Source organism: Phacochoerus africanus, chromosome 6, assembly GCF_016906955.1.
Source record: "Phacochoerus africanus isolate WHEZ1 chromosome 6, ROS_Pafr_v1, whole genome shotgun sequence".
Lineage (NCBI taxonomy): Eukaryota > Metazoa > Chordata > Mammalia > Artiodactyla > Suidae > Phacochoerus > Phacochoerus africanus.
In genome coordinates, this window is record NC_062549.1 from 109,085,383 (window position 1) to 109,229,561 (window position 144,179).

At 41.2% G+C, this 144,179-nt stretch overlaps 1 protein-coding gene, 1 non-coding gene and 1 pseudogene across 3 annotated transcripts; 1 reads left to right on the top strand and 2 right to left on the bottom strand.

Moving 5' to 3' along the window:
- Nucleotides 1-2,040: 2,040 nt before the first annotated feature.
- On the bottom strand, nucleotides 2,041-73,560 carry RAP1A (RAP1A, member of RAS oncogene family). 2 transcript variants are annotated; one of them, XM_047785013.1, is made up of 8 exons: nucleotides 73,467-73,560; nucleotides 25,138-25,168; nucleotides 21,503-21,571; nucleotides 19,383-19,439; nucleotides 18,231-18,371; nucleotides 16,391-16,534; nucleotides 9,371-9,486; nucleotides 2,041-6,025 (listed from the first exon to the last, which is right to left on the bottom strand). In XM_047785013.1, the coding sequence occupies exons 1-7, from the start codon at nucleotides 73,478-73,480 to the stop codon at nucleotides 9,400-9,402; spliced, it is 543 nt and encodes a 180-aa protein (XP_047640969.1). In that variant the 5' UTR covers nucleotides 73,481-73,560; the 3' UTR covers nucleotides 2,041-6,025; nucleotides 9,371-9,399. The 2 variants fall into 2 exon arrangements, with proteins under 2 accessions (XP_047640969.1, XP_047640968.1); XM_047785012.1 differs by lacking the exon at nucleotides 73,467-73,560 and having other exon boundaries at nucleotides 25,085-25,168.
- Nucleotides 73,561-110,164: 36,604 nt separating this feature from the next.
- On the top strand, nucleotides 110,165-110,888 carry LOC125128938 (40S ribosomal protein S21-like; annotated as a pseudogene).
- A 30,023-nt stretch (nucleotides 110,889-140,911) lies between these two features.
- On the bottom strand, nucleotides 140,912-141,015 carry LOC125130206 (U6 spliceosomal RNA). The gene has a single exon (XR_007135701.1). It is a non-coding gene; the product is annotated as a U6 spliceosomal RNA (small nuclear RNA).
- Nucleotides 141,016-144,179: the final 3,164 nt, after the last annotated feature.

The window sequence follows — 144,179 nt, forward strand, 5'->3', positions numbered from 1 at the left end:
ACAGAGCAAAGAGGGAGATGCTCCATTCCTCTCTAACCTCTGAGTGCCCGTGTGAACGCTGGGTCCCTTCTAAACGGAGCTTTTGTGTGGGACTGTTCACAGCCGTGGGCCTCAGAAAGCACTGTCACTAGAGAAAGAGGGAAAATGAAGTGGCAGATGAAGACTGGGAAGACGGACGGGATCCATGCAGGGGTGAGCCTTCTAACCCCGAAACTGTCATCCTCATCAGTCCTGAGGTCTCCCCATCCCTGCTTCTCCAAATCTCCCCCAGATGATGCTAAGGGCCTGTTATTTGCTTAGCGCCACCTACTCAACTGCTGATTTCTTGTTTCAAGGCCTGTCACGTGGCTCCAGCCTCTCCCTTCCACATCAACACCAACTGAAACTAGATTTCGCCGCGTTCCGATTTCCTGCACTTGCTTTTTCCTGAAATCTGCCCGTAAGATTCTCACCCACTCTCACCTGTTGAAAGGTCCACCCTTTAGAGCCCGGTTCAAACTCGTCTCTCAAAGCATCGTGGATCTCACAGAGCTAAGCCATCGGTCTCTTCTTTGCTTACAACTTCTCTACGGTACTTTTACTGGTTCTTTGCGACCCACCGGCTGCCATGCCATGTGCTGTTTCTCTTCTGCCACGATACCCGCCCACGCTCCCATCAGGGTCAGCTTCTTTCCTAGCTTGCCCCCTCAGCGGGCCGCCCCTGTTGGTGCGCGTGCACACACACACACACACACACACACACAGCGCCCTGCCCTGTGTGCACACACACACACACACACACACACACACACAGCGCCCTGCCCTGCCTGGTACGAGCCACGCTTGGTGGCTCCATTGCCCGTTTTCGTTTTCTCCCACAGGTACTCCCCTGACAGCTCGTCCCCATCAATGGTGAGCGCCGTGTTCTCCTTCGCTGATTCTTTATCTCCCAACCTCATGATGGCATCCTTGGATCTCTTCTATGCTCCGCCCCAGTGATCCCGCTCAGCTTCGTGTTCTTAAATAGTAAATGTAAATCTCCTGTCCAGACCTCTTCCTCCGATTCCAGACTCATATCCACCACCTACTGTACAACTCTAGAATCGGACACACCTCTCACCCTCAGCACGTTCAAAATCAAGCTCCTGATCCCCCTCTATTCTCCTCCCAAACCCGCGCCTGCCGTCATCTCCACCACCTTCATTATAGCCCACACTCTTGAAGTCATCTTTGACTCTGTCTCTCGCAACTCCACGTGTCGGCAAACCTGTTGGCTCCACTCCCACACTTGGTTATTCAGCCTCCTGACTGGCTTCGCTGTTCCCATCCTTGCCCTTCTCTAGGCTGTTCTCAAATCAATTCCCAGAGTATTCCTGATGGAAGCCTGGGTCCGATCACATCATTGCCTCTGCTGAAATCCCTTCCAGGGAACCCACTCAGTAAATGCTGAATTCAGGAAAACTGCCTGCACCCAATCTCACTCTCTCCCTGCCTCCTCTGCTCCAGTCACGCTGGCCTCCTGGCTGATCCTCCAACGTGCCAGGCACATGCCCACCTTGTGGCATATACAGACCCTTCCTACTGCAGGAAGCCATTCATTCCCCTGGGCAGGTGTATTATGAGCTACAATTTCAAGTATCATGCAAGGAGCAATTTCAGTGAGAACCTAAACCTCTGGGTCACTCCCACCAGTCCTTCTGCCCAGCTCTCCTGCCCCGTTACCCTGCTCAACTCTTCTCCATAGTGCTCTTCACACACACACACACACACACACACACACACACACACACACACACACCTGCCAGAAACTCTGTGAGGGAAGCGATTTTGGCTTGTATTATTATATCCCCTGATGTATCCTCAACATGCAGATCGGCACCCAGCATACAGTAAGAGGCACAGTAAGTATTTGCTGACAGGTCTATAAGGATCGTGCCTTGTTTTGCTTTGGAAGCTCTACAAGAACTTTTACACAGTTAAAAGCAGGCACAAGACCTTGTGTCTTGTTGATTTTCAAAATGCACTGAAAACAACAGCTCAAAATAAGAGTCACATCACTGCTTAAAATGGGAAGAAGGTTTATTAAGAGTTTTCCTCAAAAGGAACAGCCAAACCCATGCTTCTTAAGAGAAGCGAATAGCAGGAAATATATGTCACACCTTGGGCCCAGAACCACAGGAAGCTTAACAAGCCAAAGAACTTGCACCCCCCCCGCCCCAATTCACTTTTAAAGCTCTTGCTTTCAACAGAATCCATGCTGCCTTCCCAGAAAACAGAACCAGGTACCCAGTTCAAAGTCTCCAGCTGTTCCCAACAAGAATATTTAAGCAAGATACGGCATTAAACAAAGGGACTGCACATTCAACAAACCCGAGATGAAGTTGTAAGAAAAACCCATGTTCAATGCAATGTCTATACTACATTTTCAAGAATAACTTGCATTTTCTACAGTTTGGGGGGACTAGAAATGCTAAAACCTGGGTGGTCAGACTGCCTCAAAAGCTCACATTCATTTCTTTCCCCGCAAGATGGGCCCTTTCCGGATCCTGGACCAGCAACCCAAGCTACTCTGCCCTTTTCAGTTTGGAGCTGAGTCAAGGGGGGGCTATTTCAACGCACATTTAAGTAGCACCTTAAGTAAGTACAAGACCCAAATAAAACAAAAGGTTACTTTACAACTTATTCTTCTCCTCCAAACACCTGACAATTTCTTCCCTTTGGTTTCACAACACGTGTGAACGGGTGGATTTTGTTTGGGTCCTCTGACATTCTACTGTGATGGTTTGCGAAAGAAATGCTGCCCCTCAGTCTTGAAAACAAAAATCGGATACATGAACTGACAAATACATGTGTACCTACACAGATGATGAGGCAAAATATATGAAATTGGGCAGGTCTAGAAAATGTGGAAAGTTCGGAAGTGAAGAAAAATAGCTCCAGACCAAGTAACCTGTTTTCGTAAAGCTCGTAATAATGAGACATCAGTGTATCTTCCCAAGGAGTAACTTTCCCAAGCGTCGTGGGACTGCAACGCTTCAGGCTGCCTCGCTGAGGGGCAAAGGCGGCCAGTTAGATGGCAGATCCAGGCGCCTAACAGAGATCCGTTCCCAGCTGGAGGGGAAGAGAATGACAGGCCGCTATCCACCCCTCTCTACCTCTCCTAAGGGAACTTACCCTGTGGCCACGGTTCAGTATTATTCTTGTCTTTGATGAGCTTCTCATATCTTCCCTGCCCAATTAAACCACAAACTCTTGCGAGGAGGCCCTGACGCCTCTTTGCGAGGCATGCAGTGTTTACAGCAGAGAAGGCTCGCATACACACTTGTAACTCAATGCTCCGGGAAGCGTTAACTGATGCTGAAGCTCCCTCTGGTGGAGGGGAGACTGATAGATTATGCGCTTCCTGTTCGGTTCTTAGAGACGGTTTGGGGACATTACTCAGCCATTAAAGTCGTTTGCGTTTTAGCGGAAAAAAGCAAACTAGTGACTGTGACATTGAGCCTCCTTTAAATTATACATTACTCATAAAACCAAAGTTATTATATGCCAAATAGCCATAAATACTAATAGCATGGTTTCAGTTTTTGAATATTTATCATGAGATTCTCATACTATCCTTGAGGACTTTTTGATTTTTCTGCTCTAAAGACACATCTTATTTTCCTCCCCTCTGGGACTGAGAGGAAGGACTTCACGCAGGGAGGGGCTCACCCTGTAAGAGGCCCACCCATCTCACCAACAGGATGTCTCTCCACCTTGCTCAGCAATGGCAGCCTTCTTTGCGACAGTGACGCGTATCTCTGATTTCGGCTGGTCCTGCTCGTCATACGACAGTGGGCCACAAGGGCATGTTTCTTCACAGTTTCACTTGATCCCAAGTGGACTGTACACAATGTAACAAAGAAATCCAATACCTGCCATCTTTTCCTACCCTGTTCTAAAACAGAGAACACTGAGTTTATGCTACTAGTCAAGCAGATTGTAACCTGGAGTTATTCTTATTTAAAATAATTCCTACTTAACTCTGGCAAATAACTATACAATTATGTAACAGGTAATATTTAGAAACGTCTACTAGTTTATGAGATGTTTACCTTACCTATGATCTTTAAATCCAAAGGAATGCTTGAGAGGTGAGTTTTAAAGCAGAATAACTTTAGAGGACCTTAAAATATGCCACCCTGACCTGGACGGTCTGGCCCTAATGCTTCATTTTTTTTTAATTTATTGCATTTATGAGATTTTTTTGGCCCCTAGTCCCAGACATATGTATTACTGGATCAGTAGAAGTTATTAGGTAACTACGTTGATTAGAAACTTAGAAGAATACAATTTCTATATACCTTTTTTATAGTATTTTTACATTTTCTCAGGTTGGTCAGAGCTAACCTTGGAAATCTCATCTTTAAATTTCAGTTCAGTACCTGGTGGGGCTGACCGCACTCCTGGAATCTCAGCAAGGCATGAACGCTACTTCACACCTAGTTGCAACAAGACAGCATCTAGATCCCTGAGCAATGCTTTGGACCCTCTAGGACGGGTCTCCTCCTTAACATTCAGGGACAAGGCACAGGGTTTCCTAAACTTGTTTCTTTCCCTCTCCAGCACTTAAATGGCTAACAAGCTGTTCGGCTCTACCTCTAGGGCGTGCATAAATCCTATCACCCTAGCTTCATGTCCTACTTAAGCCTCACTTTTGTAAAAAACAAAAAAAAACTGGGAAGGAAAAGAAAAGCACCACTAAATAGCCAGCTAAAAACGTAACTTCACAATCTTTTCCATATGGCTACCACTATACTACTTCACATATGTCAAAGAAAAAGCAACTGACACATCCTTTGTATGCTTTTTCACTTTCATCCACTTCTTTCAGATTCTTCAATCTATTATAAAGCAAATTTGAAAATTTTTACATAACATTTCATTGGTGGACTTACACTCAACAAATTAACAATGGCAAAAGGATTCCCTTGATGAAATTACAAGCTGCGGAAGATTTGAAATAGTAAAAGTTAAACCCTGATACAGTATTAAACTTATCTTTTACATATAAAAATAATACACAGTGGGATATTTTATTCAATAAGATACAATCTTTAAGATCAAGAGAGAATATACAAAACTACTGAATGTAGTCTCATGTACTTTACTGTATAATAGGAATAAATATATCTAGAACAGAAAGTGCGAGGTCTGTTCATAGAGAGATCACCATTTACTTCGGGATTTAAAGCCAAGTGTTCTGTAGGGACCAACCAGAAAGGAGCTACGGCCTGCATTTAAAATGATGTGATCATTATAAAATAAAGGCCTTAAATCTATAAACAATAACAAAAACACACAAACCAAATGAAAATGTACTAAAATTTAATCATCCATAAAAGCTGTAATTTAATCTGACAGTAAAACACAAGAAGCAATATTAGAGTTGGTTTAGTATATTATATATTTTAGCTTTGAAAGCCATAGAAATCAGTTATCCCAGTTTTTTCCTATAAAAGACCCATTTTTCCAAAGCATTATGCACAAACAATTTTAATTAGAATATAATGACAGAATGATATTTCATAATTTTTTAAATATAAAATGAAGTCAATGACTCAAAAAAGTTATCTGCTGCAATGAGTTTGAGGGGAAATTTTCATAATCTATATCATTACAGATATAAAGTATAATGGTTCAACTTTTTAGTGCTTGACAGGGAGGAAACATGATAAAAAGGTCAATATGAAATCATCTGATTATAGTAGCAATATCTAACATTTGAAATGCATCCATGCTCTTTTGTATAATCATATTAGAGTCAAGTATATTTATTTTCACATCTGTTATAACTGCTATTGCAAAGGAGAAATACTATTGTCTTATTTTCCAAGAGATATACACAGAGCAATTTTTTTTTTCTCCAGGGAACTTGTGCAAACCAATATAAGATCTAAATTCTTCACATAATATATAAAACAGAAGAAGCCTCTTCAGATTTATTTTTTGAAGTCTGGAATGCTGGCACTTTCCAATTAGGCAACAGTTCTTCATTCCTGTAAATCTAGAATATTGAATAGACACAGATATATATTTATATATATAGTTAACCTCGATGTCAGAAGATAGTAGATAAGCATAGATTCAATAATATAGAAAAAAACAATGATTTAGGTTGACCATTACCAGATAACTAAATTATATTAAAAAGACACAGAAACACAGCTATTTTAAACTCCCTTTTAAAATGCCTAAGAAATAGTTTCATTTACTTTGTGTTTCACTGTATATCTGAGAGTCCTGTCTATAAAGAGGAAAACAGTGATTATTTAATTTCTACCCCATTATCATCTTAAATAAAAGTTCCGTTTCCAATAAGGAAACAACTTCTGCCTGCATAAACTTTCCATGGGAAATTGTTTGTTAGTTTTTTCTTTCTTTTTTTTTTTGCTTTTTAGGGCTGCTTCCGCAGCATATGGAGGTTCCCAGGCTAGGGGTCCAATGAGAGCTGTAGCCACCGGCCTACACCACAGCCACAGAAATGCAAGATCCGAGCCATGTCCGAGACCTACACCCCAGCTCCCGGCAACACCAGATCCTTAACCCACTGAGTGAGGCCAGGGATCCAACCCGCATCCTCAAGGATCCTAGTCAGGTTCATTAAGTGCTGAGGGCACTCCCTGGGAAATTCTTTTTTTTTTTTTTGTCTTTTTGCCATTTCTTGGGCCGCTCCCATGGCATATGGAGGTTCCCAGGCTAGGGGTCGAATCGGAGCTGTAGCCACTGGCCTATGCCAGAGCCACAGCAACGCGGGATCCGAGCCGCGTCTGCAACCTACACCACAGCTCACGGCAACGCCGGATCGTTAACCCACTGAGCAAGGGCAGGGATTGAATCTGCAACCTCATGGTTCCTAGTCGGATTCGTTAACCACTGCGCCACGACGGGAACTCCTCCGGAAATTCTTTATTTAACCATTTTATGACTGTTTACATTAGGGTTGCCCCTTCCAGTTAAGGCTAGGACAAGACGAGATGATACAGAAAGCTGGTCCCCATTTTCCAGGGCAGATGACCCAAAGTTAGGTTTATTGTTCAGCAGAAAAGAATTAAGTTAAAGAAAGAACTCTCCTGAAGACGAATTTCTTCCCTCAGTTTTAAAGAGTATGGCATATTAGAAAGAGCTTGATGTGTTTCAATGTGATTTTGCCTAATGACTAAGGCTGGATAAGCTGCCCTTAAGGTTCACACACTCTTACTAAAACATTTACAGATGCTCGTTAAATTTATCCCATATCTGGGTGCTTTTTAAATGGGACCAACGTGGCACTTCAAGTGTATAACCACAGCAAAATGCTCTGCAAAGTATTCTAATTACTAAGGAACCTATTATTTGGTAATATCAAATATCCACAGAGATCTCAGGTAACGTATTAAATATACTCTAAGTTGAATTACATATCAGAGTCAGAGAATTTATGCAACCAGGACGAAAGTCTTATTTCTAGATTTAGGTCAAGACTTCTCTCCTCTAAGGTAAAATTCACAGTAGTACACTGGAGGGTGTGTATGAGTGAATTTTCATAATAGGCCAGGAGATGGCACCTCTTCCTTTAAACATAAGACAAAAGCACATTTTTCCGAGAACCGGAAATTAGAGGAGGGTTAGCGAACGTAATCGTTAAGAATGAGCAAGTCAACTAACTATAAAATATAGAGTTAAATAATCTATTTCAGAAAAGGAACTGAAATTCTCACTTTTTCTACCTTTGTACCTTTACCTAAAGAAACAAAAATACCAATAATTTTAATAATAATCCCTTTCAGGGAGCTGATGAGCTATAGCTACTGGCTCAAGATTTCACTAAAAACCTGAGCAACCATTTGGCCAGAAACTGTTTTTCCTAAGTCTGACTACCAGAGGCAATCCGTGTCCCTTTCTTTCTTCTGTCTGTTTTCCCTTCATTTAAAAGGGGTACAGTTACTCAGCTGTTTCCTGTAAGGATGAGATTCAGTCCTATCTCTAAGGAAGCACGTATTAGTTAACCTGGGGCCCTAGAAGACGGAATCTGCTAAATGGACCCCAAAGACTTACAAGAGTCAGCACAACCAACTCTCATGTGGGGAGCGGATTTCTTTCCTCTAAGTGGACTAAGTTTAGCAACAGTCCCATAATTAGAATCAAATTACATCATAAATCCACTCCATGAGAATATTCTTTTATGGTAATGTTTATAGAGTTGGTGAACCTAAGCAGAAACTGTTTAGGGGATTTAAATATATAATTAAAGAAAAACAAACAAATGGTCCCACATGGCCTGCTCTCTCACTTGATTGGCAGCTTCAATGCTGCCACTAATTTCTCTCCAAAGGGTTCACTTAATGAAAACTTAAGTGGTACTTAAAGTTGACTACTACCTAGAGACCTACCGAAGGAGCATTTGAACAAAGTCAACCCATACCTGAGAGGAAATGACTACTAAAACTACAGTGACATACCACCCGCCCAGCAGAATGGCTCAAGGTGAAAGGACGGACAACAGCAAATGGGGGGAGGATGTGGCACGCATAAACTGCTGGCAGGTGTGTAACCTGGTACAACGACTTTGAAAAACTTCTTAGCAGTACCCATGGAAGCTAACCATCTATATAGTTTATAATCTGGCCACTGCATTCCTGTATATACACCAAACAGAAATGCATGCACACGCACAAGAATGTGCACAGGAACCATCCTTGCTCCTGAAAAGAACCCAAACGTCCATCAATAGCAGAAGAGAGAAGTCTACTGCTCAGTTTTAAAGACTGCTGTATTACGGTCATACAATAAAAATGAACTACTGCTATATGCAACAAGGATCATTCTCAAAAACACTTTTGAGTGAAAGACGACAGACATAAAGTAACATTACATGTTTTTGTTTCTGTCATGTTCAAAGAGAGGCAAAACCAATCTATTGTGTCAGGAATCAGGGCTGGGATTTGGGGAGGAATGACTTTTATAAATATATACAGGTGTGTTCACTTTGAAATAATTCATCAATTTTTTTTTTCTTTCCACATGAACCACTGTTCTGCTTCAATTCAGCATGATCTTGGGTGTGACCTTGGAACACTTTCTATTCATTCAACCACTACTTTCTGAACACCTACTCTGTACCAGGCCCTGGGGACATGCTGGTGAGCAAAACAGATGTGATCCTTGATTTCCCTCAGACAGCTTAGACTCATGGGGGGAAGGGACAAAGTATCCAACAGATGAACATACTGACATTTGTAACATAAAACACAGTCACAAATTACAGGAGCCTGGGAATTACCCTAATAGGTGAAATGGGACGTGGATAATGTTGGGGAAAGCCCAAAATAAGAGGATAAGAAAGGCATCTCCTCTGCTTTTAGAATCTTACCTGGCTCAGAGCTGCTGCTTACTGCAGGTCTAAAGCAGCAGACATGATTTCTTTTTGGGCTTCTTCTTTTCCACTGGTGTTTTCCTATTTATCTGTCTGACCAGGTCATAAAATATCTAAATAAATATAAGAAAAAAGTACTCATTGAAGCAACATTTGAGACTCTTCCACAAAATGATCTTGGTTCTGTTAAATATTATTCTGCTCTTGGATCTGTGTTCTGCCCCTTTAACAGTAGATTTCTTAGAAGCCCAGGCTGATTTTCAGTCAGGACGAAGCAGGACTCACCTGTTTATGATGCGGGAAACATGCTTGCTCTTAGATATTGAATAACAAACTGAGCAAAAGAATTGGTAGTGAAAAAATAAAAGTAGTGAAGTTACTTTCTTTATGGAATCTGCTATGCCTCAAGACCTAAAACTGTGCTCAGCTGAAATCTTCATACTGGCTTTATTTTTTAAAAAACTTTAAACTTACAGAAAAGCTGCAAGAATAGGACCAAGAACTGATGTATATTTGTCACCCATATTCACTAATTACTAACATCTTGCCAACCGTACTTTATCTTTTCCCTCCCCGTCCCACACTCTCTCTTATTTTCTTTTTTTCTCTCTCTCTCTCTTTTTTTTTTTTGTCTTTTTGGGCTGTATCCACGGCATAAGGAGGTTCCTAGGCCAGGGGTCCAACTGGAACTGTAGCCTCCGGCCTACACCAGAGCCACAGGAATGAGGGATCCAAGCCACGTCTGTGACCTACACCACAGCTCACAGCAACGCTGGATCCTTAACCCATTGAGCAAGGCCAGGGATTGAACCCGAGTCCTCATGGATAGCTAGTCAGGTTTGCTAACTGCTGAGCCACGACAGGAACTCCTCTCTCATTTTCTAAACCATTTGTGAGTAGTCTGCATATCAGAGGTCCTTTAATAGTTGAGTGTATGTTTCCTAAGAACAAGGATAATTCTTTTACATAACCACATCACAGTTATCACACTAAAACATTTAAGTGCTGTTGCCTTACTCCGTATCATCTACAATGCAAATTCCAATTTTGTCAGCTATCTCAACAATGCCCTTTAGAGTCATCTTCCCTGAAAAGGATCTACCCCGGATCACAAAGTACATTTAACTTCCAAGTTACTTTAATCTTTTAAAATCAACACTAGTTCCTCAATCCTTGTCTTTCATGATGTTGTTCCTGAAAAATAATCGCTAGTAACTTTACAGAATTTCCTTCAGTCTGGGTTAGTCTGATGTTTCCAGATTCATGTTACACATTTTTGGCTGGAAGAGGACAAAAGAGATACTGTGTTCCTTTCAAGGTATAACATGTAAAAGCATATGATTATTGTGATGTTAATTTTGGTTAAAGTGACAAACAGAAAGTTTACGATCCCTGGTTTGAACTGTTATCTGTTAATAAATCTTTTAGATTCATTTTGGATGAAAAATACAAGATGTCAAGAATAAAAATACAGTATCACTTATTTCACAGAAGCAGATTATTTTAATTCTGATATGTTTCATGGTACAAAGTATGCCGAAATGTTGCAACATGAAACAGATGAACTAAATTTGGTTTTTTGATATGAAAAGCAAACACTCATTTACTAATGACTTGGAGCAGAAACACATATCACAGATGCTCCCTACTATTACCCATCTGTAATAAACAGTGCTTTGGGGAAGTGTATTGAAACGTCCTAGCTTTTTAAGGGCATTACAGACAAAATGTGAATATGCACTGAACATGGACTGCGTCAATGTCAACGTTCTAGATTTTAACAATGATGTTGTGGTTGTCTAAGAGAATATCTTTTTTTTCTTTCTTTTTGGGCCACTCTGAGACATGTGGAGTTCCTGAGCCAGGGATCAGATTCGAGCCACATGTGCAGCCTACACTGCACTATAGCAAGGCCAGATCCTTAACCCACTGTGCTGAGCCAGGGATGGAACCTGCGTCCCAGCGCTCCAGAGACACTGCCGATCCCATTACGACACAGCAGGAACTCCATGAGGATATCTTTGATCTAAGGGTACACTCAGTGACATATATATCTGGGAATAAAAGAGTGATATGCAAACATATGTGACCAATGTTAACAGATGGTAAATCTGGGTGGAGGGTAAAAAGAAATCCTCTTTGTTGTTTTCATACCTTTGAAGAAAGTTTTAAAAGTAGCATATTTTAAAAATTATTGGTCTACACTTCTTTAAGATGGTACTCAGATAAAACAACTTCAGGGAGTTCCCTGGCAGAGCAGCAGGTTAGGGATCCAGCACTGTCACTGCTGTGGTGCGGGTTCCATCCTTGGCCCGGGAATTTCTGCATGCTGCAGGCATGACCAAACAAACAACCAAACCAAAAAAAAAAAAAAAAAAAAAAAAAAAAAACCAACAAAAAAACCCAACCAAAACCAAAACAAAACAGAACACTTCTCTACTTTTTTTTTAAAAAAAGATCCTAAACTGATAAGAGATTAATATCCAACATATATATAAATAGCTCACACAACTCAACATCAAAAAAAAAAAAAAAACAAACCAACAACCTGATTTTAAAAATGGACAGAAGAACCGAAGAGACATTTTTCCAAAGAGGAAATGCAGATGGCCAATAGGCACATAAAAAGATGCTAAACATCACTAGTCATCAGAGAAATGCAAATCAAAACCACCATGAGATATGACCTCACACCTGTCAGAACGGCCATCATCAACAAGAGCACAAATAACAGATACTGGGGAGGATGTGGAGAACGGGGAACCCTCACGCATTGTTGGTGGGAATGTAAGTTGGTGCAGCCACCCTGGAAAACAGTATGCAGGTTTCTCAAAAACACTAAAAAGACAACTACATATAACCCAGCAATTCCACTCCTGGGTATGTCCCCTCCCCCCAAAAAACCCCCAAAACCCACTGATTCGAAAATATACATGCACCCTAATGTTCACGGCAGCATTATTTGTAACTGCCAAGACATGGAAGCAATCTAAGTGTCCACCAACAGATGAACAGACAAAAGAAGGTGTGATGTATATATACAATGGAATACCACATGGCCATAAAAAAACGAAATTTTGCCATCTGCAGCAACATGGATGGACTTGGCATTATGCTAAGTGAAATAAGCCTGAGAAAATAAATATTATCAGTTACATGTGGAATCTAAAAATGTAATAAACTATTGAATGCAACAAAAAAGAAGCAGATTCACAGATATAGTGGTTACCAGTGGGGGACAGTGAGGGGACAGTTAGGAGGTACAAACTATTAGGAAGAAAATAAGCTATGAGGATATATTGTACACCAAGGAGAATATAGCCAACATTTTATAATAACTATAAATGGAGCATTCTCTTTATAATAACTATACATGGATCATTTATAATATTGTATAGCAACTAAAGTAAACTTAAAAAAATAATGGTCCTAAGATGACAAACCTAAATGAATTGCTGGGTAAGGGAATCACTACCAAATGATTTATCCCAAAGCTATAAAAGTGATTCATTTATATTCTTTTTTCTGGTCCATCCCTCCCACTCCCATCTTTTTCAAACCATTTAACTCTATTCTCTTAATTCTATGAAAGCCAGAAACAAAGAATTTATGAACGAGTTGGTAGTTTTTGTTTCACTACTCCAAAGCCCTTTAAGAACTTAATATGCATGAGCCACAAGCAAAATCTCATTAGTTCCCTACCCTCAATGTATAAACTAGAAAATGAAAAATGACAAAAGGATAAACTAAAATTGTAAATTAATCAAAACATTTCTTCATGCTAGCCAGTTTGGGTTTCTGGTACTACACAAAATGGTAATTGGTCCTGTGGTATTACCCTCAAAGATCTCTTTGGCAAACAGTGCCTACCTCACAGCTGCATCTGGTTCAGTGATGAGGGCAAGTTCGAACCAGAGTTATTTGGTTAGACAGGCTGAAAGTCCTCAGCCTAGGTTCTTCCTCATCTCTCTGAACTACAGAAAAATCTTAAGGGAACACAGAATAATTTCTCAATCTCTGTCATTCCTCAATGGGGATGTTTTGATTCTAATTACTATTCCAGCATCAGCAACGAACAATCAATTCTTGATTAAGACTAATGTGATTCTAACACAGCTATGTACTACTTTCAGAACACAGCAAAAATGGTGTTGACAAGAATTTTTAAAAAATTTACATTACATATTTAATATGTAGTATAATTTTACTAGATAGATGGTTAGAAAGATAGTAGAGAATTAGAGGGAAATTTAGTTAAGCAGGATATCCCTGTAGGATTTCAAACTTGAGTCCAAGAGTTGAACCATGTGAAAGTAACCCTCTGTCTTCAGTCACTCAGGAATCATTCATGTATTTTTGAGGCATTAGCTGTCTGAGGAACTATCAACTATCCCCCAAACTCTATAGTTGGATTATTAGGTGATATAAAGAGAAATTAAGAGAAACAAATGATTATACTCTCAAGAATTTCTAGCATAATGTTTATTATGTTTTCCAAAAGAATAGAGATCCTTAAAAAACTAAAGTATTGGAGTTCCCGTCGTGGCGCAGTGGTTAACAAATCCGACTAGGAACCATGAGGTTGCGGGTTCGATCCCTGGCCTTGCTCAGTGGGTTAAGGATCTGGCGTTGCTGTGGCTCTGGTGTAGGCCGGTGGCTACAGCTCCGATTAGACCCCTAGCCTGGAAACCTCCATATGCCGAGGGAGTGGCCCAAGAAATGGCAAAAAGACAAAAAACAAACAAACAAAAAGCTAAAGTATTTCATTTTGCTGTATTTTTCTATTTTCATTTTATAAATCTTCATGTCAAAGGTTGATTTTAACAAGGCTATTGTGAAAAAGTAGCTCTGATGCATTGGAAGCCAAAACCCAAAGGGAGGCTGAGCAGCATCTAAGTGCCCACAAACGCATGATGGTAAAGGTAAGAAACCTCCTGTTCCTTGTGCTCACTGGACCTTGGCCCAGCTGAGCTCTAGCTGAGCCCTGTGAACTTGGAGGACGGATACAAGTGAGGGTGACTGCAAGGACGGCAGGAATAGATCCCTGCAGATGGTGACTGTGCACTACTAGCCAAGCCCACTCATCAATCCTAATGTGACTTTACCTCAAAGTTACCATGCTCTCTCTCTCTCTCTTTTTTTTTTGGTTTGGAATAGGTAGAGTAAGATTATACCCAAAATTGAAAATTTATGATTGGCCATGTTTTTCAAAATAACATCTGTGGAAAAAAAAATCTATGAAATTATAATTCCACAACAGAGAAAGGTGAAACTGGAAGCATTTCATACTTCTTTTCATTTACTTCACAGTGAATTAGCAATAACTGTGTTTTAGAGTTGTCCTGTGGCACAGCAGTTAAGGATCCAGCATTGTCACTGTAGCAGATTGGGTTGCTGCAGTGATGCAGGTTCAATTCCTGGCCTGGGAACTTCTATATGCTGTGGGTGTGGCCATAAAAAAATACATAAATAAAAAAGTAAAAAGTCAGATAATAATAGTCTAAAATCATAATATCAGTCAACGAAAAGTGACCCAGAAAACCAAAGGCCAGAGAGGAACAGAAAGCAAAAAAACACCGGATTCTGCTACCCTAACTCACTCTTAACTCTTACCTATGTTGGAAGTGTGCTAATTCTGACTGGTTACCTGTGATGCTACAAATGGCATGCTTTACTGGTAAATGAAGACTTTTGCATTACTGGGAAAAGCAAGAAGCCTTCTCAGTTTTTTGTTGTTGTTGTTGTTGTTTGTTTGTTTTTAGGGCTGCATCTACAGCATATGGAGGTTCCCAGGCTAGGGGTCAAATCAGAGCTGCAGCTGCTGGCCTGCACCACAGCCACAGCAACATCAGATCCAAGCCTCATCTGCGACCTACACCACAGCTCACAGCAACACGGGATCCTTAATCCACTGAACAAAGCCAGGGATCAAACCTGTGTCCTCATGGATGTTAGATTCGTTTCTGCTGAGCCACGATGGGAACTCTTTTTTTGGTCTTTTTGAAGGGACATACCTGCAGCATATGGAGGTTCCCAGGCTAGGGGTCAAATCAGGGCTGCAACTGCCAGCCTACATACACCACAGCCACATCAACATCGGGTCTGAGTCGTGTCTTCGACCTATACTGCAGGTCATGGCAACGCCGGATTCTTAACTCACTGACTAGAGCTAGGGATTAAACCCGTGTCCTCATGGATACTAGTCGGGTTTGTTACCACTTAGCCACAACGGGAACTCCTGTTTTTTGTTTTGAAAAGGCCTTTGTTAACATTAATAAAAGCAATGGTAAGCTCTGAAGTTTCTGCTTGGGTGTGGTGGTGGCAGCTGGGGACTGCACTACTCTTTTAGGGATCCAGGAAACTACTGGCCCTTTACATCCAGGCAGGCATGCGTACTTACTGTAAGTATTCCTGTTCTCAAGATAGTGCAGTGGTTAAGTCACAGACCAAAAAAAAAAAAAAAAAAAAAGCCACGTGCACCTGTGGTATGAGGCCTAAAAAACTGAGAGAATTTCAGTTCTGTATCCATCCACACAGCTTCTTCCCTTTGAGTAATGCACCAAAGGGAAGCAGAACTCAGAACAACAAATTCTGTGATATCTTTCTGTACAACGTAAGTTCACGACAGTAACTACTTTGGTTTTGGTCGTCTCCACTTGACTTCACAATCTATTCATACATATCTGCATAGGTAATTATTAGAATACAAGGGTGATGCAACACTCTTCACACACCACTTTCTGGTGTATCATGTGGAGGCTCAGCAGGACTTTAAACATATTCTTTAACTTAAACTTCCTCTTTGCCAATAAGGTACATATAAGTGTCCTCATCAGAGCCATCAACATGATTTTATGCAAGAGAAGGAATACGGTTTCTAGGAATTACTTGGTGTTTTCCATAAACTGATAAAGACTGCTTAAAAGAAGACCATTTTTTCTTTTAAAAAAACGTTTTGGGAAACAAAAAGGAAACAAAAAAGGCACTTATTTGTGCTGCCTAGCAGCTGTAGGTTACCTCATTAACGTTGATCTTTGACTTTGCAGAAGATTCTAAAAAGGCACAGTTACACCACTGTCTTGCTAAATTCTGACCCTGTTCTTTGCCAACTACTCGCTCATCTTCCAGGTCACATTTATTGCCAACCAAAATCATTGGAACCTGTGGGAAGAAAAAAACACATAATGAACACTAACATACTAGTTACTCAGCCTCTTATAAGTAAGCAAATACCTGCCACCAACTGAAATGGGTTAGTTAGGACTATGCAAGTGCTTAAAAAAAAATGTTATGTATGTGTGTTGGGGAGAAGATGGAGGGGGAAGAGACAGAAAAAAATACAGAAGTGATCCCATAACACTGATCTGCTAAATTATTTTACGAATATAATCCCAAAATTCTCATGTGAATAATGCTAATAGCTGAATTCCAACTAGAAAAATCTGAAGGAAAGGGGAAGCACCTGCAATACAGAGAAGAACGTACACACTGCCCTGTGTTTTAAGTAAGCGCCTCATCTCACGGGACCAATGACTGCCAAAAGCAGTGGCAAGACTGATGCAGTAGTACGTTTTACTCCTGTAACTGATGCCTAGATCTGAAGACCAGCTTAGGTGAGAGATTCAAAAAGAGCAAGAATAAAAATAAAGCCATTGAGCAGCTATGTCTTCATCTAGAACTCAGTCTTCTTTAGTTGATTTCATGGGATAAAGAGATGAACATTACCAGAGGTTCAGTGATTTGCATGTAATTGCCTATGAAAAGAGAACTCTCTTGGATGAATCAGTCACGGGAAGAAAGAGAACTATTCATTAGGTTTACGGTTGGGCATGAGTCATATGGTGCAAATCCTTCCCGCCTACAAATTCCGCACAGCTAAGGTCCTGAGCAGGTGCATATGTTCCCATTAATAATGAGAAAGAACACACAAAAACAGAAAGGTACGAATGAAATTTTATATTCTAATTTATACAACTTTTGAAAAGGAAATCTCTAGAGACAAAACTGAGACAAACATGTAAAACATACATGTCATCTTTGCAAAAAGGCACAACAATGCTATTGTTCAAAAAGACAGGAATTCTAAAACAGCATGTTTTACCATTAAAAAATAACATTAAAAAAGGAATTCTAGGAGTTCCCGTCGTGTCGCAGTGGTTAACGAATCCGACTAGGAATCATGAGGTTGCGGGTTTGATCCCTGGCCTCACTCAGTGGGTCAAGGACCTGGCGTTGTCATGAGCTGTGGTGTAGGTTGCAGACGCGGCTCAAATCCCGAGTTGCTGTGGCTCTGGCGTAGGCCGGTGGACAAAGCTCTGATTAGACTCCTAGCCTGGGAACCTCCATATGCCATATGCCACAGGAGCAGCCCTAGAAAAGACAAAAAAAAAAGGAATTCTACAACTAAAATAAAATTAAAAAATATAAAAACCCAGTTCATTAAAATCTTTATCATAACTCAAAGGATAAAAAACTTTGAGCAAAAACTGTATCAACAGAATTTTAGAACCAAGGACATACCGTGCTCTTCTGACATAACTACCACCTTTCTGAGCCCAACCTGCGTCCCGCCTCTACCACGTGCTCTGGGATGCCTCCTTCTCTACTGCACCTGTGACCCCCATAGCACCATGTGAGTGGTGAGGAGAGAAAGAACTTTATACACATGTCCTCCTTTTCCAACCATCTCAGCATATAATCTGCAGGTAAATTTAGAAAGCTTAAAACTGCTTTTGGTCACAAGGACTCTTTTAGGCACATGGAAGATACCCTCCAAATCTTCTGCTGATAGACAAAGGACATTTTTTATTTGGCCACGGAGAGACAGCGGTGTGCTATACATGAGAGAAAAACTTACATCTTCTGTGTCCTTAACCCGTAAAATCTGTTCCCTCAGGTCCTGTAAGTCATTAAACGTGGACTGAGCTGTAATAGAATATACTAGTGCAAACCCTTGGCCATTCTTCATATACAAATCTCGCATCGCTGTAAATTGCTCCTATAATAAAAAATATGCAATTATATAAATATAACTTCTTGAATGTATACTGAAACAATTTAAATCAGAATAATCATACGTAAGCTACTGAATTTTTAATTATGTGTTTTCATGAAGGAAACACAAGACATGATACATGGAGTTCCCTCTGTAGCTCAGCGGTAATGAGCCCAACTAGTATCCATGAGGATGTGGGTTCTATCCCCGGCCTCACTCAGTGGGTGAAGAGTCCAGCGTTACCACAAGCTGCAGCATAGGTCTCAGATGCGGCTCAGATCTGGCACTGCTGTGGCTGTGGTATAGGCTGCACTTGTAGCTCTGATATGACACTGGCCTAGGAACTTCCATATACCACAGGTTAGCCCCTAAAAAGAAAAAAAAATAAAATAAAATTAAAAAATAAAAAATAAAAAAGGTGACAAATGAAGACAATGAAAATAAAAGCAAATACAGAGAACTCAAACCATATAAAAGGCATTTTGTGCCAAGTGATTTATAATCACTATTGCATTTGATCATTACAAGCACCCTATAATGTACTAACGTCATTATACTCATTTACGGATGTGAAAAATTAGGCTCAAAATAATCCTAAAGACTTTGGTCAGAAATACGTATCTGTCACCAGAGATGTTAAAATGCTAATAAACCTTGAGATGTTAAAAGTGCTACTAAACCAATTTTTAAAAAAATGAATGACCGTGATCTGAATTTAAAATGCCTTTTTTTTCTTTTCTTAGAAAGCAGTAATAGCACAATTTTTACCTCAATACAGGGAAAAGAAATTCAACACACAGATTCTGCAGATGAGCTCAACATCTAACACTGATATGTGAGCATTAAGTACATCATAGATAGTGCCACCCGCACCGCATAAGAAAATTTAAGAAGCCCTACACATAGAGACCAAGTTCTTAATCAGAAAAAATGCTTTTACTCAGAGGAATCGTTCAGGTGACAAAAACCTATTCACAAATTAAAATCGATCACAAAAAGAGAAAACATCCTTACCGTTCCCGCTGTATCCAGGATTTCGAGCATACACTGTTGGCAGTCTACTTCAACTTGCTGTTGGGGTAGGGGTGCGGGGGTGGAGGGGGATGAAAAAGTAACATCAAAATGTCAGTCTGTTTTCCTCCCACTTCTTTGCTCAAAGTACCTATTAACAACTACAAAGCCTTTCTCTAGCAGTTTCCTGTATCTGTGGAGATCTAACTTGGTGCTACAATAAAGAACAGGTCTCAAACACATTCTATTAATACTACAAAGCCAGGACTGCTAATGCTGAGTTTAGGCATTTTCTGACCACTATGAACACTGAGTACTGATTTGTGTTGTTATTAAAAGGCGACGGTCATACCCTGTAATTTAAGAAAAACTATAACCAACAGGTATAATTCTAACAGGGAAAAAATGTATAAGGTATGTATATTTATATTCTCTTCAAAACAAAGCACACAAGTACTAAATAGTTCAAAATATAGTCAAGACTGGGGGGGTAAAGAAAACTTTGCCAACTTACCACATTCAAGCTGTTAGAGTTTTACTAAACAATGCCCCAAATTTAACACACAGGAGCATTAATTTAAGAGTTAAAAGGGAACACAGAATAACACTGAACTCCTACAGCTCTCAAGACTTCTCAAGACGTCTTTGGAAAAGCTGTGTGCATAAGGCGAACTTTTAGATACTGGGTTCTACTTTCCCAGTGTTGTACAAAGAGAAGGTTGGCCTAAAGCAAGTATCAACTATTAACCGTGTGGACATTTTTTAATAAAGAAGGGATTTAGAAAAGTGTAAAATCTTTGACATTCAAGGTACAGATCTTTGTTTGCAGTTAATGCTTTAACCAGCAACTGATTTGGGGGAAACTTCAGTAATGCAACACTGTCTTCTAAAAATAGACATACTGACCTAAGGACTATTTTAAACTCTGCTTCTGTGTCACATCAGGGATTGATGAGGAGCACGATGGGTAGAGTCCCAAACTCCACTGTTCCATTGTTTACGGGACTAAAGTGATAATAATCTGCCCTCTCTGTGAATGCGCATGTTCAACGAATAATGAGTTCACTCTGTGGTTTCTCAATGTACCACCATTTGGTTTCCAATTTACAGATAATGAAACTGCTATTCCAGTAGGCTTGAAGAATTTAATTCAACAGAAATTATAGCACTATTTAAGGTAAATTTTAACATCCAACAAAGCAATTCTTTCTCATTTGTTGGAAGGGAGGTTTAATCTTTTTTTTTTTTCCTTTAATGTTTCGTTGGCTACTAGGCTTTCTTACAACACTGTCTCCCTCCCTACCGCTGCCCCCACCATACTTGGGAAATAAAGACTTGAAAATTCTCCACAATTCCAGCTAGTTTTCTAATTAAATAGAACAGTATTTTTTTGTCAAGACCAACTACTTAAATTTCTTTTCCTTTTAAACAAACTTTACTTTTTAGAAAGCAGTTGTAGGTTCACAGCAAAACAGCAGAAAGCAGAGTTCCCACATACCATTTTCCTGTTCCCCGCTAGCCTCCCCCACCATCGGCATCCTGCACCAAAGTGGTACATTTGTGAAAATCAGTGAACCTGCATTTGCACCATTATCATGCAAAGTCCATAGTCTGCAGTTTTACTCTTGATGTTGTACATGCTACAGGTTAAGACAAATGTATGAGGCCATGTATCTACACTAAATTATTATACAGACTCCAACTGTCTAATTTTTTATAGTCTAAAGGTGAAATATCTTTAAAGTTATTATATAATTAAACAAAAATAACTTTCAGTCACTGGATAACCTCAAATATAAAGTGATCTTAATTTTGGTTCACACAAAGAGTCATCAAAAATATACCTACTATTTATATGCAATTTTTCTATATTAAAAAAAATGTCCACCAAGAAAATGGGTATATTAAAGGACTGATTACATTAATCAGCGAGAGAATGTGGAGCTCTCTTTAGCTAAGCAATATTCTACGAAAAATACCACGTCTTGGGGAAACTTTTAAAAACAGATACAGAACATTGGGTCATTTCTCAGAACTATTTTTAAAAAAGCAATTCCAGGGATCAAGTTTTAAAGTCATAAGAAACTACCTGTAAGCATGTGCATACACGTTTCACATTTTACCTTTCTGTAGGAATCTTCTATCGTTGGGTCATATTTTTCCACAAAAATTCCCTGAACAAATTGAACGGTCTAAAAAAAAAAAAAAGCAGACAAAAGTTAATAAGGACTTAAAAGAAAAATCAGCCCCTCTTAAATGTTACTTAACCTTGCAAAATTGCAACGATTAAATGAAATTATGTGAAAACTCTGGTAAAAATGCAAATTGTAAAGTATCATTATTTTCCAATATAAGGATACATTCATAATTAAGAGTATACTTAGGAAAGGAAGTGGTTGTGTTAAAAACTGTCAGCAATGCTGCTGCTGACATTACACTGTTAAAATAATTACTACATTAAGTTTCAAAGTACAATGAAGATACAAATAAGATACATATAAGGATATGGATTCTAATTTATTAAAATGTGAAAATTTATCAGTATTTAAAGTCTTATTACTCCTTTATGGATCTATAGCAATTTTTATCTTATGCCCTCAAAGGAGAGACTGTAAATTTTAAACAGTCTTCAAACAGCCTTTCTAATTGTGGGGGAAAATCAAGTTTTTCTGATTTGCCAGCTGAAATTCAAAAGTATCCCTTCCTGATTTCAAACCCTTGTTCTTTTCATTGGAAGACACTATATACCCATCTTTTTCAGATCATCTACTTTTATCTCTTAAATTTCTATAAGACTAGATATTTTGTCATTCCGTAAATGAAAAGAAGTACAGAAGGTAGTTGTGAGATATTTCCTGAACAGCTGGCACATCACTGCCTAAAAGCAAGGGTAAAAATGTGGACTGAGGTCATCCACACTACAATTAGCCAGAGGAATATAAATGCACTATTTTAGCTTGAGCTAAACAGATTAACCTGAAGATAGCAAGCTTTTCAACTATCTATAACAGTGGTTCCGTTTCTTCAGCTCTCATTCACTCTTCAACCCCTCCAGGATGGCTGTGGCCTCATTACTTTACTGAAGCTGCTTTTATCACATCCGGTTCCCTCTATATTCTCAGAGCATCTCTCTTCTCTTCAGGTGATTTCTGAGTAGTCAAGCGAAGGTACATTCTTTACATTCATGTACAAGATCTATTTTCTATGTTGGATCCTCCAATCCTACCTACTCTTTCAAGGCGATGGATACTCAGACCTCAGTCCTTATTCTCTCTCTAGGCTCTCCCCAGACAACCTCATTAATTCCTATGAATTTTTATTTTTAAGTAATCAAATCATTTTAAGAAGGTAATGCATGGACACAGGACAAAATGCAAAAGGCACAAAAAGAGTATGTAATGGTAAAGAACTCTACCTACCAGCTTTTCCAACTGGACTCCCAAGGAAGTAACTAGTATGTTATCTGAAACTTGCTGAACATTTGCAGAAATAGTCTTTGCTCTTTTATAACATCTCTCCCATCACCCTTCTTCTTCTTCTTCTTCTTTTTTTTTTTTTAATCAAACACACATGGTACTCTACACTGCTTGGTATCTTATCCCTAAGTCACACATCTTGGATTTCATTACATATCAGTATATAGAGAGCTACTGCCTTCTTTTTTTATGGTTTATAGTACTCTCCCTGAAATACGTATTAAAAACTTACTTAACCCCCACTGGTAGGCATTCAGATTGTTTCCAAATTCTTGCCACTGTAAAGAATGTTATAATGGATATCCCTGATCATGTCATTTTGTATATCTGAACATATGTATGGGATACACTTCCAGAAGGGAACTTGCAGAATTAAAGGTTACCCATGCATTTAAAATAACAGATACTTGCAAACATTCACCATGGAGGTACTAATTTACACTCCTAACAGTAACGTCATTCTCATGAACTAAATACCATAGATATATTAATGGCAACTCAAATCATATCATGAGTCTTTTTTTTTTTTTTTAGGGCCGCACCATGGTATACGGAAGTTCCCAGGCTAGGGGTCTAATCAGGGCTGCAGCAGCCAACCTATGCCACAGGCATAGCAATGCCAGATCCGAGTTGTACCTGCAATCTACACCACAGCTCATGGCAATGCCAGATCCTTAACCCATTGAGCGAGGCCAGGAATCGAACCCATGTCCTCATGGATACTAGTTGGGTTCTCGTTACCACTGAATCACAATGGGAACTGCACAAGTCCCTCTTTTAAGCTATTATCTTGAGGATCTGATTATTTATTTGATGTATTTACTTGAATATCTCATAAGCACATCAAATTTGACATGACTCTTGATTTTCACTCTCAAATCTGCTCATTCTCCAGTGTCTCCATTCTACTTATATGGTCCATTCATAAAACCAGTAGGTCAACTAGAAACCTGGGAGTGAGTCATCCTTGACAGCACCTCTCCTAGTGCTCCTATCAATCCAGCACGAAGTTAATGTCGGTTCTACCTCCTATTCACTCTCAAAATATCTACTTTCCTCTTCATCATTGCTAATATAAGCTTCCACAAATAACAATCTGGTGTATCACATTAACTCCCAACTTGTCTCCCACATCACTGCCTATCTTCTAAATTATTCTTTATAGAACAAAGTGCTCTTTTTAAAACGTACATCCAATTCTGGAGTTCCTGCTGTGGCGCAGTGAAAACAAATCCCATGAGTATCCATGAGGATGCAGGTTTGATCCCTGGCCTTGCTCAGTGGGTTGGGGATCCGGCGACACCTTGAGCTGTGGTGTACGTCACAGACAACACGGCTCAGATCCAGCATTGCTGTGGCTGTGGTGAAGGCCAGCAGCTGTAGTTCCAATTCGACCCCTAGCCTGGGAACTTCCACATGCCTTGGGTGCAGCTCTAAAAAGACAAAAAAACAACCAACCAAACAACAACAACAAAAAAACCAAACCAAAAAAACCCATATATCCAATTCTGTCACCACCACCGATTTCCCCAAACCCTCCCTTCAATAGCTTCTCATTGTTATTAGGAATAAACTTCAAGACCTTACTTGATCTGGCCCCCTCTCACCTCTTTTCCCTCTACTTCCCTCCCTGTTCACTCCTGTCCCAGCAGTTGCGACCTTTTGTGGTTGTTCAAATGCTAATTTAGGTTCCATTGTCATAAGGGTCTCTTTAACAATCTATACTTTTAAAGTAAACTCTCTGAAAGAGACAGTCACTGTTTTTGTTCACTGTTTTAACTTTAGAGTCTGATATTGTAGAAGCACAATAAATATTTACTAAATAAACATAGCACGTGTACAAAAAAATGACCTTCACTCCACATAGGTGTGGGGAGGGGGTAGGGCAGGACTTACTCCATTGGTACCTGTAACAATCAGTCTCCTTTACCAGAATATAAGTTCCTTAAAAATAAAAACAATTTTATTGCTCTTTGAATCACAAATACTAGTGCCTGACACACAGTAGGAAGCCAATAAAGATTTGGTAAATGAAAGAATGAATGAGCCACCACTGCAATACTACATATCAGTGGTTACTGAATAAGTCCCTGTCCCCTGGTGGGCCAAACATTAGGCATTTTAAAAACACTACCACCTTCTCTTTAGTGACTAGAAGTTGTAAAGCAGGCAAATATCAATGTTCTTCTGCTATTACATTAACTAGTTATAGTTAGGTGGCTAACTTACCAGAGCAGACTTCCCCACGCCTCCTGAACCAAGGACCACTAGCTTGTACTCACGCATGATGTGGTCTGTTTAAATACTGACAATCTGAAAAAAAAGTTCAAAGATTAATAAACATGCTAAGAATAGCATAACAATGTACAACTGTTCTGTAAAATAACATGAGATTTTTTTTTTTTTGGTTTGTTTTTTCCCTTAAAACTATCAAGAGGAAGAAAGAGGCTATATAAATATGTACCACTAAATTCAGAGGACAAGTGCCAGGCATTTTAATTCATTAAAGATTGTCTTTGATTAGGCACCAATTATTAGCCTATTATGTTCCTTTTTTTAAAAGATTTTAATTTTTTTTATTATAGTTGACGTTATGTTAGTTCTAAGAGTATTTGATCAGAAAATAAGACGATGAGAACTAGTAGTTGTCTCTGAACTACAATCATGATCTCAATATATACTTTTTTGAAAATTCACTCATGAGCTTTCATATAATGAAAATGCTATTTGCTTAAAATATCATACATAATTCTATACTATTTTATTCATTATTGTATTATTGGTAAACCATGTAAAACATTACCTCAAATTATTCAGATACGAATGAGAGAATATAAATGAAATTGTTAAAACTCTGTAGGTAGGTCCTGGTGGTATACTCCATAAAGCCTAAATTACCAGAAAGGGGGAATGTAAATGTACTTTTCTATCTTCATGATTATCTTAAAAGGTAAAAAGACAGGGAACGAATTTCTAATAGCCATGATGGTGTAAGCAGGAATGAACCTCCCACCCCACAGTAAACAGCTCACACACCAAACACAAAATGTGAGACACCTGCTTTCAGACACTGGCCAGTAAGCAGTATATACAGCACTGTGATCTCGGAGAGAGAGGAAGGAAATGAGTGCGACCTACAACTGCCCTGGCTTTCTGCCTTGAGGCACTTTTCTGATTGTGATGCAGCCAGAAAGAACTCACGCAGAGAAGTGGGAGTTTTGCACAGAAAATTCCAGAAATCTGCACAGGGGTCCACCTGAGTTTGTGGCCAAACGCTAAGCCAGGCCTGCAGGATGAAACTCCATGAGGTAACAAGGCAGAAAATAAACAGGAATCTATAAGCTCAACAATTCTCAGAGTGCTGGGACATACTGAAGTCTATCCAGAAGAGTCTTCTTTGTTGAAAAATGGTCAATTTACTGGAAACCCCAGAAGATTCATACTTTAGTAGCAGAGGTAAACAAGACCTAGAATAAAAGATACTCTATATTCTTACTAACAAAGAGTAAAAAAAAAAAAAAAAAGTACAAGGGGCAGTAATCAAATACCTGAAAGGTTGTTAAAAAGAAAATCTGACCAGAACCCAAAGGAAAAGTTTAGATATTTTTAAAACACATAGACTTCTCAAGAAGCTATGTAAAACAGAAGAACATACATCTTTCAAATGCTTACAGAAAAATAAAAGGTCAACTTAGAATGTTAAATACAGTGAACATATACTTGAAAGAGGAACATGAAATCAAAAAAATTTTTTTCAGATCCAAAAAAGGAAAGAAAAGTTGGCAGGGGTGGGGAAAAGGTTCACCAGCACACATTTAAAAAAAAAAAAACAAACAAAAAACATGAATCTACATAAATGAATGATATTTACTAAAAAAATTAAAAGTACCAGAAATAGTGAAAATAAATCTACAAGACTTTTTTTTGGCAAATAAGCCAAGAGCTGAGATAAAATGGAATACTAAAAATTTCAATTCCTCCACAAAATAGTAGGAAAAATACAAACATGCAAAAAAGAACAAAGGAAAAAAATGAGAGAAATACAAAACCAATGGGATAGAATTAAAAGGCAATTAATCATTACATTGAAAGTACATAATCTATCCTGATATTTCAACATTCAAATTCAAAGGCAAGATAAAAATGCAAGACCTACACCTAGATGGTATGCTCAAGAAACAAATTTTAAAGATATAAGAAATGTTAACATTTATTGGTGACAAAGTCACAGTTGCTGTAATATTACTACTGTGGTTTGTTGCCTACATTCAAAATAGAAACAAATATTAATTTCATTTAGAGGTTAGTAAAAAATAAAGTTTTTTTTTGTTTTTTTTTCTTCCCTATACAAGTGCTGAGGACCCTAGATTATGAAGCAGTTAGCATTCTAGGTTACTCCAGCAGGACTGCTCTCACACATTCTGGTTTCAGGTCTTCTTTACACCCTTATACGTTCTTAAGAGCTTTGTTTACACGGGTCCTCAGGAATGTTGGATTTTTTTCAAACACTTTTCCTGCACCTATGGGTATTAGATAATTTTTCTTCCACCAACATGTCTACTCTTACTGCTTCTATTCAACACTGTACTAAGCTATGTACAGTAGTACTAGCCTATGCAAAAGAAGTAAAACTGTCTTTTTTCACAGATGATGTGATCCAGTATGTAGGAAATCCTAAGGAATATACAAAAAAGCTACTAGACTAATAAGTGAATTTAACTAGGTTTCAGGATAAAAGGTTGATACAAAAAAAAGGTAACTGAACTGTATTTCCATATACTGGCAAAGAAGAGCTGGAAATGTAATTTTAAAAATACCACTTACAACAGCATCCAATAAGAAATACTTAAGAGATGAATGCAACAGAATATGTGCAAAGACTTGTGTACTGAAACTACAGAACATGGCTAGTTAAGTATTCAATTACTAGAGAGATATGCCATACTATATTAAGATATGTCCATATTATTACTATTTTTATTTATTTATTTATTTATTTATTTTTTTAGGGCTGCACCCACAGCACATGGAGGTTCCCAGGCTAGGGGTTCAATTGGAGTTACAGCTGCCAGCCACAGCCACAGCAACATCAGATCTGAGCTGAGTCTGTGACCTACACCACAGTTCACAGCCACGCCTGATCCTTAACCCATTGAGTGAGGCCAGGGATGGAACCTGAAACTTCATGGTTCCTAGCAGGATTCATTTCCACTGTGCCACGAAGGGAACTCCTAAGTCCATATTATTGTCATGACGTCAGTTCTCCCCAAGTTGATCTACAGATCCAATGCAATCACAGTTTTTGCAGAAACTGACAAGATGACTTCAACATTTATATGAAAACGTAAATAAGAATAGCTACCATAGTTTTGAAAAAGAAAAAGTCTTAATGACCTGATTTTAAGATAGACAGACAATAAAACTACAATAACAAAGACAGCATTGTACTAGCCTAAGGACAAAGTTCAGTGGAATCCATCAAGTCCAGAAATTAAACCAGGTATATATGTTCCATTCCTTTTGGACAAAGGGACTGTGGTACCATCCTCCCCAGTGGCCCCCTGGCAGTCATAACCTGGATTGTTCCCTCTCATATTCATAGCCTTATGTAGTTTCTCCTCATGTTGACTCAAGACTGGTTGTGTGACCAACAGAATACAGCAGAAGTGACACTGTGACTTCCAAGATTAGGGCCTAAAAGGCACTGTAGCTTGTACTATGGTCTCTGGGATCATTCCCTTTAAAGGAAGCCACCATCATGCCACGAGGACACTTAACCAGCCCTTCTGAGCAGCCTCTTACTAACAGCTAGCACCAACTTGCCAACTGTATGAGCCAGCCACTTGTGAAGCCTGTCAAAATTTAATTCAGATAATTGTAGCCTCATGAGACCATGAGCCATTCCCAAATCTGGGATCCTCAAATCATTAACTGAGAGACAATAAATGATTACTGTTGTTTTAAGATAGTAAGATTTGGGTTAATCTTTTACCCAAGAATAGATCATTAATACAGGGGCAAATCCATCAAGTAAAGCTAAGAGAGGAGGGGGAAAAAAAAAAAAAAAGAACTTCAACTTTTATCCTTGTTCATACTACTCAAAATCTAGAAACAACAACCTAGGTATCCTTCAAGAGGTGAATGGGTCAACTGTGGCCTATCCAATCAATGGAATAATACTATTCAGTAATAAAAAGAAATGAACTCCTGATAGATGCAACACATGGATGAATCTAAAAAACATGTTCAGCCAAATTAGCCAGACACACACAAAGAGTGAATACCTTATGATTCCACTTACATAAGAGGGGACAAAACTAAGTTACAGTGCCAGAAAGCTATTTGGGACCAGCAGGAATGATAGGCAGCAATGACGACTGCTAAGGAGCATGAGGAACTTTTCAGGGTGAAGGAAATGATCTGTCTTTGATTACGGTGGGGGTTATGTGGGTATACACGTTTACAAAACCTACGGGACTGCACATTTAAGATAGGTGCATTTTATTATAAGTAAATTATTGTTCAAAAGGATTAATTTAGGAAATTCAATAGGGAAAAGGGGGAAATTTTCTCAAAATAACTATTATATACAAATCGTTAGAAACTGAACATGTCCCCTGCAAATTCTTACATTGAAACCCTTCCCACAATGTGATGGTTTTAAGACGTGGGACCCCTGGGAAGTACTTAGGATTATGTGAGATCGCAAAGGCAGAGCCCTCAGGTATGGGATGAGAGTCCTTGTGAGAGTCAGAACTTGGTTCTCTCTGTTCTCTGCCATGCAAGTATACAAGACAGCAATCATGAGCCAGGAAGTGGGTCCTCACCAGGCACCTGATCTGCCAGGGCCTTAATCTTGGACTTCCCAGCCTAAAGAACGGTGAGAAAAAACTTGTTGTTTGTCACCCAGACTAAGGTAATTTGCTATGGTGACTCAAACTAAGAAACATAATAAGGATAAATTAGTAGACACTGGAACAGACATGACGGCAAGCATGATTCTTGTTCTGGATCAAATATTCACAAAATATCTCCCAGGTACCAGTTCTATACTAGGTGCCAGGGACAAAAAATAAAGTATGTTTCCCTTACTCTTGGAGCTCACAGAGAAAAAAATAAACTACAATATGAGAGAAACAGAGTTATTACAGAGACAAGATTAAAGGGCTGGGAAAGGATAGAGGAACAGAGAGGAGTCTAGGGTAGTATTTATTTATTTATGCACCCGAAGCACATGGAGGTCTAGGGGATGAATTGGGGCTGCAGCTGCCGGCCTACACCACAGCCACAGCAACTTGGGATCCGAGCTGTGTCTTTGACCTACACCACAGCTCATGGCAATGCTGGGTCCTTAACCCACTGAGCAAGGCCAGGGGTCAAACCTGCGTCCTCATGGTTCCTAGTCAGGTTCATTAACCACCGAGCCACGACAGGATCTCCTCTAGAATAGTTTTTAAATGGAGGTTACATTAATTAAAGCTAGGTGAAAAACTAAATAGGTATGTAGGGAAGAGCATTCTAAGGAGAGGAAATAGCTTGAGCAAATGCTCCAAATTATTAAATACAGAAGATTCAGGGAGCATCCCATGGCTCAGAATGGGTAGAACACAGGATTTAAAAATAAGGCATGGAAAATGAAGCCAGGTATGGAGACTGCGTTATGTATACAAAGGTATCTATCATGTTAAAAGAGTTTACTTTTTATCTAGTAAGCAATGAGGAGAAAACAATCATTTTTTAAAAAGTAATACAGTTAGATGTATATTCTGGAAAGGTAACTCATAACAGTATGTAAGACAGACTGAAGGAGAGACCAGCGGTAGGGAGCAGAGTTAGGAAGCTACTGTAATAGCTCAGGCAGCAAATAACTTAGGCCCGTACAGTAGTATTAGTGCTGAATAAGGGGCAGTGGTTTTCTGAAGAGAAAACTGACAAAAGACTCCATAGCTGATTAGAGGTTATTATTAAGAGGAATGATGAAGAGTCAAGAGTCGGGCAAATGAGGTGGCTGGTAGCATACTTCCAATTAAGACAGGAAATACAAAAGAAGGTTTGAAAAGAAAGTAAATATTTTCTGCCAAAAATTAGGTTTGAGATTCCTCTGGGTAAAGCAGGCAGAGACATCTGATAGATATTTAAAAATCCAAGTCTGGAAGCCCAGGAGGAACTAGTGGGCTGGAGGTGCAGACTTGGGACTGGGTGTTATAAAAGATGACAGCTGAAACCACAGCAGATGAGCTCAACCAAGGAGAATTTAGTGAGAACAGAAGAAAGCTAAGAACTGAACTCTGAGAAACAATCCCATTTTACTATGTAAATGGACAGGAAACCTGAGGAAAAAGTGAGGTGGGAGAGGTCTGCGCTGGACACAAGTAATTCTTTCTTTTCTATGGGAGTGAAAAGCTGCCTGTTAAACACAAGAGCATGTACTGCGCCCAAACAAATCCTCATATCCACAACCCCCTTCCCAGACCCCCAGTGATTCTCAATGTGGGAACTGATATCATTTTAACAAGATGTGAATTCATCATCTCTTGAATCCAAAAATGTGCATTTTTTGAGAGGAAATCCTAATATATATAGCAAGGTTCATTTATGCTCCCTAAATTGGCTCCTAGGGCAATAGAATTTGGGGAAAGCACTCAGACATGGCCAAATTATTTTGGGTGTTCTGTAACGACAAAATATTTGGCCTAAATTCCTCAACTCAAAGGGTACAACAGTCGACTTCCAAAGTCATTTTTCACACTGTATGCATGGAAAATTATTTTCTTTACACCTAAAAAATACCATGGCTTATAAACATATACACATATGCACACATGCAAATATAAGAATAATGTAACTCAGATAAGAAAACACATACGAATATCCAATAAGGAATACTGTAGATTAACCTTTTCTTTTTAAAGGGGGTTAGTTCTAACTCATTACTGCCAAGTTAGAAAACCACTATGTTCTTCCAAGCAAATCTCATGCCTTTTTATGGAAATCTCTGTGCCCTGCACTCCCAACACAGCACTAGAAAATTTCTCACTCTAGTTAAGATTCCCTGACAAACGAGGAGGACAAGAATAAATATTACACCATGTTTACATTTTAGGTCAATCCTGAATCCCTAACAGTAGAGTCCAAGTTATAACAATTTTTTTACTCTTCAAACTTCAGCAAAATTACTCCTAAATTTTTGATTTCCCTGTGATGCAAATATACCTCAACTTTGTTTCAGTTTTTAAATATTTAAACTAATTAAAGATGAAATAGTTTCTCCTGTACAAGTGAACCTATGAAACAAAATTCACTAAATATAGTTGTAACAAGAAATTCTGGAGGAAAAAAATTTATATTAAAGAACACTGAAGGCAGCTGCTTCTTTTTTTTTCTTTTTTCTTTTTATGGCTGCACCTGCATTGAAGTTCCCAGGCCAGGGGTCAAATTGGAGCTGCAGCTGTAACCTACAGCACAGCCACGGCAACATGAGATCTGAGCTGCATCTGCAAACTATGCTGCAGCTTGTAGCAATGGGAATCCTTAACTCACTGAGTGAGGCCAGGGGTAGGACCTGCATCCTCACATGGAGAACATCAGGTCCTTAACCCACTGAGCCACAATGGGAACTCTTTTTCTTTATTTTGTCTTTTGAGGGCTGCACCTGTGGCATATGGGAGTTCCCAGGCTAGGGGTCGAAGTGGAGCCTCAGGTGCTGGCCTACGGCACAGCCACAGCCAGGCCAGATTCTGAACCCACTGAGCGAGGCCAGGGATTGAACCCACGTCCTCATGGATCCTAGCTGGGTTTGTTACCACCGAGCCACAACAAGAATTCCCACAATGGGAACTTTTAAAGGTTGCTTCTCAACAAGCAGTTATATTGTTGGTTTTAATATTTAAAATCTGACAACTGCCCACAACATGGTGGGGATGATGGTGAGTAAATATAGAAATCATAGTAAGACTTAATTTCTGTTCTCAAGACTAGTACTTTGGGGAGGAGGATGTATATAGGGATAAGGTGATCGGATATACTGCACTATAAATGAAGTTTATTTATAAATCAGTCTTTACATTCTTGAATCAGGCACACTCAGCCCAAGAGCACTTCCTACCCTTTCCCAAATGAAAGATAAGCTCCTGTAAATAGAAGAGGCCAACAAGGATTCTCAAAAAGAGCAGACAATTAATCACTGATTTAAGGAAAACAACTTGACAGGGGCAATAAATTAAAAAAAAAAAAAAAACAGAAGAACAAAAACTAAAGAAAACAGAGTTAAGAGGGCCTATAAAACACTGTCGAATAAATGTAATGTCCTTAAAGAAACCTGTGATGTTATTAAATATAAGTAAAAGACACATTGGAGACCCGGAAAATAAAAACATGACCATGGTAAGAAAGTTCAGTCGATAGGCTGCAGAGAAAAACGGATGTCTGAAAAACAGATAAATGAACCAACATACTGAGCCCACCCAAGGAATGCAGAACAAAAGGATGGGGAGATGGAAAGTATGAAAGAGGTAAGAGAGAAATCTCAAAGGTCTACCAACTATCTGACAGGAAGTCTAGCAACAGAACAGAAAGAGGAACCCAGGAAATAACAGAACACTTCCAAGGGTAAAATAAGAAAGTCAGGAATCTTCATATTTGATGTGCCCAATGAATGCCAAACAGCAGCAGCAGGAGCATCAAAGATCATCATCATGGGTCAGATTCACAACTGAATACACTGCGGTTGAAATGTCAAACCTCTAAAAGCAAAGACAGAACACTAAAAAACTTCTAGAGAGGAAAAATATATTCCTCTCCCCTTGAATACAGGTGGATTCAATAACCAAAATAGAGCAAAAGTGATGTGGTCTGACTTCTGAAGCTAGAAAGGGTGCCCGAGCTTCCTCCCGGGTCTCTCTTTGGAGCCATGCCTTTGGGCCGAGAGCTATATGGCTGCCCTGAAGTTGCCACATTGGAGAGACCACAGAAGTGGGCAGAGCTGCCAGAGAAGCCTCAGCTGTGAGTCCTCCCAGACCCATGAATAAAGATGATCCCAGACAGCCGCCATCTGACTACAACATCCAGTTGAGCCACTCTCTAATTTCATACTCAAAAAACTATCAGTGAGGATACATGCTATTGTTTTAAGCCACTACATTTTTTTTTTCCCCTGCTTTTTAGGGCTGCACCTGTGGCATAGGTAGGTTCCCAGGGTAGAGGCTGAACTGGAGCTGCAGCTGCCGGCCTATGCCACAGCAACACAGGATCCGAGCCGCATCTGCGACCTACACCACAGGTCACAGCACTGCCGGATCCTTAACCCACTGAGCGAGGCCAGGGACTGAACTCGTGTCCTCAAGGATACCAGTGGGGTTCGTTACCTCTGAGCCACAAGGGGAACTCCTAAGCCACTGCATTTTGAATGGTTTGATAAAAACAGAAGAAAGGAAAAAAGAAACAAAGAACACATGGACAAATTAAGATAAATTAAAAATATATGGAAAGATGTCAGATAATCCAAATATCACTAATCACACTTGTGAATATTCAATAAGAAAAATGAAAATTAAAATATAAGACAAAATAGATATAGCAAAAGTTGACAGAACTAGAAGTTCCCACCGTGGCACAGTGGGTTAAGAATTTGACTTCAGGGGCTTGGTGCAGTGGGATCCTTGGTGGCCGGGGCAGTGGGTTAAAGGATCTGGAGTTGCTGCAGTTGCAGCTGCGGCTCAGATTCAGTCCCTGGCCTGGGAACTTCCATATGCTGCGAGTATGGCCATTTAAAAAAAAAAAAAAAAACTGACAGAACTAAAGGGAAAACTAGGCAATTACACAATCGTGATTAGATTTTAACATAACTCAGTAACTGGTAGGAAAGGAAGATAAATCAGTAAGAATATATAGAAGAGTTGACCAAATAATCAATCAACTTAACCCAATAGACTTATATAGAACAATGCACCCAACAACTGCAAACTATACATTTTCCTCAACTGCATATGGATCATTTACTAGAATGGATAATGGATAATGCTGCACCATAAATCAGGTCTCAACAAATTTTAAAGGACTGAAACCATACAGGTTGTACATTTTAATCATAATTCAGTTGAACTAAGAACTATAATCTCAAAATGTTTGTAAATTAAACAACACAATTCTAAATACTACATAGGTTAAAGAAGAAATCAGGATGGAAAGTAAACAATGAAAACTAAATGATAATAAAAATACATATCAAAAATTACTGGAATTACTATTGTAGCCTAAAAAAAGGAAAATGATTGAAGAAATAAAAACAAGAAATATGCCAAGCAAATATATCAGTGTAAGTTACAGTTAGGTATCTAATTATCACTGCAAAATATGTGCCAAAATCTAGGTGTAAAAGTACATGATTATCTCAAACCTTTTATTTGGAAGGAGGTGGGAAGGAAAGTAAAGGCATGTTGAAGGTTTTCTCTTGCTTGGGAAAATAAAGATATTGACTCTCTTTTTCTATACACTGAAAAAATATAAAGCTGTGAAAAATGTAATGTCAATAACAGATCACACTTAACTTAAAAATCACTAGAGGAAAAATAAGCAAAGAAAACTTAACCAATTCAACCACAGTCAGAAAATAAAAAATAAACAACAGGAAAGAAAGTGAAAGAGAAAGAAAAGATAATAATTAAGACAGAACAGATCAGTAGTCCCAATAAAAAGAAATCTTTCTAAATCCTAGTTTTGCAAACTACAAATGATAAAAGCTTATTCTATGAAGACTATGATGACATATTTAGAAAATAATACACTTAACATGTAGCAATCTTATATATAACATGTTATATGAATAGCTGGTTTTGTTTTTTCTTGTTTTAAATACTGAATTCAGCATTTAACAATAGAATGCCTAAACTACAGTAAGTGTTCTTTTAGAGCGAATTCACTCTAAAAGCATTTCTAGATGACCATATCTATGCTCACAAAACAGTCCATTCCATTTCTGGAAAACCTAACTGTTAAAAGGTTCTTTACATGGCTGTTTCTTTGTAGTGGCCACTTACTGGGCCTCTGCCTCTGATGCTAAGCAGAATAAAGAGAATTCCTCTTCCAGCCTATGCTCCTTCAAATACTTGAAGACAGGGAGTTCTCACCATGGCTCAGAGGGTTACGAACAAAACTAGTATCTGTGAGGATGTGGCTTCGATCCCTGGCCTTGCTCAGTGGGTTAAGGATCCGGCGTTTCTACAAGCTGTGGCACAGGTCACAGATGTGGCTTGGGTACCGAGTTACTGCGGCTATGGTGCAGGCTGGCAGTTGCAGCTCTCATTAGACCCCTAGCCCAGGAACTTCCATACACTGCAGGTGAGGCCCTCCAAAGAAAACAAATTAAAAAAAAATATATATGAGGATACTTATTCCCAATGTCAGAGCCTCTTTTTCAATAAGAAATCCTATTTCCTTTTTCAAATGACAGTTTCAAATTCTGTAATCATTCTGTCTCCTGAGCAAAAGCTTTAGGTTTTATACTCTCTTAAATTACTATATGCTAATTAGTACTATTAGCAAGACTTATAAAAAAGAGTAGCCACTCCATTCCCTTAACCTACTTCAAACTTCCAGCTGTTTGTTTTGTTTTCTTCCATACTTCTAAATAAGATATTTATACTACTCTTTCTTGGTTTTTAGTCTTAGATATTGCTATTAGGGTAGATGAGAATTTTAGCCCTCTTAAACAACACACAGTGAAGTAATATATTGAGTACATTTCCTGGAGTTCCCGTCATGGCACAGCGGAAACAAATCCCACCAGGAACCATGAGGTTGTGGGTTCTACCCCTGACCTCGCTCAGTGGGTTAAGGATCCGGCGTTGCCGTGAGCTGTGGCTGTGTAGGTGCAGATCGCAGATGTGGCTCGGATCTGGTGTTGCTGTGGCTCTGGTGTAGGCTGGCAGCTATAGCTCCGATTACACTCCTAGCCTGGGAACCCCCATATGCCTTGACTACAGCCCTAAAAAGTAAAAAAAAAAAAAAAAAAGATTACATTTCCTTTCTCATATACCTTGTGTTTATTCTGGAGTATATATATTTTCAACCCAAAGTCACCAGATAATCTATTAATTTCTCTCCCTCCCAAATCCTTCCTGGAGCTTGCTGTAATCTGTACCAGTGCTTTCCAGGCCTCCAGGTGTCTGTCAACCTAGCACTTTCTTATGTATTCATGTGCTTCAAAGACCTATCCACAGAGGCTACCACTACTATTTCTTCTGCTCCTCCAGAAAATAAGGAACTTGTCCTGGTGAGACAATATCTATTTCTAAGCACACTATTTAATTCAATTGAACAGTATGAGTATGTACTATAGGGCTGGTGGCAGAAAAGAAAAAGAAAAGAAATGCTAAATTATAGATCATTCTCAATACTTTTTGGTCCAAGTATCAAAAACTTACAAAAAACCTCCCACTTTTAAAAGCACAAGACTTCCATCATTTCTTAGGTTCTTAAATTTCCTTAAAAAATAACAATGCCCTACTTCTTTATATATCAAAAAGGAACATAAATCCTACTGTTTTAAAGGAAATTTATCCATCAATTATCCCCAAATAAATTTTTAGCAAGATCTTTAGTAAATTACGACTGAAGCTATTTATCCCATTCACTGAAACCTTGAAAAACGCCCCCAAAATTCAGGTAAACTATTAAAACATTTAACTCAATCATCTAACTTACTCAAGAGTAAAATTTTTGGCAAGTTTGACAAATGGTCTGGAAAGGCTTATTAATACTATTACAACACATGCAATAATCTACCATTTAAAATTATTCCTTAAGGAAAAATGTGTTAGCGAGAAAAACATTTTTCTTTTATATCTCTGTAGCATCTGTAGTTATATCTCCTTTTTCATTCTTATTGTTTAGTATGGGCTCTCTCCTCTCTTTCTAATCAATCTTACTAGGTTTGTTAATTCTATTTGTTATTTTCTTAAGAATCAATTTTGGTTTTGTTGAGCCTTCATTGTTTGCTTGTTTTATATTTCTTTATTTCTGCTTTTATGTCTATTATTTTCTTTCTTTCTTAATTCTGTCCTTTTTCTAATTTAGTTTGAATGCCCTGTTCTTCAATTTTCAGCCTTCTTTTCCAATGTATATCTCAGACCCTCCATCAGGGATCACTTTCCTCCTACTTAAAGTGTATCTTCTCAAATTTGTCTTAATGACAATCTATTGGTGATAAAATCTGTTTTATTTTTCTGAAAACTTTATATACCTATACTTTTGAAAGATATTTTAGCTTTAATAGTTATTTATTCTCAGCACATTGTAGTTATTCTGTTCTTTTCTTTTGGTCTCAAGTCTCAATTTTTCCTTTCAATAAACCAGCCTAAATGTAGATCTTTTGAAGGTAATTTGTCTTCTCCCTCTGGCTATTTTTAAAGTTACTGATTATGTACAAATTTAACTATGAAGCATTTAGGTTTAGTCTTTAATCTCTCCTGTTCAGAATGACTTGCTGAATTTGTGCATTTATGCAATTTTAGAAATTCTCAATTATAAACTCCTCAAATATTATTTCGACTTGACTTTTCTTCTTTGATGACTGTTAGATCTTCTCATGCTCTTCTTGTATTCTCCTCTTGTATTAGTTAGGACTAACATGAGACTGGGCTGATGCAATAAGAGACCCTACGATGGCTTAATGAAAATTCAAGGTTTTTTTTCCCCCCTCTCACATGACAGTCGAAGGGGACAGCCCAGGGGTGATTTGGCAGTTTAGGAGTCTCACAGAGCTAAGCTTTTACATCTTGTTGCTCTGTCATCCTTAGAGTATTGCCCTCTTCCACACAGCTAAAAATCATTCACCACCATGTTTGCATTCCAGTCTATGGGAAGGAAGGAGGAAGAGGAAGGAAATGACATAACTCTTTCCTCTTATAGGCATAACCCATAAGGCTAAAACCTACATACATGTAACTTCCACTTGCATCTAAGCTGCTGCAACACTGTCACACAGTCAAACCTCACTATCAGAAAGGCAGCGAAATGGAAGCTCTAGCTGGACAGCAAAGCATCCAAATAACACAGTTATTACTTAGAAGGAGAAAGAAATCAAGGAAAGCTAGCAATTTCTGCCACAATTTTCTAATTCTCTTTTCTTACATATTTGTCCATCCTTGTCTCTTCATTTTGGTTCATTTACTTTTCAGGTCATCTTCCAGCTCACTAGTTCTCTAGTCTAATCTGCTGTTAAAGCTATCTACTGTATTTTTAAATTTTTACTTATGTTTTTTATTTCCAGAAGTTCTTTAAGCAGCACAGTGAACCTGAACCTAGAATCCATACTGCCTGACTAGAATCTTGCTCTACCACTTACTAACCTCTGACTACAACTTCTCCTAAATGCTGAATACTGGGAATGGCTCTATTAAACAGAAGAAGGGGGAACATTACATTATCCAAAAATATTCCTTATCCCATGACTTTGACAGGACATGTGCTCCTTGAGTTATAAAAAAAAGGGACTGTCTATCCTATTTCAGCGACATAGTAAATCATCAGAAAGTACATCAAAGTGGACTGCTTTTTATATGTAGTACCATCTACTTACTGAGATGAATGTTCTTCAGCAATTTATCATCACAGGCAAATAAAGCATTTGTAAACCATGAAGAAAATTTTATGGGCAGTGACTAATACTCTATGTTGACAAAACTTTTTTTTTCATTAAAAGATAAGGTTTACTGGAGGTCCCATCCTGGCTCAGTGGTTAAGAAATCCGACTAGGAATCATAAGGTTGCGGGTTTGATCCCCTGGCCTTGCTCAGTGGGTTAAGGATCAGGCGTTGCCGTGAGCTGTGGTGTAGGCCGCAGATGCGGCTCGGATCTGGCGTGGCTGTGGCATAGGCCGGCGACTACAGCTCTGATTAGACCCCTAGCCTGGGAACCTCCATATGCCCTGGGAGTGGCCCTAGAAAAGGCAAAAAGACAAAAAAAAAAAAAAATAAAAATAAGATAAGGTTTACTAAATTAGGTTTACTAATTTATGCTAAGTATAGTCAAATATATCAATTATAGAATCCTGACAGTTCCATAGATAGAGGTATTTACTCTAACATTATTCCCTTAAGGCCACTGCCACACAAATTATATAATTATAATCTTAAAATTTAAGACTAACACTAAAGTAAGTCATAGCTAAAAACAAAGTATGAATTTAAAATAATTTCTAAAGCTAAACAGCATAACTGTCACTAAATTTCTGAAATCTTTATTCTTAAAGACTACTTCACGTCTTGTAACTGACTGAAATGCTGTGATCTTTCCTGGAAAGGAAGGTAAAATGATGTGACCAATACGAACTAAACTCTATATAGCATTTTATCATTTACAAGGTTCCTCCCTTTATATTTTTTAGTTCACCAAAATCAAAACTGTATGTCATGATCTCCACTACAAAGATGAGGAAACCCTCCAAGGTTTAACTTGAGTTAAAGACTTAGGCGCAAAGTAACTAGGAGGCCCTATTCTAACCTATCCTGATGGGGTAAAGGCCATTCTCTTTTCAGCTGCTCTGCTCGGCTCCATAACAACACAACAGTCACAGCAGACAGTGACTGAGCTGACCACGGGAGAAGCACTGCTCTGACAAATCCTCACAAAAACCTTATGAGGTAGGCACTAGTAATTTGTCCTAACCACACACCTACGAAGAGAAGCTGAAATTCAAACTCTGGCAGTTTGGTTCCAGAGTTCACACTAACCCACAGGCTAACTTGTCTCTACCCATGTATGTGCACGGAAACTTGTATACACACAGAAACTGAGGAAGGAGGGGACAAAGAAAGAAGGGAGATTTTTTACTGTGTAGGCCAGGCTTTGTACATATTTTTTGAAAGTCAGGGAGAAGGAGAGGATTGCAATAAGAATACGACAGACATGGAATTCCATGAAAAAAGGCACAGATTCAAAAGAATGAAAAGTCTAATTAAAAAAAAAACTATTTTAAAAAAGTCTAGGTGGCTTGAGCATTTACAGAGAAAGGCAGGGGGAAAGGAATGAGTACAGATGGGGTTTAAACAGCAAGCAAGCTAACAAGGGACTGAAATCCCTGTATGACAGCCAAAGAGCCTGAAACTTCCCTAACAGAGGAGGAAAGCCACTTAAGGGTTTTGAATGGATAATTTGAAGGAAAAAAGAAAAAAAAAAACTTTTATGAGAATATGTACACTGGAACAAAGGAATGAGAAACTGAAGCAGAGAGTCCAGACAGGAGGGCAAGGAATGAGGATAAGGCTTGAGACATAGAGAGTGTTAGTCTCTCGTTGTTGTTTTTTATTTTCAAAATTTTTTGTAAAAAAATTTTATTATAGTTGATTTACAGTGTTCCGTCAACTTTTGCTGTACAGCAAAGTGACCCAGTTATACATTTATATACATTCTTTTTTCACATTATCCTCCATCATTTCCATCACAAATGATTAGAAATAGCTCCCTGGGCTATACAGCAGGATCTCATTGCTTATCCACTCCAAATGCAATAGTCTGCATCTACTAGAAAAGGTGAGTCTTAAAGTAAGGGACATAGTTCATAAGATAATGCATCTATGGCACTTAGCACAGTGCCTGGCAAATATTATCCTACTAAAAAATAACTACTGCTACAATCACTGCTTTACTACTGTAACTACTGTTACTAGTATTCTGAGAGGAACTATGGAAAGGCAACGTAAGACAAGAGTGGACTACTGTCAGATTAGGAACTCCAAATCAGGAGGCAGCATAATAAAATTTATTGATTTTGAACCTTAATGAATTGAAGGGTCATCAGTTCCTTGAAAACCATAAACCCAATATGGATAAGTAGAGACCATGGAACCCAAATTAACCACCTCTGATCAAAAGGAACTCCTGGCATATTTGGATCCCCGTGTGAGTCTGCGTAAGTTATTTGTTAATATGCAATTTCCTTATGAATAAAACAAAGCTGGATTGAGATACCTTACTGATTTCTGATAATTAAACAATAAAATATATATTAGGTTCACATCAAATGTCTAAAAATGGGAAAAGTTAAAACAGAGGGTCTTAAAATGAAAACAGAGGGTCAAAGTTTTGGTTTGATGAAAACATTACCAGATTTAAAAAAACTACTGCTAGGATTCTAGTTTATCAGTTGTTTGCTTTAAGAATTTCAAATCTATCTTATTAGCATGGCCAGAGTGTCATGAAGTTTCTGATTCTCAAAAACTCTGAAGGTTCCTGTTGCCAGAGATTACCAGCTTTGTGACAACAAATAACATAGGTATAGACACCTCTGTCTTAAGAAAAAAAAGAAAACCCTGTTAAGGACAATCTTAGTCCTAATCAACTTCTCAATATTTGGGATGAGAGGAGGTCAGAAAAAACTTAATAAGACAATTACTTAAAGCTTGCTTTCAGGAGTTCCCGTCGTGGCGCAGTGGTTAACGAATCCGACTAGGAACCATGAGGTTGCGGGTTCGGTCCCTGCCCTTGCTCAGTGGGTTAATGATCCGGCGTTGCCGTGAGCTGTGGTGTAGGTTGCAGACGCGGCTCGGATCCCGCGTTGCTGTGGCTCTGGCGTAGGCTGGCGGCTACAGCTCCGATTAGACCCCTAGCCTGGGAATCTCCATATGCTGTGAGAGCAGCCCAAAGAAATAGCAAAAAAAAAAAAAAAGCCAAAAAGCCAAAAAGCCAAAAAAAAAAAGCTTGCTTCCAGAAGACAAAGCAACTTGATCAGGTCTAGAAATTGGCCATTGAATAAGATTTAACTTAATCAGGGATCCTGAATTTTGTGCCTAATACTAAGAAATATGTATTTAAAAATGTGACTACTGATTTATAGAATTTCTAGGATCTATTTTGAAGAAGAATAACACTGGGTGGGGAGATTTTATTTTCTTATGATGGAACCAAATAGAGATTCTATAAATAGATCTTAATTTATCAATCAGGAGTTAGGAATTGCTGGCCACATTATGTTTATAATGGATTTCTTCACAAGAATCAGTTCCAAACATTATTTTTAGTATGGCCATCAACCCCAGTGACTAAGCTACTCTAAATGTGTTTATACCTGGATCACTGCAATAGCCTTTCATCAGGACACCTCACAGCCAGTTTCCCCCATTCCAATCTTTTTCCCATAGTGAAACTAGAATGATCTTTATAAAAAAAGACACATTTCATCATGTTAGCGACCCTCCTCCTAAATCCCTCCAGTTAAGATACTCAGTGATTTTCTACTACCCTTAAAGATAAAGACAAAAAATGTTAACATGGCCTATAAGCACCTGCACAGTCAGGTCTGTGACCCCCACTCTCAAGTCATCTCACAATGTGCTCCCTCTCGCTCTCAATTGCCCAGCCAAACTGGCTTTATTTCATTTTCTTCACTGTGCCATGTTGTCTCCTGCCTAAGACACAGGTCAGTTGGTAAAGTGTTTTGGAGAAAAATAAAGCAGGAAGGGGGGGACAGGGAGTTTACAGGGCATGAAATTTGATTAATTTAAAGAGACATTTGAATACAGACCTTAAGGCAATGGTAAGTTGGACAACAGAGTTATGCAGACATCTGAAGGACACGGAAAAGCCTTAAGATGCCTGGTGACTTCTACAAAGAGAAAGGAGGGCACCCTACCTAGACTGGAGGGTGGTGATGAGATGATTAGTAGGAGATAAGGTCAATGATGAAACAGACATCTAAAGATGAGCTCTTAGGCTACAGTAAAGACTGGCTTTTACTTGGTATGGGATGGGAACTGCCTAAATGGTTCTGATCAAAGGATGACACGTTTCCACTGAAATCTTAGATCTCTAGCTCCTATGTGGTGAAAGGAAGAAGGAGGAGGTCAAGGGCAGAGGCAGGGAGAACTATTTGAAGACAAAGGAAACAACCCAAAAGATGGCAACATAAACCAAATAGTAGCAGCCAAAGTGGTAAGAAATAGTTATCTTCCAGATATATTTAAAGACAGGGCCAAAAGGAGTGAAGAGTTTGGAGTAAAAAGACTGCTAAATAATAAACAGAAGACAGACGCCAGAGAACATGCAAGCTAAATACCAAAAAAATCTAACTTAGGAATACATTCAAACTCCAGAAAATCAAAGACAAACTGTTGAAAGAAACCAGAGGGGGGAAAATACACTAAACTTATTTATAGAGGAGCAAAGATGAGAATTACATGAAACTTCTTTTCAGAAAGTACTCAACCACTAATGTAAATTGGCAACAGATGGAATGGCAGAAAATATTTACAAATCATATCTGATAAGGGTTACTATTCAAAATATATAAAGAACTGCTACAACTCAACAACAAAAAACCCCAAATGACCCAGTTTAAAAAAATGGGCAAAGGGGAGTTCTTGTCGTGGCGCAGTGGTTAACGAATCCGACTAGGAACCATAAGGTTGCGGGTTTGGTCCCTGCCCTTGCTCAGTGGGTTAACGATCCGGCATTGCCGTGAGCTGTGGTATAGGTTGCAGACGTGGCTCGGATCCCGCGTTGCTGTGGCTCTGGCGTAGGCCGGGGGCTACAGCTCCGGTTCGACCCCTAGCCTGGGAACCTCCATATGCCACGGGAGCGGCCCAAGAAATAGCTAAAAAGACAAAAAATAAAAAATGGGCAAAGGATCTGAATAGGTATTTCTTCAAAGAACATACACAAATGGGCAATAAGCACATGAAAAGATAGTCAGTACTACTGAGCCATAAAAAAGAACAAAATAATGCCATTTGCAGCAACACGGACGGAACTAGAGATTCTCATACCATGTGACGTTAAGTCAGAAAGAGAAAGACAAATACCATATGATATCACCTATATCTGGAATCTAATATATGGCACAAATGAACCTATCTACAGAAGAAAACAAACTCATGGACATGAGAACAGACTTGCGGTTGCTGAGGGGCAGGGGGTGGGGGGGTGGGAGTGGGATAGACTGTGAGTTTGTAGTTAGCAGATGCAAACTATTGCATCTGGAGTGGATAAGCAATGAGATCCTGCTGAATAGCACAGGGAACTATATTCAGTCACTGGTGATAGAACATGATGGAGGAAAATGTGAGAAAAAGTATATACATATAAATGTATGACTGGGTCACTCTGCTGTACTGAAACCTGTAAGTCAACAGATTGACAGAACACTGTACACTAACAGACTGACATTGTAAATCGACCATAATTAAAAAAATTTTTAAAAAGAAAAGATACTCAGCATCATTAATCTCTAGGGAAATGTAAATCAAAACCACAATAAAATAGCACTTCACATCCATAAGGATAGCTATTATCAAAACAAATGAAAAAAACAGAAAGTAATATAGTGTTGGTGAGACGTGAAGAAATTAGAACAATTGTGCACTGTTGGTGAGAAACAATATGTGGAAAACAGTACAGTAATTCCTCAAAAAAAAAATTAAAAATAGAATTACCATATAATCCAGCAATTCCACTTCTGGGTATATACCCCAGAGAAATGAAAGCAAGGACTCAACCACATATCTGTAGTACACCCATGTTCACAGCAGCATTACTCATCACAGGCCAAGAGTGGAAGCAATCCAAGTGTCCATCAATGGATGAAGGAAGGGATAAACAAAATCTAGTCTGCAAGTACAACGGATATCATTCAGCTTTAAAATGAAAGTGTGATACCTGCTATAACACAGATAAGCTACAAGGATGGAATAACTGAAATAAGCCAGTCACAAAAGGACAAACACTGTGTGATTCCACATATATGTAAGTACCTAGAGTAGTCAATAGATCCATAGCCAAAAAGTTGAATGGTGGTTGCCAGCGGTGGGGAGGGATGGGGAGAAGGGGAGTTAGTGTTTTAACAGGTATGGAGTTTCACTTTGGGAAGATGAAAAACTTCTGGAGATGGATGGTGTTAACAGTTTCATAACAATGTAAATGTACTTAATGTCATTAAACTGTACACTTAAAAATGGTTACAATGCTAAGTTTTCTGTGTATTTTATCGCTACCTTTTAAAATGTAATTACATTTTAAAAATGTAATTCATTGCATTAACTTAAAATAAACCACAGGTAGAGGTACCAGCAAAGGAAGAAGAAAGCAGCAGCCAGTGAGGTAAGGGAAAAACCAAATGTGTGGTTTCTTGGAACAAAGAGAAGAAAATATTTCAAAGAAGAAAGAGGAAGTGATCAACTGTTACAAATTTCGGACAAGTCAAATGAGATGAGGACTGAGACCTGACCACTGGAGGTCACTGGAGGCTTGATGAACTCATTTCAGTGGAATAACCCAGGGCCAAAAGCCAGACTAGATTTCAGGAAAGACAGGTAGGTGACAAAGTGAAAATACTACGACTTTTTTTTTTTTTTGAGGAGTTAATAGAGAAAGGAGGTGGTCACTACTCTAAGGGAAAGAGGATTTGAGTTCAAGAGGGATTTTGTTTTATTTATTCTATTTTTTACAGGTAGAAGTTCAGTATATCAAACATTTAAGAGCTACTTAGTAAATGCTGACCCAGAATAAGCTATTCTCAAGACTAGGTCTATTGCTTGACACTAAAGGTCACAGGGTTATAATGCAATTTTTTTTTAGCTTTTTTTTGTTGGTTTTTAGCATCGTACCAGAGGCATATAGAAGTTTCCAGCCTACGGGCTGAATTGGAGCTATAGCTGCCGGCCTACACTCACAGCTATAGCAACTTGGGATCCAAGCTGCATCTGTGACCTACACCACAGTGCACAGCAATGTCAGATCCTTAACCCACTGAGAGAGGCTAGGGATAGAACCTGGATACTAGTCAGATTTGTTAACCACTGAGTCACAAAAGGAACTCCTACAGGGTTACAATTTTTTTTTGTCTTTTTTGCTATTTCTTGGGCCGCTCCCACGGCACATGGAGGTTCCCAGGCTAGGGGTCGAATTGGAGCTGTAGCCACGGGCCTACGCCAGAGCCACAGCAACATGGGATCCAAGCCGCGTCTGCAACCTACACCACAGCTCACGGCAACGCCGGATCGTTAACCCACTGAGCAAGGCCAGGGACCGAACCCACAACCTCATGGTTCCTAGTCGGATTCGTTAACCACTACGCCACAACGGGAACTCCAGGGTTACAATTTTGAATCTTGCTTCCCATTTCCCCCTAATGTTACCTTAACATCTTTTTCCAAGGTCATTAAAATTTTTAATAAAACTCTTTATCAAATAATGCTGCAATAAGTGTATAATAATTTAGAGTTCCCACTGTGGCTCAATGGGTTATGAACCCGACTAGTATCCTTGAGGATGTGGGTTTGATCTCTGGCCTTGCTCAGTGGGTTAAGGATCTGGTGTTGCCATGAGCTGTGGTGTAGGTCACATACATAGCTCAGATCCCATGGTGCTGTGGCTGTGGCTGGCAGCTGCAGCTCCAATTTGACCCCTAGCCTGGGAACTTCCGTATGTCGCAGGCATGGCCCTAAAAAGTAAAAAAAAAATACAATAATTTATCTTTTTTGTTGGCTATATCCATATATTCTATTACATATAATGCTGCAATGAATCTATGCATGCATTTTTATCCAGATTAATCATTTTTTCTTTGGATTACACTCTCAGATGAATCATTACTAGATTCAAGGTTAGGAGCTTTTTAAAGGTTCTTCATAAAGATTAACAGTTTAACCAATTTACATTCCCATTAAGAATATGTGGGTCCAGGAGTTCCTGTCATGGCGCAGTGGTTAACGAATCCGACTAGGAACCATGAGGTTTCGGGTTGGATCCCTGGCCTTGCTCAGCGGGTTAAAGATCTGGTGTTGCCATGAGCTGTGGTGTAGGTTTCAGACGCGGCTCGGATCCCGCATTGCTGTGGCTCTGGCATAGGCCGGTGGCTACAACTCCGATTAGATCCCTAGCCTGGGAATCTCCATATGCCACGGGAGCAGCCCTAAAAATGGCAAAAAGACAAAAAAAAAAAAAAAAAAGAGTATGTGGGTCCAGAAAAGAATGTATATAAGTATGTGTGACTGGGTCACCTTGCTGTACAGTAGAAAATTGACAGAATACTGTAAACCAGCAACGATGTAAAAAATTAAAATCCTTAAAAAAAAAAAAAAAAAAAAGAATACGTGGGTCCCATTTTACCATATCCCTAACAGCACATAGTTTCAACTTCAATTTGCGTATTACAATCTAAATGATCTTATTTTATTAACTGCATCATCAAAAATGTATTATCCTACTTTAAATTTTTCTTTGATTAACTGATGAGGTGAAACTATTTTCCAAATATTTATCAGTCACATTTTTTTCTTTTGTGAACTACTCTTTTCTCATTTGTTTAAAAAAGGGTATTTTTCCTATCAGTCTGTTATGTTTATTTATTAAGGAGAGCCACCCTTTTGAATATGCCAAGTTTTCCCCATAGGTGTTGCTTTTAATTGTCTAATAAAAATTGTTTTTTATTGTATAGTATTCAAGTTAATTTTTGTTAATTATGTTAAATCTGTATTTTGTCTTTTTTTTTCATAACTTGGCTTACAACTACTAAGGACTGGGTATTAGCAGATTAAAGCAAAAGACTGGGAAGTGTTTTTGCCAAGAAAATTAGAAAGTTTCTTGTGCTAATATCTGGTTTATTATCTGGCCTCCATTTAAATGAATGTTTGTAAATGTATGTCCAATAAATAATTAAGTATATAATAAAATCTGGTAAAAGCAACTAGAAAAAAAGGACTCAGATTCAGAACACTTGTAATTAGGTGCTGGCTCTACCACATATCAGCTAGAAGACTTAGGACTTCTTAACCTCATTCAATTCTCATGATCTATAAATAACAGCATAACACCTTTTGAGGGCTTACTATGTGTCAAGTATGACTAAGAATTTTACTTTTGTCAACTTATTCAAATATAATTCTATGATTTCTATGATATTATAACCATCACTTTACAGAAGAGAAAACGTAACCTAGAGGTTACGTTCACTCATCAAAACTCACAAATAATACATGGTAGAACCAGGATTTCAATCTAGGCTTTCTAACACCAGAGCCGCCATCATGGTTCCTACTTGCTCTGTGGCCTTTTTTGTCTTTAAAACGGGAATGACACATTTATCTCATATGTGTGGTGAGAGGATTAAATGAGGCAATACACATGAATGAATTTTGTAGTGTAAAGTGGCAACCATAAGGAACAGCATTATTAAAAATGTTTGTTCTGAATATCAACAACAAAAAATGATAGAGGAGTTCCTGTTGTGGTGCAAAGGAGATCAATGATGTCTTGGGGTCGGTGGGACGCAGGTTTGATCCCTGGCCTGGAAGAGTGGGTTTAAGAATCTGTCATTGCCACAGGTGTGGCTTAGGTCATGACTGTGGCTCAGATTTGATACTGGCCCAGGAAAACTCCATATGCCAAGGCGGCGGGGGAGGGGGAGCAAAAAAGAAAAAAAAGATCACATACTTTGTGTGACTTAAAATTGGTTAAAAACAAAAAAGATGGTAGCGAATTCTTTAACACATATACTGAGAACTAAAATCCTTACAGTAACCTGTTAAAAGTACCATGGGAATAGCCCTTAGGCTCTTAATTTCTGGCTGGAAAAACAAGGTCTGCCTTAGGTTAGAAGAACATACAATTTATTCCATGAAAATGAAAGCACAAAGCAGGATCCCAAATTAGTTAAGACAGAAGGCACAGCTAGAAGCCCCATGAAAACAAGAGACTCAGTGTGTCTTTCTCCCTCTTACGTCTGGCCATTTCTTCCTCTTCTAACACCAGTATCTTGGTTTATACCCCTTCCTTAGATCTGTAATGGCATACTCTTTCCTCTTTTTCTACCCGAATCCTCCAAGCCCTTCGGGGTGCATTTCAAGACCCAACTTCAAAGTTATATCCATTAACTCATGCCTGTAGTCTTCTTTACCTGGCCTCTCATTACTTCTTTTATAAGAACTACTTAGTCTCTGGTTACATTTTCTTTCCACATTCCATACAATTTACCATTTTAAAGTATATAACTCAGTGGACTAAATTACATTCACAAGGGTGCACACAAGGGTGTACAATGATCATCACTATATAATTCCAGAACATTTTAACCACTCTAAAAAGAAATTCTTGTATCCACTAGCAGTCACTCCCCATTTCCCCCTCCTCCTAGCCTCTACTTTCCGTCTCCTTGGGTTTTTTATTCTAGTCATATCTATAAATCAAACAATAGATTATGTGACCTTTTGTGTCTGGCTTCTTTCACTTATAATGTTTTTCAAGGTTCATTCATGTTGTAGCATGTATTATAAGTACTTCATTTCCTTTTATGGCTGACTATTCCAGTGTATGGCTATATCACATTTTGTTTATCCATTTATTAGTTGATGGATATTTGAATAGTTTTTAGCTATTATGACCAACAGTGTTATGAACATAGTGTACAAGTTTTTATGTGAATGTCTTTCCAATTCTCTTGGTTATATACCGAGAGTGGAATAAGTGAGGTCATATGATAACAACATATTTAATTTTTTAAGGAACTGCCAAACTGTTTTCTACAGTGGCTGTACCATTTTACATTCTCACCACTGTTAACACTTGTTATTGCCCATTTTTTGATTACAGCTATCCTAGTGGGTGTGAAATGCTATCTCATTGTGATTTTGATTTACATACTTTAATGTCTCCGGTTATATTTTATTTTATGTGACATATATTCCTCTAACTCACAGTTGGGCAAGCTTTTTCTGTAATGAGCCAGACAGTAAAAATCTTATGCTTTGAGGGCCACATATGGTCGTGTAACATATTCTCCTCTGTTTTTTGTTTTTTCAACAACAAAAGCAAAAGCCATTCTTAGCTTGAGAGCCGTACAAAAATGGGCCCCAGACTGTATGCAGTTTGACAACCTCTTATTCTGACTTTTTCATAATTGGCCTTGCCTTCTCTATCAATGCCAATATTGTTGAAAGTGAGGTAAGGACTATTTTACATTCTTTCAGAGTGATCTGCATAAAGCCCATAAATACAAAAGCAGAGGATTAAAAAATAATTTTACCTAAACTTCTTGCACAAAGAATGTCCCTAATTAAAAATATATGTATTTGTATTTTCCCACAATTATTACCGCAATATAAATAAAGCATGCTAGTTTTAAAAGTGACAATGAAAAGTAAAACATGATTTTTCTTTGGAATTGGGCAGATTGGCTAAGAATATTGTAAGAATCAGAGAAAAAGAATCTTTCATAAGCCCTTTGAATCAAAATTACACTTAGAGGCAACTAACTTCTTAACTAACTTTCAGAGTTCCCATCATGGCTCAGTGGTTAACGAATCCGACTAGGAACCACGGGGTTGTGGGTTCAATCCCTGGCCTTGCTCAGTGGGTTGGGGATCTGGTGTTGCCGTGAGCTGTGGTGTGGGTTGCAGACGTGACTCAGATCCTGCGTTGCTGTGGCTCTGGTGTAGGCTGGTGGCTACAGCTCCAATTTGACCCCTAGCCTGGGAACCTCCATGTGCCGCAGGAGCGGCCCAAGAAATGGCAAAAAGACCAAAAAAACAAAAAACAAAAAAACAAGAAACACATAACTTTCTAGCACCACATGTATTTTAAGGACAAAACTTTTGACTCAAATATCTCTAAATCCTAAAACTACAAATAAGATTAAAATTATAATGGCTTGGCTTGATTATCTGTTCCTCTAACTTGATTACTAGCCAAATAAACAAAAAAGCACCAAACCCAAAACAAAAGGTATATACTTCAGGCAAATGTGAAAATACAATAATTTCAACAATTTAAGTTTTATATTCTGGAAATTATATACATAGAAGGAACTGACTCTCCATAGAAACTCTTTGACACAGAATGAAAACTAAGGTATCAGAGGGCAGACAACTAGCTATTTATCTCTGGAAGTCACTGAACTTCTTCCAAACCCAGATTTCTCCTCTTTAAAAGTAGAAGTGATTCCATCTTCATATCTTTTTCACAGAATTGTGAAGATTAAATGAGATGAAATTTATAAAAATTTTTAAAAGCACTGTACAAATAATATGACTCATATATTGTTAGAAGAATTCTAAGCCACAACCAAGTTTTACTACTAAAGTAAGTATAAACAAGAGTCCTCTGGGTTTTCAGAGGTATAACAAGTATTCTTCCTAATGGTCCTAATGACATCAGTGAACACTACGGTGATTCTTTTTTTAAGGCCTTCTATCTTTTAAGAGAAATGGAAATCAGCACAAACTGATCTCACATTCTGAACAGCACGAAGGTTAACCTAGTGCATAAAAGCATTCAGACCAGTTCCTCAGGTCTTAGGAATCTAAGAAAACATTCATTCTTTTGTATCTTTAGCTTATTCTAGCTAAAAGGAATAATATACTAAAACAGTCTTTAAACACTAAACTGCCTATTAAAAATTCAGTGGGAACTAAACGGCAACCTCAAAGATCCAACAAGTGTCACTAGTAAAGTTTTGACCAACAGAAAAGAAGGAATAATAAAGCAGTGATAAAATCTAATAGTATAAGTGCTTTTTATACACATCATACCAGTTGATTGTCAAGCCCATACATAGGGTAGGGGTACTATTATTATTATTCATACTACAGCTAAAGAAATTGAGGCTAAGAAAAACATCTTACCAAATCTCACTGTAATTTGCACAGCAGAGATCAGAATTCAGACAATATGACTCTAGTGCCCACATTCTTAACCTAAAGTAAGATAAACTGTGTTTATCAGACTTCATATTCTATAGCAAAAACTCAGTTTCCCAAGGCAATTGATATAAAAAACAAAAATAAACAAATGAGAAATAATCAAACTTATAAGCTCTTGCACAGCATTTTTTTTAAAAGACGACAACCTACAGAATGGGAGAAAATAGTTGCAAACTATGCAACTGACAAGGGCCTAATCTCCAGAATATACAAACAATTCATATAAATCAACAGCAAAAAAAGCAAACAACCCAAGTGAAAAATGGACAGAAAGCCTAAAAAGACATTTCTCCAAAGAAGACATATAGATAGCCAGTAGGCACATGAAAAAAATGCTCAACATCACTAATTACTACAGAAATGCAAATCAAAACTAAAATGAGGTACCACTTCCTATCAGTCAGAATAAACATCATTAAGAAGTCTATAAATAAATGCTAGAGAGGGTGTGGAGAAAAGGGAGCAACCTCGTACACTGTTGGTGAGACTATAAATTGGTACAAACTATGGAAAACAGCATGGACGTTCCTCAAAAACTAAATATAGAATTACCGTATGACCCAGCAATCCCACTCCTGGGCATGTATCTGAAGAAAACTTTTATTCAAAAAGATACATGCATCCCTATGTTCACTGCAGCACTATTCGCAATAGCCAAGACATGGAATCAACCTAAATTAAATTTCCATCAACAGATGAATGGATTAAGAAGATGTGGTGTGTGTGTATATACATATACATATATATATATATATATTGCATTTGACATCGATATATTGAAGGGCAATGATAAAGGGTCACAAACACAGAAGCATTTAATTTTTTTTAATTTATTTTTTATTTTTTTTTGTCTTTTGTCTTTTTGTTGTTGTTGTTGTTGCTGCTATTTCTTGGGCCGCTCCCGCGGCATATGGAGGTTCCCAGGCTAGGGGTTGAATCGGAGCTGTAGCCACTGGCCTACGCCAGAGCCACAGCAACGCGGGATCCGAGCCGCGTCTGCAACCTACACCACAGCTCACGGCAACGCCGGATCGTTAACCCACTGAGCAAGGGCAGGGACCGAACCTGCAACCTCATGGTTCCTAGTCGGATTCGTTAACCACTGCGCCACGACGGGAACTCCCACAGAAGCATTTAAGAATTTAAAAAGTTGCCAAGTAAATAACATTTAATAATGCTATTTATTAATTTTGTAATTAAAATTACAAAAATAAAATGTAAGAGTACGGGAACGATCTTTAAATATTCAAAAAGGAAATACTCCTACGATATATGATAAAATGTCTAAGCAAAACACACACAAAACACAAGAGAAATTATATCACAGTTGAGGGAGTTCCCATTGTGGCTCAGCAGGTTATGAACCTGACTAGCATCCATGAGGATGCAGGTTCAATACCTGGCCTTGCTAGTGGGCTAAGGATCCGGCATTGCCGTGAGCTGGGGTATAGGTCACAGATGCGTCTCGGATCCCGCAGAGCTGTGGCTGTGGCGTAGCCTGGCGGCTACAGCTCCAGTTGGACCCCTAGCCTGGGAACCCCCATATGCCACAGGGTGCGGCCCTAGACAAGACAGAAAGACAAAAAAAAAAAGAAAATATATATTTTTTCTGAGTTGAACAGTGACTTTGTTATACCCGAAAATACAATGATTATAGAGGAATTTCTATGTAGAATTAATTCTCGACACCAAGTACGACAGCTATTTTCACTGAAGAGTAGAATTCTCAATACCGTATATAGACAAGAGACTGATAATGTTACCTACAACATTCAAATGATGAAATCACCAACACCTAACACTGTGTTTGAGTCTAATACTTTTGGACTCACGATTATCAAGGATCTCCAAAAATGAATTACTACCATATTTTGTTGTTATAGTAACAATTTAACTAACTTCACATTAGTTAAAAGATAGCAATCAATAAGAAATAAGTATTAAAATTCTCTCTATAAGCATAAAAGAGCTTACTTTGAAGGTCAAGATCTGGATTAAGCTTGTTAACTGGGAGAAAGTATTTACAGACAAATCAAAAACTACCTGAATACAGAGACACCTTAAGTATTACTAAAGCCTTGAGGAGCAGGGTTCAAAGGGAGACACTATAATTAAACACCTATGATTAAATTTTCTAGAAGCTACAATCTTAACATACATTAGATCTAGAGCCCTGTTTCTAACAACACCTTTCACTGGCTAGAAGTGAATAACTGAAATATTAGCCCCAATCAATCTGTAAGGCACACTGAGGCCAGCAAACATCAAACTTAACTTGCTATGTAGATTAATACTGGAAAAAACTGTTACAGTGGTCCTTAATACCACAAATACCATTTTTTTTTCTTTTTATAGCCGCACCTGTGGCATATGTAAGTTTCCAGGCTCGGGGTCAAATCAGAGCTGCAGTTGAGGCCTACGCCACAGCCACAGCAATGCCAGATCCTTAACCCACTGAGTGTGGCCAGGGATTGAACCTGCATCCCCACAGAGACAACAACGGGTCCTTAACCCACTGAGCCACAATAGGAATTCTGTGTATTATGATTATATACTAAGTACATGAGACAGTGAGAAATAAAGGAAGATAAAACCAGCTACCCAATTTTAACAAGTAAAAATACTATAATCCCATTTCTCAAAGTGTTAGTTTAACTTATCAATTTTATATACTTTAGGTAACAAAAACTGTTGTAAAAAGCCAACACTAGCAAATTGGTTCTGTGTTGAGAAGGTGCTCCAGTCTGAGGGATTCATTCACTTTTTATTTCCTTAGTCTGCATTTGCTGACATTTATTTACAAATTAGGCACCAAGGTTTTTTTTTTTAAAAAAAAAAAAGAAAGAAAAAAGAAAAGGAAATCTAATGGAGAACTTAGAGAGACACATGCTGTCTTTCCAAATTAGCAAAACACACGCTACCTCTAATTGGCAGAACTCCCCTACTAAAAGGAGGCAGTATACTAGTGGATACAAACATGCGGGAAAAAAAAGTAGGCCAAATTAATGTCATCTTATGAGAGAAAAGATAAAAAGGAGAAAAAAATCTGGTCATTTTCTAGGGCTCTGTCAAAAATAGGGTGATGTAGCATACAAAAGGAAACAGGTTTTTTGGGTTTTTTTTTTTTGATATTTCTAGGGCCGCACCCTCAGCACATGGACGTTCCCAGGCTAGGGGTCTAATTGGAGCTATTGCTGCCAGCCTACGCCAAAGCCACAGCAATGCAGGATCTGACCTACACCACAGCGCACAGCAACGCCAGATCCATAACCCACTGAGTGAGGCCGGGATGGAAACCGTAATCTTATGGTCCCTAGTTGGATTCGTTAACCACTGAGCCATGGGAACTCTGGAAACAGATAGGTTTACTTTTATGGGAATATTATTAGTAGTACACAAAAATGGAGCAAAAGGAATTGGGCAGTCCAAATACGACTCATGAAAAAAGCTACTGATCATTAACAATTTTGGTAACCATCTAAATTAACATCATTTTTTTCAATACTTTGCCTGGTATAAACGTGTGTGTGTGTGTGTGTGTGTGTGTGTGTGATGCGAGGAAATCCCCACGGCACAGATTTCCCACCTCATGAACTTCAGACTCTTTGATCCCTCCATCATCTCCCGACCATCATCGCCTTTCCTGCCCTCCTAAACCTGGACTCCAACAGTAATCTTCAGTGTAGCTTCATAGTAAAGCATAAACTTTGAACATAACTTCTGGATTTGAAGTCCAGCTCTGACATTTAACTTGCTCTGTCTTAACCTCTTAGTTTCATCATGGGGAAAATAACTCCTCCTTCACAGGGTTATTCTAAGGAAATGAGTTAGTATCTTTAAAGCAAACTTATTTATAAGTGTGCCTAGCAGAGTACAGGCTCTAGAAGTGTTTCCTTTTTTATCATTATCACCATCTTTGTCTGAATTATTCTTTGCCCAGCTCCCTCTATTCTATGTATTCCTGTTTCCCCAAAAATCAGCCAATAATATCAACCATGAATGAATCTTAAAAACTCCCTTCACTGATGGGGAAAATACCATTATGTAACTGATGTCACTGTTACAGATTTCTGATGTGAAATCTCACAGGGGCCCTGAAGATGGTACATCAACCCTTTGACCAACCTTTGCTCCACTTCCTCTCATTCTGTCCCCTTACTGATAAACATACCAAGTCCAGTCACTGTCATCTTCTTCCCTCAAGTCCCACTCAGTGGATAGCGCTGTCCCGTCTCACATTTAAGGTTATTTTTGCATGTCTAGTATTCCTTCCTCCTTCTTTTGGTAGCAGTATCCTAACTCTCTGTTGGGAAATTTCCCCACACGGCGGTTTTGGTGGGAACATCAGTCAAGATGTCCCATCCTCCACTGGGCAAGGGGGACATCTTACCCAAACATAAGCCAGGCCAAATAGGCTGAACTTCCTAGGAAGCTGAATCAGAAGATGGAGAATGGTTAGGAATTCATTCTGACTGTGGTATGTTACTAAAGACACTGTTTGTTGCTGCTACTAGGTGCAGACCCCTGCAAACTGCCCTGGTTCTTCTTGGGGTTTCCTGAAGCTAGCATACTTTTCCTTACTTAAATTCTCTTAGGCAACACCCTTCAAATAAATATCTTGCTTCTGATTAAATGAGCTATTTCAGCCATGTTCATTCTTTTACTGGAAAAGTATTTGTTGAACTATGTGATGGTAGTTGTATGTGTCTACCTGGTTAGGCTATAGTACCCAGTTATTCAAACAAACACTAATCTAGGTGTTGCTGTGAAGATATTATATAAATGCTGTTAACATCAAGTAAAGGAGGTCATTAATTATGAAGTCTCATCTAATCAACCAAAAACCCTCAAGGCAAAAATGAGGTTTCACTAAAGAAGAAATTCTGTCACAAGAATTTCTGCCAGAGTTTCCAACTGTCCTGCCCTATAGATTTTGGACTTGCCAGCCCCTACAATCATATAAGCCAATTCTCCTTATTTTTACCACCCCCCCCCACACACTCACACACTCAGAACCCTAATACAAACATCTTCTATATCCTGGTGCTGAGAACAAGACAATCTGTTTCTGATGCTTGCAACCAAGGAACTCCAAGTAGTTATATATGTCACTGTTTGAGGAAGAGAGGCTCCACAAAGATTTCAGTTTCACATGTGCTAATAGTTTAAGATCAAAGCTGTGAGTAAATTTCCTAAATTCTAAACCTAATGGTGGAGTTCTCTTGCGGCTCAGTGGGTTAAGGAGGATTCAGCATTGTCACTGCAGCAGCATGTGTGGCTGCTGCGGTGTGGGTTCTACCCCTGGCCTGGGAACTTCTACATGCCACAGATGAGGCCAAAAAAGGAAAAATAAAATAAAATAAACTTAATGGCAATAAAACTTATTTTCTAGATTCCTCCGAAGTATAAGGAAATTAAAGAATGAAGGCATGCTTAAGAAAGAAAAGGTCTAAAACAGCTGTCAGAATATTCAAGTTCCTTTACTTTAGTTCAGGTAGCAGATCCACTGCCTGTTTTTGCATAGTCTATAACTAAGAATGGCTTTTGCATTCTTTTGTTTTGCTTTTTAGGGTCGTACCTGTGGCATATGAAAGTTCCCAGGCTAGGAGCTGAACCGGAGCTGTAGCTACCAGCCTACACTACAGCCAGAGCAATACCAGATCTGTGCCACATCTGCAAACTACACCATAGCTCACGGCAATGCTAGATCCTTAACCTGCTGAATGAGGTCAGGGATAAAACCCGTGTCCTCATGGATACTAGTCAGGTATGTTACCCCTGAGCAGCGACAGGAACGCCTCTTTAAATAATTTTTTTTTTAATCAAAAGAAAAACAGTGGAGGGAGATCCAATTGTGGCACAGTGGTTAACAAACCTGACTAGGAACCATGAGGTTGCAGGTTCAATCTCTGGCCTTGCTCAGTGGGTTAAGGATTTGGTGTTGCCATAAGCTGTGGTGTAGGTTGCAGACGCGGCTTGGATCCTGCGTTGCTGTGGCTCTGGCGTAGGCTGGCGGCTACAGCTCCAATTCGACCCCTACCCTGGAAACCTCCATATGCCGTGGGTGCGGCCCTAAAAAGACAAAAGACAAAAAAAAAAAAGAAAAATAGTACTTTGTGACACATGAAAATTATATGGATTTCAAATTTCAGTGTTCTGTATAAATAAATGGAACAAAGCCATGAACATTTTTTTACATATGGTCTATGGCTGCTTTTGCTCTAAAACAGTAGAACTGAGAGTACTGCAACAGAGATAATATGACCCTAAAACCCTAAAATATGTGTTATTTGTCTTTGTACAGCAAAAAGTTCCCTGACCCTTGATCTAGTTTATCAGAAAAAGCATTAACATCTTCACGAGGAATGGGCAAGGAAAGGGTAGGAAATGTTAGAAAAGAGGATCAAGAGGAGTTCCCGTCGTGGCGCAGAAAAGGAAAGAAAAGGAAAGGAAAGGAAAGGAAAGGAAAGGAAAGGAAAGGAAAGGAAAGAAAAGAAAAGAAAAGAGGATCAAGAAAAGGAATAAATTGTAACTACTGGTTTTTGAATATTGACCATGTACAAAACACCTTCTTGAGAGCTTTACGTATATTAATATTTTTAATCCTTACAACATTCTTATGACGTGGAGACCATTATCTTGATTTTAGAGATAAGGCAGTGAGGCTAAAACAAACCTGTCCAAGCTCAACAGACATAAACTACTGACCAGGATTATAACCCAGGCCGTTGGCCTCTAGCATCTGTGCTGTTAATCACAACATCATATGCTTTATCACACTTTTTTTTTAATCTAATCTGGGCAGCATTAATGATGTTGATTCTTTCTTTTTTTGGCCACACCCACGGCATGGGGAAGTTCCTGGGCCAGGGATCAAATCTGCACCATAGCAGTAACCTGAGACACTGCAGTGACAACACCAGATCCTTAGCCAGCTGCGCGGGAAGAAAAATCCAATGATGCTGATTTTTCTTAAAGTATTACAAACTTTGTAGATGAACCAAGACTGGAAGCAATGAAGTAGTGTAGTCCTTAGAGAACCTGAGGGATGACAAAAGACCTACACCTACCTTTCTTGTTGAAGAGGGAAAACTCAGGATGCCTCCTTGGATTCATTCATTGCCTTCCCCAAACAATACCTGAACTTGAACTCAGAAGTTCAGGTAAGATTCTATATGCAGGCTAAGATAAGGCATATTCTCCTCCCTCCCACATGTCTTGCTTCATCATGATCTATTAAATAAGAATCTCTGGATGGTGCAGCCAGGATATGGATACTTCTCAAAGCTCCTCAGTTAATTCTAACATACAGCCAATCCAGGGCTGAGACATACCACTCCATAGTACTCTACTTTCATGGAGGAGCAGGGATTAAAAGAAAAGAATATAGATGAGGGGAGGGACAAAGGCAGAGACAGGGAAACCTGTCTTTGAAGGATGGAATTCTCATTTAGTACCAGAGTACACTAGTAAAGTGCATCTCTAGTCTTCATGCTCAAATCTACATCTAAAAACTTTAAGTTTTTTTAAAAAAATAGGTATTAAAAAAACGAAATATTTTTACATATGAATGCATATATGTTTACACAGGAAATTTCTGTAAGATACATAGCAACTAGACAACTATTATTTTTGCCTTATCTGGATTTTTTACTTGATGTGTATTTTTGTTACTTTTATTTCTTTTTATATTACTTAATTTAAAATAGTGAATTTTTAGAAAAACAGTATAACTAAAAGGATGTCCAAAAATTATACTTTGAACAGGAAAATAATTACACCAAAAGCTAGTAGAAATTATTTGAGGCCCTACTTAAAGGAGTTTACTTTTTGTCAAGAGCGCAAGATATAAAATCTCAACTTTTATGTGCAGTGGAGATGTATATTCTAACAAATCTATTGAAGAATCTTTTCCACCAGATGCCTATTACTACTTAAAGCCTCACAGGTACTAATTTACCACCTTATTTAAGTATGAGGGGAAAATACTTTTGGTAAGAAAAAATAATAAAATGGAAATATTTCAAAGTTTTACAAACACAAAGGTCTACTACACGTTCTAATTTTTATAATCATTTATAATGATCTTATATAACATCTAGTTAAACTAAAAACATTTCATTTAACATTTAGTTAAACTATCCTCTTGAGAGGACTATACATTTAAATGAATATGAAGTTTCTGATATGGCTTCAGGCTTCAGAAAACCAAGAAGCAGGCAATGGGGTGGTAAGGCAGTGTATCTAAGCAATCACACGGGCTTGGCCAAAGGTCTAAAGTCACCGTAAGTTAATGCTCGAGCACAGGTTGTCATTTGTTTGCTACCGTGATTCTGCAAAGGACTCAGTTTCGTGTACATTAGCAAAGTGTTTAAGGTAGATTTTGCACCAAAGAATAAAATCTCAAAGCTCAACAAACAAAAAACACATTTCAGATGTCAATTTTTTAAACATATCTCACAAGAAAGATCACTGCCACGAGGGAAAATAATTTTCCACTTGGCTAGAAGAAGAACCATGACCCAAAGGAAGGTGAGTCTCTGTAATGACCCTAAGCTAGCTGTGCTGAAAACAACTCCAAGAAAGATTACTCTGAGAAAACAGTCTTGTCTGATCTGCCTAGGTACTAAATGTTTATTATGATTCGTTTTTATCCTAGTGGTGAGCATAGTACTCTCAGGAGAGACTTTTTTCATTACAAAGGTAAACTAAGTCTTCCAGAACACTAAGAGCACTTGAAAGTCTCGCTCAGGAGTGTCTTTAAAGAAAAAAAAAAAAAAAAAGTTAGGTCATAGATAGAATCATTGAAAGCAGGGTCAGAAGCAACATTTAAAGACTTTAGAAATGGTGTGAGAAGTTAGATTTAAATTTAAAGAAACAACACCCAGCCAAACTTAAACTGTAACTTGTAATCTGAGAAATATACAAAAGCACATGTCTACTTAATGGAACATTTTATATTTCCAGATATAAAAGTACAACACTACAAAGTTACAGTAATTAAAAACTAGTACCAACATAAGAGTAAGTAAATAAAGGAATGAAAGAAAGAGAAAGCCTAAAAAGAGACTCAAGCACATAAGACACTTCCAATTCTTAAATGACCCAGCAATTTCACAAGTGGAATTTTTTTATTGTCTTATGCTGTTTAAATTTTTTAATTAAAATAAGTTGATTTACAATGTTGTGCCAATTCCTGCTGTATAGCAAAGTGACCCCGTCACACATACATGTACCTTCCTTTTTAATATTCTTTTCCATCATGGCCTATCCCAAGAGACAGGATTAGTTCCCTGTGCTATACAGTATGACCTCACTGCTTATCCATTCTAATGTAATGGTTTGCATCTAATGAATAGAAATTTGATACAGAAAAATATAAGCAAACAATGCCAAAAACATTTTTTAAAAAAGAAAGGAAACAAAAGGTCCTTCAACAGAAGAATGGATAGGAGTTCTTGTGTGGTGCAGGGGGTTAAGGATCCAGCATTGTCACTGCAGTAGCTCAGGTCACTGCTGTGGCACAAGTTTTAACTCTGGCCTGAGAACTTCCACATGCCACGGGCACGGCCAAAAAGAAAATGAGAAGAATGCATAAAGGACTATACATCAATACAGCAGAATATTACTAAAAAGAAATAAATTATATACATAGATATGAAAAGACGACCAAATGCCTTGGGCAAAAGAGCAATTTGCTATAGCTAAATTTCAATCTATTATTCTTTTTAAAAAGACAGATAAGAGTTCGTACTGTGGTGCAGCACCTATGGCAAAGGTTGCAGCTGCAGCTCAAATTTGATCCCTGGCCCGGGAACTTCCATATGCTGCAGATGCAGCCAAAATAAATAAATAAATAAAAGAATAAAAGATAAATACAGTTTTATAAAACTACTTATGCTAGAATATAGTTAAAAAAAAAAAAAGGGAGTTCCCGTTGTGGCACAGTGGTTAATAAATCCAACTAGGTAGGAACCATGAGGTTGCGGGTTCGATCCCTTGCCTTGCTTAGTGGGTTAACATTCCGGCGTTCCGTGAGCTGTGGTGTAGGTTGCAGACGCGGCTCGGATCCCATATTGCTGTGGCTCTGGCCATAGGCTGGTGGCTACAGCTCCGATTTGACCCCTAGCCTGGGAACCTCCATATGCCACGGGAGCGGCCCAAGAAATGGCAAAAAAAGACAAAAAAAAAAAAAGAATATACTTAGGAAAAAGCTGGATAGTCTCATTAATAATGGTTGTCCTTGGGAAAAGGACTTTTGCTAAGTTATACATATCAAAAATATTTAGAGCTAAAGAATAAAATAATTATACTCTTTGGAATTTATCCTAAGGAAATAATTAAGAATGCATGGAAAAATTCAACTACAATGATATTCATAGCAGAGCTCTATAATAAAAAATTGAAAACTATAAGAAATAATTTTTTAAATGATGGCAAATTCATATAATGCAATATTATGTATTGCTATTATTTATCTGCTAGAATATTAAAATATATCCATTTTCCCAAAAAATTCAGTGTATTTTTAAAATGGGAGCATGAATTATTATGCATCTGATTTCATTTTCTAAAGGTAAACAGATACGCACTAAAAACCACCAGGCAAGATGTATTTCAAAATGTTAACAGGCTAGGAGGTTAAGGGTGATTTTTCTTTTAGTTTATTGAACTCATTCCTGACAGAGGCAATATTGCTCCCAAAGGAGTAAAAAACTCGTTTAGTGTATAAAGTACAGATTAACATACAATAAACAAATATACAGTATACCTGTAGTATTAAGATTTCATGAAGGGAACAATTAGAAAAAAATATATTAAAAGCATGGAGAAAGAGGAGCAAGTGATAATGATAAAAAGGCTGAGAAACACTGCTTCACTGAACTCTCACTTCTACGGTGAATTTGGTATTGCTTGGGTTTGAATAAGTAATATATATACATTGAATTACTTAAGAAAGAACATAAAATGAAAAATTAAGACATAACATTAATTTTTGTTATTAACGCTTATTCCTATAGTCCTAAGGCTTTAAAAATACAATACAGGTTTTTAAAAACAGAATACTAAAATGAAAATACAGAGAGAAAGACATGAAAAAGTACTGTATCCGAATCATATGGGATCACCTAGAGGAGTAAACTACAGATTCTTTGGCCCTATTGCAAGTGTAACAAAATCAGTATTTCTAGAGATGAGGCTAGTGGCTTTTATTAAATGAGACACATTTATATCATACCACTCCATGGGAATATGAAATCCAGACATATGTATTTTAATTTGGTTTAAGAAATTTTTTAAATTATGTACTTAAGTTTAAAAAAAAAAAAAAAAAGCCCAGAAATCTAGGAATCCCTGCTAAACTCCTCCCTTTCCTTTAAGGAACCTGAAGATTCAAATTTCTTCACAAGCTATCAAACACACCACATCCTATTACCCATTATCTCTACTAAGTACAAGGCATTATGAAGAATATAAAAGAAATAAGCAAAATTCATCAATTTTGTCACAAAAAAACCCCTCATCCCAAATAAATCCACAAAATCTAACACTAACCACTGGCCCTCTCAGGGTACCATTATTCACAAAGAAACACAAGTTTTTAACCCTATGATGAAAATTAAGCAGGTAGGGAACAAAAGTCACTGTTGGGTAATGATAACTGGGATGCTGTCAGCTACACTCAGTTCTCTAGTTAATAAACGTGTTTGGCATGTCAGCCTTGAAATATGCAGGACTCAAAATTTTCCCTACTCCAAATTACAAATCTCCAATGTTAAATACCGTTGGTTTAAAATATTAAACCACAAAGGCCAAAATTTATTGTGTACATAAATAATGAATCTAACCCAAGAGTACAGGTAATAGTCCCACTTAACTAAAGGAGAATAAACTGGGTTAATCAAAATAGTGGATACAAAGGATTAAGATATTGCTCTGGTCCCCAGTGATCTTCAATTTCTGATGGACATCACAGCCAACTTTCAGTGGTAGTAACAATAACAGTGGCAATAATATTTAAGTGCTTTTTGTATGCCAGGCATACTTATTCAATCCTAACCTGTTCTTTCTCCATTTTAGAGATAAAAACAAACAAACAAACAAACAAACCAAAAAAAAACCCAAAAAACAAACCTGAGGAAAAAAGGGGGTGAAGTAAGAGCTAGTAGATACTATATACAAGCTTTCATAGATGTTTTGCCTGCTGACCACAATTACAGTATCAAATGACAAATATTCAAAGTGAGATCTGGCATACCATTTATATAAATAAGTTTGCATCTTATAATTGAACAGTTAAGACAGTATGCAAATGAGTATAACTGAGGCAAACTTGAGTTAAAAGAATCAAGTTTTCCAAGTCATCATATCAACAGTACACTACTACCCATTTCTCTCACTCACTATACCAAGAAAATGGCAACTTAATTTTACCTGGTTTTGTTTTCAAGTACAGACTTAATCATTATACATAATTCCATCTCAGGAATGCAGTTGTTTAATTCATTTTATCTCCAAAGAAACTTCATCTTTTTTTTTTTTTTTGGTCTTTTTAGGGCCACATCTGCAGCATATGAAGGTTCCCAGGCTAGGGGTTTAATCAGAGCTGTGGTTGCTGGCCTGCACCACAGCCACAGCAACATGGGATCCGAGCTGCGTCTGCAACCTACACCACAGCTCACGGCAATGCTGGATCCTTAACCCACTGAGCAAGGCCAGGGATCGAACCCACCCGCATCCTCATGGATGCTCGTCAGGTTCATTAACTGCTGAGCCACGACGGGAACTCCAGAATCTTCATCTTGAAAAGCTTTATTAAATTTAATTTACTATTCTATATAACGAACTCATTTTATTTCATGTTCATGCAGATGTTCCTGGGCCAGGAATCAAACCTGTGCCACACCAGTGATGCAAGCCACAGCAGTGATAACACCAGATCCTCAACTGCTAGGCCACCAGGGAACTTCTCCACTCATTTTAGAACCTTCATTTTCAAATTATAAAATATATAAACTGTGTGTAAAATTCAAGAAATAAAAGGTTTAAACTTAAAAGTCACCTGTAATCTCAACTTCAAGATAACAACTTTCGTCCTTTTGATGTTTCCTTTTAGCCTATATTCTACCTATGAACAGAAACTTGTAAAAATAAGAACTTAAATCATACTATACTATGTAAACATTTTAATCAGCTTTTTCTGTCTTACCAACAGAGCATTTTTTAAAAATGGTGTAGATAATTGCAACTACATGATTGATTTTCTACACAACACTCCAGCTTACATGACTAAAAAAATAACTTCTTATATTGTGAAAATTAACCACAAGGTAGAGAAGGAAAGTTTGCTACTTCATATTAAAAAGTCATTTCTTTTGCAAGTATTTGAATGCTTTAAAAAATCATTTAACAATTTTACTGATTGGGAGTTCCCGTTGTGGCTCAGTGGTTAAAGAATCCGACTAGGAACCATGAGGTTGCAGGTTCGATTCCTGGCCTTGCTCAGTGGGTTAAAGATCTGGCGTTGCCATGAGCTGTGGTGTAGGTTGCAGACGTGGCTCGGATCCCTCGTTGCTGTGGCTCTGGCAAAGGCCAGTGGCTACAGCTCCGATTAGACCCGTAGCCTGGAAACTTCCATATACTGCGGGAAGCGGCCCTAGAAAAGGCAGAAAGACTGAAAAAAAAAAAATTTACTGATTACATAGGCATTCTCTTTGCACTACTAAAAAACTTTATATATCCATCAAGAAGACATTAAACACATGGTTATGGAAGTGTTACGGTTGCAAAAGATAAAAAAATGTGGCAATTCACTGTAGACACACATTCGACCCAGTACACTTGAACCTAAGCAGAGCCAGCTTAGAACATCACAAAGTGATGATTCTTCAGATCCAGTGTTGAAGATCTATTGCCTACATACACATGCAAGCAGATGGCACAGTGGTGACACAATCTCAAGCTTGTTCTATTGTAAGTCTAAAGCATAACGGGAATAACAGAGTGACTTCGCCACCTAAAACACTCCTACCCATGGTTTCAACTGCAGATTTTGGTTGGTACTTGAGTTATAATGCTGTTGTATTTCAATGTAGAGATTATGACATTTGAATGCCATTGAAAAGTTACCATTTATTTAAAATGCAAAAGAATGGAGTTTGTTCCAAGTGTGAAATTCAACATTTAAAAGGCACAGGAACTTAAAAACACACACACACACACACACACACAATGTGACCAATGAGTTACTTAAGTTCCAGACTTTCCATTTGGATGTAAAAGAAACATCAAAATAACTTAATAGCTGAAGATCTAAACAAACAAATAAAGGTGGGTCTCAGACCTAAGATTCACCCTCCAACTCATCTGCCCAAGGTTTTACTTAAATTAACCTAACATTCTTAAATAATTAAATTTACAAGGTTCACCTACATCAATTTTTAGAAAAACACATCTATAGGGCAAATTGATGCTTGTACTTTATATGCAAAACAATTTTCTGAAGCATGAAAATTTCATGCCAGGGGGTTATATATGTCATTACTAAACTGATTATATGGTTAGAAGAAAGAGCAGCAGGACACAACAGTGGAGCACTTGAAAGCTGCCATACAGAAATCTGGCCCAAACCACCCCACCTCCACGCCCACCAAAACATAAAAGAGCACTTCGAGGATACCAAGAGCCAAAATAGCATACAGAGTTATCTTTTATAGACCTGACACAACCCTAGTCTCAGATAACTAGAGACAAATAAAAAATATGTTCCTTCTTCACAAAAACAACCCTCTTCATTCTGTCTAGGTTTATCATACTTTGAACTCAAACCAAAGAGACAGATCCCATCCTCATGAAGGAGAGATACTGCCACAAACGGTGAGATTCATCATATCCTCTCTGAAGGTCTCTTCAGGCCACAATATCTAACCTAAAATGTTCTTTCTACCATTAAACATGAATTTATATCCTAGTAGCCCTCATCGATTTCATTTCTCTTTTGATGAAAATAGATTTCTTTTCCACAGTCCAGCATAGCAACTTTTCCATGTGTTATCCATTCCCTTATGCTATATCCTGTATTATAGTCTCTTCCACAAAAATAATTTCTTTCAATCTCTCAATTATCTGCATCTACTTTCGTCTCGAAGGCATCCATTCCTATTATTCATTTAAAAGAACTCTAAGCTTAAATTTCTTAAGGTATTAATTCATTTGAAGGATTTGAAACTTGTACAAATAGGCAGTTTAGAGATGTCATACTACCATTCTGCCCGAGTATTAACATCAGTCAAAAAAAAAAAAATCCCATTATGTTTTTTTTAAAACCCTAACCATTAAATGCCTCAGAATTATCAGTTCATTCTGAACAAATCACTCAATATGATGTACTAACAGAAGACTGAAACAAACACATCCCTCCCTCCATCCCACCTCCCAAATAGAGATTAGGTGGACAACTAACATTGGGTGCATCAGCATTTTAACTACTGTTGTTCCAGCAACTCATTTAAAAAAACTACAGTAAATTTTTAAACAGTCTAAAAAAATTTAAGAGATATAAACAGAACAAAAGAAGATAATTATTTCTTGATCATAAATGCAAGGGTCTAAAGCAGATTTTTTTAAAGCTGAAAAATATTATGGACTACTCAGGCAGTTAAAATCTTAGTGAAAATTACACTTTCTGAGTTTCTTGTCTTTATTTCCCTCCTTAGAATTTTTACTGTGTGATTTAAGCATTTTAAGCCTCAAAGGGGAGAGGGGAGTTTTGCAGAGAAAAAAGGACAGGTGAAGTAAATTATTTCTGAAGAGTTTTCTAGATTTTTCTAGAAGAAAAAGGGTGTGTTGCATTGAAGAAAGGATTAGAGGGATAGAGGTAGTCTGTCATTCACCTCATTCATTCATTCACTCATTCTTTCATGTTTGCATGCAAGCAAAACAAATATTTACTAATCACTCATTCTGCGCTTTGCATGACAGTAGTCCTTTTTCCTGAAAGTTTGCTGTCAGCTTTATCTATAATTAAGAGTTTGTGAATTTTCATAAATTATGTAATTACTTTGGGTTTTATCATCTGCAAAAAATGAACAATATTTCACAGAAGCCATGCAGATGAAATGGGATGTAAGGGCTTTACTTCCCTTTTCCTTGTAAGTCTCTCTAGAGATCAGGACATTTAGCAGTGGCTCTCAACCTTACTATGAAAAATCTTTTATTCTGCACAGATTCCATGTCTAAAGACTTGTCTATCAACCGCACTGACATTTCATTAATCAGATAGGTAATGGCTAATAAGAATTCTCAAATTATCAAAGACATAAAAACTAATTAAACTCAATGCTAGGTTCCTGAAGTGTAAGAACAATGTTTTATTTCATTAACGGCCTGCAAATCACCACAATGTACAATAATGATAATGCGGTAATTAGCCCCAAAGATTTGAGTCAATATAATTACTGGTCAAAGCTAAGATCCACAGTATTTCACCTGTATAAATCTACTGAGAGCAAATACATAATTCTCGTTAGGCTTTTTTGCAATACTAAAAACAATTCATCCCAAACTCTGCAGACCCCTGGGAAAGACATAATTTAAGTACCATAATTTAGTGATTTTCTATGTCTGGAAAAACCACTGGTTACTCTACAGATTTGTTTTAAGCCAGTATCATGAGAAACAACATCTTCAAATTCAAAAGTTACACGTTTATCCATAAAGGTAGGTCGTAACAAACTGTCTTTCCTTTGCATTTATAAGAACAAAATCCAAACTCTTCACCATAGACTTCTGTGATCTGTCCCTTGTCACTTTATCTGCCAGTCTTGTCTCGGCTTACCACAACGGCCTTCTCAATCCTGACTAGCTGCTTCCCACTTCAGGGCTTTTACACCAAGTAGTCCTCTTGTCTGGTTCACTCTTCAGGCAGATTGTCATCACATGTCTGGTTTTTTGTCATTCAGGTTTCATATTAAATATCATCATCTCAGGGGACTTTTCCTCAGCACTCAATCTAAACTCTTCCATCACTATCATTCCTTCCAGTTATAGCTTCTTCATAGCATTTGTGACCTTTTAAATTATCTGTTCACTTATTTGTTTACTGCTTCTCTCCACAACCACCAAACCCCATTGGTATAAAGGACTCCATGAAAGCAATCTATTTACTGCCCTATCCCCAGTTCCTAAAATAGTACCAGGTTCCCAAAAAGCACTCAATAAATAACTAGCCAAACTAGATTATTTTGGGGAAGGACTTTGATTTCTCAGTTAAGAACTTACATTTAACATTCAAAATTGATGGTTTGAAAGGGTAAGGAAAAACATTCATTTGATAAAAAGAATAAGAAAAATGTACACAATAATCTATTCAACTATTTACTTTTATTTCAATCTTTTAGGATAGAAGGATATGAAAGTCTATTCATGTTTTATACATTTCATGTCACCTCATGTAAACATTAAATAAACAGAAAATTCTTTTTAGCTTTGGACTTCCTGTTGTGGATCAGCAGGTTAAGAACTAGTTAAGAACTAATATCCATTAGGATGCAGGTTCCATCCCTGGCCTCGCTTAGTGGGTTAAGGATCAGGCGTTGCCATGGGTTGTGGCCTGGATCACAAATGCAGCTTGGATTCTACCTTGCTGTGGCTGTGGCACAGGCCAGCAGCTGTAGCTCTGATTTGACCCCTATCCCGGGAACTTTCATTTGCCACAGGTATGGGTCTAAAAAGACAAGACAAGACAAGACAAGACAAGACAAGACAAGACAAGACAAGACAAGACAAGACAAGACAGAAAGACAGGAAGGAGAAAGAAAGAAAGAAAGAAAGAAAGAAAGAAAAAAGAAAGAAAGAAAGAAAGAAGGAAGGAAGGAAGGAAGGAAGGAAGGAAGGAAGGAAGGAAGGAAGGAAGGAAGGAAAGAAAGAGAAAGAAAGAAAGAAAAGAAAGAAAAAGAAAAAAACTTTTTTTGCTTTACTGAGGTCTGACACTTAAAACTGTGAATTTTCTGGGAGTTCTGGTTATGGCTCAGCAAGTTAAGAAACCAACTAGTATCCATGAGGACACAAGTTCAATCCCTGGCCCCCCTTAGTAGGTTAAGGATCTGGTGTTGCTGTGAGCTGTGGTATAGGTTGCAGATGTGGCTTGGATCTTGTGTTGCTGTGGTGTAGGCCAGCAACTACAGCTACAATTCGACCCCTAGCCTGGGAACCTCCAAATGCCTAGGGTGCTGCCCTAAAAAGGAAAAAAAGAAAAAAAAATATATATATACACACACACACTCAAGTGGAATCTTACAGTTTGAAACATTAAATCCCTGTTTTAAATATCTGAGGTCTCTTCAGTAAACAAAATATCATTCAGTTGTCCAGAAACAGGCTCTTGCAGTTTCACATAATAAATACACAGTGTTTGTTTAAAAAAGAAAAAACACATATACAATCTTTAATACTATGTGCTACATTTGCTTATGAATTTAAAAATATTTTCAAGGATACATTTAAAGGGAAGACATGTGAACAAAAATAGTAACAAGGACTTTACTTCTGACATTAGAAAATATTTGAAAACCAAAAGAAACATTAAGAAAAGCATAACAACTCAGTGGTTGAAAAAATATAGACAGCTTTAGCATATTGCAAACCTATATATACTTTTTAAAAATTAGGGGCTGCTTCTTTCCTCAATTGGTAATATAAAAGGAAGACAGCAAGCAGGTAATTCGCAGCTCACAAGAGTTTATTATCAGTCAAGAAGCAATATTAATAACAATCTTTAGGCTAACTTGCTTACATATTATTCAGCCAAGTGGAAAGTACCATTAGCATACAGCTAGAGCCAGGTATCAGAATGACTAAGAACGGCATTTGCTAACTCTTTTTTTTAATTAAGAAATTAAAAGAAAAGGAAGAGAAGTACTGAAAGTGATATTTTTTCTAAAGATCACATACTCAATTTCCTATTTTTTATTGCTCCATATTTCACTGCCTTCAGCATTCTAAGCTGCTTCACAAGAAGTCTATATTTCACTTTTCATCACTTCTGCTCACACAACTGATGTTTCTAAAGTCCAGTTGCATTCACGAATGTTGGAAAGACCACATGTGGGAGAATTTCAGTGAGGGAATTTAAGATAATACCTCCAAAAAATACAATGTCTAAAAGTAGGATCCCCTGTTAACTAAGGACTCAAATGCTAGATAAGTAAAATATCTGCAGGAGATGATATATTTGTCAAAGAAATAGAATAAACATATGCTTTTTACTGATGAAAAACAGGAACCTTTTATCCTTCCATTTTTTAAAAAAGGTAGCAATAACCAAAGTGTATATATTAAGTCCTATCTTCTCTCAGGGGTCACCTAACTCCATATAGCTTATTTATTTATTTTTGTCTTTTTTGTCTTTTTAGGGCCACACCCTTGGCACATGGAGGTTCCCAGGCTAGGGGTCTAATCGGAGCTATAGCTGCAAGCCTACACCACAGCTACATAAACGTGGGATCTGAGCCGCGTCTGTGACCTACACCACAGCTCACGGCAACGTCAGATCCTTAACTCACTGAGTGAGGCCAGGGATTGAACCTGCAACCTCATGTTTCCTAGCCAGATTCGTTTCTGCTGAGCCATGATGGGAACTCCTCCACGTAGCTTATTAATTAGACTCAAGACACTTTTGCATTTCATCTCCAAACTGGGTACACCTGAAGTGTATCTACAGAGATCTTCACAACCCCCCAAACCTTCCTTCTTGTTTTCCATTAAACCCTCAGATCTTGGCTTATCTGCGTTTTTTAAACCAACCTCCCTATCTTCAATCTCTTTCTTCCTCAGTTCATTCTGTAGTCTGTAACTAGATTCATCTTCCAAAAGATAAAAGCTCTGATCGGACCATTTTCCTCATAACAAAACTTCTTGTGCTCCCACATAAAGTCTACACTTCTTAACCTAGCATTCAACGACTTCCCAAGTCCAGTCCCAATCAATCTTTATGGACTTACCGGCCGTTATTTTCTAATTATACAAGCCTAGGCTTCCGTCGAATCAATCTCCTGTCCTCCAACCTGTCCTGAACTTTCTATCTTGGCTCATGTCATTCCTACCACAAAGAATGTCTACCACTCCCTTCCAGCTGCCTCTGCTCAAGGCCTCTTTGCATCTCTGCATTTATTTATGTAAATAAGGACACACCAATGATATATCCTGCTCCATGTCCCAAAACTGGTCCAAAACTTCCAAATCTAACAATAGCCAGCCTTTATTAAATGCCTACTATGTGCCCAGCAGGCCTATACAGAATTTCTAATCTTCTCAACAATCCTATAAAGTAGGTATTATTATGTATTCTCCTTTTAAAATTGAGAAAACCAAAGTTCAGAAACATCGAATTATATATTTAGTAGGTTAACTCAAAAAGTATACTCAGTAAGCTGCCTCAAATCATATACCTAGCAGGTGGCAAAGCAAAGATCTGAACACAGCCTGCCTAACTCTATAGCCATTACTCTAAACAAGAAGTTGTGTGGGTTTGTTTTTTTTTTTTTCAGTTGAATCATGTGACTATTCCTCTCATCTATCTGAAATAATTCAGTTTTACATACTATTCCTACTTACTACATACCATAAAATAAGCTTTTTCATGTTTGTTATTTTAGTAAAGGGAGAAGATTAAAATGCTACCTTCTTTCCAATAAAAGAACAAGACTCAAATTGCAATGTCAGGGAATATCTTTTTTGTCACAGATTACTTTTACCTAAAATATTTTCAAAGAAATTCATTCCAACCAACTTTTTCAAAGATGACTACAAATTACTAACCATATACTCTGATGGTTTTACAGATTATTAATAGTATGAGGATTTTGTGATTACCACCCAAGAACTGTTAACAGATATCTAACAAATGGGCAAAGATTGTAAAAACTGACCTACTCAATGCCATTGAAGGTGCAGTGAGACACACACTCTTATACACAGGGTAACCACCCTCTGATCCAGTTATCCCACTTCTGGGAATCTATCCTAAAGGAAGAAGAAAAAAAAAAAAACAGAGAGGCAATCAAAGATAAATGTACAAAAATATTTACCCCAGTGTTATTTAAAATAGTACTATTATAAGATCAAACTAAAAGTCCCACACTAGGAGACCAATATCCCGTTGAGAGGAAAAAGTAGGAGCGAAACCATACTTATAGAAGTATAATTCCAATTTCCTTTAATTTTAAAAATCTGTACATGTAGGGAAAGAACTAGAAAAATGAACATTAAAATGTCAGTAGCAATTATCTCTGAGTGATGAGTTTACAGGTAATCTTCAATTTACTCTTTACATTTATGTTCTTTTCAAAAAAATTTGCCACAATGGAACGTGAATTCGTTTAACAAGAAAAAAAAAATGTCCAAGCACTTATAACTACTGCAAATGATTCTGAACCTAACAAGGGCATATTACTTGGAATAGAAACTACACTTCCTAGTGCAAAGAAAATCTCAAACTTGTTTCCAGCTTCTATTAGGCTCACGTGTACTTTTATACTGTGTAAAGAATTTCATCTAAAACTCAGTAGTATTCATAAAATTGCACAAGGCTCACCATCTAAAAGTCAGCCAGTGCTCCAACAGAAAGCACCACAGTTAAAACTGTTTTACTGTATGTCTACTGAGAATAATAAATGTCCAATTAATCCTAACTCAAAACATACAAAATGGAAAAGCCAGAAAAACTATTCTCGTTTTGCAAATTAACTAAATATACTATTGTTGCCTTATAAGCACATCACAGTTAGGTCTGGGAGGAACTTGAAAATAAAGCTGGCAAACTACCAACATTCACTAAAAATGCACACTGATGCATTTTGTCTATATACACACTTCTATTCTAGTGGATCGTTAACTTCAGTGGCACAGGATGATTTTAATCAGTGTGGAAAAAGATATTAAGCTGTTCTACAAACCCCCACCCCCCAATTTTAACACCAAAACTTCTCACATTCATATAGATTTAAAATTGTTAGCTGAACCAGGAAAAAACATATATATGTGGCATATATGCAGAAAAGCAATTTAGAAAAAAAGATAAACAGAAGTAAAACAAGCAGTTGAGCAAGTAATTCTTATTTTACTGTATTTTAAACAACCGAGAAAATGATTTTCTCTAATACTAAAAAGCTGTTAGAAAATAAGACTACAGAAATAGCTGTTGAGCAACTAAGAGAGAATTAAAATATCCCATAGATTTTATTTAGAATATGAGTATAACTCTATTTTCACTCTACTATGAAAATACAACATTTATTTATAAAACACATGTCAGGTTCTGGCAAACAAAACAAATTACTAGACTATAAATTCCTTAAAGTAGAAACTACAGCCTCACATCTCAGTTTCCATCAAACAGTGCGATGTTTGGGTCATTCAAACATCTGTTCAATGACTGAATCTGAAATCTATTAATGAAATTATGCAATATTTTCACAACTACACAATGGAATTTAAAAGGTAATTCAAAAGACATCAATGGTTTAGGCTAGATACTGAAAACTACATGAGATCCAAAGATTAGTGTTAAATAGCTGCAAAAATAATTAAGTTATGTCTGCTTGCTTAATGTTCTATAATACAGCCAACTTGTCTAGAACAGAATGATCCTATTTATAAATGAATTTAAAAATATCATTGAAAATAGTGAATGAATTTACTCTCAGAATCACACATCTGACAAATCTGAAACACTCAGTCTGCAGTAAGAAAGAATTCCTACCACTACTCAGAATCTCACAAGCTGCATTTGGGCTTTGTCCAAAAAAACAGTTGTACCCAGTTCTCTGTGTCTCTCTAACTTTACACTTTTGTTGCTGATAACTAAGCCACAGTTCTAGCCTAAGCAAAGTTATTTTTTACAACCAGAATAAGTGAGTACAACACAGCACTGCAAACAACCATGAATGTTATACACATATACTTGTGAATTCAAAGTGAGGCACCAAGTTTTAATTAATCCAAGTGTGTCTTTTATCAGTTATAACATACAGTTTAATATAGTCTTATGAAATACGGCTTATTTAAATATATTCTGGGAGTTTCACCGTGGCTCTGCGGAAACAAATCTGACTAGCATCCATGAGGACGCAGGTTCAATCCCTGGCCTTGCTCACTGGGTTAAGGATCTGGCATTGATGTGAGCTGTGGTGTAGGCCATTGGCTACAGCTCTAATTTGACCCCTAGCCTGGGAACCCCCATGTGCCAGGAGTGCGGCCCTAAAAAAGTAAAATAAAATAAAAAATAAATATTTTCTGAAACCAAACAGAGAATTACATATTTAATTCCAAATTTGGTTAATCTTACCTTTCCACACTTTGAACCACTCTTTAGCAATACGAACTAAATAATTAGGCTGGAGATAGGAAACTATCTCTATCTGGGAAAACTAGATATGCAAAAAAAACTTCTTTTCCAGATTCATCTAACCTAAAGTAAGTCCAGAATCTTAAAACAAACAAACAAAAAGCCATTAGTCTAATGACTGACTGAAGTTAATTTCACAGTACATATTTAAACGTCCATGTCTATATTACGTATTTCTGAAAGTTACAATAAAAAGATGATTTTTAGACCATCTGTAAAGGTACAATTTCTTGTTTCAACTCCACCTTAACCATCACACACAATTTCCTTTTTTTTTTTTTTTTTAAATATTATGGCTACTCCTCTGGCATATGGAAGTTCCCAGGCCAGGGACTGAATCTGAGCCACAGCTGCAACCTACATCACAGCTGTGGCAACGCCAGGTCAATACACTGCACCAGGCCAGGGCTCAAACCTGTGTCTCTGCTGCGACCAGAGCTGCTGCAGCCAGATTCTTAACCCACTGCACCGCAGCAGGAACTCTACAATTTCCTTTTTTAATTGATGTATGCCTGTATCTTCTAGCTCTAAAAAGCCTATTTTCAAGAGGAAATGAGAGCATGGCTCAGTTCTCGAACTGCCTAATTGATCAAAACATCGTGATAAGCTAAATTTATAGGTTTAATACTAATCAAGATCATTTAACTTTAAAACAAACTGCCTTCCTAACTAGTCATCTCAAAACTAAGTGCAAAAGGAAATGGAGAGAGAGTATGTGAATCATTCATTGCATATTCATAACCATTATCACAAAAATTCAAAATGTAAATGGGCCAATATTTCTCTGTATATGAAAGACTGAAAAGCACATAAAAACTACCATGTGTAACCTCCAAATTCCACACACACACACAAATGGGGGGAAATGGCTGCTTCATCTGTCTCAGTAACGTAAGACAACTTAAAGGGCTTTATGCTTAACATTAATCATTTCCATAAAATGTGAATTTGGCATTAAGTCATGCAGCAGTATAGATATCAGAATGAGCAGAAAATACTTGGCAATATACCATAACTCTTTTTTAAAACTGATGAATTCAATTTGAAAGGAACACTGGTAGGAAGTCAGTTTACGTTTGCCATTTTAAACTCACCACAATATTAAGATATAAACGCTTTATACAAGATATTTTTATTGATGTTCTAAAATAAAAGAATTGTAGAACTGGGAGCTGAGAGGTTACGGGAGGTTCAATGAACATTTGCTGGGTCTCTAGCATGTGTCAGACACAATGCTAGGTGCTTGCAGGTAACTCCAGGAGTTCAACTCCCTGACTTCATAGATGTTTCTGCTCATGCCAAATCAAGCCATTTAGGTTTCGGACCCAGAAATGCTGAGCAATGCCCTCACGGTGGTATAACTCTATCAAAACAGACTGGTATCATACCCCTTTATAATAGAAATAAAATTTCAAAGATGCAATGCTAGCCTTATTTAAGAGAAACAATAGTCTCTGTGTTTTGAATAACTTACAAAGAATTACAACAATTTAAAAATTCAACTGTGAGAGTCCTCAACTAAATACTAGTTGCATAATTTATTGCAAAGAACAAAACACAGGGCTGTCAGAGATATAAGATTCTGAAGACATAAAAAACAGAAATTAAACAAATTGCAGATACTATTAAAAAATAAGTAAGGAAAAAAAAGAATTATCAATATGAAAAATTAGGTGCTTGATTGCAATGTCTATTTTATATAAAAGATCATCAACCATATACTAACAAAGTTCTGGAGTAAGAGTAAACACTGGCAAAATCTGAAGTTGAATTTAACTATTAGATTACAAACTACGACAGAACGTAAAATTCCCTAAGTGAAGAAAACCCTGTCTAAGACAAATCTGTATCCCCAACAATTAGCACCCCCTTGTTAAAGGTTAAAAAGGAAAGCTGAAACAAGAATTCACGTGAGTTACTGGAAAATTAAAATTACTACTACAACTACTACTACTACTATCCAAAGCAAGTAACACTGCATGAAACTTAAGATCAACAACTGTGGCTGTCACTTTAACTAGTACAACCCACTCTCTGTAGGAATAGATATACCAAGAAGACAAGCATATTTATATACTTTGATTCAACAGTGCTTCTTCTGGAAATCAATTCCAAGGAAATATTCAAATAGAAAGAAAATGCTGCATACACAAAGTGTTCATTGTTATTTTCAATAGGGGGAAATATGCCCAACAGCAGGTAGATGGAATATTTTGCAACCACTGAAAAGGGTTTAAAATGAAGATTATTAACCTCCTATTTGGTCTTCCTGCTTCCACTCTTGCCCCACCCCCCAAGCTGATTTCCACACAGCAGCCGGAATGATGCCCATAAACGTTAAGTCAGAACAGGTCTCTCTTCTAGTGGTTTCCCATCTCATTCAAAGTAAAATCCAAAGTTCTGACCACAGCCTACAAAGCTGTACAGTGGCCTCGGCAACTTCTCCAAACGTCAAGCTCTCTCACTTTCCCTCTTGCTGACTGGCGGCCCAGGTGTTCTCCAAAAAGCCAAGTACACTGAGTGGTCTTTGCACTTACAGCCCTCTGCCTGTAACCTTCTGCCCCAAGACAGCAAACATCTCTCACTTCCTTCAGGTCTGTGCTCCAGCCTCATGTCTTCCCTGACTGCCTTCCTTGCCACTGTTCCCCTCCATCCCCTCAACCTACTTTACTCTTCAGCACACCTCTTATCACCTGACTTATTCTACATTTATTTGGTTGTGGCCCATCTCTCCTAATTAGAATAAAGCTCTGTGACAGCATGGACTTTGTTTTATTCACATAATAGGCATTCAAAAAGCACGTGTTAAATTAATATTGAATGTTAACTACATGAAAAAACATGCACATAAACAAGCTTGGAAGAGAAGAGAAAAATCATCTGTCAACATTTTCAAGTGTGGATCATGTTGCTAAAAAGGAGTTTGTACAATAAAAATCATAAGTCGGTCATGATCATGATTTTAAGCTGCCAAAAGTGACTATAATAATTTCCTTCAAAGCCATTTGTTTAAAATTATTAGTAGTTCAAAAACTACTGGTAATAGTTATATTAATGAGAACTTTTCCCCATAAGATTGCAATACAAAATCACTCTTAAATCTTGTTCCCAAAGACCCAAAGTTAGTCTATAAGGGTAGGTTTGTCATTCCTGAACTCAAACAGAAGATGAACAAAGGCTTTTGAACAGTTTTAATACGGAACTGAATACTCAGGGATTCCAGTTTACTTTTAAGACAACTACCCATGGTTGGCTTCAGAGGGTCCCTGAAACTAAATGCAAAATTTTGTGCATAAATGCCTATTACCTCCTTCCTGAGGAGAGCATCTATACATTTCATTATATTCTCAAAGGTGTCAGTGGCCCAGAGAAGGTTAATAATTACTATTTTATATACTGGGAGCTAAACGCCATATTCTAATTTGAGCTACCTCTCAAAAGGATAGAAGATATGGAAATACCTAGACATATCTTTGTAATCATTCAATTCACTCAAGAAATATCAAGTGCCACAAAAACAAACAAACAAGAAAGACCAAGTGCCTAGCATGTGCCAGGCACTGTATGAGCCTCAGTACCTTACACCTAATCACATTTTGTGGCACATAATTCAAAATACCGAGGAAACAAGATTTACTGAAACACCAGACTAAAAGAATTTCAATTAACGCAAATACAATTTCAAAACAGAAAGTAAGTGTTAAATCAAAATAAAGAAGCTCGAAACCTGATTTAGTGTCTATTATGTCAAAATAGTGCAGATTATCAATTACATCACAAGAGAAGAAAAACTACACACAAGCATGCCCACCCCCACACTCTGACAGGAAACCAAAATAAAGTTTCCAAATCCTGTTTCCAGCAGCATCCCTTTAGAGACTGCCCTTCAGCATGCTTTTGAAGGTAGGAGCCCCACGTTAAAACTAAGAGCGGATACTTCACTCTTAACTGTGCTAAAAACAGAAAGAATTATCATCTCACACCCAGGAAGCAGAAAACTGCGGCCACCTGTACAGCTGTGACCCATTAACCTCCTGCCCTGTTATTCTCTTTCATTTCTTCTACCTTCCTCCCTTCGAAGCAGTGACAAAACCATTTTCCCTCCCCAAAAGGAATACATAACTCCTCGACGCTAGTTCTTTTTCCAAGAGGTCAAAAGGTCCCCTAAACTCTGGTTCTTAGCACCGTGAGCTGATTCCATTTTTCAGGCACAAGTGTCTTCCCCTCAAGTTCTCCCCACAGCAGTAAGTTACACAATTCAGCCGAAAACGCTGTCCTTAACTTCCTGAACCAGGGGGCAAAAGACACTCCTACCAGTCCCAGTTTGAAGGAAGACAAGAATCACACGGTGACCTCTGCACTAATAAAATTCAGGAAAGAAGCAGAGACCCAAGAAAAGCAACGCCCGAAAAGGCGAACACATGGCATGCCACGGAAGACGTTGGGCAAAGAGGGCGGGAAAGGGGCTGGGAAATGGAGTGGGGCGTAGAGATGTCAGCCCTGCGCACTGGGGGAATAAAAGAACGGGGGACCCCGAACCCTGACAAGTGAACACAGAGAGGACACTGCTCCGGTCTACCCTCACCTCTCCAGCAGACGAGGGAGGAACAGAAAATTCACCCAACCCTCCAACCCCCTCTGTGCTTGCCCCCCAAAGGGTGAGCTGGGTTTGAAGGAAGATCTGACCCTAGTCTGGGGACACGCAAGAAGAAAAAGGCAGCGATGTCCAATCTTCTACCTCCCTCGGGCAGTGAGGGGCGAGGGCACTGTGTCCGGGGAGATGGCGAGGGAAATAGGCTTGTGCCATGACACCTCGGGGAGTTGGAGGGTGGGGGACACAATGTCCTCTTTCTCTCCCACACCCGGCCCGGGCCCCTCCCGTCCCTCTCCCGCAGGCCCAGCCACAGTCCACCGGCTCGGTCCGAGGGCGTGGTTGGCTCTGGCCCCGGCGGCGGCGGCCGGGCCTCCCCAAGTCCTGGCCCCTCCCGCCGGCCAGGCCCCCGGGCCGCCGCCCCGGACACCGAGGGAACGCAGAGGAGGAAGGGGGAGCCAGGGGACTGACCGGCAACAGGAGCCGCCTCAGCCCCGGCTCGGCCGACCCGCGCCCCCCGCTCCTTCTGAGGCCGGCTCCGGCTCCCCGCCCCTCACTCACCCCCCCGGTCCGGCGCCTCCTCCACCTCCTCCTCCTCCTCCTCCCTCCACTCGGCCGTGGCTCCTGCTCCGGCTCTGCGCGGCGACGGCGGCGGCAGCGGCCTCGAGAGCGGCGGCGGCGCCTCCAGAACGCGCACGCACGCAGCACGCAGGCCACGCCCCCAAGTCCCGCCCCGCCCCTCCGAGTCGGCGTCGGCAAGGTTTCGGCCCCGCCTTCCTTTTGGCGTTCCAGAGTCCGCTTAAAGGGGCCGCGCAGGAAGGGATGCGAGAGTTGCGAACCGGGAGAGTTAAGACCTGAGGAGAGGAGCGGGAGTTACGGTTTTGCCTTGGGCGGTTGGGTGCGGAAAGGAAATGAGGAATGGTCCGAAGATTCTGTAGTAATAGAATTTTGGACGGAATACAACCTTTTGATAAGTACTAACTGAACATCTCATACGTGACAGGCACAGGGAATAATGCCATTGGCAAGTAAAGGCCCTCGTAGAGCTTGCATTCTAGTGGGAGAGAGGAGACTGAAACAAACAAGTAGAACAAAAATTTCAGAAAGTGGAGTTCCCATCTTGGTTCAGGGAAACAAATCTGATTAGTAACGGTGAGGACGCAGGTTCGATCCCTGGCCTCGCTCAGTGGGTTAAGGATGCGGCATTGCCATGAGCTGAGCGGTAGGTCACAGACAAGGCTGGGATCTGGCATTGCTGTGGCTGTGGCATAGGCCAGCAGCTACAGCTCCAATTAGACCCCCAGCCTGGGAACTTCCATACGCTGTATCTGCGGCTCTATAAAATCCAAAAACTAAAAAAAAAAAAAAAAAAAAAAGAGCTCTCTTTTGGAGTTCCCGTCGTGGCGCAGTGGTTAACGAATCCGACTAGGAACCATGAGGTTGCGGGTTCGGTCCCTGGCCTTGCTAAGTGGGTTAAGGATCTGGCGTTGCCGTGGGCTGTGGTGTAGGTTGCAGACACGGCTCGGATCCCACGTTGCGTGGCTCTGGCGTAGGCTGGTGGCTACAGCTCCGATTCCACCCCTAGCCTGGGAACCTCCATATGCCGCGGGAGCGGCCCAAGAAATGGCAAAAAAAAGACAAAAAAAAAAGTTCAGGAAGTGATAAGTGGTGTGAAGAAAAATAAAGCCAGGAATGGAGTGACTTTATAGATGGCCAGCTATTGCCCCTCAGAGGAGACCTTTGAGCCCATAGTGTATGATATGAAGGAGTGGGCTTAGAAAATATGTGGGAGGGGAGAAGGCATAGGGGAGACCTTATAAGCTGAAAGAAAATCTCTGGCCTTAAGCTCAGAGTTGGGAACAGCCGAGCATGTAGCAAGAACAACAAATGGCCAGTATGGCTTGGGGTGATCAGCTAGCCAGAGTAGTAGTAGTTGGGCTGAGAGAGGTGCGGAAGAAGAGGTCAGGTCCAGTGGCGCCTCATGGGCTGTCACAAGAGCAACAGAGAGCCATGGGACGGTGAGCAGAGGAATGACCACATCTGATTCACAATTTTCAAAGTTACCATGGCTCATGTGTGTAAAATAAACAACAGGGAAGCACAGATGTCAGCAGAGAGGCTGTTCATGGGAGCTTGGACGAGGTGTGTCTGAATGTATTCAGGTGCATTTTTGAATTGGAATCAATTTGGCAGAGAACGTGTCAAGGAACGAAAAGATCATGTTTGCTTCTTAGGTTCAGGCCTAAAGGATGCAGTAATGGTGGTACTATTTAATGGGATGGGAAGACTTAAAGAGGAGAAAATTTGGGGTGGGGAAAAATCAGGAATTCTGTTTTGTGTATGTTACATAAGGTGCGTGTTCTACATCCAAGTGAAGATGTTGAGTAAACAATTGAATATGTAAGCCTGAGTATATGAATTTGGAAGTCATCAGTATGTAGATGCTTTTTCAGTCTTAAGTCTACATAAAATCACTTGGGAGGGAGACTAGCTAGAGCAGAGGACAAAGATGAACTCCAACCTTTGGAGTTTCCATAGACGTGGAGAAGCTACCAGGTAGAAGAAACACCAAGAAAGGGTGGAGGGTTGGAAGATAAGAGAATTGTTTCAGGAAGGTGGGAGCGATCAGTCTTATCAAATAATGCTGATGAGGGCTGAGAGTTTGAATTCTGCATTTGACCTGATGCAGGTTGCTGATGTCCTTGGCAAAAGCAGTTTCAATGGAGTCACTGGGGAGACAGTCTAATTAGGGTCTGTTAACAAGACAGGGGAGATGAAGAAGAGAAAGGGTTTATGGCAAGTCTAAACAGCTCTTCAGGAGCTTTGCTAAAAAGAACTGAAAAGGGGGCGTACTTGGGATTAAGGGTGGGTATCTCCTGTTAGTACTGGTCTCTTGCTGGAATGACCCTTCACGGGGAATGATGGTGCCGAAGAGGAGAGAGCTAGAGAAAGCTTGTCCTCTGGTAGTTGAGAAGCAAAGGGATCTAGCGAAGAAGTGGAGGAGTCGGCCTTGGAAAGGAGCAAGGACAGTATGTGCACTCACTGTTTTTGGAGAGGAGGCAAAGTCTGTGGGTGCAAATGCAGGCAGGTCAGGTAGTACACGCGGTGATGGCATGTTCAGGCCACTGCTGAGCAGAAGGAGGCAGGTAGGAACTGACATCCAGCCCCTGTTCTGCCAACCAAATTTTGAGACCAAATCTACCTGGATGAAGGATTGTCTTTTCTAGTTGCTCCACCTGGAGAGGTGGTACCTTATAGCATACCCTCTACATTGCGTGTGTGTGCACACACACGCACACACTCACTCACTCACTCACTCTGGGTGGGTGTTTTCCCAGTTTGCACCGAATACTCTTTGTGCTGACTGCCTCACTGGGTTTGATGAAGTAGATCAGGGCTATGAGGTTTCCACTTTATTCTAAGCAATAGAAGGCTGTGAGTGGGGAAGGGCTGCTGGCTCTTTAAGGAGCTGGACTAAGGTGAGAAAGAATTCCCTGCAAGGTTGGAAAACTTACTAGAGAAATGTAGTATGAGCAAGGCTGAGAGCCTTCTAGAGCCGGTGGTCCTATGTTTTAAGTGAGATCCCCTCGTGACACAGTGGTAAACGTAATCCGACTAGGAACCATGAGGTTGCAGATTCGATCCCTGGCCTCGCTCAGTGGGTTAAGGATTCGGTGTTGCCGTGAGCTGTGGTGTAGGTTGCAGACGAGTCTCGGATCCCAAGTTGCTGTGGCTCTGGTGTAGTCCGGTGGCTACAGCTCCAATTCGACCCCTAGCCTGGGAACCTCCCTATGCCCTGGGTGTGGCCCTAAAAAGACAAAAGACCAAAAAAAATAAAAAAACTAATCTATTCAGAAGTTCGAAAGAGGAGTAGTTGAAATTTAAAAAAATAAATAAAAAATAAAAAAATAAAGTGAGACCCCCTCAACAAGGCTGTGCGACTTTTCTGCAGCCACAAGCCAATGGCTGGGTTTTGTTGGGGAAAGTCAGGAGACAGGGAGGGGTCTAAGCCAGGGAGTGGTTATGGGGTAGACCTTAGAATCTAAGCTGGGAGTGGAGAGAGGGCAAGTGAAAAAGCCGTGGGGTTAATGGTTTAGTGGTCCCAGGAAGGGGGGATCGGTGGGGGTGGGGAAGGCTAGTTCCAGAGGAAGCAGTCACATAAGGGGGCCAAGGGGACTTTCCAAGGATGGAGCAGGGGGACGGCGGGTGAGGCGGTTGGAAAAGAGGAAGCGAGGGTAGCTGTGAGAAAAGAGGGTCCAGGCTGGCATCTTAGAGTTGAGGAAACAGCAAGCCCACAGCTCCTGCCTTGTCACCGTCCTTGGGAGCCACTGGAGATGGAGGGAGATGCCTAAGCTGGGGAGAAACTGAGCACAGGAGGGGATAAACAAACTTGATATTGAGGGGGTGGGTGGGGGAGGTTGGAGGGCAAGGGATGGGGTGTCTTCATAAGTCCTGGGAGAGCCCACTCATGCTTTGCTTTACTCACCTGAGCATCTGTGCAGATACTTTGTCCCGCCTGGGGTTTGACAGAAAGTAAGGGATATCATTCCTCCTCCATCCAGCGTCTCCTCCTCCTGGCTTCTCCTTTCCTGCACCCAGCACTATCTTTTTTTCCTTTTATTCTTTTTAGGGCTGTACCCGCGGCATATGGGAGTTCCCAGGCTAGGGGTCAAATCAGAGCTACGGCTGCTGGGCTATATCACAGCCACAGCAACGCTGGATCTGAGCCATGTCTGTGACCTACACCACAGCTCACGGCAACGCCGGATCCTTAACCCACTGAGCGAGGCCAGGGATCGAACCCACGTCCTCATGGACACTATGTCAGGTTCGTGACTTCTGATCCACAACAGGAACGCCTTCTGGCACTATATTTCTCAGTTACTCATCCGCCAAATCTCAGCTGCCTTTAACTATCTTCTCCATCCCGGTACCAATTCATCTGCAAAGTGTAGAGGGCAGCACTGTCCAATAGAACATTCTGCCATGATGGGAATCTTCTTCATCTGCGTATCCAGTACAGTTATCACATATGGCTATCAAGCATTGATTGAGGAATTGGGTTCAATCCCTGGCCTTGCTCAGTGGGTTAAGGATCCTGCGTTGCTGTGGCTGCGGTGTACGCTGGTGGCTACAGCTCTGATTAGACCCTTATCCTGGGAACCTCCATATGCTATGGGTGCAGCCCTAGAAAAGACGAAAAGACAATAAATAACTAAGTAAATAAATTGTATTTGACTTTAGTGTCTTTAAAACAGCCACATGTGGCTGGGGGCTACCATATTGGACAGAGGGGCCTAGATCTCTCCTACCCAATGTCTCTTCCCTCTGCCCTTCCTCTGCATCTCCATTGCCATGGCCCTAGGTCAGGTACTGATTCTCTCTAGTTTAGACTTTTACTGTAGTTTCCTATTTGGTCTCCTGCTTAACTGCTTTTGCTTCAATTCGTTTTGTGTTCTTGCCAGAACTCTCTCTCTAAAGCAGGGGCCAGATCATGACTCCACCCTATTTAAAAAAAACTATCAGTTGTTCCTTGTCCAATTAGGTTAAAACTACTTAATCTGGCATTTGCCCAGTTCTGCGTCTCCACCCCTCTTTTCTAACCATACCCTTACACACAGAGGTAATTCTCAAGCAAAACTGAACTGCTTACTATATAATTCCTACCACCATTTTTTTTTTTTTTTATAAAGGAGTCAACTCATTTGCCTAAATTGACTCCGCCCGGAAGAGTGCCTCCCATCCCCTCTTCTGGACCCTATGTCTGTTGAAATCCTTGAAGGCCTGTCTCATCCAGCAGTTCGTACCTGGAACCTTCTCTGATTTTTCCTCTCCTCAGAAATACAGTTTGTTTTTAACCTTACCTGCAGCACTGTGCATCTCGTCATGTGTTTCATGTATTCATTAATAGTCATTCATTTTATTCCTGTTACTAAACATTCCTCCTTACAGATCATTGTGTTCTAATCGTGTCCGTGTCCTTTGCAGGGTTAGTCTTACACTCTATATACATGAGGCACTCCTCACTCAGCCACTGAATTGAGCTCTGCAGTTTCGTGGAATCTGAAGAGCATTCATGCCTCTCTCTACCTCTCAGAGTAATAGCACGAACCCTCCAAGAGAATGTCTTTATACCCTGGGGGAAGCAAAAAGAAAAAGAAGCAGAAGAGAAGCACAAAAGGAATTACTTCATGGCACTCCTGTTTCAATGGGGAATGTCTTAAGTTGGAAGGCCAAGTCTGATGCAGACCTCTTGGAAATTAAAAATAAATGAATGAGGGAGTTCCCATCGTGGCGCGGTGGTTAACGAATCCGACTAGGAACCATGAGGTTGCGGGTTCGATCCCTGGCCTCACTTGGTGGGTTAAAGATCCGGCGTTGCCGTGAGCTGTGGTGTAGGTTGCAGACACGGCTCAGATCCCGAGTTGCTGTGGCTCTGATGTAGGCCGAAGGCTACAGCTCCAATTAGACCCCTAGCCTGGGAACCTCCACATGCCGCAGGTGCAGCCCTAGAAAAGGCAAAAAGACCGAAAGAAAGAAAGAAAGAAAGAAAGAAAGAAAGAAAGAAAGAAAGAAAGAAAGAAAGAAAGAAAGAAAAAGAAATGGAAGAAAAACAAGCAGGAAAACAATAAAGTGGGAAACAGCCCACTGAAACAGGTCGGAATCTTGACACATCTGATAGCCAGTTCCTGGAGGATGCTAGCAACAAGGTGGAGAGAGATTATTCTTTGTTCCAGGAGCTGGAGGAGGATGAGGACCATCCAGGCAACAATCTTGCTGACCCTGAGAGTGACTTGGCTGACTGATGGCCAGTCCCCATCTGCAGAAAGGTCTGACTGCCACAGCATCTGTGGCTATGCTGAGAGGGAGGTGATTTTCCTTTCTCTCTCTCTCTTTTTTTTTTTTTTTCTGAGGAGAAAGAATTTTCAGGAAAATATAGCATTCGTCATTGGAATTAATAAACCAATCTTAAAATTAACAACAAAAACAAAACCAGGAGGTTTCCCAATATGGGATTCAAATCTTTGAAAAGAAATGGACTAACTATATTTCTTTTCATGTTACTGTTTGCTGAGAGTTTCCTCCAAATGCTCCCCAACTTTTATAGGGTACTTTTACAACTCAGTTCTAGCTTGTAATCCTGGAGAGCATGGGCATGCTCAGAACTGGCAGGACCAGCATAGCTACTCTGAGGGTCAATTTATGGAAAAGTCCTTTAAGAAGCTTTCAGATGGTGATACAAATCAATAAAAAGAGGTTTCCATCCAATAAATGTTTGACAATGTATTTTTAGACCTCGGACTCTTAGAAACCTGCCTGTAACCCGAGAGTAGAATTATATATGCGATGGCCTGCAATGCCAAATATACTTTTCCTGCAGTTGGTACAGTGATTTTTAAGGGTTTGAAGAGCAGGTATAACATTTTACATGAAAAATATACTTCATATGTACAGGATTGTATATATATTTATTCAACAAACCTTAACTGAGTGCTTGCTACTTGCCAAGCACTTGTTGCCCAGGATACAAAGACAGGAAAGACACGGTCCCATGTCAAGAGAGAGACACATGGTCAAACTTATGACCTGGCATGTGTATATCATTTTATAGTCTTCAAAATGATTCCACAGCACCTAATTTAATCCTACCCGCAATGTCATTAAGGGAGGTAGATATAAATCTCATTTTGCAGTGGGGAGGCACAGAGCTATTAACTGGTAAGATCTCAAAATGGAACCCAGATCTTTGGGTATCAAAACACTGGTTGAATTAGAATGGAAGTTCCCTAAGAGCAGACGCTTGATCTGTTTTGTTCACTGCTGTCTTCCCAGAACCTAGAGAAGTACCAGGCATAGAGTAGGTTCTCAGTAAATGTTTCAGGAGCATACGTGTACGTGTGTGTGTGTGCGTGTCTGTGTGTATGTGTGTTGTCATGAGTGAGTGAGAGAGGCAGGGGCAGGGAAGGAAGAAGGAGTATAAGCCAACCATCTAATTCATTAACATATTTGTATATTTTAGTTATGTGCTAAGCCGATCTTTCCTGTATTAATGCCTTTCAACGTGTGGGCCACAGACTGGTGCTGGTCCACAGAAATGTTTAATACCAGCTGTTGTAGTTTGTGGGGGCTCCTCTAACAAAATATCACAAACTGCGTAACTTATAAATAAATAACAGAAAGCAGACTTCCCATCAATGCTCAGTGGTTAATGAACCTGACTAGTATCCATGAGGATGCGGGTTTGATCCCTAACATTGCTCAGCGGGTTAGGGATCTGGCGTTGCCATGAGCTGTGGTTTAAGTGGCAGATGAAGCTCAGAACCAGCATTGCTGTGGCTGTGGTGCAGGCCAGCAGCTACAGTTCTGATTCAACCCCTAGCCTGGAAAACTCCATAGACCATGGATGTGGCCCTAAACAAAACAAAACAAACCAACAAACAACAAAAAAACAAATGTATTTCTCACACTTCTGGACGGTAAAGCTGAGATGGTGATGCCGTTGTGCTCATGTTCTGGTTACGACCTTCTCTCTGGTTCTTATCAGCACTTTCTTGCTATATCCTCTCCTGGTGGAAGGGGATGGGGGTCTCTCTGGAGCCTCTTTTATGAGGATACTAATCCCATTCATGAGGGCTCTAGGCTCACAACCTAAGTACCTCCCAAGTGCTCACCTCCTAATACTATTGTCTTTGGGGGTTAGGATTTCAACATATGAATTCAGGGGGGACACAAACATTCAGACCATAGCATGACAGGTACTTATCTTAGGTACTTAAGGTAAGTACAGAAAATGAGAGTAAGCCTTTAGAATCTGTGGCAACTTGACATTGCCATAACATACAAACGGGTGGTCAGTAGACCTGTCTAGTTGAGCAGGGCGTAGGCCAGTGCAGGCATTGTCCAACTTGTGTAGTGAGTCACATGAGGTATGAGCTATATACTGTTCAGACAGCATCTAACTTTTTTCAAACATTTGACCTCCTTCACCCATTTCTCCCACCCCCTCTACCTCCTACCTCTGGCAATCATCAATTTATTCTCAGTATCTATGAGTTTGGTTGGCTTTCATATAGAGGAGGGGTTATACAGTGCTTGTCTTTCTCGGACATATCTCACATAGTATAACGTCCTTGATGTCCATCCAAGTTGTCACAAATGGCAAGATTTCCTTCTTTTTATGGCTGAAGAATATTCCATGTGATATGCATACACCAGATTTCCTTTATCCATTCATCTATCCGTGGACATTTAGGTTGAATCCATGTCTTTTTTTTTTGTCTTTTTGTCTTTATGTCTTTTCTAGCACTGCACCTGTGACATATGGAGATTCCCAGGCTAGGGGTTGAATTGGAGCTGTAGCCTCCAGCCTACGCTAGAGCCACAGCAACTCGGGATCCGAGCTGCATCTGTGACCTGTACCACAACTCACGGCAACGCCAGATCCTTAACCCACTGAGCGAGGCCAGGGATCAAACCCACAACTTCACGGTTCCTAGTTGGATTCGTTTCCACTACACCATGATGGGAACTCCCGTAGAAGCTTTTCCATTTCATGTAGTCTCACTTTTTTATTTTTGCTTTTATTGCTCTTACTTTGGGTGTCAGATTTAAAAAGTCGTCGCTGAGATCTATGTCAAGGAGTTTTACTACCTATGATTTTTCTAGGATTTTTATAGTTTCAGGTCTTATGTTCAAGTCTTTAACACATTTTGAGTTAGTTTTTGTGTGTGGTATAAGATAGTGTTTCCGCTGAGCCATGATGGGAACTCTGGCCTTTTTGTTGTAAATTAATTGACTACATATGCCTGAGTTTACTTCTGGGCTCTCTGTTCTGTTCCATTGCTCTCTGTCTGTTTTATGGCAATACCATACTGTTTTAATTACCATAGGTTTGTAATAGAGTTTGAAATCAAGGAGCCTGATGCCTCTAGTTTTTTTCTTCTTTCTCAGGATTGCTTTGTCTGCTCAGGGTCTTTTGTGGCTTCATGCAAATTTTAGGATTGTTTGTTCTATTTCTGTGAAAAATTCCATTGGAATTTTGACAGGGATTGCATTAACTTCGCTGATTGCTTTGGGTAGTATTGACATTTGAACATATTAATTTTTCCAGTGCATGAGCCCAGAATATCTCTTTTCATTGATTTGTGTCTTCTTCAATTTATTTCCTTAATGTCTAATAGTTTTAAGTATAGAGGGCTTTCACCTCCTTAATTAAATTTATTCCTGGGTATTTTATTCTTTTTGATGAAGTTGTAAAAGGGGTTATTTTCTTAGTATCTCCTTCTCTGCTGGCCACACCTGAGGCATGTGGAAATTCTTGGGCCAGGGATCAAACCCCTGCCACAGCAGCAACCTAAGCTGAGCAGTGATGACACCAGATTCTTAACCCACTAAGCCACAGAGAAGCTCCCTTAGTTTCTCTTTCTAATAGTTCATTATTGAAATGCAAAAGATCTTTGTGTATTAATTTTATATCCTGCAATATTACTGAATATATTTATTAGGTTACTGAAAATGTTTAATAGTTCTAATAGTTTTTTGATGGATTTTCTATCTATAATATCATGCTATCTGCAAATGTGACTATTTTACTTCTTACTTTCTAACTCTGATGCCTTTTATTTCTTTTTCTTGCCTAGTTGCTCTGGCTAGAACTTCCAATACTGTGCTGAATGAAGGTGGTGAGAATGGCATCATATGCCACAGCCAGAGCAACACTGGATCTGAGCCACATCTGCAAACTACACTGCAGCTTGTGTAAATGCTGGATCCTTAATCCACTGAGCAGGGCCAGGGATCAAACTCGCCTCCTCATGGAGACTATGTCAGGTTCTTAACCTGATGAGCCACAATGAGAATGCCACATTTCTAGTAATTTACTAATCTAATTTGATACTAACCATTTTGGCTATTTGCCGCCCACCTTCTTTTCCTTCTAGATATTCTTTACTTTTTCAGAAAGAAAACATTTTGATCCATTTCAATCCCTGGCCTCACTTAGTGGGTTAAGGATCCGGTGTTACCGTGAGCTGTGGTGTGGGTCGCAGATGCAGGTCAGATCTAGCATTGCTGTGGCTGTAGACCAGCGGCCATAGCAGCTCCAGTTCGACCCCTAGCCTGGGAACCTCCATATGCTGCAAGTGTGGCCCTAAAAAGACAAAAGACAAAAAAAAAAAAAACAAGACAAAAAACAGAAAGAAAACACTCATGCCTTTGGAGTTTAAGAGTCAGCAACAGATTTGAAAGTATTTTTTAACTGCCTTTTCACCACAGAAGCTATATCTACTGATCTTAGCTGTGGAGGCATTATTGCTCAGTGATTAAGCATGTAGTCTTTGGAGTGAGACTATGTAGATTTAAATGCAGGTTCAGCCACTTCCCAACTGTGCCACCTTGGGCAAACTACTTAACCCCTTTCAACCTTAGTTTCTTTTCTGTGATAGCATACTAATAAAAGTACAGAATTTCATAGGGTTTTGGTAAAAATTTTAGCAATTAAGCATATAAAATGTTGTTTATGGAGCCTGGCACATAATGGCAAGATGTTGATTTTATGTTTAGTTAATGTTATCTAGCATTATTATTTTATTCCAGATTCGAACAAGTTCATGCTGTTCAAAAGACTTAAAAAATCTTGACTACAGAGGTAATTCTATAACCATCCAGACTTGTAAATTGGTGGTCACTTTTCATTATCCATACTATTGAAAGACATAAAGATCAGTTAATTCCAAAGCCCTTTATATTTGTTTTTTAAATACACTGTGTGATATGGGGACAATATATTTGTTTTCTAAGTGGCAATTAAGAGCAGTTTCTGGAGTTTCTTTGTGGCTAGTGGTTAAGGATCTGGAGTTGTCACTCTTGTGGTGGGGGTTCAAGCCCTGGCCTGGGAACTTCCATATGCTGAGGATGTGGCCAAAATAAATAAACACATAAAAAAATTAAAGCAGTTTCTATTTCTTCCACTCAGGTTATTTGGGCGGTGAAAGGGGAGTCAGGTAGGTGTGAGTTGTGCATTGTATGACATCCTTTAGAGGGGAGAGTGCACAGATAAATGTATCTGTTCCATGGTGTGTATATTGCCTTTTTGTATGTTTTATATAACAGACTTTATATGCAGGGTTTCTTTCAGCTAAGCTTTCTGCTCTCTGCTAAGCCAGCTCATTCTTTTCCATTTCTTTCTGTGACCATGGTCGTCTGGAAGGAATCAGCTTCTCCACCAGGCAGCTCTGCACCTCCTAGAAAGAATCAAATATTTCTGCAAGCGAGAAAGCTGGATAAGGATGGACACCAGGCGGGAGATGCCGGCCGCTGAAGAGTAAGCTCCCGGTAGGCAGGAGGCCAGAATGTGCCCACAGTAAGCAAAGTCTTCTCTTATCAAAAGAGAAAAGCTGGCATTTAACTGCCCTATCAAGGATAAGACTGGCCCCAGACCAACCCCACCTTCAATAAATGGAGGGAAAAGGGACCCCAGAGGGCTTGCCCTAGCTTCGTGGACATGAGTTAACATCATTTCCTATTCTGTAACCAAACTCAAGCATATGGAAACCACTAATTAAGCAACCTGCATAGATACAGACATATGAATTTTTAGAAGGCAAAATAGTGTGGTTAGGGTTGCTAGGTTTAGCAAATAAAAATATAAGATGTCCAGTTACATTTGAATTTCAGATAAACAACAACTATGTTTTTGGTATAAATATGTTGCATGCAATGTTTGGGGTTTGTTTATCTGAAATTCAGATTTACCTTGGCATCCTGTATTTTTTCTGGCAACCCTCAGGGTGATTAAACATGTAGGCTCTGGAGTCACACAGTGTGAGTTCAAATTCTGACCCTGTCACTTACCAGCTGTGGGACCTCATACATATTTAACCTCTTGGAGCCTCGGTTTCTGTATATGTAAAATGAGGATAGCATTTACTTTATAGAGATGTTGTGAAGATTAAATAATCCATAAAAATTTATAATGGTAACTGATAAGTCATAGATACTGAAAAAAAAAATACTAGCTGATTTTAGAGAAACAAATGGTTATTTGCTAACCAAACATTTTTTTTCTTGACATTATGATTCGAAGTACCTTAAAAAGAATCTAAGGGGACATTTTTTTCCTCTATGTTCATGTTACTCTCAATTTTGTTTACAATAAATTAAATGAATACAACTTTTAGACTCACTATCTACGGCATAAAGGAACACACAACCCGCATCTTATAGCAGCATCAGGCTTTCTATTCCTTCCCTTGATACATGACACTTGGACCCAATCTTGGAGATGCCCTAAGCTCCAAATTTCCATTGAGTGGAGTTCCTGCTGTGGTGCAGTGGATTAATGATCTGGCACCTCTCGGCGGAGGCACGGGTTTGATCCCTGATCCAGTGCAGTGAGTTAAGGATCCTGCGCTGCTGCAGCTGTGGCGTAGGTCACAGCTCCAGCTCAGATTTGATCCCTGGCCCAGAAACTTCCACATCCTGTAGGGGTGGCTGAAGAAACAGAAAGACAAAGAAAAAAGAAGACTAAATTTCCACTGAGAAATTTGGGTAAGCCTTTGTAAAGTATTGCCCCAATATTTACTAGATGAAACCGAGGAGCTTATGTCAGCTCGAGAATGCAGTTTCATCAGAATGGTATTTGTTAGGAGTTCCCTTGTGGTGCAGCAGGTTAAGGATCTGGCATTGCCACTGCAGTGGCTCAGATTGCTGCTGTGGTGTAGGTTCGATCCTTGGCCTGGGAACTTCCACATGCCACAGGCACCGCCCCCCCCCAAAAAAAAAGAAAAAAGAAAAAAAAAGAATGGTATTTATTGTAACGATATATCCATCTTTAGGTTATTTAAGAGGAACCCCCTTGTACACAGAGTTCCATTTCTTGTATATAGGAGGTTTTTAGCATGAAGTTAAAAATCAGACGAGAGGAAACATAGTGAAATGTGAAGAACAGTAGAGCTGGAACCCAAAAGTCTGGTTCTACCACTCAGCACAAGTCACATAGTACTTTTAAATATGTACTTCCTCATTTCTAAAATGAAAACATCAGTGCTACTTTAAAGGGCAAGAATTAAATTAAATGAGATAATACAATAAACAATACAGTACTGGGCACAAAATAAGCACTCAGTAAATGTTTGTTAATGTGAATCCACTTATTCATTAGGAAGAAAACCCTATCCCAGAGCAGCCTTACAGAAAGCTTAAAGCCTAGGGTTTGTGCTGCTTTATATGGTTGAGCTAAAACAGTAACTCCTTACTCTGTCCATGTCTGTTTCTGGATGAGAACCAATCACTTCCAAACAATGATACAACCTAAGGGGAATTCGAGCGAGGACTCCATTTTTCCCATTTCCAGGGATGTGTGTGTGTGTGTGTGTGTGTGTGTGTGTGTGTGTGTTGGTGGGAGGCAGTAGTGAGATAGAGGAAAGGCCAAAAAAGGAATTGGAAATTTCCTTTCCATTTGAATAATTAGGTGAGCCAGATACTACACTGTGTGTAAAAAACATTAGTTCGAGGCCAGAAAGTGGAAAACACCCTTCTAAGTACACTTACAATATTAATTTCGAGTTGAGGGAGCAAATCCCAAATTCAAACCAGACTCAGAAATTATGACCTCAGCCTTTCCAGAGTTTGTACTGATTAGGCTTGTTACAGATTAACCAGAGATAGAATGCATTAGGGGAAAACATAGGAGAAAAAAATAGAATTCATGAGATTACTCAAACTCTGAGAATGAAATTTCCTGTCTTAGTGCTTGCTGCTAATAAATGAGATTTAAGTGAAAGAGTGCAGTATTTTCTAAGGAGGACTGAAGGGGTGAATGTTAGGGTTTTGCCAAGGGGATTACCAAGGGTGTTGGTTGTTTGAGGCCAGCAGGTCATGGGGAGTGCCCAGTTTTTCAGGGCAATAGAGAGATGATGGTAAACTAGGGGAACAGAGCTGGTAGGTGCAGATTGAGCTATACAGCTCTTTTGAACATCAGTTCATTCATATTTATATATTGAGTATCAACTATGTACCCAGAAGCTTAATAAACATTCTGGGGCTACAGTGACACGACAGCAAAGCCCCAGTGGAGTTTCCATCCTGGCTCAGTGGGATAAGGACTCAACCTTGTTCCCCTGAGGATGAGGGTTCAATCCCTGGCCTTGCTCAGTGGGTTAAGGATCCAGCATTGCCATGAGCTGTGTTGTAGGCCACACATACGGCTTGGATCCAGTATTGCCCTGGCTGTGGCATAGGCTGCAGCTGCAGCTCCAGTTTGACCCCTTGCCTCGGAACTTCCATGGACCACAGGTGCAGCTGTAAAAGAAAAAAAAAAAAAAGGCAGCACACCAGCACCCATTACACCTAGTTTAGGCGAACGGAACCTATGAGCTTAGTGAGACAGAAGAAAAAGATTCATGCAAGGCTCTGGAACCAGAGGGTTAAGAAATCTTAAATGACTAATTTTTAAGAGTAAAGGCTTTGAATTTAAAAAGGGAAGGATAAACTCCAAAACAAAGAATAGAGATAGATTTGCTACCAAAGAGGCGGGCTCCTGACAAAAAAATCCATCAGGTGTCAGATATGCTGGGGACATGATTAAAGGCCTCATGCCTGGGCTTAAAACTTGGCAAAGGGTAAAGGGGACCATTTCTCCGGCCCTTCTCTTGCCTCCTGCAGACTGAGGGGCACGGTGTGAAGGAAGAAAGCCTGGGCGTGTGCATCCCTGGACAGGCATCTCCAATGCATCATCATCTCATCTTCTTGCTGGGAGTTGTGGGGTTTCTCACCGCCCCTCTCTTCACCCTTTGGGCCATAATTGCCAAAACGAACAGATTATCACAACTGCAGCCTATGCAACTCTCACAAACACTCATTTGCTGACTTTAATGAGTTCCAGAACCAATTTGTGTGATCTCAGAACCAGCTCAGATTTATCACCCAAAGAAATCCCTGTAAGTCTTGGTGGAGAGGTCAGCTTTGCAGAACGTGTATACATTGATATGAAAATGACTTCAAATGAATTCTTCTGGGCCTTGCAAGGCCTTGGAAATTCCGTTAACACCAGGAAGCACACAAGCGTTGGATGCCGGCTGCCCTGATGAGCTGGCTTTTGTACAATACCTGTCTTGCAAACTACATTGACTATCCTTTTGTGCTCGCCTCAGAGTTCACAGCTTCCTCTGCTCTGCCTAAAAAGGAAAACTCACGTCTTCGAGCTGTTACAATAAAACTATTGGCAGTGTGTAAAGTGAGAACAGAGCCTTGCCTTAATTTATGGCACCACGCAGATTTATTACACATCAGCGTAATAATAACAACACCTAACAACGTCGTGACTTGCCGCCTGGTTATCTCCTCCTCTGCTCCAGTAGGAGTGCGGTGGAGGGAGCCTGGAGGGCCCTGTAGATTCCCTGTATGGTGCTAAGCGCTGCCGGGCACACGCTTGGCTCAGCGCCACGCGATGATGTGGTATCACTGGGCTGCGCAGCGCCAAGATGTAATGCAGAGCTGGTGAGATGCAGGGTTTGGACAGAAAACACTGAGAACCATTCTCCAGGTCTAGGGAGCAGTGTTTCCTCAGCTGCTCATTGCCAGGGGAATAAGCATTCTTCTTCTTTTTTGTGTGGGGGGGGGGCGGCGGCGGAGTGGAGCACTTATATGGCATATGGAAGTTTCCAGGCTAGGGGTCGAATCAGAGCTGCAGCTGCTGGCCTGCACCACAGCCACAGCAACACCAGATCCGAGGCACACCTGCAACCTACGCTGCAGCTTGCTGCAACGCGGGATCCTCAACCCACTGAGCGAGGCCAGGGATCGAACCCACATCCTCATGGGCACTAGTTGGATTCTTAACCCCCTGAGCCATAAGAGGAACTCTGTTAGCATTCTTTTTCTCATCAGAAATAAGAGCATCATAAAGGTGAGGAAATCCTTCGCAGGGCCGTTGATCCACCTTTAGGCAGCACTTTAAAAGAATCTGGGATCGGCAAAGTTCAATCTGTTCTGAGTTTCTGAGGAACAACTAACAAAATGCAGGGTTCAAGATGGTCATCCCCTCAGGCCCAGGGTCTCCTTCAGGATTCATCCATCGTCGCCGCTGGGCTGCTTCTCTGTCTCCTCATCGTGGCTTTGGTCCTGGGGCGCCCCATCCATCTTGGCTGCTTCCAGGGAAACTGCTCGGAGGCACGCGGGCACTCAGCTTGCCCATGGCAACGGTGACATCCTCCCAGAAGACAGCGTCCATCAGACGTGCCCTCCTGCAGCTCTGCTGGCTCTGGACGCCCCTCATTAGGGTTTCTAATTTTTAAGATAATGGGACCTTAATGGGGATTATTTTGATTTTCTCTCACCAGCCGATGCTTTTGTAGCCAAAGCCCTGCCGCCCCCAGCTGCACTGCCTGAATAAACTGCATTCTGAGCCAGCCAAAGCCGTGGCCCAGGAGACTGCAGACATGACCTCGGAAACGCACAGTCCGGACCTGCTGCCTGCCTTCCTTTTCTCTTATGCCAGGAGTTTTATCGGTAATAGCATTTGGATTTCCGGCCACCTTGGTGACCACATTGGACCCTCCTTCTCCCCCCCACCAGTTTTTAGAGAGAAACGTCTTTAACAAATCATCAATGACCAATCACTTGTAAGCACTGGGGAGGCCCAGGCTCCTACCATGCCATCCTGCCACCCCCACTCACGACATTTTATAAAAATCAAGAAATTAGTCTGGGAGGAGTTCCCATCGTGGCGCAGTGGTTAACGAATCCGACTAGGAACCATGAGGCTGCAGGTTCGATCCCTGGCCTTGCTCAGTGGGTTAAGGATCTGGCGTGGCCATGAGCTGTGATGTAAGTCGAAGATGCAGCTCGGATCCCGAGTTGCTGTGGCTCTGGTGTAGGCTGGCAGCTGCAGCTCTGATTAGACCCCTAGCCTGGGATCTTCCCATATGCTGTGGGAAGTGGCCCTAGAAAAGGGAAAAAGATAAAAGAAAAAAAAAAAAGAAAAGAAATTAGTCTGGGAGTTCCCATTGTGGTGCAGTGGAAACGAATCCCACTAGTGTCCAGGAGGATGCAGGTTCAATCCCTGGCCTTGCTCAGTGGGTTGCAGATCTGGCCTTGCCATGAGTTGTGGTGTAGGTTGCAGACGAGACTCAGATCTGGCATTGCTGTGGCTGTGGTGTAGGCCCGCGGCTACAGCTCTGAATGGACCCCTAGTCTGGGAACCCCCATATGCCATGGGCATGGCCCTAAAAAGCAAAAAAAAAAAAAAAAAAAAAAGAAAGGAGAGAGAGAGAAAGAAAAAAAAAGAAATTAGTCTTGCGATAATCCATTACCTGATTGTACCCTAAGATGAAGATTTGCCTTCCAAGGGCAGTTCTAAGACTGAAGTGATTGGGAAATTATGTATGACTAACCCTCAGGCAAATCAAATGACCTCAGTAAATATATTTTTCTGAGACCATTAGGCTCAGGGATCCAAAAGACATTATCTCTGTCTTCTGGCCAAAGATTTGGTTTTCTTCTCAATAAGCAAAACTAAGTTTGTTGTTGTTGCTTTATTTATTTATTTATTTTTGTCTTTTTGCCATTTCTAGGGCCGTTTCCCATGGCACATGGAGGTTCCCAGGCTAGGGGCCTAATCGGAGCTGTTGCCGGCCTACACCACAGCCACAGCAACTCGGGATCCGAGCCGCGTCTACGACCTACACCACAGCTCATGGCAATGCCGGATCCTTAACCCACTGAGCAAGGGCAGGGGTCGAACCCGCAACCTCATGGTTCCTAGTTGGATTCATTAACCACTTCGCCACGACGGGAACGCCTGCTGTTGTTGTTTTAAATTGTCGAGTGGCAGTCCATGGGGTAAATTGGCCCTTGGGAATTATTATCCTGCCAAAGTGATGGCAAACCACAAAAAAAATGGGCAAATCATCGTTCTTAGTGAGCTGAATGTGCCCAGTACCTCACAGGATAGGATGGGTTGGGGTGTCCCCTTCCTCCGTTGGCTGTTAGCAATTAAGACCACTCGGCAAATCCTGAATCTTGGAAATCAGTTCAGTCCTGTGGTAACTGATTCCTGGCAGGTAAGAAGCATGTCAGTCTTCTGTTTGAGGGTCAGTGTAATATTTTCACTGTTACCTTGAACTTCTGGCAACGGGGCTTCATCTCACAGCTAACCTCAAAGCAATCTAACACTAGGGAAGGCAGAGATTCAGAGAGGCTGATGTGTTATAAAAATGGAAAGAAATATGTCCTAGAAGTGTTCAGAGAGGTGACAGGCCTGGAAGCTTCAAGGCATATTGCTGATCCTTCTTGATCAAGGGCCCAAGACTATTTTAACTCAACAAGAGTTTTGAGGATGAACTTTTTTTTCCTTTTTATATCCACATTTGCAGCATATGGAAGTTCCCAAGCTAGGGGCTGATTTGGAACTGCAGCTGAGGCCTATGCCACAGCCACAGCAATGCAGGATCCAAGCTGCATCTGCGACCCACACCACAGCTCATGGCAACACCAGACCCTTAACCCCCTGAGTGAGGCCAGGGATCGAACCCACATCCTCACAGACACTACCTCAGGTTCCTAACCCAATGAGCCACTACAAGAACTCCCTGAGGATGAATTTATAAGACAAGTAGCTTGCTGGCCAGCCATTTTGAGGGATGGCTCTCAGTGGGTTGACCCGTGGGAGGAAGAAGGAAGAGGGCACAGAGAAGGCAGATGCCAATGCAAGACAGGACGTAGGTGAAAACTGGCGCACTGGCAAAGGGTCAAAACATCAAAATGATGTCAGGAGTGGGGGCTCCCCTTTTCATTTTAGTGATGATGATATTTTTTCCTTTTTGTTTTGAAGGATATCAGCTAAACTGTGGACATCCTGGCCCCTGGGAACTGATTTCAAGTAGAACCAGCGTGGAGTAGGGAGCCTGAGAAGAATCAGGATCAGAGTGGTGAGGGGGCACAGTGAGGAGAGGAGAAGGAGGCAGAGGCTTCAGCCCCACAAGAAACAGCCCCTCGACTTGGCAGGTGCCTGCGTCACCGACGGCATGTAGGAGTGCGGAGAGTGTGCAGAAACGCCTGCCCCAGATGTTGACTGATAGGGCAGCTTCACCGCGGGGCGCCCAGGAGCAGGTTCGTTTGCTACCTCGGGCTGCCTGTAGGTGCTGACTTTGCTGATAGAGTCTCCACCGCAGCCCCAGGGCCTCTTCCCACTTCCTCCTCTTCTCGAGGCTCTTCTGTCAGAGCAGCCAAGGCCCACTGCCAGCCTGCTCTGCATCTCTTACATCAGAGGTTTGGGACGGCCGACTGCAAACCATCAAACTTCTTTTCGTTGTGTGCTCTTGAGGTTTAAGCAGAGAGGCAAAGCGTAAGTGGCCTGGGAGCAGAGAAACGGCTACAAGTCCAAAATGAGTCTGGAATGAAGCTCATCTGAAAATGCAAGGGAAGACAAAGACGGCTTTCAGGGCAGAAGCCGAACAGGATCTCCTAGACTCTCCGTCCTGCACATTTCACTTGTTTCATTGGAAAGAAAAAAAAGCTAAGTACTAGCCCCTTGGCTGACATGGTATGAAGAAGAGTCTCAAAGATATTCAACTATTTTTTTTAAATGTTTATTATAGTTGATTTACAGTGTTGTGTCAATTTCTGCCGTACAGCAAAGGGACCCAGTTATACATACATATACATTCTTTTTCTCACATTATCCTCCATCATGTTCAACTATTTTTTATTTATTTATTTATTTATTTATTTATTTATTTATTTATTTATTTGTCTTTTTGCTATTTCTTGGACCGCTCCCGCGGCTAGGGAGACCCCAGGCTAGGGGTCTAATCGGAGCTGTAGCCACCGGCCTACAGCAACTCGGGATCCGAGCCGCGTCTGCAACCTACACTACAGCTCACGGCAACGCTGGATCATTAACCCACTGAGCAAGGGCAGGGATTGAACCCGCAACCTCATGGTTCCTAATCGGATTCGTTAACCACTGCGCCACGACGGGAACTCCTCAACTATTTTTTTTAAATGGCAATCCTGAACAGTTCACCTAGGAGGAGTGGGTTTTGTACTTCAGTACTGCTGTTCATGCCTCAGACTTGCCAGGAGACAGGTGAAAGTATTTTACAAAGGAGAAAATAAAATAATTGTTATTGAGAAATATCTACCGTGGCAAAAAATTAAAGTTCAGTTTACAAGCCACAGGAAGTCTGTCAGCTCTTCGCTGTACCCCAGCTGAGACACCGTACTGCTTGACTCAGTGCTGCCTAATTTTGGCACCTTTCATCGCAGAAAACACAGTAAATACTAATTACTTTTCACAGCATTTTGAAGTTAGTCTAGTCATTTAAACTTACAGTGATGACAGGTTGGGCGGTAGGTAGCAATTTTCCTTTGTTGCCACATTCTGGGAAACTGAGGCATGGAAGCCTTCAAGGTTCTGGACCAAACCAGCGGTGTTCCCGGAACCAAGCCTTGGGCACTTCTGTCATCTATAGGATGTGGCTTTTTGATTCAGCAGTGGTACTTTCCAATGTCAGCACTTGTGTGTGTGTGTGTCAGCAGCTAAGATGACTCCTGGCCAAGGGGCCCCAGGTTCTTGGCCTCTGGTTCATCTCAGAAAAGTTCTCTGGCAATTGAAGAAAAGGAGTGGATGGGGAAGTAGGGTGAAGCCTCTGTGAGTTTGATGGTTGGGTGTTTGGATGGAGTTTAGCCAGGAAGAGAAGGGCTCTGGGATTGTGAACTGATAAAACCAGAGAGGGTCAGATTGGATGCTCAGCTTTGCCTTTAAAGCTCCAATAAGAAGCTGGCAGCACTGGGAGTTCCCGTCGTGGAGCAGTGGTTAACGAATCCGACTAGGAACCATGAGGTTGCAGGTTCGGTCCCTGCCCTTGCTCAGTGGGTTAACGATCCAGCGTTGCCGTGAGCTGTGGTGTAGGTTGCAGATGTGACTTGGATCCCGCGTTGCTGTGGCTCTGGCGTAGGCCGGTGGCTACAGCTCCGATTAGACCCCTAGCCTGGGAACCTCCATATGCCGCAGGAGCAGCCCAAGAAATGGCAAAAAGACAAAAAAAAAAGAAGAAGAAGAAGAAGCTGGCAGCACTGGCATGAACTTCTCCCTTGATAATGAAGAATCACAATGCCTTGCCCAAGCCTGACTCCGCCCTCCCAGCTTGTCCTGCCTCCTTGGGTGTTGCACACATCCCATAAACTTGAAAGGGGCCATGTTAGGATGGATGTTCCTGATGCCTTATTGGTTTCCGCTTTTTCATTTCTTCTTCTGTTTTTGTTTTTTTGGGCAGCATCCATGACATACAGAAGTTCCCAAGCTAGGGGTCCAATCAGAACAGTAGCTGCTGGCCTACACCACAGCCAACCAGATCCTTAACCCACTGAGCATGGCCAGGGAGCGAACCTGCATCGTTACTGCTGAGCCCTGACAGGAACTCCTGTTTCCACTTCTAACAGAGATCCATAGGACACATACGCTAGGCGGGTTGAGGTGGTCTTAGGGTAGCTAGATAATTCAACGTCAGCTGGATTTTGATCATTGTTTGAAAATGCTAGAAGAGGAGTTCCCGTTGTGGCCCAGTGATTAACTAATCCGACTAGGAACCATGAGGCTGGGGGTTCGATCCCTGGCCTTGCTCAGTGGGTTAAGGATCCGGCGTTGCCGTGAGCTGTGGTGTAGGTCGCAGACATGGCTCGGGTCCCGAGTTGCTGTGGTTGTGGCGTAGGCTGGCGGCTACAGCTCCAATTAGACCCCTAGCCTGGGAACCTCCATATGCCACTGGTGCGGCCCTAGAAAAGGCAAAAATAAATAAATAAATAAATAAATAAAGTGCTAGAAGAGGAAAATGAACAATTTCAACCAGGTAGAGAGGATGAGAACAAAGGGCACTTTCCCCCTCCCATCTTCATGGTCCCTTGCCTCAGAAAAGTGGGAGAAAAATATCTTGACACATCATTTAATGAATCCCTCCTCCCCACAGAGTCATCCAACTCTGTATCTTAGCAGGAGAAGGGGAACGAGGAAGAGGGGAGTGACATTTGAGGACCTACTTTATATGGGTCCCTTTAATTTAATTTAATCCTCCCTCCCAAGACCCTACTACGTAGGCTTTATTATCCTCATTTTCATGTTATTTTTTCTTAAAAAAATTTTTTTCTTTTTCTTTTTAGAGCCGAACCTGTGGCATATGGCAGTTCCCAGGGGTCAAATTGGAGCTGCAGCTGTGGGCCTGCAGCACAGTCCTAGCAAAACCGGATTCAAGCCGCACCTGTGGCTCTGTGTCACTTGTGGCTATGCCGGATCCTCACCCCACTGAGTGCAGCCGGAGATCAAACCTGCATCCTCACAGACACTGTGCCGGTTCCTAACCCCCTGAGCCACAGCAGGAACTCCGTTACTCTCATTTTTAGAAACAACTCTCTTAGGCTTTCACGGTCAGGAAGGCATGAGGTCAACATTGAAACCTCAGGGCGTCCTGATCCCACATTCTTTTCATGAATATTATTATTCCACTGCAATGCCCATTTTGACTAGTGGCTGACTTGATCTGGAACCCAGCCTATAGGAAGAAAAGGACAGTGGCTGGGTAAGGGATTGAACCCGTGCCACAGCAGTGACTCAAGCCACTGCAATTTCAATGACAGATCTGTAACCCATTGGGCCACAAAAGAACTGCGACTGTCTTCTTATAGAACATGGCTCTCAGAATTTCCTTAATGACAGAAAGTGTTAGGACGTCAAACTTGGTTCAAAACCTTATTGGGCTGAAGGATTTGATTCCTTGAATGAACACCTTTCTTTCCAGGGTGTGGGGTGCAGTTTCTTGTAAAAGGTAATTGGCCAATGGAGGGAGGTACCTTATGACTTGTTTGTTGAAAAATCCAATTAGAGTTTACCCTTAATCACTTGTCAGTAAATTTAGGGATACTTAAAACTAGAAAGGACCTTCAAAATCATGCTACTTTTATCTTTCTCATAAAAGTAATAATAGCCAAGCTTCCTGGGGGCCCAGTATGTGCCAGATAATGTTCTTTAGGATTTATTTATTTCTGTATTCATTTATTGCTTTTTAGGGCCACACCCACGGCATATGGAGGTTCCCAGGCTAGGGGTCAAATGAGAGCTACAGCTGCCGGCCTACACCCCAGCCACAACACGGGATCTGAGCTGTGTCTGCGACCTACACCACAGCTCATGCCAATGCCGGATTCTTAACCCACTGAGCAAGGCCAGGGATTGAACCTGCCCCTCATGGTTCCTAGTCAGATTCGTTTCCACTGTGCCACGACGGGAACTCCTGTTCTTTAGGTTTTATATATGTTATTTAATCCTCCAACAAAACTTTGAGGAAGGCATCATTATTTTCTCCACTGGATGGATGAAAGTATACCTGCTCAATGCCAGAAACCTTGGGTAGCGTGCCCAAGGTTACACAGGAAAGAAGTGGAAAAACTGGGATTTGAACTTCCAAACGTGGGCACCTATCAACTGCAGTTTTTGCTGCCTGTCATCAGGGAAGACTGGCTATAGATAAAAAGGGTCATTTCTGTACTTGGAGAAGAGGCTTTTCTCATGTTCTGTTTCTAGAGGACTAGCAAGCTTCTCACATGAAGCCCTAGGCTCCTTTCCCTGCATTCATGTTGACTTGCTGGAGTTCAGCTCCTCATCCTTTTTTTTTTTTTTTTGGCCTTTTAGGGCCGCACCCACTGCATATGGAAGTTTCCAGGCTAGGGGTTGAATCGGACTACACCTGCCGGCCTACACCATAGCCACAGCCATGCCGGATCCAAGCTGCGTCTGTGAGCTACACCACAGTTCACGGCAACGCCGGATCCTTAACCCACTGATGGGGGCCAGGGATTACACCCATGTCTTCATGGGTACTGGTCAGGTTCATTACCCCTGAGCCACAGGGGAACTCCAGCAGCTCCTCATCCTTCACCGCCCAGCTTGCCTCCTCTTTTTCCTTCTCCTCAGCTGGTCTTCAGCATCCTCCTCTTGCGATGGGAGGGAGGGGCGACTGCGGACTAGGATCTTATTTCTCATTCCTCTGGGTGGTCATTGTCCTGGGTACCCACAGGCATAAAATGTGGCCAACATCCCACCCTTTGGACCCAGAGGATGCCACCATCATCACGGGCCACCCCAGAGAGCAGAGAGAGGGCACTTTACCCACAGTGCACATTGTGCTTGAGGTTCATGAGCCTGCTCTCATGGGACCAGGTTTTCAAAGAAAGGTCTTGGGGATCCCCCCCTTCCCCCACTGCCATGGAGAGGGAGGAAGGGGGACGGCAGCTGCCTGGCTTCTGACTGCTGAAACTCACATCTGCCTCCCCTTTCCTGTGTAAACCAGGATTGCTAAATTACTCACCCCACTCAGATGTGTCAAGAAAACAGTTTCTTTTTTCTCAGAGCCACTCTGATATCCCTTGTGAGCCCCCACCTGCTGGGGAGCAAGAGGGAAAAAAAACTCCTTTTGGTTTCTTACATTTTAAAACTTCATCATTCAATTATCGAAATGTCTCTTCAGGCTTAATTCTGTGTCTTTGGGTCAAGGCACCTTCTTTTGGTTCTTCCGCTTGCTTCTCGGTAAACAGCCCTCCTCTCGCTTCTGAGCTCAGGCCCCTGGCGCCCTCAGCCCATCGCTGGGCCCTCTGCCACAAGATGCCATAACAAAGCATTCAACAGGAAGCGGAAACAGCTCTCCTGCCCTTGATGTTCTCTTAATTTATTTCATTCTCTCCGGGCAGAGACCTGGAGAGGAGAGGTGAGATGTGGGCAGAGGGACCCCGGCCTGGTGTGCTGTGGTTCACTCTGTCTCCTTCTAGCATCAGGCTGCTTCCGCCTGCTAACCTTTATCATAAGCAAAAGACCATTCTCTTTATACTAAGGGGGAAACTCTAAAATTAGAGCCCTTGTTTTTGTCTTTTTTTGTCTGTGTGTGTGTGTCTTTTTAGGGCTGCACCTGCGGCATATGGGAGTTCCCAGGCTAGCAGGTCGAATCAGAGCCACAGCTGCCAGCCCACAGCACAGCCACAGCAACTCGGAATCTGAGCCTCGTCTGCAACCTACACCACAGCTCACAGCAATGCTGGATGCTTAACCAGCCGAGCGAGGCCAGGGATCAAACCCAAGTCCTCGTGGATACTAGTCGGGTGTGTTTCTCCTGAGCCACGATGGGAACCCCCTAGAGTGCTTGGTTCTTGGACTCCTAAAGAATATAGATGATCCAGTTCATTTTTCCAAGCATGTTATAAGTCTTGATCTGCCCAAGGTGTTACACCTCCAGGCCAGCCCTCTGAGATGTGGACTGCAAGAAGAGAGATTCAGAGAGGAGCTGAAGTAGTCTTTCCTCCAGGATTGATTCCAGGACCCCCTACCGATACCAAACTCCAGGGATCCTCAAGTCCCTTATATAACATTATGCATTTGCATTTAACTTAGTGTATCCTCCTGTATACTTTAAAATCATCTCTAGATTACTTACTGCAATGTAATAACAATATAAATGCTCTGACAATAGTTGCCAGGGCAGCAAATTCAAGTTTTGCTTTTTGGGGGCTTTCTGTTTTGTTTGTTTGTTTCCTGAATATTTTCCATCTGATGTTGGTTGAAGCCCTGATTGTGGAGGCTGCTGAGAGAGAGGACTTACTGGACTGTGTATATGGAATGCTGTCCTCATTATATTAATGTAGGTTTCGGTAGCTGAAGGGGAGGGGAAATTCTAGGATGAGTTTAAAAGCACACCTCATAGGAGAGGCAGTGCGGTGGAGTGCTTAAATGCATGGACGTGGGAATCAGACTGGGCTCTGTTTCCTTGTGATTTGGACATTAGGTATCGGTAAAATGAATCTCTCCATCCTTACAATGGGGTAATAGTGGTACTCACCTCATAGAGTGATGGGGAAATTTAAATCTGTTAACATATATAAAGAACTTAGACTTTTGCCTATCTCATAATAAATAGTCACCCAATGTCAGCTATTTAGATCCTCTTGGATTTTAAGACTCAGAAGCGCCTTAAGTATGATTTAAGGGAAAGAGCATGGATTTTCAAAATAGACAGCCTAAGTTATATGATGTCGAACAAGTTATACGGCCACTGTGAGGCTGAATCCCAAGAACAAGGATGACAGTATCCCAAGAGAGCCGTCAGAATTCAATGAGATACTGTGTGGGAAACACTTGCCAAAAAGCTGGGCTGATCATTCAGTTGAACCAATGTTTCCTCCCCTTTCTCCTTAGGTCAGTGACATGCTCTTTTATAAGCGTTTAATGTTATATCCTCAGGCAGGAATCTTAAGCTTTTATAATCCCCTAGCTGGCTGGCGCAGAGGAGAAACCCAGCAGATTCACCGACAGGTTCAAACAAGCCTCTAAATCTGGGGCTCGAGGCCCAGAGGTTCTCCCTCAAGAGCAGCTGGTCAGGGGAGAGTGGCCCTCTCTACCCTTCGGATCTTAGAAGGTGAGTGTACACATCTCTCCTTTCTCTTTATTAACATTTCATTGTGGTCTGTTGGAGGCATTTGCATCTGCTTTCCTCACACTGCTCAGCCCACACTTGGAGAGAGTCGTGTTTGCATAAATACTAGCAGATGAATTTTTTAAATGTCACTTTTTCTCTCCTGGCACTCTGCGAGAGAAATGAGCAAATATAAACAGAAGAGTATCATACTAGAAACACAGCAGATGGGTTCCTGCTGGGGATCTGGACTTTCCTGGAGTTTACACATTGGGGAGATGTAGGATTATGACAAAATCCACTTGTAATGCTCTTGCTCTTTGTTTCTTAGGCACAATATTAATTGCTTAATGACCGGGCTTAATGTACACGTTCAGCCCAACTTTTCCCTTTGGGGAACAAGCAGGATGTGGTAAGCACTTTCTGTAGGAGGGATTCTCCTCGTAAGGCTAGCATAAGTCCAGTTCGACTGAGGAATCGAGGGAAAGAGAAAAAGAAAGAGTTGATCTTTACGCCATGATGCAAGGGCATAGAAAAAAAAAGGAAACACTTCATTTCCCATATCAGATGGCTTCCTGCTTATGACCAAGAGTTTATTACGCATATCAAAAAGTGGAAACAGCACATGCTCCCTGACCAGTCCTGACTGGGGCCACCTCAATGCAGACTGCACATCCTGAGAAACACATCCATACCAGGGGAGTTGATTCTGAACTCCAGTCTACACCTTTGGCCCAGACATAGTTAGATATTCTATTCATTCATTCATTCATTCCACACATTTTTATGGAGCAGCTACTATTGACTAAACACTCTATTAGGAGTGGGAATTTAGCAATAAAGAAGATTACGTATGGTCCCTGACTTCACAAAATTCAAGTCTAGTGGGAAAACAGATGGTGTTCTTATGATCTAATCATTCTACTATACAGGAATTTTAAAAAGCACAGTAGGAGTTCCTGTTGTGGCTTAGAGGTAACGAACCTGACTAGTATCCCTGAGGACATGGGTTCAATCCCTGGCCTTGCTCAGTGGATTAAGGATCTGGTGTTGCCGTGACTTGTGGCAATAGGTTGCTGATGTGGCTCAGATCTGTGCCTGTAGCATAGGCTGGCAACTGTAGCTCTGATTCAGTCCCTAGCCTGGGAACCTCCGTATGCCATGGGTGTGGCCCTAAAAAGACATGAATAAATAAATAAATACATTTAAAAAAAAACACAGTAAGTCAACAGTTTCTGTTTCCATCAGATATAATCTGTCCCAAGAACTGGCCTTGGAGAAAATGGGACGTGGAAGCTCCCTGAGGCCTCCTGTTGTCAGAGCCTCTCTGGGTCTTTGAGCCCCGCAGGGCAGAGCTCTTTATCCACCGTTGGACCTGGCTGATCCCTAGTCTTTTTTGCCTCCCCCCGCCACCCAGCATATGGAAGTTCCTAGGCTAGGAGTCAAATTGGAGCTGCAGCTGCCAGCCTATAGCACAGCCACAGCAAATGCAGGATCTCAGCTACGTCTGCAACCCACACCGCAGCTCACTGCAATGCCAGATCCTTAACCCACTGAGCGAGGCCAGGGATCGAACCTGCATCCTCATGGATCCTGGTTGGGTCCGTTAACCCATGAACCATGAAGGGAACTCCCTGACCCCTAGTCTTTATGAGCTGTCCTTAGGGTCTCTCATGAGAATGCTGTGAATGACGTCTGGATCTCAGAGAAAATCTCACCTTTCATCAATAAGTATTAACTCATTTTGGCTTTTATTACAAGGATGTTTATCTGTTAGGTTTAACAAGGGAAGTATCGAGAGGTAATGCAGAGACCACAGCCTTTGAAATCAACTCTGGGTTCTAATCTTGGCTCAATCTTTACTAGCCATGTCCCCTTGGGTGAGCTATTTTACTTTCCTGTGGTTTAATGACCTTGCGAACAAAATAGGGAAAAGAGCACCTTACCTCTGGATTGCTGAGATTCTTTTTTTTCAAAATGATTTTTATTTTTTCCATTGTAGTTGGTTGACTGGATTGTTGAGGTTCTTAAATGAGATAATCTCTAAAAAGTGCTTAGCATGAAGCACATTCTTCTCTGTTATACTCAGGAACTGTATTCTATATAATACACGATGTGTCTTGGAAGAAAAAAAGCATTTGCATGAAATATTTAATGACAACCATACATCTCTGAGTTATTTGGTAAATGACAAATTATATTCATAGCTGACTCTGCCCATCCTGTCTAGCGCCAGCCTTTTCTGCTTCTGCTACCCTAGCTCTGCCCTCAAAACACACCTCGCCAGCAAGTGACCCAACCAGGGAAGCCCACAGGAAATCAGACTGCTCCAACCAAAGATCAGAAACACCTTTCCTTTCTGCGCTTGCGCTGGTCGTGGTGACACAAGGCGCGCCCTCAACATGCAGAACGACGCGGGTGAGTTCGTGGACCGGTACCTGCCTTGGAAATGCTCCATTAATGGCACCATCCCATCAAGGACCACACGTCCATCCAGATGAACATGGCCGAGGTTGACAAGGTAACACGCAGGTTCAACTGCCAGTTTAAAACCTACGCCCTTGTGGCTGCCTGATGGGAGGGGGAGGGAGTGGGAGGGATGGGGAGCTTGGGCTTATCAGACACAACTTAGAATAGATTTACAAGGAGATCCTGCTGAATAGCATTGAGAACTTTGTCTAGATACTCATGTTGCAACAGAAGAAAGGCTGGGGGAAAAATGTAATTGTAATGTATACATGTAAGGATAACCTGACCCCCTTGCTGTACAGTGGGAAAATAAAAATAAATAAATAAATAAAAATAAAAATAAAACCTACGCCAGCCCCCCATTCGCAGGATGGGGGAGTCAGATGACCTCACTCCTGGGCTGGCCAAGGCTGACGGCATCATCTCAAAGAACTGATTGGGGAGGATCACAGATATGGAACGTTTGTCATAAATAAATAGTGAAAATGAAAAAAAAGAAAAAATCAGAATAAGAGTAAGATACTTTATAAATGTTTGAAAAGGAGATCCTTAGCCCTGTCACACAGAATGTAGGCCCTGCCCATTTTACTGTTTTTTCCCCTTATTGCAAACACTGTCTGTTCTTTTCAGGATGCTTGAAAATGTGGGCCTGGAGGTGGAACTTTTGGGCCACCTTTGGCGGAAATACACAACCAGATACTGGTGACATTGCCTTAAGCAATTTTTTCAAGACTCCTGTACCAGAAATCCATGAGTCTTACAGCTCCAGAGAGGCTAGATTCCTGCAGAAGCCTGACTGGCACTTCCTTCCGTTTGTCTGTCCTACAGATTCCTCCCAAAGCACTCAGGTTACTGACCTGGTTAGTATTAGGATTTACCACACGGCTAAGCGATGAGGCTAATGTGAAAATCTCCCAGTTTTGTACATTAATTAAATAAAGACATGATTTAAAAAAACCGGAAGCACAGGTAATGCCTAAAACAAGTTAACTCTGTGGATTCTCTATCAACGGTCACCAGTTATGGTTACATAATTTTCCATATCATAACAGAAAAAGATATATTTAGCAAAAAACACTGTACAAAATTTTATATACAGAATGAGATCAACTGAATTAAAAGAATAAATCTGGGGGCTGGGGGGAATGGGCTGGGGGTTTGGGATGGAAATGCTATAAAACTGGGTTGTGATGGTCTTTGTACAACTATAAATGTAATAATATTCATTGAGTAGTTTTAAAAAAGAATAAATCTATGCCAATGAAAGCACTGGAAGGAAACACTAAAATGTTTACCTTCTGAGTGTTGGAGCTAAGGCTAATTTTTTTGTTTCTACTTTGCTTTTATAACAAGTGTGTATTGTTTACGTATCATCTTAAAAAGACGACATTGTTCATTTTGAAATGAAGACTTCTGAGGCCAAGAATATGGACTTCCCTGACATGATTTCCATGAATCATTTCCAAGGAGGATTTCCACTAATTCAGAGGTTGGCCCAGCGGAGGGTCGGTTGAAGTGAACAGAGGCAGCCCTTCTCAGGAACTCAGGGGAGATCAGCAAGTTCGCCTTGATCAGGTCTTGGGCTCTGGGCTTTTTTCACAGAAGCTGTAATTGTTCTCTTTCTAGCTGCCCAGCCTTGTTAGCGTTCAGACCCCCGATTCCTCTTGAGATCAAGCTTTGCTCTTTCCAAGTCCTGGCATCTGCTTTTGCTCTTCTAAGGGGGACCAAAGGCTGAGCCCGGCCCCCATGTCAGGGTCAAGTGGAGCGTAACACCTGATTCTGCTGGCAGCCTTGACACATTAGCAGTCCTAGATGCACCCTAGCCCTTGTTCCTTTATGTGTGGTTTTTCTTTCTGGCTTCTTGTGACTGTGTAAAAGCCTTTGAGAAGGACTCTGGGCTGGCTTGGCAGATCCCTATGAAATCAGACCACAAGACATGCTCCAAGGGCTCAGCCTATTCCATTCCCTTTTTATTTAGAAAAGTAGAAAAAGTGGGAGTCATGTCTTAAGCCACCAGGACACATGACCAGTGGCTTCTAAGCCAAGCTGATCCTGATGGGGCCTGGATCTTTCAGCAGAGTTACAGCCTTAGTGCGGCCTGGAGCCTTAACCTTGAGCCTGGCCATCCAGCTGTACTATTATGCTTCAAGATCAGATTTTGGGGAAATGATGCATTCTTTTTTTTTTTTTTTTTTTTTTTGCTCTTTAGGGCTGCACCTGCAGCATATGGCTAGGGGTTGAGTTGGAGCAGTAGCTGCTGCCCTATGCCACAGCTATGGCAACATGGAATCAGAGCCACATCTGCAACCTACACCAAAGCTCACAGCAACGCTGGATCCTTAACCCACTGAACAAGGCCAGGGATCAAACCTGCATCCTCATGGATACTAGTCGGGCTTGTAACCCGCTGAGCCACAATGGGAACTCCTGGATATGATGCATTCTAAAAATCCCAACAAAGAGCAAAGTGCAAAGTCATTTAAACTATGCCCTGGCTCTTGTCACCCAGATAGCTTATGACCAGAAAGGGACTAGCCCTGGAGCGGTATCACTGTGTCCCTGATTAGCAGCCTTGCAGCAACCTGGACCAAAAATTCTAAGCCCTAGGACTCAGAACTTGTAAGACAAAGAGGAGAACAGTCAGGTGACTTGTCTAGCCGGGTTTTACTAGACGGTCTAGTGTTAGCAGGTCCAGAGGGGGCTGTGCTTAGCCTGAGTCAGCCAGGGTGTGACAAGCCACAGCACTGAGCTCACCTTTGCAAGTCAACTAAGCTCCCTGCCCCACCCCACCCCCCACCCCAGCTGCTGTCAGCCACCTCTGCCAACTTGTTCATTTTGTTTCTATTTTTCTCCCTCTCCCCCTCTCTCTGGGCAGCCACCTCCTCTGCTATTTACCCCCCCCACCCCCACCCCAACACACCGCTGATCTTCAGAGCTGTTGAGTGTGGTGACTCATTTGTTGCTTAGGTATTTTGGGTTCATTACTCTTCAGCCACTTTACCCAGAAGAACCACACAGAGCCAAAACAGAGAAGAGAGGAAATGGGGGCGTGCAGATGGGAGGGGATGGGGCAGAAATCCAAGAGCTGCTATGGAAAAATTCAGCAGAGGTGCTGTTGTCAAAGCTCGAATTCAGAGACCAAGGCCATTCCAAAAGCAACAGCGGGAAGGAAACGGCGCTTTGATTAAAACTTCATTGAGAGGCCTGGACACACAGCCTGGAGTTCTCCCACGGGGAGATGGTGTGTTTAGGAATCCAAAAGAATCGTCATTGCTCTTTGGGAATATTTATGAGCAACCACACCCAAGCCGCGTTGACTCGGCCAAAGCGAGGTGCAAGAGTGCAGTTAGGGGACAGCCAAGTGCCACCTGCAAAATATAAGGCAAGTCATTTGCCCTAACGTCCATCTCCCACTTCCCAACAACCGTGAGCCTTTGGCTCAACTAGGTAGATTCGCTTTGTGGACAGTATCCAGGGTGGCGTTGCTGCTGTCCTGAATAGACAAACACTGCTTGTGTTGTGACCAATGGGAAAATCTTATATTATGGGTCAGCCAGAAAATTCATGCACATATATATATACACATATATATTTCAAGAGGCTCCCAGAGCGTTGTCTTTCAAAATTAATTTTCCTTAAATTCTTCCCCCAAGACTGCAGTCCATGATGCTTCTGCTTGCCCTGTAAGCCTGCCTTGTGCTAGTTCCAATCTCTTTAGCAAGAGTATTAAATTACTGTTTGTGACATTTGCCATCCGTTTCTAGTTTGGGACTTGCAAGATTAGCATGCTGGGAGATATTCATTCCTTTCTAATTATGCACTCTTCAATTCAACAGATATTTCCTAAATGCCTAATGTTGGAGGCAGCTCTTCAGGTCCGGAGCTGGGGCATGAGATAGAGCAATTCCAGAAAAAGATTGTGAACTCTATCTGAGAGAAAGAAGCCAATGAGTGTAGAGGGAGGACTGATTCATGACAAATCTCATGATTATTGAGTTTGGCTGTTAAAAGAGTTGATTGTACCCAACAGCTGCTATATGAAAACCATTTTCCTGGAAACAGTGAGAAATGAAAAAAAAAAAAGTATATTATGGAAGTCATGCATTGGGATGATGGCACAGAAAGATAGAAGGATCTAGGTATCAGATGGCACCATGCCACCATCTTAGCCCAGACAACCACACATCAACAATCACGTAGGTCACATTTTCTGATCTATTAAAAAAATTACTTAAAAAACTTACTTTCATTTCCATAAATTAGAAAATCTAAAGATACTTTTAAATAACATTAGGAACAAATCATAACTGATGGGGGAGTTCCCGTTGTGGCGCAGAGGAAATGAATCTGACTAGGAACCATGAGGTTGTGGGTTCAATCCCTGGCCTAGCTCAGTGGGTTAAGGATCCAGTGTTGCCGTGAGCTGTGGTGTAGGTTGCAGACGAGGCTCGGATCTGGTGTTGCTGTGGCTCTAGCGTAGGCTGACAGCTACAGCTCCAATTAGACCCCCAGCCTGAGAACCTCCATATGCCGTGGGTGGGGCTCTAAAAAAACAAAAAGACAAAAAAAAATCATAATTGATGGGCCAAAGGGAAAAAAATCATAACTGAAATCAGATAGTGCAGTTTCTTTTGTGGCTCAGTGGATTAAGAACCTGACATCGTGTCCATGAGGAGGCATGTCCAATTCCTGGCCTTGCTCATTGGTTTAAGGATCTGCATTGCTGCAAGCTGCAGCATAGGTCAAAGATGTGGCTTGGATCAGGTGTTGCTGTGGCTGTGGCATAGGCCTGCACCTGCCGCTCTGATTCAATCTCTAGCCAGGGAACTTCCTTATGCTGCAGGTGCAGCTGAAAAAATAAAACAAATAAAATAAAGTAAGATAAAATCAGATAGTATAGAGAGCTAAGTAATAAAATACAATTCAACACTTGTGTGATACAGCACGAGCTGCAGAGTTTATAAAAGCTTAAATATTCTGGTTTAGAAAAGAAGAAAAACTAGAAATTAATGAGCCATGTGTCCAACTCAGGACATTGGGTAAAGGAACAGCATACACACAAAGAAGAAAGAAGAAAAGAAATACTGTATAGGATAAAGTAATTAAATAGGAAACAAAGTTGCAATAGAAATGATTGAGAAAACAAGAAGCTGGTGTTTTGAAAAGACTACTAATAAAATTGACAGATTAAAAAAAGAGAAAAATTGCTACATATATATAGAATTTTTAAAAAATAAGAGAATTTTGTAAATTTCATACAACTAAATTTGAAAACCTGTATGAAATGGCCAGTTCCCTAGAAAAAAGAAGTTTATCAAAACTAACTCAAAAAGAAATAGAGAACTTAATTAGACAGCTATAGCCCTTTTAAAAAAGTTGAACTAGTAGTTTACAAGCAAAAATGAAAACACAACTATCCAAAACATATGGGGTGCAACAAAAGCAGTTCTAAGAGGGGAGTTAGCAACACAAGTTTACTTCGGGAAAGAAGAAAAATATCAAATAAATGACCTAACCTTATAGCTAAAGGAACTAGAGAAAGAAAAACAAATAAACCCCCAAGTTAATAGAAGGAAAGACATCATAAAGATCAAAGCAGATCTAAATGAAATAGAGACTAAATAACAATAGAAAATACCAATGAAACTAAATGTTGGTTCTTTGAAAAGATAAACAAAATTGATAAACCTTTAGCCAGACTTATCATGAAAAAAAGGGAGCAGGCCCAAATCAATAAAATCAGAAATGAAAAAGAAGTTACAACTGACACCACAGAAATACAAAAAAATCATAAGAGACTACCATGAGCAATTACGTGCCAATACAATGGGCAACCTAGAAGGAATGGACAAATTCTTAGAAAGGTATAATCTCTCAAGACCGAAACAGGAAGACAGAAAATATCGACAGACCAATTACCAGTACTGAAATTGAATCCCAGTGATGTAAAAAATCCCAGCAAACAATAGCCCAGGACCAGATGGCTTCACAAGTGAATTCTACCAAACATTTAAAGAAGAGTTAATACATATCCTTCTCAAACTATTCCCCCCCCCAAAAAAAAATTGCAGAGGAAGGAACACTTCTGGACTCATTATATGAGGCTAGCATCACCTTGATTCCAAAACCAGACAAGGCTATCACAATAAAACAAAATTATAGGCCAATACCACTGATGAACATAGCTGCAATATCCTCAACAAAATACTAGCAAACTGAATTCAACAATACATTACAAGGATCCACCATGATCAAGTGGGATTTATTCCAGGGATGCAAGGAGTCTTCAATATTAGCAAGTCGATCAGTATGATACACCCCATTAACAAACTGAAGAATAAAAACCATATGATCATCTCAATAGATGCAGAAAAAGCTTTTGACAAAATTCAACATCCATTTTTTGATTAAAAACTTTCCAGGAGTTCCCGTCGTGGTGCAGTGGTTAACGAATCTGACTAGTAACCATGAGGTTGCGGGTTCAGTGCCTGCCCTTGCTCAGTGGGTTAGCGATCCGGTGTTGCCGTGAGCTGTGGTGTGGGTCGCAGACGCGGCTCGGATCCCGCGTTGCTATGGCTCTGGCGTAGGCTGGTGACTACAGCTCCGATTCGACCCCTAGCCTGGGAACCTCCATGTGCCACGAGAGCGGCCCAAGAAATGGCAAAAAAAAAAAAAAGACTTTCCAGAAAGTGGGCATGAGGAAACATACCTCAACACAATAAAGGCCATATATGACAAGCCCACAGCTAACATCATACTCAATGGTGAAAAGATGAAAGCATTTCCTCTAAGATCAGGAAAGACAAGGAAGTCCACTCTCACCACTTTTATTCAACATAGTATTAGAAATCTTAGCCACAGCAGTCAGACAAGAAAAAGAAATAAAAGGAATCCAAAATGAAAAGGAAGATCTAAAACTGTCACTGTTTGCAGATGTCTTAACACCATAAATGGAAAATCCTAAAGATGTCACCAGAAAAATACTAGAGCTTATCAATTAATTCAGTAAAGTTGCAGGATATAAAATTAATACACAGAAATCTGTTTTATTTCTATATACTAACAACAAATTATCAGAAAAATTAAGGAAACAATTCCATTTACCATCACATCATAAAGAATGAAATACCTAGAAATAAACTGACCTAAGGAGGTAAGAGACCTATATTTAGAAAACTGTAAGATGCTGATGAAAGAAATTGATGATGACACAAACAATATACCGTGTTTTTGGATTGGAAGAATTAATATTGTTTAAATGACCATACTACTCAAAGAAATCTACAGTTTCAATGCAACCCCTATCAAAATGCCATATGGCATTTTTTTTTTTGGGGGGGGAAGAATTAGAACAAATAACTTTAAAATTTGTATGGAGGAGTTCCCACCATGATGGTTAAGGACTGAGCTAGTATGCATGAGGATGCAGGTTAGATCCCTGGCCCCACTCAGTGGGTTAAAGGATCTGGCGTCGCCATGAGCTGTGGGATAGGTCACAGACTTGGCTCAGATCTGGCATTGCTGTGGCATGGGCTGGCAGATATGGCTCTGATTCAACCCCTAGCCTGGCAACCTCCATATGCCACAGGTACATCCCTAAAAAGACCAAAAAAAAAAAAAAAGATAGTCTCCTCAATAAGTTGTGCTGGGTGGGGGGTGGGGGGAGTGGTTCTCTTGTGGCACAGCACAAGATTTGACATTGTCACAGTTGGTTGAATTGGTGCTGTGGTGCGGATTCAATTCCTGTCTGAGAACATCCACCTGCCATGCATGGGCATGGCCAGAAAAAAAGGTGGTGCTGGGAAAACTGGACAGCTACATGTAAAAGAATGAAATTAGAACATGCCCTAAAACTATATAAAAACAAACTCAAAATGGATTAAAGAGCGAATGTGAGACCAGAAACCAGAAAAATCCTAGAGTTTTGGCATAAATTGTGGAAATATTTTTTGGATCTGTCTCCAAAAGCAAAGGAAATAAAAGCAAAAACAAACAAATTGGACCTAATTAAACTTAAAATCTTTTGTACAGTAAAGTAAACCATTGACTAAATGAAAAGGCAACCGCCTGAATGGGAGAAAACATTTGCAAATAATATGATTGATGAGGGGTTAATATCCAACTTACATAAACAGCTCATACAACTCAACATAAAAAAAATAAACAATCCGATTAAATAATGGGTCGAAAAACTGAATAGACATTTTTTGTCTTTTTTGTCTTTTTAGGTCCACACTGTGGCTTATGGAGACTCCTGGGCTAGGGGTCGAATTGGAGCTGCACCTGAGGCCTACGCCACAGCCACAGCAACTCGGGATCCGAGCTGTGTCTGCCACCTACACTACAGGTCACGGCAACGCCAGATCCTTAACCCACTGAGCGAGGCCAGGTATTGAACACACAACCTCATGGTTCTTTGTTAGATTCATTTCCGCTGTGCCACGATGGGAACTCCCTGAATAGACATTTTTCAAGGAGGAAATGCAGATGGCCAACAGGCACATGAAAGAATGCTCAACATCAAGAATCATCAGGGGAATGCAAATCAAAACCACAATGAGATATCACCTCAAATCTGGGAGAATAACTCTTATAAAAAAGAACACAGATAACAAACAATGGTGAGGGTGTGGAGAAAAGTTAAATCTCATATACTGTTGGTGGGAATGTAAATTGGTGCAGCTACTCTGAAAAACGGTATGGCGGTCTCTCAAAAAATTGAAAATATAGCTACCGTATGATCCAGCAATTCCACTCCTGGGTATATATCTGAAAAAAAAAACAAAACAAAACAGTAGTTTAAATAGATATGCAACCCAATGTTCATAGCAGCATTATTTGTGATTGCCAAGATGTGGAAACAAACTAAGTATCCATTAACAGATGACTAGATAAAGAAGATGTGGTATATATACGTAAGTGGTTTATATATATATATGCATATACACACACACACAATGGAAAAATACGCCCATAAAAAGAATGAAATTTTTCCATTTGCAGCAACATGGATGGACTTAGAGGACATTATGCTAAATGAAATAAATCAGACAGAGAAAAACTAAGACTGTGTGGTGTCACTTATATGTAGAATCTAAAAAATACAACAAACTAGTGAATATTAAAAAAAAAAAAAGAAGAAGCAGGAATTCCCCTTGTGGTTCAGTGGTAATGAGCCTGACTGGTATCCATGAGGACTTGGGCTTGATCCCTGGCCTTGCTCAGTGGCTTAAGAATCCAGCATCGCTGTGAGCTATGGTGTAGGTTGCAGAAATGGCTCGGATCCCGAGTTTCTCTGGTTCATGGATGCCAGTTGGGCTCATTATCACTGAGCCATGACTAGAACTCCAGAAAACTTTTTTTTTGGCTGCCCCTTGGCAAGTGGAAATTCCAGGGCATGGGGTTGAACCCAAGCCATAGCCGTGGCAATGCTAGATCCTTAACCTTGTGCACCACTAGGGAACTCCCCTAGGAAAACTATTTTACATGTGCACGAGTGATCATGTCCAAGTATATTTATTGTTTCAAAATAGCAGCAAATCGGAAGAAAATGGATAAATAGATTGTGGAATATTTATACAGTGGAATAATATACGCTTGTTAAAATGCATGATTTAGAACTAAGGGGTACTAGTGTGGACGGAACATTATATTATTCTCTGTACTTAAAATATATTTTCTTGAAATATGTTGTTAAGAGAGTTTTACACTGTTAAAGTGATTGAAAATGTTGGATTAACAAAAACTTCGATATAAAACCAAATATGAAAATTTACAGGAATTTCTGCTTTGCAAAATTTAAAAAAATTGGATGCAATAAGAGGTGCAAAATGATGTGATAGTCATCCTGAAAGAGGAGAAATTAATCTCTCCAGAAGAAATCAGAGAAATATGTATAAAATAGTGTATAAAATTGCACTTAATAGTTGGACATGTTAGCAAAGACATTCTTGAAGGAAATTAAGGCCCAGATGGAAGAAACACAGCATTGGGGAAAAGTGGGGCAGCTAATCAGGGGCGAAGGAAGGCCTGACAGAGGAAGGGATGTTCGCGAAGGATGTTCAGCAGTCGCAGAGCAGGAGGGAGTGGGAGAGCATCGCAGGAGGAGCGTCAGGGGCATGAGACGTCCTGGGCATAGAGGTACGTATGATGGGAAAAAAGACAATATCAGGGTACTTAGTGGGATAAGGGCCAGAGGCGTAGGTAGGGGCACACCATGAAGGATTAGGTGTTAAGATGTTTTAATTCTATCTTGAAAGGTACCAGGGAGCCATCTAAGTAATTTAAGCAGGGAAAAAACATGATCTGACTTGCATTTTAGGGAGATTATTCTGGTAGTCGTGTGGCAGGTAGACGGGAGAAGAAGCAATTAGCAGACCACTATAAACGATGCAAGGGACAGACGTCAGAGGCCTCTCAAGAGTAGACCCAATGGAAATGGATCAAGAGATGACAGGAGGCAGGCTCTAGAAGCCTCAGCAAAAACTGATGAGATGTGCAGACGAGGGAGGGGTGCGTCTCAAAGGATGGCCCCACCTCTGGCTTAACCACGGTGGGGATGGTGAGCAGCATCAATGAGGCAGGAGGAGAAACAGGTGTATGGGGGAAGATGGTGCATGTCATGGAGACCTGTTACCATCAGTTTGGAGACAAGTTTGAGTTGGACACATCTGGAACAGATTTGAGGCCGAGGGTCATATGTAGAAGCTGAAGCAGTGTTTTTGATGGAAGATCATCCAAGAGATTTCATAAGTAGACCAGGAGAGAAAAAGGCTGAAGACAGAGCCTTCTTCTGTCTGATCGTCAAATAAAACAGGGAAAGTAGGAAAACGGACAAGAGAATGTGTCACCAAAACCAAAGGGGAAGACATGCCAAGAAGAGAGATCCGATAGTATTAAGATAGGCAGGGAGGTAAGGGGAGATGCCACTTGGAGGACACCGGTGACCTTGGGGACAATTGTTTTGACACAGGAGGATGTGTGGCGGCTCGATGACCGCAGTAGACTTCCAGGTGAGTGGGAGGAGAAAGTGGAGACAGCAATAACAGGTCGACTTTAGAAACCCGGCTTTGAAGGACAGGGAAAGGGTTTGAGCCAGGAGAGAGGAGCAGTGTGTGGAAGGGAACAAGCTGTTCTTAAAAAGAGGAGAGATGAAAGGATTTACATGATGTCAGGAAAGATCAAGAGAAGGGGAAGCTTAGAGTAAAGGCAATGGAGGGGGTGATGACAGCAGTCAGAGCTTCCTGAGGAGGAGGCAGAGACCAGAGGGAGGGATCAGCCTTGGACTGGAGAGTCGCCCCAAACAGGAGAGAAGGAGAGACTAGGATAGAACGGGAGTTTCTGGTTTAGGTGCTGGGGAGGAGGCTCAGGGAGCTTCAACCCGATGGCTTTCGTTTCCTCGGAGGGTGGAAAGTAAGATGATTCGCTGAAAGTGAAGGTGTTGCGGGTTTGGAGAAAACGAGGAGAGGGCGGAGAGTATTGAGGAGAAGGACCGCTGAACTAGAACAGGTGGGAGGTTACAGGATGGCTGAAATACCCGGAGCAGAAGGAAGAGGCTGGGAGGAGGCCCCTGCAGGAGGCTGCCTCTCGGATAAGTGGGCAGGGCCACTGGTGTTGAGGCATCGAGGGCATGGGAGTCAAGGCCATGTGACATGAGTCTTCTGTGTGGACATCAGAGTTTCACAGTTTGATAGGGGCCTGGGAGGTGGGGTGGGGGAAGGGGGGGGTGGAATAGGAATGTGAACCAGATTCCTAGTCCAAGGTGAAGGTTGGGAGATTCATGAGTCCAGCCAGCTCTGGTGATTCAGAGCAAACATTACTATGAATTATCATATTTGGTTTGATATTGAGGTTGAACATCTTTCACCCCCTTAAATATAGTATATAACTTTTTTTTTCTCCTTTTTTTACTTTTTGCTTTTTAGGGCCACATCTGCCGCAGATGGCAGTTCCCCGGCGAGGGGTCAGATTGGAGCTGTAGCTGTCGGCCTACACCACAGCCACAGCAACGGGGGATCCAAGCTGCCTCTGTGACCTACGTGGCTGCAGCTTGCAGTAACGCCAGTAACGCCAGATCCTTGAGCAAGGCCAGGGATCAAACCCACATCCTCATGGATTCTATGTCGGTGCATGAACCCGCTGAGCCACAACCAGAACGCCAATGTATAACTCTTTTAATGACATCTTTCAAGCAAACATATTTTAAGTACAGAGACCAATACATGTGGTGATAGTCTGCCATCAAATAAAAACAGTCTGAAAGAAGGCTGTGAATGAGGTGCCTTTTCAGCATTCCCGATCAGCTCCTAGTTTGTTCATTGCTCCTCTCTTTCTAATCCTTCCACAACCTAACGATATTTATTGAACACGTCCTCTGCTCCACATCTCCATCGCCAGGGTGAGTAAGACATACTCACTCGGGTCATCCGTTCTGAAACACACATTTCCCACCCTCCCCCCGATTTGTTAATCTCGTTAATCAGGGGAGATACGCCCTACACTGACGTCAGCCAGACTACAGTCCTGGTGCGGTTGTCACGGTCTGTCCAGGCGCAAACTTAAGTCATAACTGTTCATGGTGTCATTACTTCAGTTGAGTTAAGTACACTGTTGGTAATAACACGTTGAGCTGGGCTGCTGTTTAAATTACAAAAAATTACACTTTCATTTGGCCTGGCCATGAAAAGTGATTATGTTTGCAGCAGGCGCGGAAACAGTGGGACATGAATCTGACATTAGCAAAGCAGATATTTATCACGGGAGAAATGGCCGCAATGCCGTTAAGTTCTTGCACAAAAACAAGAACCAAGGGTTTTATGAGAACTGTGAAAGGAAAAAAAATACCCACAAGCAAATAAAATTGTGTTAGGTTTCATTACTGATATATACACAAAGGAAATGCCCAGCATAAGCCAAGCGATGCCATTGAAGGCAGGGAGAATTGTTTCATATTTCACTGTCGTGAGAGGCTGATTGACAGATTCCGGTCACAGGGTTATAGATAAGGCATTATGTCATTGCTTAGTTGGCAAGATTTTTTTCTTCTTAGAGATACATAAAATAATGCTGTGTCTTAAACATGGCTTAGAATGGATGTCCTGGAACTATCTGAACATTTTCTTTTAGAGAAACAGAATGTCAGACCTATTAAGAACCAACTCCTTCCTTTCCAGATGAGGAAACTGAGTCCTAAGAGGTGAGTGGCTGGCCCAGGATTGCACCACACAGCTTGTTACGGGCAGAGGATATTTATTTATTACTGAGGATATTATAGAACCTTCTGGCAAGGAGCAAGAACAGATAAAAATTGCATAATGATTTAATGGCCCAGACCTCCATTAAAAACCCTATGATTGCTTTTTTTCCCTGTTGGAAGGACAATAAACAGGTTTAGCGACTGCTAATCTTTGACAGCACGCTTCTGATTTATGCTCATCATCAACATCTAATCCCCTTAATCACGGGCCTTGCTGGCTTTATGGTTTAAATATTTCATAGAGCACACAATCTCAGTGTGCCTTTTTACTTTTCTCAAGAAAATTTCAAGACAGATGGGGCAGTTTCAAAATAGATTTAAAGAGAATTTCCATTGTGGCTTAGCAGGTTAAGAATGCAACTAATATTCATGAGGATGCGGGTTCCATCCCTGGCCAGTGGGTTAAGAATCCGACTTTGCCGTGAGCTGTGGTGTAGGTCACAGACACAGCTGGGATCTGGCATTGCTATGGCTGTGGTGTAGGCCAGCAGCTGCAGCTCTGATTCAACCCCTAGCCCAGAAACCTCCATAGGCTGTGAGTATGGCCCTAAAAGACCAAAAAAAAAAAAAAAGGATTTAGACAGCAATCCATTATTTGACATTATATATACTTTTCAAAACCTAAAAAACTAAGTTGTGGATTGTTATTCCTCCCATGGAGCTTGGCTAGTTAGGAAAAGCAGGTGTCAGAGTTCCCATCGTGGCTCAGTGGTTAACTAATCCGACTAGGAACCATGAGGTTATAGGTTCAATTCCTGGCCTCGCTCAGTGGGTTAAGGATCCGCCGTTGCTGTGCGCTGTGGTGTAGGTTGCAGATGCGGCTCAGATCCTGTGTTGCTGTGGCTCTGGCGTAGGCCAGTGGCTATAGCTCCAATTAGACCCCTAGCCTGGGAACCTCCAAATGCCATGGGTGTGGCCCTAGAAACGGCAAAAAGACAAAAAAAAGGCAGTGTCCCAACTTGAAAGGGAGGATTAAAGGAAGAACAGTGGTGGTATCCATCCCAGCAACTGATGAAAGCACCATGGAGTAACTCTCACTTCCTTCCCCTTCCCTTGGGTCTGTGCTGTAGCACATAAGCCAGCTCTTTGTTCACTGTCCACAGCTCCTAATATTGGTTTCTATTTTACAGCAAAGTGATTCAGTTACACATGTACACATGTCCATTCTCTTTCACATTCTTTTCCCACGCAGATGATCCCAGAATATTCGGTGGGGTTCTCTGTGCTCTACAGCAGGTCCCCATTGGCCAGTCACTCCATATACCTCAGTGGGCATGTGCCAAGCCCAAACCCCCAGTCCATCCCTCCTCCCCTGCCCCCACCTGCGTGTCCCCTGAAAGCTGCAAACTCTAGCAGGGAGATTTTTATGGCCAGCAGTTGGAGTACCCTAAGAAAATCAGATTCTCAAAGGTTGTGTTCCCTTGTTTGTTTTGGTTTTAATAGCTGCTACTGTTTCTGTTCGTACTAAATCATGGCATTCTGGTCACCAGCCACACTAGTCAGTTATAAACTATTCCCTATTGATGAATGAATGCTCTAAAGGCATTAGGAGGATGCTGAGACAGTCAGAGACTCTGTTCCTTTCTTCACCCCTCTTTGGATTTCCAGTGTAGGAGAGGTTTACCCTTTTTTCATGGTAAGATTGATCCATAATGGATCCATTAGTCATCCTTCCGATCTTTCTTTTTTGTGAATAAAAACATTAGAAGTTGCAAGCAGCCAGTGGCCGGTTATAGTTTTAGAAAACAGGGTTAGAGTAATTCATTAATGGTGGCTTCATGTTTTTTCCTCATTAGCTTCAGAAAATTCACCCCCATCTGGTCCCTTTTTGAACAACTGGAACGGTGGCCTGCGTTTGCCTTCACACTCTGAAGCAGCATCCTGACAGTCAGCCACATCCACGTCCACTTCCAGGGATAGGTCGTTGGAAAACGTTTTACAGGGGAAACGAAAGGCGGGCTTGATCTGTTTGCAAGGCCCACACCACGTGGCTAAAAAGTCAGCTACTCTGAGGTTACCCCCTGCATGCTGAAGGCATCCGGAGAAGCATACCTTCTCTGGGCTTTACCACTTTGGCTGTGAGGGACTGACAAGCGACTCTGAGAACTGAAGGAAGTGAATCCGAAGCACTGGATCAAGCTTCCCAATTCTTTTTCTACACATGCTTTTCTCAGTTAAAATATCAGGTGTGGGAATTCTCATCCTGGCTCGGCGGAAACGAATCTGACGAGCATCCCTGAGGATGCGGGTTCCATCCCTGGCCTCACTCAGTGGGTTAAGGATCCAGCGTTGCTGTGGCTCTGGCGTAGGCCAACAGCTGCAGCTCCAATTCGACCCCTAGCCTGGGAACCTCCATATGCCTTGGATGGCCCAAATAAATAAATAAAAGTAAAATATCAGCTGTGTATACAATCACTTATTCAACATTATTAAGTAAGCATTTTCTTATGTTAATAACAGTTTTAGGTATAGTAATAGTAATAATAATAATTATTATTATTTTCTTTTTACGGTCACACCAAGACAACCAGGGGTTGAATCCGAGCTGCAGCTGTGACCTACACTGCAGCTGTGGCCATGCCAAATCCTTTAACCTACTACAGGCCTGGGGATTGAGCCTGTGCCTCCATAGCAACCGGAGCTACTGCAGTCAGATTCTTAACCCACTGCACTGCAGTGAGAACTCCAAGGATAACTATTAAGAGTTGCATAATATCTCAGTGTGAATGGGCCATACTTTTTTTTTTTTTTAACCCAGTCTCCTGTGATTGTAGATTTAGGGTGCTTTCAGGTTTTCACACTTGTAAATAATGCTGTGATGAACATCTTCCCCCATTCATCCTTTTCTGTGTGAAATGAGATTCACTTCTTTCAGGCTGGCTGTGCCCACAGCATGTGGAAATTTCTGGGCCAGGGATGGAACCTGAACCACAGCAGTGACAACACCAGACCCTTAACCTGCTACACCACAAGGGAACTCCTGGGTATTTTTTAAAAATATACTGAGATGGTAATTAGTGAAATTAGTGGCCTAAAAGTAATAAATATGTTTAAATTGACTGTCTGTAAAGAGGGATTATTTTTTTCCTTTATGTAAGCATGTAATTTACCTATCACCAGCAGGAAGGGACTCTTGGCCCCAGAGAATAATTGGGCATATATATTCATGCCAGGGACAAGAATTGCCTCTTTGCCCTTTTCCAGACATTGGCGGGGGTGGTGGGGGGGGCGGTGAGAGGGAGAGTTTGGAGGGCCAGCGGTGATCTGTGCCTTGCAGTCTCGGCTCTGTGACCGGAAAATATAGGAATCTCTGCCAATTATGTTGTGAAAATCATTCTTTCCCGCCTTTCCAATAAAAGGAGACATTCCACGAAGACCAAGGGGACCCCAGACCTTCGTCCACCCTTCCTCCTCTTGCAGTCACTACAGGACCACATGATTATAGGAGCCAGGAACCAGAACCTCCAGGATCAGGGCCAGGAGACCAGGTCTGGCCTGGGTGGGAGTAATCCCCAAGCTTGGCACCTAGTAGCTTCAAAGGATAATTTGATCCGAAAGCCCTTAGATCATGCTTTCTAACACAGCTGCTAGAACAACACCCTGTAAACAGGAAATGCCTTAGGAAGTGCAACTGAGTGCTTATTTTTATTCTTTAAGAAGCTATTAAAAAGCCTGAGCAGAGGATGACATTTATCTGGCATTACAGTTAACAAGCCAGAGGTGCTCCCTGACAACCTTGGTTTTATGTTCTGGGCACTTGTGTGCCCATGGCTGTTTAACAGGTGTTTAAATTCCCAAATTAATCTATAACTCATTTTGCCTTGTAAACGAGTGTCTAGTCAAGGGATTTGTAAGTTACTTGGTTCATTTGGGCTGTCGGAGAAAAGGAAAAGATTTACTAAATCCCAAACCAAGATTTAGATACCTCTGTGCTTGGAATATGGAAAATTTAGCCCTGGGACAAAGGAAAATCATGTAAAACAGAGAATGAAGAGGCTGTAGTTGGGAAAGACTAAAATTAAGAACTGCCAACTTTGGAGTTCCTGTTGCAGTGCAACGGAAACGAATCCGAGTAGGAACCATGAGGTTGCGGGTTCAATCCCTGGCCTTGCTCAGTGGGTTGCGGATGTGGCATTGCCGTGAGCTGTGGTGTAGGTTGCAGATGCACCTCCAGATGCCACATGTGTGGCCCTAAAAAGCAAAAAAAAAAAAAAAAAAAAAAAAAGAACTGCCAGCTTCTAGAAGAGATCTAGCAGTATGACCACCACACTACTCATCCTGCCCTGTGCCAGGTCCCACCCCTGTCCTGGCTAAGTACCATTTGTTTCAGTTACACGGCCTCACCATCCAGGGGGCACTTCAGGAGAGGTGTTCATCTTAGGTAACCCAGTCACGCAAGGCCGAGCCAATTCCTCAGGGGGCCTCCTCACAACCCTGCGGCTGCAGCCAGCACAAAGCAGCAAACCCCAGTATTACAATAAAATAACTTCTGGAAAGCTCCTGGCCCACCGTAGGTACTCAGTAGCTCCCTTTCCCTGTTATTTTCTTCTGGGAGATACACTCCAGAACATTAAGAGTTGTGTATGGGTAGTGAGATTATAAGCAATGCTTTTTCTTATGTTCCCTCATTTTTTTCCTGTTGGAAAGAAATCATTTTTGCAACTAAAGAAAAAAGGTTCACTTAAACACTCTTATACAGACATCTGATCACGCCACTCGCCTTCACTGGCTGTTCATTGCCCCTTGGTCAAGTCTAAACCTCAAAGCATGGCTTACAAGATGATCTGTGATTTGACCTTGATCTTGTAGTTAGATGCCCTCATCTCATGCTCCACCACCTCCCCTACACATTACACATGCTGACAGTGCCAAACCTCTTGCAGATCTCTCAACAAGCCAGGCTGTTGCCTGTTTCTGCATTGGGTTGTCCCTCTGCTGGTGACTGACCCACGCCCTCTATCCCTTCCCTTCCATCCTGTGTCCATCCATAGGTTCACAGGTAGGAGCATATTCTGGGACACCTGACCTATTCTCTTTTCTAAAAACTCAATTCGAACACATCCTTGTGGAACCTCTTTTCTTTCTTTTTGCTTTTTCGGCATGCATCCTTCTCAGCTTTATTTTGTCTGTGTGCTAGAGTCATTTTTCCTGCTAGACAAAACTGTTTCCATGGAGTTCCCCTGTGGCTCAGTGGGTTAAGGATCCAATGTTGTCACAGCTGCAGCTCGGTCAGGTTGCTGCTGTGGTGTGGGTTTAGTTCCTGGCCCAAGAACTTCCATATGCTGTGGGAGCACACAAAAATAAAAAATAAATAAATAATTTAAAAGTATTTTACAAATTGAAAAAAAAAACCACAATTTCCATTTCTTAATTTTCAATAGTGGTTCAGTGCCTTCTTGCCTCTGATAGTAGTGTATATTATTGTCTGCAGAGTTTCACTCAAATTCTCTAGGCGTTATAATGTGGTTGGTTGGACATCTCAATACTTTATTTTCGTTAAAGCGAGGAGATTGGATGGACTTAACACCTCCTCTCTGCAGGACTGTAACAGATATTGGTATATAAGCTTGTCCCTGAATGTCCTGGCTATTTGATTTCTTTCTTTCCTTTTCTTTTTAATTCTTTTTTAAAAATAGCTGATTTACAATGTTCTGTCAATTTCTGCTGTACAGCAAAGCGACCCAGTCACATACATATATTGTTTTTCTCACATTATCCTCCATCACGTTCCATTGCAAATGACTAGATATAGTTCCCTGTGCTATACAGCAGGATCTCATTGCTTCTCCACTCCAAATGCGATAGTGTGCATCTACTAACCCCAAACTCCCAGTCCATCCCACTCTCTTTCCTGACCCTCTTGGCAACCACAAGTCTGTTCTCCATGTCCATGAATTTGTTTCTTTTCTGTCAATAGGTTCATTTGTGCCATATATTAGATTCCAGATATAAGTGATATCATACGATGTTTGTCTTTCTGACTTACTTCACTTAGTCTGAGAGTTTCTAGTTCCATCCACGTTGCAGCAAATGGCATTATTTTGTTGTTTCTTATGGCTGAGTAGTATTCCGTTGTGGCTATGTATCATATCTTTTTTTTTTGTCTTGTCTCGTTGTTGTTGTTGTTGCTATTTCTTGGGCCATTCCCGCGGCATATGGAGGTTCCCAGGCTAGGGGTCGAATCGGAGCTGTAGCCACCGGCCTACGCCAGAGCCACAGCAACGCGGGATCCGAGCCGCATCTGCGACCTACACCACAGCTCTCGGCAACGCCGGATCGTTAACCCACTGAGCAAGGGCAGGGACTGAACCCGCAACCTCATGGTTCCTAGTCAGATTAGTTAACCACTGAGCCACGACGGGAACTCCTGTATCATATCTTCTTAATCCATTTATCTGCCGATGGACATTTAGGTTGTTTCCATGGCTTGGCTATTGTGACTAGTGCTGCAATGAACATAGAGGTGCATGCATCTTTTTCAATGAAAGTTTGGTTCAGCTATATGCCCAAGAGTGGGATTGCTGGGTCATATGATAGTTCTCTGTTTAGTTTTCTGAGGTCCCTCTATACAGTTTTCCACAGTGGTTGTACCAGTTTACATTCTCACCAACACTGAAGGAGGGCTCCTCTTTCTTCACACCCTCTCCAGCATTTATTATTTGTTTCTTTGTTAATGATAGCCATTCTGACTTGTGTGAGGTCGTACCTCATTCTAGTTTTGATTCGCATTTCTCTAAAAATTAGTGATGTTGAGCAATTTTTCATGTGCCTGTTGACCATCTGTATATCTTCTTTGGAGACATGTCTATTTAGTTCTTCTGCCCATTTTTCAATTGGGTTGTTGGGTTTTTTGCTGATGAGTTGTGTAAGTTGTTTGTATGTTTTGGAGATTAAACCCCTGTTGGTTGCATTGTTTGACATTATTTTCTTCCATTCTGCAGGTTGTCTTTTTTTTTTTTTTTTTTTTAGTGGTTTCCTTTGCTGGGCAAAAGCCTGTGAGTTTGATTAGGTCCCATTGGTTTATTTTTGTTTTTATTTCTGTTGCCTTGGGGGATTTCTTTCTTGATCGGTGCAGGTTGATAAAAAAGGGTAATAGATCCACCGACCTAGCTGTGGTGATGGTGGTTTGTGCAGTGAGCATAAGTCCTTCATTTGTCCCAGATTGCTTGGCCTGTTGTGGCTTCTGTGGGAGCCCAGGCACATGCACAGCCAAGACTCTGGGGCCAATCAGGTGCTTGTAAAGGAGAGGGAGCCCATAGTTTAGTTACGGGTTTATTAACAGCCAGATGGAAGAGATGCCTACAGCAAGGTAGGGGAAGGGCAAGGAGCTTCCATACCCTTTTCAAGACCTCCCCAAATCTCCACCAACCCGGAAGCTTCTGAACGCTTTTCTTAGTTCTTAAGTCTCCAAACTGAAAGTAAACAAACGTGCTCTGCTTTGTCGCTCTTTGCCCATTTAGATGTTTGTCAGGGCGCCTAAGGACGCTTGATTATATTTATTTGTGGACTCCCCTGTCTCCCGCTAAGAGACTGTGTCATTCCTTAAGGGCAAGGACTGTGTCTTTTGTTTGGCAAATAGAAGATGCTCATTTAGATTTTATCTCCTGGAGCAGCACAGAGGTAGCCTTCAGGATTGGAGGAGAGAAGGGAATTAAGCCATGGCCCCTACTGCCTTTATGGGGCTTGCAATTGGATCATGGAAATGAATGTGATTAGGCGGGGTCAAGAAAGAAGAAATTGTCATAAAAGCTAAACACTTTATATGCTTTATCTCTCATTTAATCCATAATTTACTTGGAAGTAACTACTACTATTTCGTAAAAATGAAAAATTGAGACTTTAAGGAAGTGAAGTGACTTGACCAAGGAACTGGTAAGCTTCCCAAATCCAAGCTTCTAATCCAAATGCAATAATGTATTTGATTCTACCATATGTATGAAGTTCTCAAAAATCTATTCAGGGGGAAATTACCAAGGTTCAGGGGGCTTCTTGGCCTCTTACCTTAAAAGCAACCTGGATCCCTGTAAAAGGATCAGTGGATTAATCCAAATTTTCAGGGGCTGAGATCTCTGCTGCTCCTTCTCAATCCATTCTCCCACCTCTAACTCTAAGAAAAAAACTTGAAAAACAGAAGTTTCCCCCAAACTGGATTGCTGGATCCACACCTGTTTGCCTTGGGGAATCTCCTAGGTCTCAGGAGACAAGGACAATCAGACCTGTGTGTCCGATACCTGTGGTAGGGATAGAGTAGGCTAGTTACTTAAGTAGTTGTCTAAGACTTGGCAGGGGACCAGAGATAGAGAGGGAAACCTAGGGAATTTGGGGAGACCACTGTAAGTTAATAATTGCTCCAGAAAGCCATCAGGACATCATGGAACGAAGCAGTCTTGCTTAACTATAAAACCATAAACAAAAGCAGGCGCTATGCCTCAGGTCATTAAGGAAAGATAGAACGAGGCCCACATTCAACTTCAGCAAGATAATGACCCTTAGGACCAAGGACGGGAATTTAAAGGAGAGATGACATTCCAAAGCAGGAGACCCTCGTTATACAGAAAGCTGAGATGATTCCACATATTTTAGCACATGTTACCACCCTTCTGCCGATTTAAATAAGCCCCATGACAGTCCTAGCTGGAACTCTTAGGGCCAAATACTCTCTTACTCAATATGAAGGAGGAGCTAGTGATGTAAGCCTGCCGTCTCGTTGAAGAATAAGAGAGAAGGCCATCTCTCCCCTCTCCCCACTTTCCTTGGATTATAAAATGTAGCCCACCTAATCCTCGGGCCGGAGCCTCCTCGCCTGCCCACATGTATCCCTCTCAAGCATCCTAGCTTAATTCTATCTTTTGCCTCTCACTGAATTCCTTCTGCGCTGAGACACAAGGAACCTGAGCCTCAGTAAATCCAGATCCCAGGTGAGTGATTCTAATGAGAGAAACCGTGCGTTCAAGTCCCAGTCTGGGTTTAGGCTGGGCTCACGTCGGAGGTGTTTCAGGTTCACCTGGACAGGACTACTTCTTAGGGCTCCGTTAGAGCAATAAGCCCTGGCAATGCAGATGCAGGGGCTCTAGTACAGATGTTCATCTTAGGTTACCTAGTAAGCCAAGGCCAAGTATGTTCTTCCTCCTCCCCAGGCCCTCTTCCTAAAGCTCCGGCTGCAGGCTCACGTGGAGACCTACCTCCTGATAGCTTCGTTAATGACTTTAGAGTCCAATTGAGATCAGGTAGCCTCCAAGCTGGCATCAACACCCATTATACTCTCCAAAGATAAGGAAACCAAACATTAGCTGGCTGGTGGCAAACAGTGCCGCAAACGCACCCACGCCTTCCTCCCCTCGCCCCTTCAAAGGAGCAGCAAAATGCCATTCCTGGCCTTATTTGGACAAGGAAATAAAGAACTGAATGTGATCTCACGTGAACCAGTCCAGAGAGGTTCTTCTAGAGAAAACACATTCACCTCCCCTGGAATCAAGTTGCCTTCCTTCCTTCTTGCCTCCAAGGATCCTCTAAATAACCTCACCTGCCTGAGCCCCATACATTCTCTGAAATGGTCCTGAGAACTCTAATCGTTACACGCAGAGAGAGGAGACAGCTTGGGGAGTATTTTCTCGCCCCTTGATGCCTTTTGTTTTGTGTTTTGTGTATCCACATAATTTCTACTCCCTTGGGACCAAACTATTTCTTCAGTGTAGCCTGGTGCGGTCCTCTGAGCAGCAGTCTGCAGATCACGCCAAGCCTGTTAGAAGCGCAGGTTCTCAGGCCCCACCCCAGACCCACTGAGTCAGAATCTGCATTTTAACAAGCTCCTCCGGTGATTCACATGCCGCTTAAAGTCTGAGAAGCTCTAGACTAGAATGTTGTTTACTGACCCACAGACTCTTCTGCGATGGTGGTTGGTATGCAGAACAGGGGACGTTTCTCGTCTCCCCAAGATCCTCCACTGTGGACCACAAGTCTACGTATCTTTTTTTTTTTTTTTTTTTAAGGACTGCATCTGCAGTATATGGAGGTTCTCAGGCTAGGGGTCAAATCAGAGCTGTAGCTGCTGGCCTATGCCACAGCCACAGCAACGTGGAATCTGAGCTCCATCTGTGACCTACACCATAGCTCATGGCAATGCCAGATCCCTAACCCACTGAGCGAAGCCAGGGATCGAACCTGCATCCTCATGGATGCTAGTCAGATTCGTTTCTACTGAGCCACAACGGGAACTCCTCTACTGATCCTTTCTGTACGGTTTGGTACACACTGTGTATTTTTTCACTGCCCTGCACAGATATTTTTACTAATAGTAAATAGTAATCAGGACAAGAAATTTGACCAAGCCTTCATATGCTGGGTGATTTATGTGTGTGATGCCTTTTAATCATTACTGCATTCATTTGCTGGGGTTGCTACCTCAGACTGAGTGGCTTAAACAACAGAAATGAATTTCCCCACAGTTCCGGAGGTGAGAAGTCTAAAGTCAAGGTGCTGGCAGGTTTGGTTTCTACCAAGACTTCTCGGCTTGCAGATGGCTGTCCTTTGGCTGTGACCTCACATGGACTTGCCTCTGTGTGCCTCTGTCTGGTTTCTCTCTCCATGTGTCCAAACCTCCTCCTTTTATAAATCAGATTGGATTAGGGCCCATCCTAATGGCTTCATTTTAACTTAATTACCTCTTTAAAGACCTTATCTCCAAATAAAGTTACGTTCTGAGGTACTGGAGTTAGAAATTTAACATATGAATTTTGAAGGGATACAATTGAGCCCATAACAACTATAAAGTGGCTAATTATGATTATCTCACATTTTAAAAAATATTTTTGTTTGTTTGTGTTATGGCCGCACCTGCAACACATGGAAGTTCCTAGATCAGAGGTCGAATCAGAGCTGCAGTGGCAGGCCTACAGCACAGCCAAAGCCACAGCCACATTGGATCTGAGCTGCTTCTGTGACTTGTGCTGTAGCTTGCAGCAACACCGGATCCTTAACCCACTGAGCGAGGGCCCGAGATGGAACCTGCGTCCTCAGGGAGACAACATTGGGTCCTTAGCCTGCCGAGGCACAATGGGAGCTCCCATTATCATCCCCATTTTATAGATGAAGAAATAGAGGCTTAAGAAAGTTCACTAATGCCACATACCTACTTATGCCAGAGTCAGAACTGGACCTTTTTGTTCACTCATGAGTTTGTTTACTCATTTATTTAGCAAATATTTATTGCACATCAATTATATCCTATGCATTGTATTGGGGGAGAAGGATACAGAAATCACGGTTCCAGCTCTCAGGAATCTTACATTTTTGTGGATTATTTTTTTATTCTGGAGTCTCTACACTTGCTCTTTCTACCGCTATATTGATTCATTTTGGTGTAACTCCACGCCATTATTTATCGCCAAATTCAAGAAAATAGTATAACAACCTTGCAAACAAAACCGGCCTCTGAATCTAGCCTCATAAACCTCTCCCTGACACTATATTTGCTTCAGGCCAGTCCTGGCCATTTCCTCGGGTGATCAATTCATCCTGGTTTGCCTGGAACTTGGACTTTGCTGGGTTTAGCACTGAAAGTCGTGTGTCTTAGGAAATTCAGTCCTAGGAAAACTATCCTAGTTGGTGCCCCTCATATTTCCTGCTTGTGTCTTGCTAGGACAGAGGATAAGGAAGGTGCAGACATTACATAAATAGAGGCCACCATCAGAATCAAAATGGACCGATGGGGCTTCAGTTTCACCCTGGCCTCTCTACCTCGAAAGCCGAAACAATAGGTCAGCTATTGTCCCCACAGATGGGAACTGAATCAGAGATGAAATAGAGCATCTCCAGCCTTGGCTGGTCTCCATGTAAGCACGAACGCCACACATGAACAAGACCATCTCTTGAGGTTCCCCAGCTGAGAGGTTGGGGATTTCTGAGCCCCAAATATTGAGCTGTGCTTCCTTGGATAATCTCAGGGTCAGTTACCAACAGGTGAGGACCTCTGACAGCAGGGAGCCGAGGTGGCCCAGGCAGGCCTCTCTGAGCCAGCCACTTTGGAGAGAGCGGAGACGGCCGTGCTAACACTGAAGCCCTTGGAATGTGGAGAGAGGAGCTTCTGAAAGGCAGCCAAGTCCTACTGCATAATTGATGACCTGCCGCAGCAGGGCTGCCGACCTGCTCTGATGCTTCCCTGATGCGGATGCATTGCCACTGCCCACTGTCTCTTAGATGCAGTTTCTGGCGAGCTCCTGCATATGCAAGAGGCAGGCTTCTCAGCTGCAGAGGTGCCAAGGGCACTGTACTTCTGCTTTTTGTTATCTTGTAGGGTCATCCCTTTTTTTTTTTTTTTTTCCTGCACCCCTGGCATGAAGAAGTTCTGGGGCCAGGAATCGAATCCATGCCCTAGCAGCAGCAACGCATCCTTAACCCATTGTGCCACCAGGGAACGCCAAGATCATCTTCTGTTATTTATAAAGAGCCCCCTTTGACCACACCTGAGTTTTTGCTAATGAAGTCACTCAGGGTGGGACCCCCCTAGAGAGCTTCAAGATGGAGGTAGGTCCCCAGAAAGACCTGGGAGGGGAGGGCCTGGAGATGGGTTACAGAGACAAGGGGACCCAGGAGCTTCCAAGCAGGTGATGGGGGTAGAGAGGACACGAAACTCCATGCACCGCTTCCCCTCATATTTTGCCTTGTGTGTTTCTTCCATGAGGCTGTTTCTGAGTTGTAGCCCTTGTAATAACCTGGCAAACAGTGTTTTCCTGAATTCTATGAGTCATTCTAGCCAATTATGGGGCCTGAGGGGAGTGGTTGTGGGAACCCTCAAATCTGCAGTTAGCCAAGCAGTGGTATGTGTAGCCCGAGCACGTCACGTCGGGTGTCTGGCGTCTGAAGTGGAGGCCGTCTTGTAAGATGCTAACTGCAGGAGTTAGTGTCAGAATTGAATCAAGTTGTGGGTGTTGGAGAATTCGAGTGCTGGTGTGAAAACCTCCCACAAATTTGGTGGCGGAAAACACACCCAACAATGAACATACTAAGCACCAAGGAGGAGACCCCAAAGCTCACAATCAACTGGGGATCGGGATGCACCCGGAAAAGTGCATCATGCAGTCAAGTGCCCAACAAATATTTCCTTGAAGTCCCTTTCATCCTCAATGTAATTTCCTTTTTTTTTCTTTTCTTTTTTTTTTTTTTTAGGGCTGCGCCTGTGGCATATGGATGTTCCCAGGCTAAGGGCTGAATGGGACCTGCAGCTGCCAGCCTACACCGCAGTCACAGCAACGCCAGATCTGAGCCGTGTCTGGGACACCTACACCACAGCTCACGGCAATACCAGATCCTTAACCCACTGAGTGGGGCCAGGGATCGAACCCAAGTTCTCATGTATACTAGTCTGGTTCGTTACGGCTGAACCACAACGGAAACTCCTATAATTTCAATTTATATATATTCTAAGGTACACAGCTTTATAAGAGAAGAGTGAGAAGCAAGAGATAGTTCTTATCTCCATGTGGCCTCAGAGGCTCTTGGTTTCAGACCTGGCTCGGGAGGGTCTGCCACCTTGACTGGTGTGGCAGCTGGCGGCAGCGAGAACCAGGAGCTCGCACCGGTCGCTCACACAGTGTTTGAGTCCCCCGCCGAAATGAAGGTTAGGTTCTCAAACTGTGGCACGTCTGCAGGGAAATGAAGATGCTTCCCCGCACTGCATGCTCTGGACACAGCGCTCAGCAGTGTCTTCCCTGACGTGTTATGCCTTGTTTTTATTTTTTTTCCAACCAGAAGGAACATCACAGAGGCTCCTCCTCTTTCTTGCTAATCCCAACCTTCCAGGAGGACTTCTGAATTTGCACATTCGCACCTCTGAATACATTTGCTGTTTCAAAAAGTGCCACAAAGCAGGAGACTCCGAGACTCCTGAGTGGTAACACGGTCACCTGCGCACTCAAGGGTGATTTGAAGGCCGCAGGGAAGGACGGCTGGCCAGAACTTCTCCATCTCAGAGAATGATTCCTTCCTGTGCGACCTCAGTACTCAGAGGCCCTTGAATGTGATAATGGCTTAGAATCTTAGAATCTGCTGAGATAGGAAGGAATTTAGGGATGCTTTCACCCATCCACCTTATTTTAGGATCCAAAGACAGGATTTGCCTGGGGTCTCATACCCAGGACACTGGCCAAGCCCAGCTATTTTTTTTTTTTTTTGTCTTTTTGCCATTTCTTGGGCCGCTCACGTGGCATATGGAGGTTCCCAGGCTAGGGGTTGAATCAGAGCTGTAGCCACCCACCTACACCAGAGCCACAGCAACACGGGATCGATCTGAGCCGTGTCTGTGACCTACACCACAGCTCACAACAACACTGGATCCTCAACGCACTGAGCAAGGCCAGGGATCGAACCTGCAACCTCATGGTTCCTAGTCCGATTCATTAACCACTGAGCCACGACGGGAACTCCAAGCCCAGCTATTTCTAAACATCACCAAGACCTTTTAGGAATATTAGGCTCCCTCCTTAATTCCAGAACAGACAATCATTTGCTAACTATGAACTGACCCTTAGGGGGATGAGTGGAAGGAAGAGAAGCCTGGAGGGGCTAAGGGGTCGGGAAGAGGGAAGAAGGCCAAGAGAATGAGGAAACACCAGCCACAGGCCTTGCTGCTCCCCTGCGAAGATGGATGGAGGCATCGCTCCTGGCTCTTCTGCGCAGGAGCAGGGGTTGTGAGAAACTGGACGCATTGCTCTTGAGGTTGGTCTTGTCTGCTCAGCAGCCATGACCAAGTATCACAGACTGGGCGGCTTAAACCACAGAAACCGGTTCTGGAGGCTACATCTCAAAGAACAAGCTGTTGGGAGTTCCCGTTGTGACTCTGCAGTAACAAACCTCGGAGGAGGATCCATGAGGATGCAGGTTTGATCCCTGGCCTCACTCAGTGGGTTAAGGATGCGGCGTTGCAGGCGCTGTGGTGTAGATCACAGAGGCGGCTCGGATCCAGCATTGCTGTGGCTGCGGTGTACACTGGCAGCTTCAGCGCCATTTTGACCCCTAGCCTGGGAACTTCCATATGCCATGGCTGAGGCCCTAAAAAAGGAAAAAAAAAAAAAGAAGAAGAAGCTGTTGGAAAGTATGGTTTCTGATGAGACCTCTCTTCCTGGTTTGCCAAGGACAGAGAGAGAGAGAGAGAGAGAGAGAGATTTACCTAACTATCTCTGATGTCTTCTTCCCCTTCCCACCCTGTAGATAGACCTCATTTCACCTTAATTACCTCCTTAAAGGTCCTGCCTCCAAGTACAGCCAAAATGAAGGGCAGGGCTCCAACATATAATTTTTTTTTTTTTTTTTTGGCCTCGGAATCAACTTCTGGGGCCAGGAATCAAACCCATGCCACAGCACTGGCAATGCCAAATCCTTAGCCTGCTGAGCTGCCAGGGAACTCAACATACAAATTTTTAATTATTATTTTTTTTTATCTTTTTTTTTTGTCTTTATAGGGCTGCACCTATGGAGGTTCCCAGGCTAGGGGTCTAATCGGAGCTACAGCTGCCAGCCTGCACCACAGCCACAGCAAGGCAGGATCTGAACCGCATCTGCAAACTACACCACAGCTCATGGCAACACCCGATCCTTAACCCATTGAGCGAGGCCAGGGACTGAACCCACATCCCCATGGTTCCTAGTCAGATTCGTTTCCACTGTGCCACCACAGGAACTCCAACATACAAATTTTGAGAGGACACATTTCAGTCCCTAGGAGTTCTCATTTTACCCTGGGGAGGATCTCCTTTTGGCCATGATGAGTCTTTTTGCCAGACCTGGGTTTGGCATTCTAAGTGCTTCTACTTTCAGTGGACAGGTTTTGCAGCTTCATGGGACACAAAATATGATGCACCCCCCCTCAGAAAGCCACCCCAGCCCCCCAGGGCCTCCCAGGTTCCCCTCTTCTCTGCACCCACAATACCCACTGGGAGAGCCTCAGCCTTGCCGGTGTACTTTTCCATGGCGTCTCTGTCCATCTGCTCTGCTAAATGGTGGATTTCTTGAGGACATGAGACCTGTGGGGCTCGTGGAAACAAAAAAGCCTTTCTGAGTCCCCCATTTCTTGCCTGTAGGGAGTAGATTGTGGTCTCTGTGACCTTCCCTGAGTTCCAAAGGGTAGGTTCAAAGAGTTGCTCATCAGGGAAGGGAGGGGACGCAGAGAGAGGAAAAACCATCTAGGAACACTCGTGCAGCCTTGGGCCAGGGTCCTGGTTCCCCCTCAAGGAATACACATAACAGCATCTTCTCATTCTTCTGCAGAAACAAAACTCCCAACAAATGAAAGATGTTAACAGCTTATGAAGCATTCTTCATTCCAGAAAAAAAGGACCACCAGAACCAGTCCCGGGGCCACTAAACACCAGCTTTGAAGAGGAATGCAAACTCACATCGACCCGATCCTTATCTGTGGCCCTATTTTCCATTCCAAGACGATGAGGGCACCACTTCCTCTCTCTCACAGGAAGGCACAGTCTTTAGGGCATTAGCTTGCTTGGACCTCCTTTGCCTGGCATAGCAATAAAAGCTTTTTTTTTTTTTTTTTTTTCCTTTGCCCAAAATTCTGCCTCATTGTTTCTGTTTGGCCCTGGTGGACAAAGGCCAAGTTTTGGCAATAGGCAGGGCCTACGTCTCATCTCATTCAGGTATCTATCCCCAGTATCCTGTCTGGTGTGCCCTTTACCTTTAGCCATTTGGTAAATGTTCACGGGATGAGCAAAAGAGCTTTCTAAAGCTGTGGATAGCGAGACACGTCCACCACGAAGCTAGCAAGGTTTAAGCATATGGGCCCCTCAATTGCACCAGGACCTATCTAGCAATTTCAAAGTCACAATTTGGCATCCCTGCTCCCCACCCCCACCCCTTGCCAAACAAACAAACAAACCAAAAAACACATGTAAATTTTAGCTCCATAAAACCTGAGTGTGCTTCTGGGTTGCTGAGGTAGGGTGTGGCACTCTGCTATAATTACTACTTCTTCTTCTTCTTTTTTTAGCAAGTTATTGTAGTGCATTTATTCATTTCAATGTGATTCAAAATTAAAAAAAAAATCTTTATGTGTTCAACACATATCTCAAGTGACAGGAAAATAGGATTGTAATTTTACCCTTAGGAATCCTCTGATTTTCCCGCTTAAGAAAACTAAGATATTGAAAACAAAGCCCTTGAAGATTTAACATTGATCCTGTCCTATTCCCTTTTCAGAAAAGAATGTGGAACGCTTCACAATTTTGCGTGTCATCCTTGCGTAGGGGCCAAGCTAATCTCTGTATCGTTCCAATTTTAGCACATGTGCTGCTGAAGCCAGCGCTATAATCGCTACTTCTTCTCTACCCTGTTTGCCCCTAGAGGGGAGGGAAGCACCTTAAATACATTTATTTCTCTCTCCTGAGATTATTATTACCTTTTGGCTTTTTTTTTTTTTTTTTTTTAGGGCTGCACCCACAGCACATGGACGTTCCCAGGCTAGGTGTCAAATCTGACCTGCAGCTGCCGGCCTACACCACAGCCACTGCAGCGTGGGATCCAAGCCACATCTGTGACCTACACCACAGCCCACAGCAATGTTGGCTCCTTAACCCACTAAGCGAGGCCCAGGATTGAACCGTGTCCTCATGGATACGAGTCAGGTTCATCACCACTGAGCCACAACAGGAACGCCTCCTGAAATTATTTTTGAGAGATATAATCTTGGAGTTCCCGTCATGGTGCAGTGGTTAACGAATCCGACTAGGAACCATGAGGTTGTGGGTTCGATCCCTGGCCTCTCTCAGCGGGTTAAGGATCCGGCGTTGCTGTGAGCTGTGGTGTAGGTCGCAGACATGACTCGGATCTGGCATTGCTGTGGCTGTGGTATAGGCCAGCAGCAACAGCTCCAATTAGCCCCTAGCCTGGGAAACTCCATATGCCGTGGGTTCAGCCCTAAAAAAAAGGACAAAAGCTAAAAAAAAAAAAAAGTAGTCTTGTCACTGAAACATCTTCTTCTTCTTCTTATTGTATTAATTTTTGAGTATTGAACCTGCATCCCAGTGCTGCAGAGATGCCGCCAATCCCGTTGCACCACAGTGGGAACTCCATCATCTTATTATTAGTATTATTAATTTAATTTTTAAAAATTTAATACAATTTTTATTTTTTTATTTTTTTATTTTTTTTGCCTTTTCTAGGGCCGCTCCCACAGCATATGGAGGTTCCCAGGCTAGGGATCTAATCAGAGCTGTAGCCGCTGGCCTACAGCAGCTCAGGATTGGAGCCTCCTGAGACCTACACCACAGCTCACAACAACGCCGGATCCTTAACCCACTGAACAAGGCCAGGGATCGAACCTGCAACCTCATCGTTCCTAGTCAGATTCATTAACCACTGTGCCACCATGGGAACTCCAAAATTTAATACAATTTTTAAAGTTTACACTCTATTTACCATTATTATGAAGTACTGGCTATAGTCCCCCTGCTGTAAATACAACCTTGTAGCCTATTTTATGTCCCCAAATTTGTCCCTCTCACTGCTTTCCCCTATATTGCCCTTTCTGTCCCTCTACCCCCTGACTAGCTCTAGTGTGTTGTCTATCTCCGTAAGTCAACAAAGCCATTTTTGATCAAAGGAATTGAAAATACTGGAGCTGTGTGTCTCGCATCATGGAATACACTGATTTCAAAAATCATTAACTAAAGACAAAATAACATGCCCAAGTGTGATTCCAGGACAGTTTTCTTCCCACCAACTATACTCATAGTCTTTACAGAAAGGGGACGCATAGTTCTGTAGGGCAGCCCTCAAATTCTGTTCCTTTCTTTCTTTCTTTCTTTCTTTCTTTCTTTCTTTCTTTCTTTCTTTCTTTCTTTCTTTCTTTCTTTCTTTCTTTCTTTCTTTCTTTCTTTCTTTCTTCCTTTCTTTCTCTCTCTCTCTTTCTCTCTCTCTTTCTTTCTTTCTTTCTTTCTTTCTTTCTTTCTTTCTTTCTTTCTTTCTTTCTTTCTTTCTTTCTTTCTTTCTTTCTTTCTTTCTTTCTTTCTCTCCCTCTCTCTCTCTCTCTTTCTTTTTGAGGGTCGCATCCTCGCCATATGGAAGTTCCCAGGCTGGGGGCGCTGGGGGTGGGGGGTGGGGCGAATCAGAGCTGCAGCCACAGCAACGTAGGATCCAAACCTCGTCTGCGACCTACACCACAGCTCACAGCGACACCAGATCTTTAACCCACTGAGTGAGGCCAGGGATTGAACCTGAATCCTCATGGATACTAGTGGGGTTCATTAACGGCTGAGCCACAAAGGGAACTCCTCTGGGTTTCTTTAAGATCTTAGTTGTCTGCCTGGACATCCAGCTTTGGAGGGCAGAAGTTCTCATACCTTCTGGATCCAAAGTCTAGCCAACCTGACCTCTCATTCCCGTTTCATGTTAGCCCACTTCTCTCTGCCCCCGCTGTCCCTGACTTGGTCTCTCTCCTGGTTATTGCAACCGGCACTAACTGGTCTTTCTCCTTCCTCTCTTCCCCTCTTCAATTCATCCTTTACAGGATAGCCAGAGAGACCTTGTCAATGATTCGAGTAAATCATATAACTCTCATGCTTGAATTCCTCCGTAGCTCCCTATTATACTCAAGATAAAGCACAGATTCCGTGGCGTGAGATACAGAGCCCTCAGGACCTGGCTGCTGTTTGCCTTTCCCTCCTGTCCCCCTGTCTCTCACTGGCCTTTCAGGGCTCATCACATTGAGTCACTTGTGATTCCTCGAAGGTGTCGAGCTCTCTCCACCACCTGGGCTCTGGCTCCCTCTGGCTAGAGGCTTCCCTCCTACTTTGCCCCAACTTATCTCCTCCACTTTCAGCTTAGTGTTAGTCACAGAAATATTACATGAGACACATGTTTATTTAATTATACATTTTCCAGTAACCATGTTTTTTGTTGTTGTTGTTTTTTCTTTTAAGGGTCACACCGGAGGCAAATGGAAGTTCCCAGGCTAGGGGTTGAATCGGAGCTATAGCTGCTGGGCTATACCACAGCCACAGCAACGCTGGATCCAAGCCATGTCTGTGACCTAAACCACAGCTCACGGCAATGCCGGATCCTTAACCCACTGAGAGAGACCAGGGATCGAATCCAAGTCCTCATGGATACTAGTTGGATTTGTTTCCCATGAGCCATGATGGGAACTCCCTAGCAGCCATGTTTTTAAAGGTAAAAAGCACATGAGCACCACAGCACAATACTAATATTTTATGTGATGCAATGGCAAAGATGGAATGCAGTCCTACTGAAACAATGAAAGTGGTGTTAAATGGGAAAATATGGGAAAATATTTCACACTGCTTCTGCTTTTAATTTTTTTTTTTTTTTTAAGGCTGCACCTGCGGCATATGGAAGTTCCCAGGCTAGGGATGGAACTGGAGCTACAGCTGCCAGCCTACACCACAACCACAGCTACACCAGACCAGAGCCGCACCTACGACCTACACCACAGCTCAGGGCCACGCTGGA

What these genes read in the sequence shown, in the direction of transcription:
- RAP1A (XM_047785012.1), bottom strand. Translation starts at nt 25,141, where the DNA reads ATGCGTGAGTACAAGCTAGTGGTCCTTGGTTCAGGAGGCGTGGGGAAG. An exon ending in GCGTGGGGAAGTCTGCTCTG is followed by an intron (nt 21,572 to 25,084) that starts GTAAGTTAGCCA and finishes TTTTTTTTTTAG; the next exon opens with ACCGTTCAATTTGTTCAGGG. An exon ending in TAGAAGATTCCTACAGAAAG is followed by an intron (nt 19,440 to 21,502) that starts GTAAAATGTGAA and finishes CTACCCCAACAG; the next exon opens with CAAGTTGAAGTAGACTGCCA.